General features: G+C 53.4%; 5 protein-coding genes and 1 long non-coding RNA gene across 7 annotated transcripts in view; 4 read left to right on the forward strand and 2 right to left on the reverse strand.

Annotated features, from left to right (window-relative positions):
• Positions 1-12,021, reverse strand: part of GRK1 (G protein-coupled receptor kinase 1) — a 13,083-nt gene extending 1,062 nt beyond the window's left edge. Inside the window, exons 1-8 of the mRNA XM_078869363.1 lie at positions 11,719-12,021; positions 7,669-8,082; positions 7,154-7,281; positions 6,214-6,371; positions 5,735-5,818; positions 5,436-5,560; positions 3,788-3,989; positions 2,955-3,115 (exon numbers count right to left, since the gene is read on the reverse strand). Coding sequence (XP_078725489.1) covers positions 2,955-3,115; positions 3,788-3,989; positions 5,436-5,560; positions 5,735-5,818; positions 6,214-6,371; positions 7,154-7,281; positions 7,669-8,082; positions 11,719-12,021 — 1,575 coding nt within the window. The remainder of the gene's footprint in view (positions 1-2,954; positions 3,116-3,787; positions 3,990-5,435; positions 5,561-5,734; positions 5,819-6,213; positions 6,372-7,153; positions 7,282-7,668; positions 8,083-11,718) is intronic.
• A 23,549-nt stretch (positions 12,022-35,570) lies between these two features.
• On the forward strand, positions 35,571-65,676 carry LOC144942258 (sodium/potassium-transporting ATPase subunit beta-2-like). Its single transcript, XM_078869004.1, has 7 exons — positions 35,571-36,201; positions 51,906-52,034; positions 53,907-54,011; positions 54,472-54,677; positions 56,060-56,119; positions 63,014-63,109; positions 63,934-65,676. The coding sequence occupies exons 1-7, from the start codon at positions 36,102-36,104 to the stop codon at positions 64,084-64,086; spliced, it is 849 nt and encodes a 282-aa protein (XP_078725130.1). The 5' UTR covers positions 35,571-36,101; the 3' UTR covers positions 64,087-65,676.
• A 6-nt stretch (positions 65,677-65,682) lies between these two features.
• Positions 65,683-76,327, forward strand: LOC144942259 (uncharacterized). 2 transcript variants are annotated; one of them, XR_013639351.1, is made up of 2 exons: positions 65,683-72,742; positions 72,817-76,327. It is a non-coding gene; the product is annotated as an uncharacterized LOC144942259 (long non-coding RNA). The 2 variants fall into 2 exon arrangements; XR_013639352.1 differs by having other exon boundaries at positions 72,854-76,327.
• Positions 76,328-79,259: 2,932 nt separating this feature from the next.
• On the reverse strand, positions 79,260-82,392 carry NDUFA1 (NADH:ubiquinone oxidoreductase subunit A1). Its single transcript, XM_078869365.1, has 3 exons — positions 82,158-82,392; positions 80,799-80,888; positions 79,260-79,407 (listed from the first exon to the last, which is right to left on the reverse strand). The coding sequence occupies exons 1-3, from the start codon at positions 82,257-82,259 to the stop codon at positions 79,387-79,389; spliced, it is 213 nt and encodes a 70-aa protein (XP_078725491.1). The 5' UTR covers positions 82,260-82,392; the 3' UTR covers positions 79,260-79,386.
• A 391-nt stretch (positions 82,393-82,783) lies between these two features.
• Positions 82,784-89,460, forward strand: RFC4 (replication factor C subunit 4). Its single transcript, XM_078869366.1, has 7 exons — positions 82,784-83,040; positions 83,832-83,910; positions 84,822-85,021; positions 86,014-86,278; positions 87,055-87,261; positions 88,330-88,446; positions 89,122-89,460. The coding sequence occupies exons 1-7, from the start codon at positions 82,925-82,927 to the stop codon at positions 89,218-89,220; spliced, it is 1,083 nt and encodes a 360-aa protein (XP_078725492.1). The 5' UTR covers positions 82,784-82,924; the 3' UTR covers positions 89,221-89,460.
• A 3,083-nt stretch (positions 89,461-92,543) lies between these two features.
• On the forward strand, positions 92,544-98,834 carry MSL2 (MSL complex subunit 2). Its single transcript, XM_078869005.1, has 2 exons — positions 92,544-93,417; positions 95,675-98,834. Exons 1-2 carry the CDS (start codon positions 93,285-93,287, stop codon positions 98,566-98,568), a joined length of 3,027 nt encoding a protein of 1,008 aa, XP_078725131.1. The 5' UTR covers positions 92,544-93,284; the 3' UTR covers positions 98,569-98,834.
• Positions 98,835-103,649: the final 4,815 nt, after the last annotated feature.

Below are 103,649 nucleotides of genomic sequence, written 5' to 3' on the forward strand. Positions count from 1 at the left end.
AATGCGAGAGGGAGCGGTGGTGGACAAGGGCTGTCAGCGCGGCCCGTCAGCTGCCACAAGGCCGCGGGTATCAGGTTAGCATCCTTCATCGCCCGCTCGCCCGCCCGCCCGCCCCTCGCGGACGGTCCGATCGGCACGAGGTTAATTTCTCTTTAACGCTTTCCAACTTAGCTTGAAAGCGTTCGGCGTCAGCTATGTCCCTCCATCAGTAGCTGGGAGGGGGGGGGAAGGGAGGGCAACCATAACTCACGTAAAGACGATCCAACACGAACAGAACTTTAGCGTGACGTTGCGTTGCTGTGAAAGATGAACCCCAGTGGAAACCGGCTGCATTGGGAATATAATTTTTTTCATTTAAACATGCCAACGCATTTGACCCTGATGGCTGTTGCCCAAGCAGGCTTTTATGCCGCTAATGAAACGCTTCCGAAAGGGTTAAGCACTCCGCGCGTGTGCACGCGCGTTCCTCACAACGCGTTGAGGCGCCCGTACAGCTTTTGCTGCTGTTTGTGCTATTTGTGTTCAAGTGTGGTTTTCAAGAAGAAGGGATGTTAAACATTGCACGGACGGAGACACACGATTGAGTAACGTGAGTGTGTGACGGATCACAGCAGGGTACACAACAAGATTGTAGGAGTGTCAGGGGAAGGGAACCCACCAATAGGAGGGTTAGTGGGACGGTGACAGGAGAAGGGGGAGGGGTAATCGAGGAGATATAAGGGGAGAACAGGCGGGAAGAAGGGGCTTTTGGCGGGAACGAGACTGAGACGGCTGGGGACAGGTGTGGATGGGAGAAAAGGATTAAAAGACGAACCCCCTGCAACCTTGCGTCGGCTCTCCTTTACAAGATCCTCAATTAGAGTAAGCAGAGAACGGTAGGGTTAGATTTCTTGAGCGTGCAATGAGAGAACACGAGAGTGAACGTCAATGCGGTTTTGACTGCGAACATTCTAGCGGCAGCAAAAAGTGTCACCGGAAAGAAAGGAAGAACTAACAGAGAGTGGCTTGGCGACACGAGAGATTGGTGCCAGAAAGATGTGCGCACTGCCTGAGCATGTTGGCACCACCAGACAGAGAGGGAAGTGGAAACAAATGACGACATGTGCAGTGGTCACTCACGGGCTACCTGCGCATGGATCGTGATGATGATGATGATGACAGCAAGAGATTTAAGGTAGAGAAGTAATCCGAACAATTGGATGCAACTGGGAGAAGTTGTTGAGTAAATAGCATGGACAGAGAAGGGGGGAGGCCGCGATTGAGGACATCTTTGAGAGAGGCCACTGCGCACGAGGGCGGGTTTCTGATTGTGTTGTTCTTCGTTGCTCCTTTCAACAACTACCCCTCCTCGAGTGTCCACTCTGCCAGACAAGTTGATTTCCAGGCGGTTTGAATGCGACAGCAGCCAACACCTCCATTAACCACTCCCACCTGTTCTCCCAACTGTCACCATAACTACACTTTTAATAACAAACCCACTCTTTGTTTAAACCGCCGTCAGACCATGTACAATTTATAATATAATTGTTGAGCAGCCTGGAATGATGAGGCGCTATATGAATCTATGTAAGAAGATAAGATAAGTCACGAGTGATTTGGATAAAACGCTGTACGCGCAGCCTGTAATTCTAACTTGCGGCCTGCGCGTTTGTATGCGTGTATGTTGAACCTCTTTGCACTGCACGTAGCCAACCGTGATAATCGGAGGTGCGGGGGAAGGACAACAAACTAAACAGAAAAAGCAGTTCTAAAGGAATTAATCTTCAGTCTAGACGATTTAAAAGTGCATAACTCCAGTGGCTTCCAAATATCAGAAGGAAGAGTCTTCCAGAGCTGCAGAAGCACATCTGAAAGCTTGCGATGCAGTGGCCATCTTTGTTCTATGGTTAGCCAAAAAAAATATCTATACAAGAAGATAAGTCACGAGTGATTTTAATAAATGTTGTATGCGCAGCCTGTCATTCAAACTCGCGGCCTACACGTTTAATGGCAACCTCGCAGGTGCGCCACGGTGGTGAGATGCTAATGACCTCGTCTCGTATGCAGGAGGTCGTGGGTTCGATCCCGACCCTGACGCCTGTATATTTTGAGTTTGCGTGTTCTCCCCGTGATCGCGTCGATTTTTCTCCGGATCCTCCGGTTTCCCCCCCCCCACATTTAGAGTCAACATGCGTTTAAAGTATTTGGCTGCTATAAATGTCCACATGATGATAAGCCACTTCGTTGAGCTATCACTTGTTTACATTTTCTTGCTGTGGATTTCACACCTGATGATGATTGCTTGTGTTGCAGTCGAAACGTCGTGAGAATTTTATTGTTTTATATTTTTATTATTTTATTGTTTCCCTTCTACGTGACTTTACCAAAAGAACCAAGAATATGAATCCCTGCGAGAGGCTGGCGAGGGGGGCCTTTGCGGGTCTCAAGCTCCCTGAGGTGAGGGTCCCATGGGGGGCAATGTCCAAGCCTGTCTGCTGCCTTGTGTGCAGGCTCCTTCCGTGGTGTGTGTCGGATGCTTCAGCCCTTGCCAGGTGAAGACCGTGACTACTCCACAGCAGTGGTTCGTAAATCTTCTTCTTGGTTCTTTCGGTAAAGTCACGTAGAATGGAAATAATAAAATAATAAAAATAAAACATGATTAAATCATTCTCACGACGTTTCGGACCTCTTCTCGACAGACCTGTTCTTCACCTGAGGACGGCTGCTTGCGTTGTGGCCGAAACGTCGTGAAAATGATTTTATTATGTTTTATTTGTATTATTTTATTATTTCCCTTCTACGTGAAAGAACCAAGAAGACCTCGCATCATATTAAAATATCCCCGAGCATGCCTCTGTCCCGCGATGGCCGGTGATCTCCTTCCCCGGCACCTCCCATTAGCACGGTTGGCTACACACGGCGTGAAAGAAGTCCAACGTCGATGGCGGTGGCGTCGACTGTCGCCGGAGGCGCACCTGCCAGGGGATGGGGATGCTGCCCGTCGAGAAGGAGTCGTAGAAGGCCTTGTCCTCCTCCACGAGGTTCACGCCCCTCACGGAGGAGAACGCCCCCACCTCGTCCACGTCCTTGGCGTACACCGTCTTGGAGTCCGGCACAAACGGCGGCTCCAGGAGCCCTGGGGGAGGGCAGCGAGCGAGGGGCAGCGAGCGAGGGGCAGCGAGCGAGGGGCAGCGAGCGAGGGGCAGCGGCGGACAGTGGGGAGCGGGGGGCAGGGTGTGCAAGGGCGAAGGGGAACGTGAAATGTGTATGCGTGTGAGGGCCAGTAGGCAGTGATTATAAAGAGGTAGTGTCCACCAATGTTTAGTGAAGATGCCAAAATGGGTGTCAGGTCGCTATGGCAGCTGCCTACTGAAGGCTATGGGAAGCTGTAGGACGCTGTGGAGGAGCTCAGGCAGCAAGGCTGTGTTGGGAGAGGCTATGCGAGGAGGCTGTGGTCAGCAGGTGGCTCAGCGCGACAACGAACGACTCCCAATCGGAAGGTCGCGACCGTGTGCGTGACTCGGCGATCCCTGCACTACGAACACGGCGAGCCGAATACATGTCCCGCTGTCGGCCGTCATCGGTGATGAATATCTGAACTGGTCCTGGGGCGTCCCTCCCTTAGGTCGGCTCAGCCTCAAATGAGTATATTATTCCGTGCGGCGGCCGGCGGCGTGGCGCCGACCGCACCACCGCGCCAGCATTACGTAGGCGCCACTTCGCTAAGAGCGCTTGCCCACAACGGCCCGTGAAGATGCGGCACAGCGAGTGACTTTGTCCCCGTGACGACTGGGTGGGCCCAGCGTACCGGCCTGCAGGCGGCCCCAGTTGATGGAGGCGAACAAGCCGTGCTTCTTGAGCTCGCCGCAGGAGCCGTCGCGGAAGCCGAGGCGCGCCGCGGGGTCCTTGGCCAGCAGCGCCTCGCACGTCGCGCGGCAGTCGGCGCTGAAGCGCTCCGAGTAGCTGGCGTTGTCCTGCAGGATCCGCCGCTTCACCTCCTTGTTCTCCACCTCGTCGCCGCCCAGGGGACAACAGCCAGAGCGTTGAGTCGAGGGGGCCCGGCTTTACGACGGAATGTATTTATCACCAATCAACTGGACCAATCAACTTCAAGGACAGTGCATGCATTATCAGAGTTGTGTTTTTTGTTTGCATTATGACTGCAGGTATTGTGGTCTATGCAAACATGACTCCTTGTATAAAAGGTGTCAGTTTTGTTGCCAGATAAAAGGGTAAAAAACCAATGATCATATTTTTTCTACTGGCAAATGAGGTTCAAATGGTATAAATGCTTACCCCGAGCTCTCATACTCTGATGGTGCATTGTCTTTGAGTTGTGCGCCTTTTGGCGTCATCTGGTCCAACATCATGTGAGACTAGGCTCTAAGGAAAGCTGTCTCGGGTGTGGCCCAATCAACTTCAAGGACAGTGCATACATTACCAGAGTTATGTTTTTTGTTTGCATTATGGCTGCAGGTATTGTGGTCAATGCAAACATGACTCCTTGTAAAAAAGGTGTCAGTTTTGTTGCCAGATAAAAGGGTAAAAAACAATTATCATGTATTTATCAGTTTGCCATTGCCCACAGACGCCACTGCCGGTGAAAGAGGGCCTCCATCAGAGGGAGGGCGCCACGGTGGCGAGATGTTGACTACCTCGCTTCTTATACAGGAGGCCGTGGATGCAATCCCGACCCGTGACGCCTGCTGTATATTTGTAGTTGGCGTGTTCAATCTCCCCGTGGTCGCGTGGATTTTTCTCCAAGTCCTCCGGTTTTTCCCTCCACACTTAGAGTCGACAAGCATTTAGAGTATTTGGATGCTATACATTTCCACGTGATCCATTTGCGGCCAGGTCGCTTCTGAAAAAGAGCTATATAGCTCAGTGGACCTTACCTGGTAAAATTTAAAAATACATTGTTCTGGAGGGCATTTGGCCTACTCTTCCATCTCGTCGTGACGAGAGGACACAGCTGGGACAATTAGGCTGGCAATGCCCATTTGCAGGCCAGTGCCTGCTGCATACATCTTACGCCACACAGGGGCAGCTGCCACTGGGGGGGGGGGTCCCCTTGGCTATATGGCAGCAGGGCATTGGAATGGTTGAGATGAGATGTCATGTAAGGCTCTTGGCCTTTAAATGAAAATCCTAACCGTTAAGTTGCTTTTAATAAACTATAAAGTAGAGTGCCCCCCCCCCCACACGTCCCGCATATCCCCGTGCATCCCTCCCTCTCCCTGTGCATCCCTCTGTGTCCCCACACATCCCTCCTTGGTACTGTATGTCCCCACATGTCCCCCGCTTGTCCCCATGTGTTCCATTGAGTCCCCACATGTCCCCACGTGTCCCTATTGGCCCCCCCCCGCGCGTGTCCGGCACGTGTCCCCACATGTCCCCATTGTGTCCCACTGAGTCTCCGCGTGCATCCCTATTGCATCCCCCCGCGTTTTGAGCACCTTCTCCCCGCGGTAGCGGAACGGCCCCTTAGCCTGGATCATCTCGTAGATGGTGACGCCGAGGGTGAAGTAGTCGACCGAGTAGTCGTACGGCTCGCCCTTCAGCAGCTCCGGCGCCATGAAGCCTGGAAACGCACGGACGGACGGACGCACGCGCAATGACCACGCGCGCACGCACGCACGCACAAACGGCTCCTCGTGTGTCGTGACGCGGCGCCAGCGAGCGACGCAATCGCCGTGCGGAAGAGGTGAAGGGAGCAGAGTTTACGAAGAGAAGCGAGCGGAGAGGTTTGCCGCACCCGGTGTCCCGGCGTAGCCTTTGGTCTTGTCCTGTCCCTCCTTCATCTCGATAGCGAGACCCAGGTCGGAGAGTCTCACGTGGCCTGCGGACACACGTAATGGGGTTGTTAGCGAGGAACCTCTTGGTGTTGTTCACAGACGGCTGAGAATACGGCAGGGATTTCCGCAGTGCAATGCCTCACGATGATGCGGTGCAATATTAGTTTTCAGCGCATTGCTATTATTATTATTATTGCACAATCAGTTTTGCATTTGTATTCTTCAGTTCGCGTGCCTTTGATGAATAAATAATGATTTGCTTCAAAGTTCTTTCATGGGAGCAGACAAAGGAAGTGGAAACACGTGGACGGCTACATGGGCGCGTGGATACGAGTGGACGCGTTGGACAGGTAGCGTGGTGGGAGGACGGGCGAGTGGCTCGCGAGTGGACGGGTGGACACGCGGAGGAGCGGGTCCGGCAGGGTGGACGCGGGGTCACCCATGTCGTCGAGCAGCACGTTCTCGGGCTTGAGATCGCGGTAGACGATGCGGTGCTGGTGGAGGTGCTCGAGCCCGCACACGATCTGCGCCGCGTAGAAGAGGGAGCGCGCCTCCGGGAAGCCCTGGTTGGCGTCGTCCACATCGTAGATGTGGAACCTGCCTCGGAGACACCGCCACGCAGCACCGCCACCATCATGCACCACCACCATACAGCACCACCACGCACCACCACACAGCACCACCACGCACCACCACCATGTACCACCACACAGCACCACCACGCACCACCACACAGCACCACCACCATCATGCACCACCACCACACAGCACCACCACGCACCACCATGCACCGCCACACAGCACCACCACGCACCACCACCGTGCACCACCACCACCACACAGCACCACCACACACCACCACGCACCACCACCGTGCACCACCACCACACACCACCACGCACCACCACCGTGCACCACCACCACCACCACACAGCACCATCGCACACCACCACGCACCACCACACAGCACCGCCACGCAAGATGAGTCCACAACATGATCTCAGAAAACCACGCCAGAAGAAAACGACTCCAGAAGATGACCCTGGGAGATGAAGCCGTGATATCGACGGTGACTCTGGAAGGTGACCCTGCAACACGGACTCGTGTAATCCGCGACGTTTCCGGCATTGCCAAAACGTCTCCTATCATCTATTCTAGCGCAAAATGCCTTGGAGAAGGCCCGTTGCCCGAACCGTCGCATATCAGATGTTTTTTCCTTTCAATGCCGCGATGTTATTGGCGAACGTGTTGAGTCTTTTCTCTCGCAATGACACGAACGACAATAGTTGTCTGGGCGAGTTGCGGTTGTTCTCGGAAGAGAAGAGGCATCGTCTCCTGCTGGCGCGCCCCGACTCGCGCGCGGGCTAAGACGCCGTCACCTGAGGTCTCCGCCGTTCATGATGGTCATGACGAGGCAGAGCTCCAGCTTGCTCTGGAAGGCGTAGGAGAGCGACACGATGAAGCGGCTGTGCACCTTCTCCAGGATCACCTTCTCCACGATCGCGCCCTGCGGCGAGAGGCGGCACGACGGCGAACCGCGCCGACACACGCGAGAGTGCACACCGCATCTGTGGCAAGCGCGTCTCCAAAGCAACCGAAGCTTTGTGTCAACCGCATCTCTCGCGGTGGCGAGAGGGTGCTGCAGTGGCTAGGAGATGTTCACTACCTCGCCTGGTGTACAGGAGGTCGTGGGTTCAATTCCGACCCGGACGCCTGCTGCTGTATATTTGGAGTTCTCTCTCCATGTGGTCACGTCGATTTTTATCTGGCTGTCATATCCTCGACATTGGCATTCAGCTCCTGAACCACATTGCTGCTACCGACATACACGAGAATATAATAAAATCATCGCAATCGCCACCACCACCGTCATCGTCATCCACCACCTCCTCACCTCATAGCCTCCCCTCTTCTTCAGCCGCTTCTTGTTGAGCTTCTTGTTGGCGTACAGCTTGCCCGTCGCCTTCGCCTGGCAGGCGCACACCTCGCCGAAGCCGCCCTTCCCGAGCACGCGGAAGTCGGAGAACCACTCCTCGCCCATGGGCTGCATCTCGAGCCACTTGAACTGCAGGTAGCGCAGGTAGCGCGGGCTCTCCACGTACTCGGCGAGGCTGCGTGACTGCAAGAACTCCGTCGTCTCCGCCAGGGCCTCGGCGAAGGAGCCGCGGGCCCGGGCGGCCTCCATGGCCGCGGCGCTCAGGAAGGAGCAGAAGGAGGCGGGCTTCTTGTCGTCCATGTGCTCTGCGATGATCTTCTGGCCCTTCGTGGGCTTCTCCGACTCCTCGCTCGTGTCCAGGTCCTCGCAAGCCTGGCGGCGACGAGTCATAGTAGTAATGATGATGATGGTAGTCGTCATCGTCATTTTTAACAGCAGTATCAACGTCATTGTTAACGTCATCATAGTTGCCAACGTTGTCACGTTCGTCGTCGTCATCACCATCATACGTCCTTTGGCTTTAGTGAAAGATGAGCCGCACCGGCTTCACCAACGTGCACTGACCAGCGTGGGAAGGTATGATCAAATAACCACCTTGACACAACGTGGACTGACAAAGGGGCTGGAAGACAATCGTTGGGGGGGCAGGTGGTGGGGGGGAAGAGTGGTGGGGTTGTGGTTAGTGCACCGGGTTATATGAACCCGGTCCATTTCTGGCCACGGCTAACGTCAGCGGCGAGTGACATCAGAACCGATCCCCCCCCCCCGCCCCCACCTATCTACCCAAGCACCACCATCCACTAACCCACAGTGAGCGGCCAGGTGAAAGTGTGGTCAAACGACCGCATAAGACCTACGCGGCGCGGGGAGGGAGGCCTTCATCCGGCAGTGACCATGGCGCTGCCGACCAAGTGAAAAGATCGAGAGCGCTCGTGTTGGCATCGCCGCTGCTGGTGGCACCGACGCCGCCGTGGGCCCATTAGGGGGGGGGGCGGAGGAGCCCCCTAAGGGTGCGTGGGGAATTAATGATGAGAGCGACCGAAGCTGATTTTGGCTAAACCAATTTGGCCGACTCAGCAGAAGATCTGCAATTACCCCTGGCGGGTGGACGCAAGCGGTCTTCAATTCAGTTCACGGGGGGAGGGGGGGGAGGTTAATTGCCTTGAGTGATGATTACTCGCGAGTTCCATGTTCCACGTACTCGGGTAGTCACAGCCCTCTGCAGTCACTCTAAACTACTAAAATATGTTTTGTATTTTACCAGGTAAGGCGCACTAAGCTAGCTATTTTTCAGAAGCGACCTGGTCACAAATGAGAGCTGAAAAGTGGGCAAGGAGGCATGGAGAGGTGCACGCATGGAATCGCATTGAGAGACCGAACCTGCGTAGCCCTCATCATCATCGTCAGCCATGGTCAATCCACTGCTGGATGAGAGCAATTCCCCACCCCCAATCCACCACCGCCACCTTCCACGACCCTGCGATGTAGCAATCCACTTGGCACACAAACTGATGTCAGCACTTCATCTCCTCTCGGGCGCGTTCCGTTCCTTGGCCGCTGACCCACTCACTGTTCCCTGCTGGCTAGAAGCCTTGCAAGAGGCGGTAGTACCCGCGCTTTACCCCACCGCACGTGTCCCTGCAGATCGATCGGCTACGGGCAGAACTGTCGAAGTCGTTGTCATCGGCCACGACCAATCGACTGCCGGGCGAAAGCCTCCCGCAGGCCGCAGCCACCGCCTCGCGTGACGATCCTGCGACATTCGACTCACGATCCTCGTGGCCAAACAGAACGAGGATACCCGAGGCAGCCGCGCCGGGCGCTTGCGGTGGGCCAAGGTGCAGGCGCACCGCCTGCACACCCGCTACACAATATGCACTCGACTTGCAACACGGGGGCCTTAATCTTGTTTCCCCCAACTGCTTGATGGCCGATGGTAAGCCAGCGGCGGCAGCAGCAGCAGCTCACTGCCAGAGTGTTGATCTAATTAGAATCTGGGTCTGCACATCCACAAGCTTCTGATCTCTTCTTGACCTAAAAATTCATCCTGCCCGCACCGACAGAGATGGGCACAAGCGGTGAGCTATATAGTATAATCAGATCACCTGTACGCATGTACATACGCACCTGTGTGTGTGTGCGTGTGGTTTGCTCTCGGCAGCGGGCAGTGGATGTTTCGTGTGTTTAGTTTGTTCTTCTTCCCCTGTACCTGCGATTAGCACGGTTGGCTACGCACAGTGCGAAAAAAGTTCAACATACAGCACACACAACCTGAGTTGCTGCCATATATTGAATCCCATCAACGCAGTGAGGTTGGAGGAACTGAGCACAGTATCCAGTATTCAAAGTTCGGGGTGTCATCTTTGCTTGGTGACCTACGCTCGGGAACTCTCCCCTGTTTCCCACTCCATTCATCCCACCGGTTAGACTTAGGAGACTCGGTCCCACTCAGGCTTGCGTCGTCGTGACAACCACAGCCCCTGGACCACACTAGGCGATACGGCACTGCCCACTTGATTTCATTCGCCGGCAGCTATTCGCACATTCATGGGGCTGCTCCTGAAGCCATCCTCAAGTTGCATCGCTCACCAACGTGGACATTCCGCCTCTGTTATCTGGCCATAGGGCAAGCCTGAGTCTGCCGGTGAGACACTCAAAGTCGAAACGGGTCCAGAGTCGGCTTCTCGTGATGGATAAGTGCCGCTGAGATCATGCACTATCGAAAGTCCTTGGAGCTCACGGGATGTGTAGACAAGCGCCGATCAACTCCCCACTGTATAAAATTAAGATAATAAGATTGTAGCAGTGGCCCTTTGCTGATCCACTGCTGGATGAGGGCCTCATGTTTCGGTGTGGGACAGGTTTGACCATTCCTCACGTGCATGGTCAGTGGGGATTGGCGAAGGGGCAGGGCCCAGGACTCTGTTCAGATATCAATCGCAACTTCGGATCACCTGCAGACATATAGTGCAATGCGCTAACCGCTGTGCCACTACTCCTCCACCCCATGCAAATGTTACACGTGACACGCACGCCCGGCACACCACATCCATGATACCTCTCGATACGTGGCTAGTAATTGAGGAAGTTGCAAGTGACCTATTATAATGGATCACGTCCAACTTCGTCCAGTCGGCTGCAGGCAGCGACGCGGACGAACATTCTAATGTGTGTACGTAGGACAGTCCTCGGCTTACGAACCTAATTCGTTCCTGAGACCCATTTGTAAGTCGAACGGCTCGTAAGTCGGAACACAATAATACACTGTATTTAAATGCCCACACACACAGACGGGAGCACGCACACTCGCAAAGACAAAGACGCACACACACCTCAACGACAACGATCCCCCGTATAGCGTTAACAGGCTGTTGGGGCAAGTGCTGTTAGCGAGTGGCACCTATGAAGGCCGGCACGGCACACGAGGGGGTGGGTGGCCAGCACCACGCCCGACCGCCTTTGTCTCCCAAGTGATGATGTTGTAACACCGCACTAGGTACTCATTTGAGTCGAGCGAGGTAGGCTCCGGACCGGTTCAGATCGTCGTCACTGGTGTTGTCTGTGAGCCACTTTCCCTGCACAGCGCGCTAGCCGCCACACTATCGCTCCCAACACACTCACGTTCACTTGTGCGTGCACACACACTCCCAGCGCGAGGGACGACTCCTCACATCTTGCGGAGGGTCGCTCCTCTGAACAAAATAGTTCCACGGTGCAATTTGCAATTGCGAGTTCTCGTTTCACGTCAATGTTTTTTTTTATATTTCATGGAAGCAGGTTCGTAAGTATGGGTGTTCGTAAGTCGGAAGTTCGTAAGGCGAGGACTGCCTGGAAATTGAATATTTCTCTCACCGTACGTAGCCACCCGTTGCAATCGGTGAGCAATCAAACTGCTCCGGCGCCGGGGACAGACTAAGCGCCCGAACCGAGAGCGGTGCGGGTCAAACAAACAACAACAACAACAACCAACTCGCACAAAATCCACCCGCTCAGAGACAACCCCCGCACCTGGAGGAGCTCTCCGGCAGGCCGGAACTCCGCGTGCGTCTCGAGAAACTGGCGGAAGAGGTGGCGGCCGATGGGCTCGAGGTGGCAGACTTGCTCGAAGGAGGGCAGCGTGGGCGACGAGGCCGCGGGGTGGAGCGCCACGACTCGTGCCCGCACCTCGTCCAGACGCAGCACGTGGGGCAGCTTGAGGCGCGCGCGCATCTTGCGGTCGCGGCCGCCGCCGCCGCCGCCTCCGTCCGTGTCGCCGCGCGCCGCCACGTACGCCGAGTTGGCCACCACCGTCTCGAGGCCGCCGATGTCCATGGTGGTAGGCCGGGGCTAGGAGGACGACGACGATGACGGTGAGGAGGAGGTGGAGGATGACGAGGTGGAGGAGGAGGCCCTGCGTTGCACGGAAGAGAGAGAGAGCGCATGGTACGCGCGCACGTAGTGTGTGTGTGTAGTGCAATGGTCAGCGCGCTACGCTACGAACCAGGCGACCAGAGTCCGATTCCTGCTCACGGCCAACACCGGTGACGATTATCTAAACGGGTCCTGGGTCTCCCCTAGGTTGCCTAAACAATGAGTACCTGGTGCGATGTGTAAGCATCGCCACCAGAGAGACAAAGGCGGCCGGGCGTGGTGTTGACCACCCACCCCTCGTGTACCTTGCTGGCCTGCATATGTGCTCGCTAACAGCACTTGCCCCAAAGGTCCATTAAGGCTCTCCGGGTGATCTTTGTCTATGTGGATAGGTTCCATAATCGGTAAAGCTCCTCCGGCAGGTAGAGAGAGGAAGCTGCGTTGGCTGGGTCATGTTGGCCGCATGCCAAGCCACCGCATGTCCCAAGCAGCTTCTGTTTGGCCCGAAATAGGGGGCTAAACGGGCGAGGCACGGACTAGAGAAAAGATGGAGTGATGTGGTACAGGAAGAGGTGGAGCTGAGTGGACTTGTAGACGACTGGTACCAGCGGTGTCAAGATTGGTCTCTGTGGAGGAGGCTCGTGAAGGACGCTGCTGCTTGGCAGTTTCAGGCTGTGATCATCCAGAACAGGCCGTGCAACGTATAACGACGCAATGCCCGATCCACAAATATGAAGGAGACATCACAGCGATGATACACACTGCTACACTCCTGACGCTTAACCACCTGAACGAATGTGAAATTGTAGCTGTTGCTCTTCATTTACATCAGCCATACGAAAGCAGAAGAAGTGCCAGGCTAGGTGCACCTCGAGGCTATTTGCAAGTGGGAGGCTGCTGCCCTCCCAACAACAGCGGAGGGCAGAAGAGAGACGCTCACAACAGCAAGCAGAGCGCACCGGCGTCTAAAATGCAGAAGGTTGTTAGAGCGAGGGGAGAACGGGTGGCGCGTCTGGCAGTCTCTGTCAACCCGTGGCGTCCCTGGGTCTGTCCCGTGACCTGTCGTTGAACGACAACTAGGTCCACCTAGCCTGGCACAAGCGCCGTGGTACCGTCACCCGCCGCCTCGTGGCGAACGGTGGCCGTTGATCAGTGGGGGAGCGGTGGCGCAGTGGGTTAGCACACTAGCACATTGCGTTAGGAACATTACGATTCTATTTCGATTCCTGCTCACGGCCGCCAAGACCAGTGACGACTATCTGAATCAGTCCTAGGCATCCCCTAGAACGACTCAGCCTTAAATGCCTACCTGGTGCGGTGTGTAAACATCGGCACTGGAGAGACAAAGGCGGCCGGGCATGGTGCTGAACACACCACCGCTCTCGTCCGCTATGCCGGCCTACATAGGTCCTCACTAACAGCACTTGCCACAACAGACTGCTAAAGGGCTATACGGGGGATCTTTGTCTCTTTTGTGTGTGTCAGCGTGTTTGTATAATTGTGCCTAAGCGTGTGAACCGCTATAGCTGATTATAGCACGTGTGTGTGTGTCACTGTATCGGATTAGAGCACGTGTCTCTCATAAGCATGCGTGTGTGTGTGAATTTGTCTCAGCGGGCCACTGCCTGAACAACACCTGAACACTGCGTGTGGGGAGCGGTAATGTAGCGGTTAGCGCTTCGCTACGGACCCAGCGACTCGCATTCCTCTCCTGCTCACGACCAACACCAGTGACGATTATCTAAATCGGTCCTGAGTCTCCCCTAGGTCGGCTCAGCCTCAGATGAGTACCTGGTGCGGTGTGTAAGCATCGGCCTTGGAGAGATACGTGATCGCTAACAGCAGCACTTGCCCCAATATTGTGGGGATCTTTGTCTTTGTAACTACACGACCTCCTCACGACCTCCCCACGACCTCCACGGTTACTCGTGAACGCACGACGAGGAATCTCATCGAGTGTGCGCACGCCCTTGGCCGACGCCCCGGGCCAGAAAAGGCAGTGACAGCCACTTCGTGAACGACTCCTTCCAGGGTCAAACAAATCTTGCGATAGACCGGCCGCTGCACGTTGAGCTGCTGCTCAATGTGGAGGGCCCGCCATCCTCATGTCGACTTGCACCAAGACCAATAGACTCACACAGAGATCCGTAGTCCCACACAGAGACCCGAAGACTCAAACAGAGACCCATTGACAAACAGAGCCTCATAGACTTACCCAGAGACCCATAGACTCACACAGAGACCCATTGACAAACACAGAGACCCATAGACTCACACAGAGATCCGTAGTCTCACACAGAAAACCCGAAGACTCACACAGAGACCCATTGACGAACACAGAAACCCATCGACTCACACAAAGACCCATAACAATGTAGTGGCATAGCGCTGGCTGCTAGCAGGAAAGGGGATCTGCGGCGTACGGCAGTCCTGATTGTCAGCGAGCCAGGAGAGACACGGGAGGGGGGCCTAGGGGAAAGGTCACAGAAGGGCACCGCAGGAACCCGCTGGTAGGTTCCAGAAAGGGGGCGTGGCCTGGGGCGGAGCGAGTCCACGTGACAGTATAAGAGGGGCCCCTGTAGGGGAGCTCGGGGCTGTTGGAGTGGGATCACCGTCGTGCTGCTGAAGTCCTTCGTCACCGTTCTTCTCGTCGTCGTCTCCGTCTTTACCATCTCGGGGCGCCGCTGGTCAGGCAGCCTACCGACTGTCCTGGCTGAGTAGCGTCGCCGACAACAGACTGCCTAATTGTTAAGAGTGTTACCCCAATGGTACTTGTTAATAAAGAAGTGCCTCCAAGTCTTATCGTCTCCGAGTTAGTCACTACAACAACAACAACCGCCATTCGCCACTAAGTGGCGGTGACGTCCCCACGGCGCTTGTGCCAGGCTATGTGCATTTTAAAGCCACGTGAATTGTCAAATGCCTGCTGGTAGAAGGTCACGGGACAGATCCAGGTGGCATTGCTTGACTGCCTGAGATGACTGGCACATGCACCACCTGTGCCCCCCTACTGTGCCAACTTGCTGTGTAAAACTTCCCGGCACTTCACTCGTATTTGAGCGTCGTTCCTCTGTCCTCCGTTTCTGACGGCGACTGCCTCCAACTGCCCAGTAGAGTCCTTCACGAGCCTCTACCACAGAGGTCAATCTTGACATAGCTAGTACCAGTCTTTGGCAAGTCCACTCAGCTCCACATCCTCTCATGCCACATCATTCCATCTCTTCTCTAGCCCATGCCGATTAAAAGCTGTTTGGGCATACGGTTGGCCGGGCATGCGGGCTACATGACCCAGCCAACGCAGCCTTGCCTGCCGGAGAAGCTCACCCATGGGACTGTGTCCAAATCTTTCAAGGATTTGTGAGCTTACACAATCCAGTCTGGTTAAACCCAGGATGGATCGTAGGCATGCCAGCCTGAATGTTTCTAACTGGCATTGATGTTCCATTAGGAAAATCCACGTTTTACAAGCATAGAGAAGGCAGGACATGACCGAGGCCGATAAGACCTAAAGCTTCATGTAGAGCGACAGACCAGGTAGCTTCCACAGCGTTACGCAGCTGACGAAAAGACAATGCTGGTCGACTGATTTGGAGTGAGACCTCTGCTGTCAAACCGGAGCTGGTCAGTACACTGCCCACATATGGAAACCTCCCTACTCTCTACACAACTGCCCCGCCACATAGGGAGTTGAGGGGGTGGAGTGTTTGATGATACAAAATACCCAGGCAGGTGCTTAGTTTTGGAGAGGCTGATGGTAAGGCCCCACCTCTTAGTAGCATGCTCCAAGTAAAACAGCAGAGCCTCTAACCGTCTAACGCCTCTGAGTGACTAGCAATCACCAGATCATCAGCATACAGAACATGGGCATCGATCAGCCTCCAATTGTACGTGTACCAGATGGAGATTCCTCCGATACAGCCATGGAAAGCTTCTTGAACGACATGGTTGAAAAAGATGTTACATAATGTAGAAGCCAGAAGACATCCCTGTCACAACGTTGGGTTGCTCAGTCAATGGCCAGGGTCAACGGCGGCGTGGTGTATTCCGCAAATATGGCCGACTGTGAGGGCGGGCACAAGCCGGCGTGAGTAGGTTAAACGTTGAGTTTTATGGATGATTTTTTACCTTTCTTGTACTGTGCACTGCTATTGTGTGTTGTACTGTTTGTTGTTATCACGTTCTTACCCGCCCCTACTGGAGATCTGTGAAAAAGAGCTTTATAGCTCATCGGATTCATCCAATATAAACAAAAACTATTCTGATTCTGATCCTGATCCTGAAACTTTCAGCCTGAGTACAGCATATAGGCTCACACCCATTGAGACCCACAGACTCACACGGAGGTTTGTAGACTATAAACTAAAACTATTTTTTTTATTTAACTAGGTAGGGCCCACTGAACAATATATCTATTTTTAGAAGCGACCTGGCCACAAATGATGGCTCAACGAAGTGGCTTATCACGTGGAAATGTCTTGCTGCCATATACTATAAATGCCTGTTGCTAAAATGGAGAAAGAGACACGCAAACTCCAAATCTACAGGCATCAGGGTCGGGATCAAACCCAGGACCTCCTGTATACCAGACGAGGGAGTTCAAATCTCGCCACCGCGACGAGCAGAGAGACCACACACACACACAGATAGTGATTCAGGGACTCACAGAAAGACCTATAGACTCAAAATGAAACAGCTAGACTCACACGGAGAATTATAGACTAACAGAGTGACCCATAGACAAACACACACACAGTGATGCAGAGACTCACAGAGAGACCTATCGACTCACACGAGACCCTCACACAGAGGCCCAGAGACCCGCAGAGTCCCATGGAGTCACCCAGACATCCAATCATCACCGTGGGCATCCTCCGGAGACATCTGCTCCACGACACCGAGAAAGGCGATGATGCTTTCATTTTAGCCCCCAATGTTAAACGTGGGTAGTTGGGGGGCCCTTCCCAGTGCCATCGGTGAGGTCAGTCTGGAATTGTTGGTCTCGCAGTCAAAAGCCCTGCGGTGGCCCACACTGGCCCACGAATCTCAAAATCTGCTTCACGAAACGGTGTTTCATGCAGCTGCTCCAAGGCATTGCAACCACCTCGAAGTTGTCTTCTCTCGGGATCTCCTTACACGCTGACATCTCTGTTACTCGCGTTGCTGCTGCCTACGATGCTGTCAGCACAGAGGCCTGTTGCCGAAGCTGAACGGACGCTTCTCTTCTCGAGCACCATTTCTTTAGAAATTAGTTTTGTGTTTAGTCTGTTGGCCTTCCCCCGCACCTCCGATTTGCGCGGTTGGCTACGTACGGTGCGAAAGAAGTTCAACACGCGTACATTCACCACCGCCGGGTTGATTGACGCCATACTTCTTGGGTTATACGGTTGAAATGCGCATTACGATTGTAAATGATTGTTGTTGTTGTCGTTACTTGCTGAACGCAAGTTCTATGGTAACCTGAGTGACCCGACCAGCCGTACTCAAATTCCGTACAACGGCCTCCCGCAATGATCCGTTGTCATGACTGCACGATCCAACCTCGACACCGGTGGAGACATCCCACCCTCCTCTCCATCCTGCACGTGTCAATGTGAGGATGAACATTCCGAGAAAGCGCGTGGAGCTCGTGCTGAGGGGAGCGCAAACTACCAGCACGCCAGCAGCAGCAGCGACGGCAGCTTTTGGCTAAAACCATCGAACAAAGACGGTCATCGCATCGCGCGGCGCTTTCAGATGCGCTTCTACGGCCGTCTGGAACGCTCTTCCTTCCGAGACTAGGAAGCCACTGCGAACTATGCACTTTTAAATCTAAAAACTAATTTCTTTATCACTGCTTTTTTGTATTTTAGTGTGTTGGCCTTCAACACCGCGTACCTCCGATTAGCACGGGTGTCAACGTACGGTGCGAAAGAAGTTCAACATAGATTAGTAAACTATTCTTATTTACCGGGTAAGGCCCACTGAGCTATATTGCTATTTTTTTTAAAAGCGACCTGGCCACAAATTATAGTTCTACAAAGTGGCTTATCTCGTGGATATTTATATCAGGCAAATACTCGCAAGGAACATTGTTTCTAAACGTGCAGGAAAAAAAACGGAGGACCCGGAGAAAAATCCACGCGACCACGACTCCAAATATCCAGCAGGCGTCAGGAGATCGAACCCACGACCTCCTGTACACCAGGCGAGGTAGTTAACACCTCCTAGCCACCGTGATGATGATGATGAAAGAGAGACACGCAAACTCCAAATCGACGGCAGCAGGCGTCAGGGTCGGGATCGAACCCACGACCTCCTGTACACCAGGTGAGGTAGTTAACATCTCCTAGCCACCGTGATGAAGATGATGATGAGAGAGAGAGACACTCAAACTCCAAATCTACGGCAGCAGACGTCAGGGTCGGGATCGAACCCACGACCTCCTGTACACCAGGCGAGGTAGTCAACATCTCCTAGCCAGCGTCAGGTAGGGGTCACCTTGTCCGCAAGCGGGGCAGCTGAGAGTCGCGTCCTTGCGACTGCGGTGAAGTCCGAGGCTTCATACGCGCGTTTGCAGAAACCCAACTTGGTACGCACAGAAGTAATGGAATGGTTTCTCCAAACACTCGATGTGCGGCTCTGTAAGGCCGCTCTTTTTCTTTTCGAACGCCAACAAAGATGGATCGCATCGTAACGTGCATGACAAGATCATGCACAGTATGAATGTCATCTTTTTCCCCGTGTCTCTTTATGTCTCTCCATGTGTCTCTGTGTATTGCCCTCTACGTTTCTCCGACATTGTCTCTCGGTGCCTGTGTGTCTCTGCCTGTCGGTCCGCGTGTGTGTCTACATGTGTCTGTGTGTCTCTGCCTGTCGGACAGCGTGTGTGTGTCTCCATGTGTCTGTGTGTCTCTCTCGCTCGCTCGCTCACCCTCCTGGCGTCCCTGGAAGCTCCTCGCCTCGAGCTTGTCTGCCTTCCTCCGTCTCGCCGTGTGTCTCCGGGTCTGCCACGTGTGTCTCCGTGTGTCTCCGCGTGTCTCCGCGTGTCTTCGTGTGTCTTCGTGTGTCTCCGCGCGTCTCTTTCTCGACGATGTTCCAGAAGAGTCAGCGAGGGCTCCCTCCTCCTCTCCTCCTCATGGTTGCTCTTAAATCCCAAAATCCGACGTTTGCCCACCACCACCTCGACCACCACCACCTCCACAAACAACTCCCACTGCCGCCTCCGCAATCACCACCAACTACCACAATCGCCAACTACCGCGACTGCCACCTTAGCCAACTCATCCACCACCACCTCCACCACCTCCACCACCTCCACCAACAACAACACAAACAACACAGACAACAACTTGCCCACAACGCAGCCAACCACGACGACGAACAAGCACACCGACCAAAGACACCACGCAGCCCTCCCCGCCGGCACTGTGCGTGTTGTGGCGACCTCCAGGCAGGTTGGCACTGCTGCTGCTGTTGCCTGTGGCCAAGGTGGGAGAGGGGATTGACGAGTCGAGAGGAGCGGAATTCGCGCAGCCGGCAAGGGGGTGGAGGTGGTGGAGCTGATAATCTGCAGGTTAGCAGCAGCGAGCCGCCAAGGGGGAGGGGAGGGGTGGGGGCAGCGGGGGATCGTGGGGCAATTAAGCTCCATCACCCCCCTCCTCATTTCCTCCCCCCACCTCCCCTCCCCCCACCTCCCCTCCCCCCACCTCTACAACACAATTAAGCAGGGAGGGGGGCGGGGGGGGGATGAGTGAAGGGACTTGCAGTGACCTCAGGGAATCCAGGCCACGGTTCAATCCGAGTGAGATGGGTGTCTGTTAGTGACACACGTGTTAGTGACACGCGTGTTAGTGACACGCGTGTCAGGGACACACGTGTTAGTAACACACGTGTTAGTGACACACGTGTTAGTGACACGCATGTTAGTGACACGCGTGTTAGTGACACGCGTGTTAGTGACACGTGTGTCAGGGACACACGTGTTAGTAACACACGTGTTAGTGACACACGTGTTAGTGACACGCATGTTAGTGACACGCGTGTTAGTGACACGCGTGTTAGTGACACACGTGTTAGTGACACACATGTTAGTGACACACGCTGTGTCGGGGTCTCCGGCGCTCGCGAGTGATGGGAAAACGTCTTGCCAGAGTTCGACTATTGGGTTGGTTTATTTTTACCTGGTAAGGCCCAGCTGAGCTACATATCGGTTTTTTTTCTTTTCATAAGCGACCCGGCAATCGCAAATGATGGCTCAACGAAGTGGCTTATCATGGTGTGGAAATTATTAGCAGCCAAACGCTCTAAAACGTGTGATGTTGATTCTAAATATGGACCCGGAGAACACTCCACTCGACCACGGGGAGAGAGAGGCACGCAAACTCCAAATATACAGCAGCAGTAGCAGGCGTCAGTGTCAGGAGCGAACCCACGACCTCCTGTACACCAGGCGAGGTAGTTAACATCTCCTAGCCACCTTGATGATGATGAGAGAGAGAGGCACGCAAACTCCAAATATACAGCAGCAGGCGTCAGTGTCGGGAGCGAACCCACGACCTCCTGCATGCCAGGCGAGGTAGTGGACATCTCCTAGCCACCGTGATGATGATGACGATGAGAGAAATCGCTATATCTTTAAAATTGGGTCCATCTTTTTGAAGCACCCTGTATCATGAACTCGCATCTGTTCCGTCTACACGGGATAGGGTGTCCCCCCACCAGATCAGGGGTCGGCACACCTGCGGCTTAGGAGCCGCACGCGGCTCATTAAAGTGCCGCTTCGTGGCCGTTATTGATGAAGGACAAACACCGCCGTCTCACAGTCACCACGGTGCATTTCGCGGCTCGTGAATTATTGAGATTTTTTTTTTTACCGAATTCGAAAAAAAAATGCCTCTTCTTGTCGTTTCGGTTGCCGACCCCTGCTCCAGATGCTCGGGTTTCCTCCCACATATAAGCACTCATCAATCATTGGCCGATAACACCGTGATATATAAAGGACCGCAGAGCTTGGGAAATTGTCGGCGGAGGCTGCTGCTGCTGCTGCCTTCCCGTCCGTCCGCGGGTTCCTCTTCCTGGTGCCTCTGGGTCGTCCCCTCTCCCTGAGAGATGCGACGTCACGGCTCTTGTGTCTTGGGGTTGCTCGGCACGATGTGTCATCGAAAGAGAAGACATCGAGGAAGCTCCCCGGGCACCTGCAGCGAATCGTCGGACATTGTTGCGGACACATCGGAGATCATTTTTTTGGGTTCCTGATCACTGCTGGTCACTCGACGGTTCCTAAGCACCGAGGCGGGAACTCCACGTTACCGTGGGCAGGGCCAGTCCATCCCATAGAAGAAGACAAACACATCGCTGGGGACTGAGTGAGACGCGGCTGAAGCGTGCGACCCCTGAAAGGAACCCCTCGAGTTGCGTCACGATGAGCCCCCCCCCCCCCCCCCATTGCTTTCATGGCTTTATTTTGGTGATTTCGAAAAGTTACTTGGTTTGTCCATGTTTGTTTGTTGTAGTACAGAGTTAGAATGATGGCTTTAATGTAAGTTGTCTTGTGGTTGCTGTTGCTGTTGTTTGACTTGCATCCCACTGGGATTTTTGCACAGCTTTGGTGTGCGGTGCTTTTGTTCTGGAAGACTTTGCAGTTTTTTTCCTGGATTTTTCTGTTTGCACATCGTCACTTTGAGATGTTTTCTTGTTCATGTTTTTGTTTTTTGTTTGTTGCGGTTGCTCCCGATTCAAGAGCCGAATGGCTCACAGGGCTACACCTAATACATGAAAAATGAAACTGACCCGCGGCGATTCGGTTCATTGACGAAATATCAGTCCACCGCGGTTTTATTCCGCAATCGACGTTTTCTCTTCTCTCCGCATTGTGCTGAATGTAGCGGCCTCTAGCGGCTGCGGCGTGGAAGTGAACGCATGCCGTGCAACGGCGAGTGGCCCACGCGTACGATGTGAAATACAAATAATTTATATTTAAAAAAAAAATGTAAACACGCATTTATGAAATGTACTAGTAATGGCAGAACTCCACGACTCCAGGAAGTGGCCCCGAAGCTTGCCACATCGTAAGGGGCCGTGGCCAATTACAACCAACGTCAGTTGACCTTGGACAATTAGACCCAAGCCGACACATAACATATAAAAGTAATGTTTTGAAATATGTTTATTTTCATTTTTTATGATAGAATATGGTATTGTCATCAGTATGACATAAGTATACCAAGTTTGCAGTCGATACCACATTGGGAAGTGGGTTAAATTGAGTTACAAGGTTTGAGGATACAACAGACAGAGTGAGTTAAATAAAAGCGTGTAGAAACCACACGCTCCCGAATCGATAACATACCGCGCGCTTAAATAATAATCGATGTCCATCAACGCATCACGTGCACGTCACTAAATAAGCTCAAGGGCCTTCCGTAAACCACGTGACCTGTGTGTGGCCACCCACCCCGGCGCTGTGAGCGAGATGTTCACTGTCTCGCCCGGTGTGCAGGAGGTCATGGTGTTCCATCTCGACCCTGGCGCCTGCCGCTGTGTATTCGGAGTTAGTTTGCGGCGTCTCTCTCTCTCTCACTGTCCACGTGGTCGCGTTGATTGTTCTCCGGGTCCTCCGGTTTTTCTCCTCCACGTTAAGCACACAGTGTTGGTGTACGGTGACACAGTGTTGGTGTACGGTGCTTTTTCTGCAATATTTTGCTGTCTTTTCTTGGATTTTCTGTTTGCACATAGTCACTTTAAGATGTTTTCTTGTTCATGTTTTTGTTTTTTTGTTTGTTGCGGTTGCACCCGATTCAGGAGCCGAATGGCTCACAGGGCTACACCTAATAAATGAAACTTGAAAACTTGAAACAACAACATGGCGCGTTTAGAGAATTTGGGAGCCATCATCTGTGCCGGCCAGGTCGCTTCTGAATAGAGCTACGTAGCTCAGTGGGGATTACCTGGGGAAATAAAACAATACAATAACCTCTTGCCCGGCCCCTGTAAAGAGACAGCCGCTGCTCCTCCGTGCAGTTCATGATCGCCCTCTCAGCGTGCGGGACATCGTCTGATCGTCTCCCTCCTCCTAATCAGCGCTCCTCCTCCTCCTCCTGCTGCTCATCTTGAGCCGTGACCGCTTCCTCGTCCATGTTGGTGACCTCCGCACCGGCGTCGCCTTCTGCAATTCTCTGCCCACTTTGCCATCGGGTGTCGCGAGACCAACAAGCGCAAACAACAACAACAACAACAATTCGTGAATATCAAGCCATCTTCGCGTTAGGGGCCGTCCATAAATGACGTCACGCGATATGGGACGATTTTTGATTCCCCCCCCCTCGTCACACGGCGTCACAAAAAGTCAGACCCTCCCCCTCAAATATGACGTCACAAAGCTCTGCCCCCCCCCCCCCAAAATTAAACATGCTTCAAATCGCTTTAAACTATTGTCATTTTAGTGCGTATTTAATGTGGCGCTGCACTCTGATGTTGTAGGAGTGTTGTTATAACAATTCTATATTTATTTAAAGTTGCGCATTTTGATGTGACGTCACATTTCTCAAACCCCCCCCCCCCGTCACACATCGTCACAAACGTCTGACCACCCCCCCCTAGGTGCGTGACGTCATTTATGGACGGCCCCATAAGAGATCAACCCCACGGACGCGGCTACCGCAGAGCTAACCTCTGGGATGACCTCCAAATGACCTTGTGTTGGCTACGTGCGGTGCGAAAGAAGTTCAACATACATAAAGTGCATACAACTATGGACCATGCAGTAAACCCATAGATACCCACAGAGATGCGTAGTCACTCGTAGACCCAAGTAGGCGCGTAAAGATGCATAGAGACCCGTAGAGATGCGTATGTTTGTGAGTTAATTTGTCTCTATGTAAGTGTATGGGTCTCTGTTAGTCACTGATGACTCAGCCGAGACCATCATGGTTTAATCACAGGCAGTGGCTGTATCCACCTTTCTGGGTACACGTTGTAAACTGGCGTGTTTCTGGGTACACTGTGTAAACTAGACATCTATACTGGGTACACTGTGTAAACTAGACATCTATACTGGGTACACTGTGTAAACTACACATCTATACTGGGTACACTGTGTAAACTACACATCTATACTGGGTACACTGTGTAAACTAGACATCTATACTGGGTACACTGTGTAAACTACACATCTATACTGGGTACACTGTGTAAACTACACATCTATACTGGGTACACTGTGTAAACTACACATCTATACTGGGTACACTGTGCAAACTAGACATCTATACTGGGTACACTGTGTAAACTAGACATCTATACTGGGTACATGTTGTAAACTACACATCTATACTGGGTACACTGTGTAAACTACACATCTATACTGGGTACACTGTGTAAACTACACATCTATACTGGGTACACTGTGTAAACTACATATCTATACTGGGTACACTGTGTAAACTACACATCTATACTGGGTACACTGTGTAAACTACACATCTATACTGGGTACACTGTGTAAACTAGACATCTATACTGGGTACACTGTGTAAACTACACATCTATACTGGGTACACTGTGTAAACTACACATCTATACTGGGTACACTGTGTAAACTACACATCTATACTGGGTACACTGTGTAAACTAGACATCTATACTGGGTACACTGTGTAAACTAGACATCTATACTGGGTACATGTTGTAAACTACACATCTATACTGGGTACACTGTGTAAACTACACATCTATACTGGGTACACTGTGTAAACTACACATCTATACTGGGTACACTGTGTAAACTACACATCTATACTGGGTACACTGTGTAAACTACACATCTATACTGGGTACACTGTGTAAACTACACATCTATACTGGGTACACTGTGTAAACTAGACATCTATACTGGGTACACTGTGTAAACTACACATCTATACTGGGTACACTGTGTAAACTACACATCTATACTGGGTACACTGTGTAAACTAGACATCTATACTGGGTACACTGTGTAAACTACACATCTATACTGGGTACACTGTGTAAACTAGACATCTATACTGGGTACACTGTGTAAACTAGCCGTGTTTCTGGGTACACTGTGTAAAATAGACATCTATACTGGGTACACTGTGTAAACTACACATCTATACTGGGTACACTGTGTAAACTAGACATCTATACTGGGTACACTGTGTAAACTAGCCGTGTTTCTGGGTACACTGTGTAAACTAGACATCTATACTGGGTACACTGTGTAAACTAGCCGTGTTTCTGGGTACACTGTGTAAACTAGACATCTATACTGGGTACACTGTGTCACCTACACATTTATCTTGGGTACACGTTGTAAACTACACATCTATACTGGGTACACTGTGTAAACTAGACATCTATACTGGGTACACTGTGTAAACTAGCCGTGTTTCTGGGTACACTGTGTAAACTAGACATCTATACTGGGTACACTGTGTAAACTACACATCTATACTGGGTACACTGTGTAAACTAGACATCTATACTGGGTACACTGTGTAAACTAGCCGTGTTTCTGGGTACACTGTGTAAACTACACATCTATACTGGGTACACTGTGTAAACTAGACATCTATACTGGGTACACTGTGTAAACTAGCCGTGTTTCTGGGTACACTGTGTAAACTACACATCTATACTGGGTACATGTTGTAAACTAGACATCTATACTGGGTACACTGTGTAAACTACACATCTATACTGGGTACACTGTGTAAACTAGACATCTATACTGGGTACACTGTGTAAACTACACATCTATACTGGGTACACGTTGTAAACTAGCCGTGTTTCTGGGTACACTGTGTAACCTAGACATCTATACTGGGTACACTGTGTCACCTACACATCTATACTGGGTACACGTTGTAAACTAGCCGTGTTTCTGGGTACACTGTGTAACCTAGACATCTATACTGGGTACACTGTGTCACCTACACATCTATACTGGGTACACTGTGTAAACTAGCCATGTTTCTGGGTACACTTTGTGCACGTTCCGAGATGGAATCGCTCCATTGATTTTTGTGTCTTTGATAGGAAATTCCCCCCCCCTTCTCCCCCCCCCCTTCTCTCACCCCCCCACCACCACAGCAGCCCCGCCACCCACACGGGGCGACTCGACGGGCGCGAGAGGGTGGAGTGCGGGGAGAGGAGGAGACACGAGGTCGGGCAAGACGGTGGATGTGGGGGGATTTAGGATCGACTAATCGATTAATCGATGATGATTATTTTTAAATCAACTACTTTCGTGTGGTCGATTGCGTGAGGCTCCTTTTAAAAATGGCGACCCCCCCGGCCCTGAATGTGGGAAACCCCCTACAAGCCACGCCCAGCGTGACGTTCCGCGATGACATCACACAGCCCCGCCCATCACCTATCGTCTAGAGAACACATTCCTGCGGAGGGAGCTGGTAGGAACGTTGGGTTGCTCGGTCAATGGCCAGGGTCAACGGCGGCGTGGTGTATTCCGCAAATATGCCCGACTGTGAGGGCGGGCACAAGCTGGCGTGAGTAGGTTAAACGTTGAGCTTTATAAGGGCACCACGGGGTGACCAGCCCCTCCCCACCCAGCCCCACCCAGCCCCACCCCCCACGATATAACAGGCGACGTTTCGGGCAATGACCCATATTCATAGCGTATAGAGGAAGCACGGTCGCGAGATATTAACCACGTCACCTGGTATACAGGAGGTCATGGGTTCGATACCGACCCTGACGCCTACTACTGCTGTGTATTTGGAGTTTGCGTGTCTCTCTCATCATCATCACGGTGGCTAGGAGATGTTAACTACCTCGCCTGGTGTACAGGAGGTCGTGGGTTCGATACCGACCCTGACGCCTGCTGCTGCTGTAGATTTGGAGTTTGCGTGTCTCTCTCTCCGGGTCCACATTTAGAATCAACATCACGCGTCTTAGAGCGTTTGGCTGCTAATAATGTCCACACGATGATAAGCCACTTCGTTGAGCCATCATTTGTGGTAGCTGGGTAGCTCTTTAAAAAATATATAAATAGCTCAATGGGCCTTACCTGGTTCTTTCGGTAAAGTCACGTAGGTATTAATAGAATCAATCACGACGTTTCGGGCGCAACACAAGCGTATGGATGCCTGCAGTCACGAAAGCTTCAAATCAAGATTTAAATGTTTATAGTTTATGGAACAACATTTTGACGAACGTGTCACACGGCTTATTGCAGCAGCAGTAGCAGTCACTGAATCATTCGGCCCTGCTTAATAGGCGCTCGCCGACAGCGCCCGGGACCCGTGCGAGACCACGTGGAGCCAGGCCGTGAGTGGGGGGAGAGAGGGGGGGGCTGGGGGGACCATCTCTGTGATTGACTCTTCCGGATTAGGGGCGAATACTTTTGGCACGAGAAACGCAACGGATGTAATCCGGGAGATTAGGCCACTGAGAGCCGTTTTGGGCATCACCATTATTGTCTTTCCATCTCTGTTACCATAATTGTTATATCACCGAGATGCGTACAAACCTGTCCGGATGTCCAGTTGCCTGTTTGGACCGAGAGTCGGACGTTGAACTCCGCCCCCCGGCGCAATAGATGGCGGTGAATGTCCAATGTCATTACCCAGCATGTCTGCCAAGCCCGTCGCAATCGTCTGTTGTTGTTGTCGCTGTGCGGTTCACTCCGACGATTTCTGTGCTTTTCACGAATATGATCCACCCCCCATCGCGTCTCAGAAGGGTACGAGCGGTGGAAGTTGTTGATGGAGGTTGTAAGAAGAACCAGCGGCATCTACAACGCAGATCATGGATCTTTGAAAGGCATTCCCCAGTGTTCCGTGTATTCGCGACGCAACATGTTTGGAATCGACGGGAGTGAAGTTGGACTTACGGACAAATCGACTTACGAACAGACCTCTAAAACCGAACTCGTTCGTGAGTAGAGGAGTTCCTGTCCAGTAGCTATACTGCCACATCAGCGGTATACGCGTGTCAACTATACACGCGCGTTGCTTGGATTCACCGATAATCACCATGGACCATTAAAACAGTAAATAATTTATGTCGGCCACCAGTTTCGCTGCACGCGTGGCCACGTGGAGCACGAAACGGGGAGACAAAGTGGAGCTGAGCCCGTTGTGAGTTGGGCAGCGCTATTCAGAGGTCGCGGTGGCGAGGAGATGTTAACTACCTCGCCAGGGATGCAGGAGGTCGTGGATTTTTGTAAATCTCCGGGCCCTCTGGGGTTTCCCCCCTCCACATTTAGAATCGACATCACGCGTTTAGAGTGTTTTGGCTGCGATAAATTGCCACATGATTATATAAGCCACTTCATTTAGCGATTATTTGTGATAGCCAGGTCGCTTATGAAAACTATATCTAGCTCAGTGGGCCTTACCTGGTAAAGTAAATAGAAGTTTAGTTTATTGGATCGGTCTCCCGGCACGGCCGTTGCGAAATTGTCCAAGTTTATTCAATCCCCAGAACCCGTCCAGACCAAGTTCTCCGCAGCTAATGGATTGGCAAGTGGTGTGGTGGTGGGGTAAAGTGTGGGTACGCACACCTATTCCAATCACCAACACCATCCTGACCATCATCACCATCATTTACCACCAACCACTAAGAGGCAGTGACGTCGCTACGGTACCTTGTGCCAGGCTAGGTGCACGTTGAGGCCACGTGAATGGTGGCATGCTCGCTGCTGGCAGGAAGGAGGTCACGGCACAGAGCCAGGTGCCATGGGTTGACTGACTGAGATGACCGGCAGATGCATCACCTGTGCCCCCAAATGTGTCAACTTGCTGCCTCCAACCAGTAGCCTCGAGGTACACTTAGCCTGGCACTGCCCAGTAGCGTCCCTCACGAGCCTCCTCCACAAAGGCCGACCTTGACACCGCTGGTACCGGTCATCCACATGTCCACTTAGCTCCACATCCTCCTGTACCACATCATCCTACCTCTTCTCTTGCCCGTGTCGTGCCCGTTTAGGCTCATCTATCCGGCCAAACAGAAGCTACCTGGGCAATGCGTTGGCTCCATGACCCAGCCAACGCAGCCTCGCCTACTGGAGGAGCTCACGGATGGTACAGTGTCCAGATCCTTCAACGATCTGCCAGCTCCTCACACTGTGCTCCAGTCTGGTTTAACCCGGGATGGATCGTAGGCAGGCCAGCCCTGAACGCAGAAGTCCCTTTCATTAAGTTCACGTTTCATCACCATCACCACCACCATCATCACCACCACCACCACCGTCATTATCACCATCACCGCACCACCATTCTCAGCATTATCATCATCACCTTAACCATATATTAGCTGCTCCCCATTATCCAGTTCAGTCCATTACAATCATGTACACTCAGAGAACAGAGTGAATTATTCAGAGGGGAGGCGATGCCCCATTAAAGCGGGAGGGAGGGAGAGACCTCGCAGAGCCCATCCCCCGCGGCCCCCCCCTCCCCTCGGCCCCCCTCCCCTCGGCCCCCGTCATCTTTCCCCTTAACCCCCCCCCACTCTGCTCAGACGTAAAAGCCCGCGAAGCCCCGCCCACCCTATGAATAATTAACGACGCTCATTTCCATACGAGCGCCTCGTGACGTCACGGCGGGTGACGTCGCCCGACAAGACGCATTGATGCGCAGTGCAGTGGAAGCCTCCGCGTCACTGCGACACGGGGGCGGGGCTCGGGGGGAGAGGGGCGGGGCTGGGGGGGAGAGGGGCGGGGCTGGGGGGTAGAGGGGCGGGGCTCGCGGAGGAAAAGGGTGGGTGTGTGTGAGACAGGGTGTGTGTGTGAGACAGGGTGTGTGTGTGTGAGACAGGGCGTGTGTGTGAGACAGGGTGTGTGTGTGAGACAGGGTGTGTGTGTGAGACAGGGTGTGTGTGTGTGAGACAGGGTGTGTGTGTGAGACAGGGTGTGTGTGTGTGAGACAGGGTGTGTGTGTGAGACAGGGTGTGTGTGTGTGTGTGTAAGACAGGGTGTGTGTGTGAGACAGGGTGTGTGTGTGTGAGACAGGGTGTGTGTGTGAGACAGGGTGTGTGTGTGAGACAGGGTGTGTGTGTGAGACAGGGTGTGTGTGTGAGACAGGGTGTGTGTGTGTGAGACAGGGTGTGTGTGTGAGACAGGGTGTGTGTGTGTGTGTGTGAGACAGGGTGTGTGTGTGTGACAGGGTGTGTGCGTGAGACAGGGTGTGTGTGACAGGGTGTGTGTGTGTGAGACAGGGTGTGTGTGTGAGACAGGGTTTGTGTGTGTGTGTGTGACAGGGTGTGTGTGTGTGTGACAGGGGTGTGTGTGTGACAGGGTGTGTGTGTGTGTGAGGGTGTGTGTGTGAGACAGGGTTTGTGTGTGTGTGTGACAGGGTGTGTGTGTGACAGGGTGTGTGTGTGTGTGTGAGGGTGTGTGTGTGAGACAGGGTTTGTGTGTGTGTGTGACAGGGTGTGTGTGTGACAGGGTGTGTGTGTGTGTGTGAGGGTGTGTGTGTGAGACAGGGTTTGTGTGTGTGTGACAGGGGGGTGTGTGTGACAGGGTGTGTGTGTGTGTGACAGGGTGTGTGTGTGTGTGACAGGGTGTGTGTGTGTGTGTGACAGGGTGTGTGTGTGTGTGTGACAGGGTGTGTGTGTGTGTGACAGGGTGTGTGTGTGTGTGACAGGGTGTGTGTGTGACAGGGTGTGTGTGTGTGTGACAGGGTGTGTGTGTGTGAGATCTTAAATCCCTAATCCCAACCACGGCTCACATCATTGGCGATTTTACGGTGAATTTCTTCTTCGGCTCTGAGCACCACCGCCACCACCACCAGGTCACCGCTGCCCCCTGGTGGTGAGATAGTAAATGAATCGCGCCACTTGCTCGTGGAGCTGCCTCTGATGCGGGTGGTGCTTGGCCTCCTCTTCCACGCTCTGCCAGGTCGCTTCTGAAACAGCTGAATAAAAAAGAGCTATCTAGCTCAGTTTGCCTTACTTGGTAAGATTCCAAAAAATAAGTTTAGTTTATAGTTCAACTTACCTCGCCTGGTCTACAGGAGGTCGTGGGTTCGATCCCGACCTTGACGCCTGCTGCTGCTGTATATTTGGAGTTTGCGTGTCTCTCTCGCATCATCATCAAGGTGGCTAGGAGATGTTAACTACCTCGCCTGGTCTACAGGAGGTCGTGGGTTCGATCCCGACCTTGACGCCTGCTGCTGCTGTATATTTGGAGTTTGCGTGTGTCTTTCTCTCCCCGTGGTCGCGTGGATTTCTCTGCGGGTCCCCCAGGTTTTCCCCTCCACGTTTAGAATCAACGACACGCGTTTAAGGCATTTGCCTGCTCTTAATTTCCACGCGATGAGCCACTTCGTTGAGCGATCATTTGTGGTCGCTTCTGCAGATGATCTACATAGCTCGGTGGCCCTTACCTGATTAAATGAAATACAAACTAAGTTTCAGTTGATAGGATGCCAGGTCCAGAATGTGCTTGACCATCACCAGCCACGGTTCAGCTCCCGTCGATTGTGAATGTTATTGTGTTCCTTTAATGTAATATTTACTGACAAATGTTTTATTATACAGTGTGGCAAACCGGTAACCGTTTGTTACCCGCTTGTTCGTGTCCCCATACGGTTAACGGTTACGCAACGTCGGTATTATGTTTGTTGAACTTCTTTGGCGCCGTACGTAGCCCAGCGTGAGGCCACGATGCATCACTGAGTTTCTTGTCCTTCCCCCAGCACCGCCGATGAGCACGGTTGGCTACGTACGGTGCCAACGAAGTTCAACACACACGCATACCACCGGTCACGCGCCGGTCTTTATTTCTCAAGTCAAAGGTCAGAGAGTCATTTGTCATCATCATCATCATCAGTGCCACAAGTCCCTGGTCAACCAAGGCCCTCGCTTGACCGCTGCTCGCTGCTGCTCGCTGCTCGCTGCTGCTGCTCGCTGCTCGCTGCTGCTGCTCGCTACTGCTGCTGCTCGCTGCTGCTGCTGCTGCTCGCTGCTGCTGCTCGCTGCTGCTGCTGCTCGCTGCTGCTGCTGCTGCTCGCTGCTGCTGCTGCTGCTGCTGCTCCCTACCCAGCAGACTGCCCAACAACTTTTGGCCAACATTGGCCAACAACCACATTCCATGTTTCACTGGGTAGGTTCCCCAGTGACCCCCTGCGCCTTTGTTCACGTCCAGGGTCAAGGCCTTCTCCCTCTGCTCCTCTGAGGGAGAAGGCCTTCGCTCTGCGTATGTAGTATTGTATAGACTCGCACAAGAAGCCGACAGACTCACGCGTATACACATAGACTCACACAGAAACCCATAGACTCACACAGAAACCCATAGACTTGCACAGATACCCATATACTCACACAGAAACCCATAGACTCACACAGAAACCTATAGACTCACACAGAAACTCATAGACTCGCACCGAAACCCATAGACTCACACAGAAACCCATAGACTCACAGAGAAACCCATAGACTTGCACAGAAACCCATAGACTCACACAGAAACCCATAGACTCACACAGAAACCCATAGACTCACACAGAAACCCATAGACTTGCACAGATACCCATATACTCACACAGAAACTCATAGACTCACACAGAAACCTATAGACTCACACAGAAACTCATAGACTCGCACCGAAACCCATAGACTCACACAGAAACCCATAGACTCACAGAGAAACCCATAGACTTGCACAGAAACCCATAGACTCACACAGAAACCCATAGACTTGCACAGAAACCCATAGACTCGCACAGAAACCCATAGACTCACACAGAAACCCATAGACTTGCACAGAAACCCATAGACTCACACATAAACCCATAGACTTGCACAGATACCCATAGACTCGCACAGAAACCCATAGACTCACACAGAAACCCATAGACTCGCACAGAAACCCATAGACTTGCATATAAACCCATAGACTTGCACAGAAACACATAGACCTGCACAGAAACCCATAGACTCACTCAGAACCCCATAGACTCACACAGAAACCCATAGACTTGCACAGATACCCACTCACACAGAAGCCCATAGACTCACACAGAAACCCATAGACTTGCACAGATACCCACTCACACAGAACCCCATAGACTCACACAGAAACCCATAGACTTGCACAGATACCCACTCACACAGAAACCCATAGACTCACACAGAAGCCCATCGACTCACACGGAGACCTGTGCCTGCAAGACGACCACTTCCACTGCCTTCGTGCAGCAGCGTCTCGAGGGAGACGCGCCTCATATCGACTCGACACAAGTTCACGGCGCATTCTGTGGGACGTGCTCTCTATACAGACACGTGCAGTGCAGTGCAGAGGTGTACATATTAACACGTGGCAGGCTTTCGCGACCAATATTATTCATACTAAAGGTTTTTGGGTTAGATCGCGTTATTTATAAATGTGTCGTAACCCTCCACCACCCGACACGGCCAAACAATAAAAAATGTGTCACGTTTACAAATAATTATTTTGTCCTTTGTAAACGTGACACATTTTTTTACTGTTTGGCCGTGTCGGGTGGTGGAGGGTTACGACACATTTATAAATAACGCGATCTCACCCAAAACCTTTCTTATGAAGAGATTACAACGTACGGGCCCTTATCTATCCGCTGTTGAATGAAAGGTTTAACCACGCACCTTTTCGGCCTGGTTGTTGTTGTTTGTGCTGTACATACTTCACTTAGTTTGGTGGGTGGACGGGAGGCGAGGTGACACACGGCCATGAGTTCAGACATCACGCGCCAACCGATCGATGTTCGGTCGTGGCCTGGAGTCGAACTCACACGAGCGGGTTCAGAGCCGCGGTGCGCTAACCACTGCGCCACCGCTCCTCCGCACAGTGTGTGAAAGCAATGGGTTCTTACTCCTAATTCTTTCGGTAAAGTCACGTAGGTAAAAAATGAAATTAAAATTAATACAAATAATTATATATTATTATATTATTATTTTATTTTATTTGCATTAATTTTAATTGAATTTTTTACCTACGTGACTTTACCGAAAGAGCTAAGAGTATGAATCCTTGCAGTCACGAAAGCTTCAAATCGAGAATTAAAAGCAATGGGGTTTGTTCAACACGTCGTACGCCCTTTGCGGCTGATATTTTTAGGTTCGATCGCCTCAACGTAAATGTGTCGTTAACCCCGCCGCCACCCGACACAGCCAATTAGCAAGGTTTGTCACGTGAACAAAACGTGTCAATTAGTGGACTAGTTGAGCACTGACCGGCTGTGTGTTGGAGAGTGAACCCAGCAAAAGGGTCCCCCCCCCCCCCATAGGCAGATGCAACGTGATCTCTGCACCTCGATTGATATTCTCCAATTCTGATAATGCACCTGCAATATTGATATACTTCGTGAATAAATTAGTGTTTGCCCGTAGCCAGGGCGACCCGGGTGAGAGCCCCAAACTATCCCGTGTGTGATGTAAAGCTTATTGCCAGCTGAAGGTTACATTGTACACACACGTGCGGTACACACACAGGGACCCACAGACTCGCACAGAGACCCAGACTCACACAGAGACCCACAGACTCACACAGAGACCCACAGACTGACACAGAGACCCCACAGACTCACACAGAGACCCACAGACTTACACAAGACACCCACAGACTCGCACACACGCCGTAGACATGGCACACACACACGCCGTATACATGGCACACAAACACGCCGTATACGTACGAAGGGTGCGTGAGGAGCGGTGGCGCAGTGGTTAGCGCACGAACGAACCCGCCCCACTGATTTTCTTATCCCGGCCACGGCTAACATCAAGTGGCGGTGCTGTGCCTCTGCTGGGTCGTCGGCTCAATCTTAAACGCATCACTTGTGTTGTGATTGTCAGAACGCTGTGAACCACAATGCTGTATAGCGGTGAGCATTTGTGTTGGGAGTGGTGGCGCAGACGTTAGCGCACTGCGCTAGGGACTTGTGTCGAGTGCACGGCTAACATCAGTCGCACGTGTATATCTGAACCGGTGCTAAGCCCTCAGGAAGGGTGCCTCGTGCCGTTGAGCGACGGGGAGACAAAGGCGGCCGGGCGTGGCTATGACCACACCACCCACTCGTGCGCATTTCCAGCCTGAAATATGTGCTGGCTAACAGCACTTGCCCCTCAAGGCTACTCAAGGCTATACCCCTACGAGGGGGACCTTTGTCTCTGTGCGTGGATTCTTGCGTGCGTGCGCATCCTGGCCATTAGTGCGCATGCGCGTCATCCCCCATCACCCCCACCCCCTCTACCACCCGCCCCTCTCGCCCCCACGGACCCCCACCCGATACATGGTACACAATCCCCCACGTCCCCCCCCCGCCGCCCCCCCCCGCCGCCCCCGCTCCCTCTCCCCCCACCCCTCACCCTCCCCCACGTCCCCCTCCGCCCCCGCTCCCCCCACCCCGCGTCATCCCCCACGTCCCCCCCCCGCCGCTCCCTCTCCCCCCACCCCGTGCCCCCCCCCACGACCCCCCCCCGCCGTCCCCCCCCACCGCCCCCCCCCACGCGCCCCCCCCCCCCCCCCCGCTATAAAGGCGCGTTCCCGTCGCTCTCCCCGCACACTCCGCGCGGCTCCCGCTCGCTCCGTCTCCTGCTGCTCGTGCTGCTGCTGCTGCTCGCCCCCCCCCCCTCCTCCTGCGACCTGCACGCCGACGCCGCCCGGGCTCAGCAGCACCCGACCGCCACCCAGATCGTCGTGGAAGTGAAAATCGCGTTAATCGAATAATTGGGCTAAAGGCGACCAGAGACCCGTCTCGATATTCCACCGCGTGATCGAACAACGATAATTGCAGCGCTATATATATATTTTAGAAAAAACTAAAATCTATTTTTTTTCTCTCTCTCTCACCTACCGTCGAATCTAATCTCCTGCATCAACGACGAGCGCGTCACTCAGCCGGTCAGCGGCCGGTGCCCGCGGTCGCTCCGATTAATAATCATTCAACAATCGCCACCGCGGGGCTCCAACGCTACCAATCATCATCACCCCCACACCACTCGTTCCCCAGCGCTCGTCTGTGAAGTCATACCGCTGAGTGACTAACACTCGTTCGTTCACTCGTTGCTCGCGAATTAGCTGAGCAGAGGCGGCAGCTATGGACGACAAGAAGCAAGAAGAGAGCACCGGCGGATGCAAGGAGTTCATCTGGAACCCGCGAACTCGACAATTCATGGGAAGGACGGGGACAAGCTGGGGTGAGGGTCAGCCCCCCTCCCCTCCATCCCCCCCCACCCCTCTCCTCGCCCCCCACCAGCCCTCTCCCATCGTCTCAACATCTTTAATTCACGCCGTCTTCCTTTTGACGAGGTGATGGGTTTCGACATCGCGCGTTCATTATCGTCATCGCCTTCATCGCGATGGTTCCTTTGGAATCGTCGTCGCCCGAGGCGATGTCACAGGTCCCGCGCACTTGTGACATCGTCACGGTCGCGTGGACGTCGGTGATACATGATCTCAACACGCGCAACCATCGCCACCGTCGTCTGTGATGTCCGCCGGCTCTCCCCCCCCCCTCCCGTGTTTGCCGGCTGATGACTTCAGCGCCACGCGCCCTTTCGTCTCGGCGTTGCGTCATGAATCGTTGTCGGGGATCCGAAAATCAGGCATCAGCTGTTGGTCAATAACCTTGTGATCGAAAGTACTTGTCGACTAAATTTCGATTTAAAGCTTTCGTGACTGCAGGGATTCATCTTCTTGGTTCTTTCGGTAAAGTCACGTAGAAGGGAAATAATTAAATATTCAATAATTAAAAATAAAACAAAATAAAATTCTCACGACGTTTCGGCCACAACTCAAGCAGCCGTCTTCAGGTGAAAACAGAACATTAGAACGCTGTCTTTCCGACAGCCCTGTTCTTCACCTGAGGACGGCTGCTTGCGTTGTGGCCGAAACGTGAGAATTTTATCTTATGTTTTATTTTTTATTATTGTATTACTTCTCGACTGCAAACTAGAGATATAATTTCAACGTCATCGTGATCATGTCAGATTGTTTTTTTAATCTCAAATCTTCAAAACATCTCTAGTCGTTATCATCATCATCTAAATCTTCGTCGTCCGCTGTTCGATGTGATCAGCATCGTCAAGATTTGGTATCTTTTCACTAAAGCTAACGTCACCTCTTTCCTCGTCACGATCATCGGGATTGTGTCTTCGTCTCCCGCAATCTCAACACCCGCAATCATCATCAGCATCATCATCATCAGCAGCACCACCATCATCAGCACCATCATCATCATCAGCACCATCATCAGCATCATCATCATCAGCACCACCATCATCATCAGCACCATCATCATCAGCACCATCATCAGCACCATCATCATCAGCACCATCATCAGCACCATCATCATCAGCACCATCATCATCATCAGCACCATCATCTGTCAATTCCCATCACACGTCACTGAACCTGCCATTATCACTCTCGTGCCATCGTAGTTCATCATCATCGTCGTCGTCTCTCTGTTGAGGCCGTCTCGAGACGCGGGGTTTCTCTCTCTCTCTCTCGAAGTCGTCTCGAGACGCACGTCGCCGCACTGATCTTGACGCCACCGGCGACGTCGCCTCCTTGAGACGACCTCTAAACGTCTTGACTGGTCCGCTGAGGCCTCCGTGGCCCTGCCGTTGGTGGCGAATAGCTCGGTTGGGCTTTACCGAAGTAAAATAAATAGTTGAGTTTAATTTGCATATTTTTTTGCGTGATTTGCTTTACCTGTCCTGTACTTTGCACTCCGATGATGTTTTTGTATTTTTGCTGTTCTAACGTTCTGACCCCGTGCCTCCGACTGCACATCTATCGGACTCCTCCAGGCGAAATACATTCCGATTCTGATTCTCTCTTTTACATCATTTTCTGTCATCATCTACATCATCTTTCATTGCCGTCATCTCGATCTCTTTCCATCATCAATTGTCGTTTTACATCTTCCATAAAGCTAGCATCATCTCCCTCGTGACGTCATCTTCTCTAAAGCTAGCATCATCTCCCTCTTGACGTCATCTTCTCTAAAGCTAGCATCATCTCCCTCGTGACGTCATCTTCTCTAAAGCTAGCATCATCTCCCTCGTGACGTCATCTTCTCTAAAGCCAGCATCATCTCCCTCGTGACGTCATCTTCTCTAAAGCTAGCATCATCTCCCTCTTGACGTCATCTTCTCTAAAGCTAGCATCATCTCCCTCGTGACGTCATCTTCTCTAAAGCCAGCATCATCTCCCTCGTGACGTCATCTTCTCTAAAGCTAGCATCATCTCCCTCGTGACGTCATCTTCTCTAAAGCCAGCTTCATCTCCCTCGTGACGTCATCTTCTCTAAAGCCAGAATCATCTCCCTCGTGACGTCATCTTCTCTAAAGCCAGCATCATCTCCCTCGTGACGTCATCTTCTCTAAAGCCAGCATCATCTCCCTCGTGACGTCATCTTCTCTAAAGCTAGCATCATCTCCCTCGTGACGTCATCTTCTCTAAAGCCAGCATCATCTCCCTCGTGACGTCATCTTCTCTAAAGCTAGCATCATCTCCCTCGTGACGTCATCTTCTCTAAAGCCAGCATCATCTCCCTCGTGACGTCATCTTCTCTAAAGCTAGCATCATCTCCCTCGTGACGTCATCTTCTCTAAAGCCAGCATCATCTCCCTCGTGACGTCATCTTCTCTAAAGCTAGCATCATCTCCCTCGTGACGTCATCTCCCTCTTCAGCGCACCTCACAGCGGCAAGGCGGCTGAGTTCGATTTCCGACTCGGTCGCCTTTCTGTAAGGCGCTTGTATGCATCTGCGTATGTTGGACTTCTTTCGCACCGTACGTAGCCGACCGTGCTAATCGGAGGTGCGTGGGCACGGACAGCAAACTGTGTCCTCTCTCCCCCTGTTCTGCGTGGGGGTCCTCCGATAGGTGAAGCAAACCTTACGCAACGTCCACTCTCATCGGTCTCAATCCATCGCAATGCTGCAAAATGAAACTGCACATGACGGCAGTCGATTTGGTTCGCGCAGCAGCAGCAGCTAGCAGCGTCGCCCTCCCCCGCCCTCTCCCCCACCTCTGCGGTGAACATTTGGCAGGAATCTTCTGGAATAGGGAGGGGTTCTGAGACTCGAGTGCGTTGATCGTGGCTGAGCCAGCGTAGCGATAACGATCTCCCCCTCGTGTCGCATCTGGGCATTGCCTTGTCAACGTAACCCTCTCGCCGACTTCCCTTGAGATATCGTCTCACATTGACCTCAATTACGTCCCCTTCCGCCCCCGTGTCTCCATCTATCCCGTGAGCTGATCTCCCTCCCTCGCCTGCCATTCTGCAGATTATCGTCCGCCGCGGCGATAATGGTCAGCAGTACACTGGACTTTCTCAGCTAAACCATTTTCTATTGTACCAGGTAAAGGCCCAATGGAGCTTTGTAGCTATTTTTCAGAAGCGACCCGGCCACGCATGAAAGCTCAAGCGAAGTTGAGCTGCATGATTGATACAACTGCACATTACAGCAGTCCATTTGGATCACACCGCAGCTGCAACAACGCCACCCTCCTCTGCCGTGAACATGTGGCAGGAACAGACAAATAATGTGGACATTTAAATGTGGACATTTATAACAGTCAAATCATCTCAATGCATGTTTATGAATGTGGAGGGGAGGGGGGGTAACCGGACAACCCTGAGAAAATCCACGCGACCACGGAGAGAGAGAGACATGCAAACAGCAGGCGCAGGATCGGGGATGGAACCCACGACCTCCTGTATACCAGGCGAGGTAGTTAACATCTCCTAACCACCGTGATGATGATGATGACGATGAGAGAGAGACACGCAAACTCCAAATCTACAGCAGGCGTCAGGGTGGTCGGGATCGAACCCACGCCCTCCTGTACACCAGGCGAGGTAGTCAACATCTCCTAGATCCGGAGGTCGCCTATTCTATCTCCCAGTGCAGCAGTTTAAAATAATATAAGCAACCTTCAGGTTTCTTAAATCCACCTCATTGCCATCCCACCACCACCACCATCCCCACCACCATCACCACCACCATCACCACCACCACCACCATCCCCACCACCATCACCACCACCATCACCACCACCACCAGCACCCCACGTTCACCCAGCGACTTGCAAGGGGTGCACCGCATTCACCGTCTGCGGGGCTTGCGTGCTGGGGGGCAGAGTGTGGCTACTCCCAATCCTCTTCTAGTGTGAAATAATAAAATGTCCAACGTCAGTCGCCCTCCGAGAGGCGTGGCTCTCCATCAGCCCCCTCTGGTGGAGCCCCCTCCCTCCGGCAGTGCCGTCACTGCCGTGGGCACGAAGTCGCAGCGCTGCACCTTCACCCACACTGGCATCCCCTGATCATCGCTGACGTCATCGCTGTCCCGACGTCATCGCTGTCCGTTAAATAAATACATATTTCTCTCTATCTCTCTCTTTCCATATCATTGATCTCTCCCGTGCCCTTATGTCCCATCTCGCCCGGTGTCTCACATCCTTGTAATCGAGGTCTTAGAATCTGACGCTGACAAAAATTCGGATCGCTGGAGGGAAAAAAAACACCCAAACTGGTGTAGTTCACACCACGTGACTAGCAGCAGAGGTACACTTGATGTGGTGTGCCGGGTCCTCGCATAATATATGCCGGACAGAGCCGACTGAAGTTAAGCCCAGCAGTTCATCTTCTCATTATCACACCACCATCTCGATTTCCTTTCAACGCTCCTATATTGTCCGGTATCATCTGTCTCCTCCCCTACCTCCTACTCCCCTTACTCTCGCCTGGCTGCTCCTACCAGCTCCCCTACCGCTCCCCTATCTCCCACTTTCCTCCTACCATCTCCCCTGCCTCTCTCTCTGCTCTCCCACGATCTTCTCATTCCGCCGGTCTGCGATGCGGCTGCTGTGTGGAGCACACTGCGACACGTTCCCCGACTAGCGCAGTTGGCTACGTACGGCACGATAGAAGTTCAATATGCGCATTCTCTGTGCGCACACGCAAACCCTTTTGCAATCCACCGCTGGATGACGATTCCCTTCCCCCCCCTCCACCCCCTGCGCCGCGCGTGATAGCGGGCGGGTCACGTGGTTAGTGCGTGTTGAGGGCGCGCAGAGGAGCATAGACGTGGGCGCGTAGTGCAGTACAACAGTGGGTGTTGCTGCTGCTTCTCCCACGTGGTGTGTCGCCCGTGCGAGCGCTCGCCAGGCTAAGGCCTGCTGAGCTTACAAGGTCTGACGAGAGTCGGGCGCATTGCGCCTGTGGTGGGTCATTTGCAGCGGTGTGTGTGTGTGATGGTGTGTGTGTGTGATGGTGTGTGTGTGTGTGTGATAGTGTGTGTATTTTTGTGTGTGTGTGTGGGTGTGTGTATTTGTGTGGGTGTGTGTTTGTGTGTGTGTTTGTGTGTGTGTGATAGTGTGTGTGTGTGTGTATTTGTGTGTGTGTGTGTTTGTGTGTGTGTTTGTGTAGGGGGAGCGGTAGTGTAGCGGTTAGCGCGCTGCGCTATGAACCCGGCGATCCGGGTACGATTCCCGCTCACGGCCAACACCGGTGACGATTATCTGAACCGGTCCTGTGCCTCCCCTAGGTGGACTCAGCCTCAAACGAGTACCTGGTGCGGTGTGTAAGCATCGCCACTGGGGAGACAAAGGCGGTCGGGCGTGGTGCTGGCCACCCATCCCCTCGTGTGCCGTTCCGGCCTTCATAGCTGCTCGCTAACAGCACTTGCCCTTACAGTCTGTTAAGGCTACACGGGGGATCTTTGTCTTTATTTGTGTGTGCATTGTGCACGCATGTGACAACTCCTGGCGACCCGGGTTCGATATCCCGCTAAGAGGTCAACATCGGTGACGATTATCTGAACCGGTCCTGGGCCTCCCGTAGGTCGACGTAGCCTTAAATGAGTAACTGGCGTTGGTGTGTACATTTCGACACGGGAGAGACAAAGGCGGCCGGGGGTGGTGCTGACCATCCACCCCCTTCCCCTTTGTGTAGCTTATCGACCTTTGTAGGCGCTACTTTTTGACAGCACTTGCCCCAACAGTCTATTAAAGGCTATACGGGGGACATTGTCTTGTGTGTGAGCCGACCTTAATAGGTGTTCGCGAGTGGTGGCGCTATGGTTAGCGCACTGCGCCGCAGACCGAGAAAAATCTGAGCTCGATTCTCAGCCTAAAACGAGCTCAGATGTGTCAATGACGAGAACACCCTTCATCGCCATCGCGGAGTAATAGCGCAGGCTGGGGGCAAAAAAATATCTATAAGCGTGTCACACACACACACAACACACGGTCTCTGCTCATGATGCGAAAACCATCAGCAGCTACTGGCCACGTTCATTGGTGGCCTTTAGTGCGGCCCCCGACAAGACACAGAGAGCGACAACACCACCCCATCATCATCATCGTCGTCGTCGTGCTGCCACAAACCCAACATTGGTTACGTGTGCCCCCCCCCCGCACTGATGATGTCATCTCGGCGAAAGTGCCCCCGCGCCCCCTCTGAAAATTCGTGAAGAACGATGCCATAGGTCATCACGATTAAAGGGAGGAAATGTGACCGGCAGCAGCAGCGGCAGTGGCGGTGCAGAGACAAGACAACTGTGGACCCGTTTCATCCCCATTGGGACTCATCAGCAGTCTTGCCAGTGGAGTAATGCACTTTGCAATACTGTCACGCTTTTGTATTGTTTGTTGGAACGTTCTTACCCGCCCCTTACTTGACATCTGTGGAAAAGAGCTTGATAGCTCATCGGATTCGTCCAGTAGAAATACATATTCTGATTCTGGAAAGCAACTACGTGGAGTCCCCTCGTCTATACTGTGGGGCCTCCATCAGCTTTGACTCGTGCCAACGTAATGATGTCATCCACAGCAGAGGTTGTTGTGGGTTATGACGTCATCCCACCATGTCACACGCAATGACGTCATCGTGGTCATGGCGAGAAAGCCAACTCCTTTTGGCTCTGCTTTTTTATGTTGCGAGTGAAGTATTGATCAACGTGGTCGGGTTTGTCTCCAGGATGAGAACCCCTGAAGGCAACATCGTGCTTATGGGCTGGCAGAACTAACGCAATCATGAACGCGCTCAACATGAGCTGGAGAGCGAACACAACAACAACAACATCAACAACAATCAACAACATCAACAGCAATCCCAAGCGGATCGTTGAGTGACCTCGCATGCAAGTGTCGCGCTCCTTCAACGGAGGAAGACGAGGAACGGCAAACACGACACCAACTCTTTTTTCCTGAAGGCCTCTCCTATCGTGGCCGGCTCGCTGCTGCTGCTGCCGCTGCCACCACTACGACCAAAGAAGAGAACTGAATTCATCGTGGGACCTCCTTTGCCAGTACCAACATATGAGAATAGGTTTTTTTCCCCTTTTTTCTGGCAACAAAACAGCTGTGTTAAGATGTTAAAACACCAAACTGAAACATTTTACAAGGAATCATGTCTGCATTAACCACAATGCTTGTGGTCAGAATGCAAACAAAACACATACTCTGATAATATATGCATTGTCCTTGAAACGGATTGCTCCACACCAGAGACAGCTTTCTTTTGAGCCTCGTCTCAAACGGTATTAGACCAGAGGATGCATTTTGACCACAAGCATTGTGGTTAATGCAGACATGATTCCTTGTAAAAGGTTTCAGTTTGGTGTTTTAACATCTTAACACAGCTGTTTTGTTGCCAGATGAAAGGGGAAAACCCCTATTGTCAACTGAATTCATCTTTGGAGATCCTCGTTGATGGCGACTGTGGTTCCGGCCCAGTCGCCGGATGCTTGAGCGTGGACTTGCCCGCCAGGCTTGCCCGGGTCTCAAACAACGCCAACACCAGCGCCGTGTGGGAACTTAGGCCCCTCAAAACGGGTCAAGAACCTCCAACGCGTTCATGGATACGAGTGATGGGCCGTCAACGCTGCCCCCACACTGCACTTCACACATCCCTTGACACTCGAGCCCACAACATCATCAAAAGGCAAAGATCTCCCGCATAGAGCCTCAACGCTGCCGGGGGCGAGTAGTGTTATAGCGGACAGCGCCTACGAAGGCCGGCACGGCACGCGAGGGGGTGGGTGATCAGCACCACTCCCGCCCGCCTTTGTGTCTCCCAAGTGGCGATGTTTACACGCCCCACCAGGTACTCACTCATTTAAGGCTGAGTCGACCTAAGGGGATGCCCAGGACGGTTTTGGATAATCGTCACTGGTGTTGGCCATGAGTGGCAATCGAACTTGGGTCTCCGGGTTCGTAGCGCAGCGCTTTGGGCCACCGCTTCCCATAACGCGTCATCAAATAGCCACACACAACATATAATGCACGAATACATCAACTTGAATATGCATGGGAATTGTCACAACCTGTGCAGTCCCTCTTGTTATAAAGTGTGCGGGGGGGGGGCAGCAATATGTGCCACATCTGGTGGAACCCGTCCTGTGGTTCAAGCACTTGTGATGATGTGACGTGGAGAAAGCCTGGACATTATTGCCACCATTCCTCAAGAGTTTCACCCTGGGAGGTCACCCCAGCCCAGCGCTTTGCCTGTCCGCTCCGAGGCTCCCAGTCGACCTCGACAGCTGGGCAGATGGCGCATCGCAGGGAGTGGCGACACAGCGGACGTTGAAGAACCCCCTGACGTCAATTCGCTTTGTGTGTGTCGGTGTCGGGGTCCAAATTTGCCAAATAAAAATCACCCGCTAATTAGAGTACTTACCTAAACGGGACTAAACGTAGCCGAAATAACATACCTGACAACCCATACGGCTTACCCCGCATTCTTGTACATGGAGGAGATTGAGTTTTCAGGTCCACACGGCGTACAGACGTTTCAATACAGGCACATTGTATTTGTCTGTTTCTCCCTTGTGATGGGACTTTGTAGGCTGAACGTTGAGATTCATAAGGGACACGGGGTGACCAACAAGATCTGAAATGATCTTTAATGAGGTAGGGCACTGATAAGGGGTTGACAGGTATGCAATAATCGCCCCCCTACTGGCAGACTGATGCCCCAGGACACATCGAAATGAGACTCATCCTGGCCTCTTGAGTTCTCACCTGGTATGTTGAACTTCTTTCGTACCGTACGTAGCCAACCGCGGTAATGGAAAGGACAAAAAAAAACTGAACGCAACACAAAGCGGTTCTCGTTTAACGAAATCAACGTGAACGTCTTCCACAGCGCCTCTCATGGCCAGCCCACCTTTGCCCCGGGATAATTCTTTGCCTGTGGGTTGATGGGTTCCCCATTGACTTCGAGCCCTCGCTAAAGATGCTCATCAAATCTGCGGACCCGCTCTTGGGGGTTCAGAGATCGGATGCCGCCATTCTTGAAACGTTTCCCCCTTGAGGTTGGTAGACAAAAAAAGGTGCAGAGAGACTTACATAATTATTTTTAATATCACGTTGAAAACGAATTTGCCGTCTCAGCCTGCTGAGCGTCACGTGACTCAACACTCATCCTTGCCTTGCCAAATGGCGTTCTACCCAACCTCCGAGCAAATGCTGCGTGAGTGAAGCCTATTAAGTCAGCTGGAACACCTCCTCCGTCTGGCAGGGTTTTATCGACAGAGCTGGCCTTGGTACTGTAACACAATTGCAGCCATCGCAGCCGCGCACTCCACAGTCGTGAATTCCCAACCTGCGCGGTTTGGGTAGGACACAGCAAGGAATGCCCATCGTCCCAAGCTGTGCTGCTGAGACCAGGATGTTGTGGGCCAGGCGGTCCTATGCGGACGCCCACGATACGACCGCAGTGGGAGAATGGCGGGCAGAAGGAGCTTCTTACGGATGACGAGCCGATGGTCAGCGGGCAGATCAGTTTCCACAGTACATGTATGTCCTTGGTATCTCATCCACTCCGTCGGTGCAGCCTCTGAGTGGATGGAGTGGCGTTCGTTTTTTAAGGTTGGGAAGATCTGCAGTAGGCCTGGGACCGGTTCAATAATTATTCATCACTAAATGTTGGCCGTGAGCATGAATCGAACGTTGGGTCGTCGTGGCTCATGGCACAGTGCTGCGCTAACCACGACACTCCCGCTCCGCACGGGAGTGCCGGCACGGCACACGAGGGGAGTGGTTGGCCACACAGCATCCCCGGCCGCCTTTGTCTCCCCAGTGGCGATGTTTACACACCGCACAGGATACTCATTTTGAGGCTGAGTCGACCTAGGGGAGGCCCAGTAGCGACAAGCGCTAAACGCTACACTTTTGCTCCCCTCCCACACACATCCCAACACACACACATCCCTACACACACACATCCAAACACACACATCCCAACACACACATCCATAAATACACACATCCCAACACACACATCCAAACATACACATCCCAACACACACACATCCCTACACACACACATCCAAACACACACACACATCCCAAAACACTCACATCCAAACACACACATCCCAAAACACACACATCCCTACACACACACACATCCAAACACACACATCCCTACACACACACACACATCCCTACACACACACACATCCATACACACACACACACATCCCTACACACACACACATCCATACACACACACACGTCCCTACACACACACACATCCCTACACACACACATCCCTACACACACACACATCCATACACACACACACATCCCAGCATCCACACACGCGCGCACGCAGCACACCGCGCACAGCAGGCAGGAGACGTGAGCCCGGGGAGTCATGAATAGTAACGAGATGGACGTGCGGATCATTGCAGGTGAATTATTCACGCGCAGGTGAAGGGCGACAGCGTGCGTCCCCTGAACCGCAGTCCCCCCCCCCCTACCCATCCCCCCCCCTCTCTCCTTCCTCTTCGTGAGGAGTCAACACAGCTGACATGGCAGTCTATGTCGACTGTCGAATGCGTCAATGAAATGACGCGACCGAGGTGCGTGCGATGTGCGGCAATGTGCGTGTTGGGGGAGCGGTGGCGCAGTGGTTAGCGATGCGATACGAACCCGACGGACCGAGTTCGATTCCCGCACGCGACCAACAAGAGCGGCGATGATTGTTAGAACCGGTCCCGGGCACTGCCCCCGTGGTCGGCTCAGCCTTAAACGAGTGTCTGGTGCGGGCGGAGTGTGGGCATGGGCACTGTGGGGAGACAAAGGCGGCCGGGCGTGGTGTTGGGCCGACCCACCCAGACCCTCCGTGTGTGCCGTGCCGGCCTTCCTCGGTGCTCGCTGGCAGCACTTGCCCCAACAGTCTGCTGTTCAAGGCTATACGGGGGAGCTTTGCCTTTCGTGTTCTGGGTGTCTGCTGCGTGTGCGCGTGTTAAGGTTGTCTTTGTCGGTCTCGTGTTGTATTGTCCGTCCGCGTATCTTCCCCTTCTTATCTCTCTGCCTTGCTCGCGAAGTTTCGTTCGCCCCGTTCGCCGTCTATTCACCATCCACTGCTGGATGAGCACCTGCCCCCCGACATGCGAGTCGTTTGCCTGAAGGCAGGAAGACGCGCCCCTTAGGGCATTTGCAAAGGTTTCAGAGAATTAAAATCGAGTGTGCGCAACCCAATCCATCATTCCTCATGCAAATGCGATGCAGACCGTGTTCGAAATATGACGATGGCGCTTAATGGTGTGGGCGGAAGAGCAGGATTGTATCAGCTGTGTAAACGAGACGCGGCTCCATCGATAGAATCTTCGCGTGGATCCTGAGAATCTGATTCGCTGGGGCGTGAGGATTCTCACAGCCGGCCCCCGCAATGCCGGATTACGCCTCCCGTTATGTAACATCACCCCCCCACCTCCCCCCCACCTCCCCCCCACACCTCTCCCCTCCCCTCGGGGGGGCGGGGGGGTTCCGCAGAGTGGAGGGGGGGTTAGCGAGCGAGTGGGAGGAGGGCATTGGGGGGGGGGGGTGGGATTGAGGGGAGGGGGGGTGAAGAGGAGGATGAGAGGGATCAGGGGAGGGGGGTGGAAAGGGGGGGGGGATAAGGGGAGGGTGTTTAAGAGGGATGAGGGGCAGGGGTGAGAGAGACATTTGGGGTGGGGGAGGGATGAAGAGGGGGGATGGGAGGGGTGAGAGGGGGATAAGAGGGATGAGGGGGAGGGGTAAAGGGGGGGTGAGGGGAGGGATAAAACGGGCTGAGGGGAGGGGTAATGGGTGGTGAGGGGAGGGGTAAGACGGGGTGAGGGAGAGGGGTAAAGGGGGGGTGAGGGGAGGGGTAAAAGGGGGTGAGGGGAGGGGAAAAGAGGGGTGAGGGGAGGGGTAAAGGGGGGTGAGGGGAGGGGGTAAAGGGGGGTGAGGGGTGAGGGGAGGGGTAAAGGGGGGTGAGGGGAGGGGTAAAGGGGGGTGAGGGGAGGGGTAAAGGGGGGTGGGGGGAGTAGTAAGTAAATAATTAAACAATGCTTGCCGCATTGCTGTATTTGCCGGAGCACGGCAACTGTACCCACTGCGTGCCGCGTACAGTAGAATAAAATATCATACCATTATACAATATATCACACACTTTACACGCAACACAGAGGGACATCAATACACATTTACCTTACAATCGTATGACAATAACTATACGTAATAATATACATCAGTCATTTGTAACAATTTAAATTTCACGTTTTAGATTCTGTACACAGAATTTATTTTTTAATATATGTTTTAACATTTTCGAAATTTATATTGTAGCTGCATTTTGCGTGTGTGTGTGTACCATTGCCATGATTCATTATAAAAAAACAGACCACGCCGATTATAAATCCTGTCTCGTTCCTTCTCCATTGTTCCTCTCGTCCCCATTGTTCCTATCGTCCCCATTGTTCCTATCGTCCCCATTGTCCCTCTCGTCCCATTGTTCCTATCGTCTCCATTGTCCCTCTCGTCCCCATTGTCCGTTCTGAGTCGTGTTCTGCCCCGTCCCTTATTTTAGTCGGAAATGACTCATCAGCTCCTAAACGACGATGTATAGATCCACTCATATACACCGCCACTCACACACACAGCCACACATAAACAGACACACACATATACAAGTATTTTTGCCGCTATAAATTTGCACATGATAAGCCACTTCGTTTAGCTATCATTTGTGGCCAGGTCGCTTCTGAAAAAGACCTATATAACTCAGTGGGCCATACACTGGTAAAATACTAAAAAAATTGCTTTAGTTTAGTTAGACTGCTGTGCCAGGCTAGGTGAAGGTGGTCACAATACAGACCCAGGTGCCATGAGTTGACCGACTGAGATGACTGTCAGATGCACCATCTGTTCCACCCACTGTGCCGACTTTCTGCGCTTTAACCGCACGGCGCTCCGCTCGTTGTTGTGGGCGTCGCTCCTCTCTGCCTCCTCCACAGAGGTCGACTTTGACACGGCTGGTACCAGTCATCGGCAAGTCCATCCTCCCCTACCACATCAGTTCAACTCTTCTCGAGCCCGCGCTGCGCGCCCCTTTAACCCCCATCTATTCGACCAAACAGAAGCTGCTTGGGCATGCGGTGGCTCTGCATACGGGCTACTTGACCCAGCCAACGCAGCCTCGCCTTTTAGAGTATCTCACCGATGGGGCCGTCTCCAGCCAGATCCTTCAAGGATCTGTGAGCTACTGTAATCCAGCGTGGTTAATCCCAGGATGCCTGGATGGATTGTAGGCGCACAAAGTTACAACGAAGACAAAGATCTCCCTTCAATAGGCTTCTGGGGCAAGTGCTGTTAGCGAGCACCTATCGAAGGCCGTCACGACGCGCGAGGGGGTGGGTGGCCGGCACCACGACCGGCCGCCTTCGTCTCCCAAGTGGCGATGTTTACACACACACCACCAGGTACTCATTTAAGGCTGAGTCGGCCTATGGATAAGCCCAGAACCGGTTCAGATAATCGTCACCGGTGTTGGTCGTGAGCAGGAATCGAACTCGGCTCGCCGGTTTCGTAGTGGCAGTGCACCAACCACTGCACTAGCGTCCCACCACACAGGCAGATGCACACACACACACACACATTTCACAGACTTGGTTGTATGTACGTATTTTAAACTTCTTCAGCACCGTACGTAACCAACCGTGCTAATCGGAGGTGCGGTTCACAGTGAGGAATCTCAGCAGGGCCCTCGCCTGGTTAAATAAAAGACCTCGGGTGTAATCACCTCGTGAAATGGGATTGTGTCGTGCAAAGCCTTTGGCGTGAGGGCCGCGGCGAGATGGATGGATGGATGGAGGTGTGGAGCAGGCTTTGGGGACAAGGGATTAATCAGGGGATGGCGGTGTTTGTGGTGTACACAGAGCCCAAGCTACTGTACGTGCATGCCTCTTGTACCCCCTCCCTCCCTCCCCGACTCCCATCGATATATTTAGCTCGAGGATTAATATTGGCTCTTCACCACCACGATCGTCTCTGCCATTGGGGTTTTAGAAACGTGTGGGCACGAGGGGATAGCGTGTTGAGTTGAAGTGAGGAACCCGTCATTGTTTTCATCATGATCCAGATCATGTTGGGGTTCTGTGCAAAACTAGCTGCTACTGGCCAAGATGAATTAGATAATCTATCGAAATTGAACAAAAATAAAAGAAAACGTTCGAATAGCTCCCGACTTCGTGCTGCGTGGAAGCGAATCATCAAACAATACATTGGTTAAATGTATGCCTATACAGGCAACCATACTTCAATAGAAATTACAGTTGGCACGGCTATTTTAATACACACAATGGACAGGAAGGACAAGATGAATGGGCCCGCATAATGCGCATGCATAATGTACGTTGACTCATCAAGAGTGCACAAAAGCATGGTCACCACATCTACGCCTCTATATGAACCATAGCACCCCGGCTCTCGCACGATGTCCGTGGTGCAGTCATGTTTAGTCTGTTGGTGGTCGGCGATGCGGCAATCGACTCATCTCGACGAGCTGTACACGATGCACCACCACGGTGCCACGTGCGAGCATTCAGGGTTTCAGCGCAATCGTGCTCGCTGCGTTTCGACATCGCGGAGAGTGGCACCGATTTCGGATTGATTGGTACCCCAGTCGCGGAGTGAAGTACACTGCTGGGAAAAATATTGTCCCAGAAATAAAATATTTAATTGCCTCGGCCAGTTTGTATTATTCGGTACCCCGGGGTTCCGCCATAAGGATCGTATAAGGAACGAAACACAAATGTGGCTGTCGCCTGATGAAGCTGGTTGCAATTACTGGTGAAACGTCGTGCTCAGATTGTAAATGTTGTGGCTTGGCTCTCCAACACACCGGTGTTGCTGTACTAGTGACGAATTGGCACGTTCTGTTTACGTGACAACCCCTTACTAATTGGCTGTGTCGGGTGGTGGCGGGTTTTAACGGCACATTTATATATTTACCCGATCTAACCCAAAAAAAACTCTTATGGATGATATTGGTCGCGAAAGCCTACGAGTTAAAATGATCAACATCATCTTCAATTTACACCATTGGAACCTCATTTGCCAGTAAAAACCCACGACCTCCTGTGCACCAGGCGAGGTAGTCAACATCTCCTGGCCACCCTGGAGCTGCTCCCCGCGTGGCTGTTCCGTGGCGTGGCGGTGTCCCTGCCGCCCGCGTCCCAGCACTGCCGAGGCAGCAACAGCGAGGGGTTGCTGGATCACCGCACGAATGATAATTGATAATTGTTTTTTTACCCTTCTATCTGGCAACAAAACTGACACCTTTTTTACAAGGAGTCATGTTTGCATAGACCACAATACCTGCAGTCATAATGCAAACAAAGAACACAACTCTGATAATGATATGCACTGTCCTTGAAGTTGATTGGTCCACACCCGAGACAGCTTTCCTTAGAACCTAGTCTCACATGGTGTTGGACCAGATGACGCCAAAAGGCGCACAACTCAAAGACAATGCAGCATCAGAGTATGAGAGCTCGGGGTAAGCATTTTAACTTGCCCCCGACTTGTCTGCTCCAGGCTATAGGTGGGTGACCTTTGTCTTTGTGCAGCTCTGATCCTGCTCTTCTACCTCGTGTTCTACGGCTTCCTGGCCGGCCTCTTCTCGCTCACCATGTGGGTGCTGCTGCAGACCACCAACGAGTTCCGCCCCAAATACCTCGACCGCGTCCCCTCGCCCGGTACCAGCAGTGCGCACGCAGTACACGCAGCACGCAGTACACACAGTGCACACACACAGTACATGCAGTACACGCAGTGCACACACACAGTACACGCAGTGCACACACACAGTACACGCAGTGCACACACACAGTACACACAGTGCACACACACAGTACACACAGTGCACACACACAGTACACACAGTGCACACACACAGTACACGCAGTGCACACACACAGTACACGCAGTGCACACACACAGTACACACAGTGCACACACACAGTACACACAGTGCACACACAGTACATGCAGCACACAGTACACGCAGCACACAGTACACGCACAGTGCACACACAGTGCACACACAGTACACGCAGCACACAGTACACGCACAGTGCACACACAGTGCACACACAGTACACGCAGCACACAGTACACGCACAGTGCACACACAGTACACACACACAGTACACGCAGTGCACACACAGTACACACACACAGTACACGCAGTGCACACACAGTACACGCGCAGTGCACACACAGTACACGCAGCGCACACACAGTACACGCACACAGTACACGCAGCGCACACACAGTGCACACACACAGTACACGCAGTACACACACAGTACACACAGTACACACACAGTACACACAGTACACACACACAGTACATGCAGCACACACAATACAGTACACGCGCAGTGCACACACAGTACACGCAGTGCACAGTACACGCAGTGCACACTCGCAGTACACACAGTACACGCAGTGTACACTCGCAGTACACACAGTACACACAGTATACAAAGTACACGCAGTGCACAAATTGTTGGGGCAAGTGCTGTTAGCGAGCACCTATGAAGGCCGGAACGGCACACGAGGGGGTGGGTGGCCAGCACCATCCCCGGCCGCCTTTGTCTCCCCAGTGGCGATGTTTTTACACACCGCACCACGTGCTCATTTGCGGCTGAGTCGACCTAGGGGAAGCCCAGGACCGGCACAGATAATCGTCACTTGTATCGGCCGTGAGCGAGAATCGAACTCGGGTCGCCGGGGTTTCGCAGCGCGGCGTAGCGCTAACCGCTACACTACCGCTCACCATTATGCACACACACACACACACATCCACACGTAGGTGCACGCGTACACACACACACGTGCATACACGGGCAGTTTCCTACCGTCGTGCATATTTAACGGGGCCCCATGCATTATGCAGCACGGTGCAATCTGTGGGGCTCGGAGTCGTGACGCTTCATGAGGCTCTTAGTGTGGATCATGTGACGCACACTGCCACACACCTACAGACACACAAAGGTCCCCCCTATAGCCTGAACAAGCTTATGGGGTACCTGGAGCACCTTTGAAGGCCGGCACGGCATACGAGGGGGTGGGTGGCCCGGCCGCCTTTGTCTCCCCAGTGGCGATGTTTACACACCTCACCAGGCACTCATTTGAGTCTGAGTAGACCTAGGGGAGGCCAAGGACCGGTTCATATAATCGTCGCCGTGTTCATAGCGCAGGGCGCTAACCACGACATTGCCGCTCCACACACACACGCAGGTACAGGCAGCCACAGACACTACACGCACACATACGCGCGTGTGTGCGTGTGCGGTAGTGCAGTGCTTAGCACACTGCGCTACAAACCCGGCGGCCCAAGTTCGATTCCCACTCACGGCCACCCACCAACACCATCGACGATTGTCTGAACCGGTCCTGGGCCTCCCCCCAAGGTTAACGAAGGCGGCTGGGCGTGGTGCTGGCAACCCAACGCCCTCCGCGTGCCGTGCCGACCGTCACAGGCGGTCGCTCCCCCCCCAGCGGCGCTTGCCCCGACTTTGTGAAGAGGCCATGAGGGACATCTTTGTCTTTTTGTGTCTTAGGGCTGATGATCCGACCTCAGGCGGACACCCTGGACATCAAGTTCAAGCCGACGCAGAACAGCTCCTTCCTGCAATACGTCACCGCCCTCAACGACTTCCTGTTGCGTGAGTGACCTCCAGTGCCGTCACGCTCACACGCTCGCCGCCACCGCCGTGGCGAAGCGTCGTCCAGGGACCCCACCACCCGCCCCCAACAACGACGACAACAGCGCCATTCGCCATTTAGTGGCGGTGACGTCACAACGGCGTCCCTTGCCAGGCCAGGTGCACTTTGAGGCCACGTGACGTGTCGAAGGTTGACAGGAGGTTACGTGATGTGTCGAAGGCTGACAGGAGGCCACGGGGCAGGCCGGGACAAGGGACTAAACACAAAAAGCGAAACGCGAGCGGCGAACGCACTTCCGCCACCCCACGTCGTCGCCAATGATGTTTCTGTCGTGGTCGTCTTGGCGGTGCGTCCACAGCGTACAGCGATGTTGTTGTTGTTGTCTTTGCGATGCGTACGCAGTGTATCACCGATGTCATCGTTGTTGTTGTTGTTGTTGTCTTGGCGGTGCGTGCACAGCGTACAACGAGGGGAACCAGACGGCGCGGAACCTGAACTGCACGCCGGGGCGCTACCACTTCCAGAACGACACGGACGAGGTGCGCAACTACCCCAAGACGTCGTGCCGCTTCCTGCGCGCGTCGCTCGGCGAGTGCTCGGGCCTCGTGGACTTGAGCTACGGCTACAGCTCCGGCACGCCCTGCGTCATCCTCAAGATGAACCGGGTACGCGCAGAGTCATCATCACCACACCAGCGACCGCGAATGTCGTCATCACCGTCGTCATCATTGTCATCATCGTCATCATTACTATCGTCGTCGTTTCTCCGTGGCAGCCCCCACCGTCCCGAGCGTGCCCATCATCCCGCTGGACCAGCAGCAGTGTTCAGTCTACGACGACTTCTAAGAGATGCTTAAACTAAACTAAACGAAAACTAAACAATTTTTTTGTTTAACCAGGTAAGTCCCAACTGAGCTATATAGCTCTTTTTCAGAAGCGACCTGGCGATCACAAATGATGGCTTCAACGAAGTGGCTTATCGTGTGGAAATGTGTAGCAGTAGCCAAATACTCAAAACGCGTGATGTTGATTCTAAACGTGGAGGGAAAAATCGGAGGACCCGGACAAAAATCCACGCGACCACAGGGAGAGAAACACGCAAACTCCAAATATACAGCAGCAGGCGTCGGGGTCGAGGTCGAACCCACAACCTCCTGTACACCAGGCGAGGTAGTTAACATCTCCTCGCCACCGCGGTGCCCTAAAAGAGGCCCCACCTCTTTTTTAAAGGCCCCCCCCCCCACCTCGTTCGCTCCGGCTTTCAAGCGAAACCGAGCTTGGCTCCGTGCCTCAGAGGTGGTGCGATCATCATTAATGCCGTCACCTTTGTTGTCATCATTGTCATCATCGTCGTGGTCATCATCACCACCATCATCTTAATCATCGCGGCATTCCTAAGTTGTCCTTCCCCCCACACCTCCGATTAGTACAGTTGGCTGCGTTCGGCGTAAAATAAGTTCGACATACACACGTACGATTCAGATCTGGATATGCGTTAATTTATTCGCACGCGCAATGAAGGGGAAAACTTGGCCCAAATGCTTTTCCTCTGCTGCCCGAGAGAGGCCGGAGCGAGAGATCGCGGTGCTGCTGGACTTCGTAGCTCACATCGAGGGAGACACACAGGGCAGAATGCAACGTGGGAATTAATCAATAACGTCGGTGTCATTGAAGATCAATGACCGGCAGCTCGGTGGAGGATGTCCGGTGTTTGCGGTCGGATGATGAAAAGCAACCGGGCTTTACTCTGTAAAATCTAGAGAGCAAAGTCGATCTATTTTCATATCAAGGTATCCTAAGCCATCGTTGAGTACTGGCGCAGTGGCTGTGATGGTTCTACTACAACCAGATCTGGACTGGGATTGTTCAGGATTTGATATCTCGTAGGTCCTCTACAGGAATTAACCAAATTGTTTGTTTTAGCGGATTGTATACTAGCCTGCAATTATTTAGGTGACTTGGAGTGACTCGAGGAGTGTGAGATCATCAGTCAACACTTGCTGTGTGTGTCCGCGTGCGTATGTGCCTGTGTGTTCCTGCCCTGCAGATTATCAGCTATTACCCCAACGACAACGCCGAACCGCTGAGGGTGAACTGCACCGGCAAGGTCAGAGGTTAAACTGACTCAGAGGTCATTTGATCCGGATGGAATTTGTTCAGTTTCAGACTCAGTTACCATCCCAGCCGTTGTAAATGTGATTGTTATTCACTACGCGTATTGTTGGAATCGTTCTTTCGTAGGAAAAGTAAAAACATTGTCCGTTTATCGCTGCTCAGTCGCTCATAACGCCTCCTCTACAGTGTTCTACTTTGACAAAAGCGTCTCCGCCGCGTTTCCAGTTTCACTTCCAGCCTTCCGTCGTGAACGTCCGTGGTTCTCTTCAGTGTTCGCGTCTGCCCCCCAACCCGTTCCCGAGCGTTTTCCGTTTACCCTCAAGAACGACGAGCCCTTACGATTGCCTCCGTGTACGATTTCATTTATCTTCCTCGTCAATTCTGAACTCTCTGTGTGCCTTGTCTTTCTGACTGCCGTCTGTGCGACTGCGTGCGACTGCGTGCGTGTGCGCGCGTAACCGTGCACGAGCGACCGTCTGCGCGTGCATGTGCTCACCGTGTGTGCATGCGCGTGCGTGTGTGCGTGCGTACGTGCGTCTCTCCCCCGCCCGAGCACGCGTGCGCACGCATTGAACCCCTCCCGCCCCCAACTCCTGCATGCGTGCACGTGCGTCCGCGTGTGTGTGTACGCGTGCGTACGTGGGCGCGCGTTCGTGTGCGACCTCGTTTCTTTTTTGGGTTACGTTCTCTTCCCCCCCGCGTGGCACAGAGACACAGAATCAACAAGGACGAGTGGGTAAGGCGGCCTTGATGCCTGAGCCCGGTGTGAACTTGCGGTGACTTCTATGCATTGACCCCTCCCGCCCCTTTATTGCGCTGACCTTCGGGTGGTTTGCGGTGCACGGCAACCGGCTAGTGCGGGAAGAAGCGTTCGACCGCGCACCCCCTCCCCCCCCCACCCCCCCACCCACTCCCCCACTGCCACAAAATCGAGATCAGAGATCGTGGTCAAATCAAGGCCCCCACCACCCTCCCCCAACCTCTCAAGCCCACTCCCCCACCCCCCCCCCCTTTTTGCAAAGTGTACCCATAAAAGAGTAAACGAGGAAGAGGCAACTGTTTTAGTAACTTTCGTCGTCGTTACACGTTGCGAATTTAAAGTGGTTGAAGCTGCCCTCGGTCACGGGCAAGCGGAACGTGGGACAGCGACCGCAGAGGCGGAGGGATCGGCCTTGCAGCTCGGAGAAGGCATTCGGATTCGAGCCCGCGCCCGCCGATTATTATGAGTGTTGTTGTCATTCAAGCAATCGATCACGCTGCCGATTACCGGTTTCATCGCTCGACTAATCGGACAAGACGGTAAAAATTTGTGTCGGGGGAGGGTGGTAAATTCTCCCACGTGTGCCGCTGGACGGGAGGTGATGGGGCAGGGTGAGGCTCGTAAAGGGGGGGGGGGTTCCCGTCTTAAAGTAATCGACCCATCCCCCCCCCCAAAAAAAGTAATCGCTTATAAACTTCAAGTCGATCAATTGACTTGGATCAAACGAGTCGATCGCAGCCGGACAACAACAAGGATGAGCCGTGGTCACGCCCACTCGCACGAGCGATGGCTTCGTGAATTCTGATTGGACGACGTTTCGCTCAAGGGGAGGGACTTTCCGTGGCCATGACGATGCAATTACTGTTGAGCGCAGGTCCTCTTTGTGGGTGCACTTTGTGAAAGGGTCTCGCTGGTTAAGGCTCCTCCCCCCTGTAGTACCACCTTCAGTCAGGGCTTTAATTTCTCACCGAATGACTACCCCCCCCCCCCCCCGAGTAGATGGTAGGCCCGAGTAGGTGGCTCTCGTGAACCAGTAGCCACGGTTGTAGCCGAGGAGTACACTCGATTTGGCGTGCCGGGACTTGGACATATGTCCCTTGTCGCTGACCTGGACAAGACCTCCGACTAAAATTAAGCCCTGAATGTAGATCATGTTTTTGGCGCCCTCATCGATTGTCGTAGAGTACATTCGCCATCCATAACAACGAACAATGGCTACGGACGTGTGAGTGTACATATGGGCCCAGTGTTGATTCACACATTTACCGTGATACCACGGAGTGGTGTTGGAATAGCGAGATGGTGGCTGGCTCTAGAATCGCACATGGTGTCGGTGTTAAATACATTACACAGGCAATCGCCACAGCCCTAGCGTACACACCGATGATTATCTATCTAAACAAAACCATGAAAGTGCATGTTATTGATAGTATCGAATATTAATTAATACAGACTCTCTAATGTGTATGTTGAACTTCTTTCGCACCGTACGTAGCCAACTGCTAAATCGGAGGTGCGAGGGGGAGACAACAGACTAACCACTAAAAGCAGTTGTAAAGAATTGAGTTTTCAATCTAGATGTAAAAGTGCACAGCTGATCCCAGTGGTGTCACTAATAACCATATTTGACTATACGCCGTTTTTAGTTTCATTGGAACTCATCAGCAGAGCGTAGCCGAACACCAAAGGGACAAATTCACACTCCACCCATTTTTCGCCCGAGGGAAAAGTTGGGCGCAGCAAACGCAAATTTGGTTATTGCTGCAATCTCTTTAGGTTGGCGCCTCAAAAATGACCGCTTCAGTGCTTCCACAACATTTTTAAATGATGAACACCTCCGCGAAAGAAGTTCAACATACGCACATACATACCTGTGTTTATGGAGGCCTACATCTAGCAGTGGATTTACAAAAAAGGGCTCTACGTGTACATTTCGTAGGAAGTTGGCAGTGGTGCAGTCTTCAACCCCTCGGCCATAGGAACGTGGAATTTCCCACCGCTGAGTGCTCGTTTGATCGGCGAAAGAAGATTTGACTTCAGGCTCTCTGATGATGAATTACGTCTCACTGCTTCTGACAAAAGCCACACGGATTTCGAACGTTGGGTGATCGAATGCGGTTGGGGTGCATGTATGGTTGTCACCTGTCCTGCTTTTCTCAGGATCACCCTGGGAAATGTGTAAGTCTTCACCCAGTAAACATGCCAACGTTGGGCCGACTTTGGCATGTGGCTGGAACTGTTGGACCAATGTTGGCCCAACAGCGTTGCACGTTTACTGGGCGCAGACCGCGAGAATTATGGTACCCGCTATGAATTACACCGCCAACGTTGTTTCGTCTCAGATACGGTGCACAACGGCGCTAAGTCTCACACTGCTGCTCGTCTTGTCACAGTACCAGTAAAAGCGTATATGAGCGGTACTCCGCTGTCTCCACGTTTACAACATGTTTACGACGAGTTTGTGCACAGCACCGGTAAAATGCTCTCTACGCAGTCACTTAAAGTCCATTCAGAGGACCGAGTGGCAACATAAGGTAGGGTGGAGTAAGAGGCCTACATGGGTTGAAGGCCTCTTTTGTCCTGGTGCTGACAGAAATGGTGTCATCAGCCATGATCGGCTTGAGGTGTGGATTGGCGTCCTCTTTGAGAGGCCCCTGCTGCTGCTGGTGTCTGCAACTCAACAGGGACAACCGCACATGGGCACCAGGACAAAAATGCCTTTTATCCTACGTAGGCCTCTAACCTCACCCTACTGCACAGATTGGATGCTGAACGCAGTTGTCCCTGGCAAGTTCAGGTGCCAGGTTTCAGGCCACAAACCAGTTCATTAGACGTGCCTCCCACACCCCACTACACCGATCTTTTCCTTTTACACTTTAATAATATGCAAAAAAATAAGTGCATCTGATAATACAAAAACACAGTACAATATTGTGAGAAATTATATATTCCCATTCATTCGCCCCCGTTTTCTCGTACATCACAGGTGGCAACCGTACGTGCACGGATTTAGTGGCTGGCCACTCTGGTGACCGCCATTTTGTTGGGCTTGAATGAGGTCGCCATTTTTTAAAGCAGCCATCTTGGTGTCCATCTCGTGACACCAAAATGGCGGCACGAGATGGAGGCTCCTCTGCGTTGACGTTGATCGCTGCTGCTGCACCGTGGCTTCTTACGACTGTAAATGAAAATGCCGATCGATGGACACGCGCCTGCTGCCTGATTCACTCACTCCCACATCGTCGCGGCCCAGTCAACATCATCGTCATCTTGAGCATTTTCATCACCCCCATGACCTTTTCTCATGTAAATTATCAACTTGTATCATTACCCTCGTGGGTCCGGCATAATTGTAACCGAGTCGGCTCTCGGTTGTCTTGGGGTAATCGCGGTTGGGGAGGGGAAGGCGAGGTCCTGATCAACGCACAAACGCGGACAATAATGCTGAACACACGTAAATGAGGCGGTGAACACGTGTTCAGCGCTCACCTACCTACGTTTAGTGGCGGGTGAACATTGCAGGAGCCTCATGATTGCGGGAAACGTGTTAAAGTAAATCGCTACCCGGCGAGACACAACATGCTCAACCAGGATGAAATACCGCACACGCTGCAATATACCTAACCCATTTCGTCAAATAATCGTCATGTTTCGTGTTATAGTCTCTGAAAGCAATGAGTCACCCTTTCTTTCGCCTCACTTTTGGATCTCCTTTTGCGTACAATTTTTTTAAACGATTTCTTTTAAAATGTTATCGCCGCACGTTTACTCACAGTGAGCATCTCAACTTTTGTCGAACGTTGGGATGCAGTTTTCTGGCTAAATTCCGACGCGGGTTTTCATTTATCACGTGGGCACCGAGTCACTGTCCCTCGACGATTCAGGGGCAGACGACATCCGTGTGGCACGGATGGGGATAGAATATTCCCTATTCTTGTGTTGATTTATGTTTTGGCAAGTGCTGTTAACACACCACCCGGGTAATGTATTCCGCCCGCAGAAAACCGAGAGTTACCTCTGCTTGTTTCTTCCACATCTCAGAAAACGTGCAACGTTGGGCCAATGCTCGCGTGTAGTTATAACCGTTGTACCAACGTTGACCCAACGTTCCCTGTTGACTGGGATTATCATAATCATCATAGCACTAATTCCACATTTTATTATTTATATCCCACTTCATAGTTAACATCCTCGTCTTGGTTATCCTCAAACAAGTACCATTATCACCACAATCATCTCCTGAAACGCCATCGTCTAGATCGAAGCAATCGCCTCCATCATCTCAAGCTTTCACATCATTTTGACTATAATCACAATTATATATAAACTACTATATTATGACTTCCATCGTCGCAATTAGTTTTGACTAGAACGTAGTAGATTTCAACATCGTCATCACATGCTACCTATCATCATCGTCACTAATAACCTCACAGTCACCGTCAGTCGCCCTCTCCGCGTGCTAATAGTTTCTCTCTCTGTGCTCGTGTCTGTACCTCTGTACACCCCCTGTACTCCCCTTGTACTCTCCCTGTGTACTCTCTCCCCATCTACTCTCTCCTCATTTACTCTGATGAGCGTGCTATCCCTATGTACTCTCTCCCCCCCGTTTATTCTTTCCCGTGTACTCTACTCGTGTATTCCTTCCATGTACCCTCCCGTGCACACTCTCTCCCATCTACTTTCTCTCCACGTGTACTCTCTCTCCCCCCGTGTACTCTCTCCCATCTACTTTCTCTCCACGTGTACTCTCTCTCCCCCCGTGTACTCTTGCTGTGCACTCTCTCTCCCCGTGTACTCTCCACATGTACTCTCTCTCTCCCCGTGTACTCTCCACGTGCACTCTCTCCCCGTGAACTTTCCATGCCACTCTCTCTCTCCCCGTGTACTCTCCACGTGTACTCTTTCCCCCGTGTACTCTCCACGTGCACTCTCTCTCTCCCCGTGTACTCTCCACGTGTACTCTCTCTCTCCCCGTGTACTCTCCACGTGCACTCTCTCTCTCCCCGTGTACTCTCCACGTGTACTCTCTCTCTCCACGTAAACTCTCCACGTGCACTCTCTCTCCCCGTGTACTCTCCACGTGCACTCTCTCTCTCCCCGTGTACTCTCCACGTGCACTCTCTCTCTCCCCGTGTACTCTCCACGTGCACTCTCTTTCTCCCCGTGTACTCTCCACGTGCACTCTCTCTCTCCCCGTGTACTCTCCACGTGCACTCTCTCTCTCCCCGTGTACTCTCCACGTGTACTCTCTCTCTCCCCGTGTACTCTCCACGTGCACTCTCTCTCTCCCCGTGTACTCTCCACGTGCACTCTCTCTCTCCCCGTGTACTCTCCACGTGCACTCTCTCTCTCCCCGTGTACTCTCCACGTGCACTCTCTCTCTCCCCGTGTACTCTCCACGTGCACTCTCTCTCTCCCCGTGTACTCTCCACGTGTACTCTCTCTCTCCCCGTGTACTCTCCACGTGCACTCTCTCTCTCCCCGTGTACTCTCCACGTGTACTCTCTCTCTCCACGTAAACTCTCCACGTGCACTCTCTCTCCCCGTGTACTCTCCACGTGCACTCTCTCTCTCCCCGTGTACTCTCCACGTGCACTCTCTCTCCCCCCGCCCCCCCGTGTACTCTCCACGTGCACTCTCTCTCTCCCCGTGTACTCTCCACGTGTACTCTCTCTCTCCCCGTGTACTCTCCACGTGCACTCTCTCTCCCCGTGAACTTTCCACGTCACTCTCTCTCTCCCCGTGTACTCTCCACGTGCACTCTCTCTCTCCCCGTGTACTCTCCACGTGCACTCTCTCTCCCCCCGCCCCCCCGTGTACTCTCCACGTGCACTCTCTCTCTCCCCGTGTACTCTCCACGTGTACTCTCTCTCTCCCCGTGTACTCTCCACGTGCACTCTCTCTCTCCCCGTGTACTCTCCACGTGCACTCTCTCTCTCCCCGTGTACTCTCCACGTGCACTCTCTCTCTCCCCGTGTACTCTCCACGTGTACTCTCTCTCTCCCCGTGTACTCTCCACGTGCACTCTCTCTCTCCCCGTGTACTCTCCACGTGCACTCTCTCTCTCCCCGTGTACTCTCCACGTGTACTCTCCTCTCCCCCCGTGTGCTCCCCTGCACACAGCGTGACGACACTGAGAAAGTCGGGCCTCTCCGGTACTTCCCAGTCAACGGGACCTTTGACCCCATGTACTTCCCGTACTACGGCAAGAAGGCGCACGTGAGTACCGCGGTGGTTGTGGTGGTGGTGGTGGTTGTGGTGGTTGTTGATGGTAGTTGTGGTGGTGGTGGTGCCGGTGAACGACACGCAGCCCGTGGTTGTTGATGGTAGTTGTTGTGGTGGTGGTTGTGCCGGTGAACGACACGCAGCCCGTGGTTGTTGATGGTAGTTGTTGTGGTGGTGGTGGTGGTTGTGCCGGTGAACGACACGCAGCCCGTGGTTGTTGATGGTAGTTGTTGTGGTGGTGGTGGTGGTTGTGCCGGTGAACGACACGCAGCCCGTGGTTGTTGATGGTAGTTGTTGTGGTGGTGGTGGTGGTTGTGCCGGTGAAGTACACGCAGCCCGTGGTTGTTGATGGTGGTGGCTGTGATAATCGCTTGTCACATACAGCTCTCTTTGCCCACTACAGTAGAAAAAAATTGCTGTGGTTGTCCCACCTGATGACGGAAGCTTGTGTTGCCTCCGAAACGTCGTGATTTAGCTATTTTTATTTTATTTTCACCTACGTGACTTTACCGAAAGAACCAAAGAGTACGGTTGTGATGGTGTTGTGGAAGCGGGAGTAGAGCAATTAGTGCGCAGCGCTACGAACCCGGCTATCCGGACCTGAGTCTCCCCTAGGTCAACTCAGTTTCAAATGAGTACCTTTGTGCGATGTATAAACATCGCCACTGGGGAAACAATGGCGGCCGGACGTGGTGCTGGCCACCCGCCCCCTCGTGTGCCGTGCCAGGCCTTCATAGGTGCCACTCGCTAACGGCACTTGCGCCAACAGTCTGTGTAAAGCCATACGGGGATCTTTGTGTTTGGTCGCGGTTGTGCAGGTCAACTACACGCAGCCCGTGGTGGCGGTGCGGTTCATGAACGCGACGCGCGGGGAGGAACTGTCGGTGGAATGCTCCATCGCCGGCGTGAAACACGACAGCGATCGCGACCGCTTCCTGGGCAGGGTGACCTTCAGGGTGTTCATCCAGTGATCGCTCGCTCGCTCACACGCGCACGCACGATCGCCCACACGCTCACATGCAACGCTTGCTCATTCATGGTCACGCTCACTCAACTACATACACACAGAGGCTTGCTCGCCCACACGATTACACACTCACACTCGCTCCGCCAAGCTCAGCCACGCACGTACTCGTACATACACATGTGAAGACATCTTCATACATGCTCACCCATACACACCCATTCATATAATATAAATCATACGGGTGTGTCCCCATACACACCCTTACACACCCATACGCAAAAATACACCCCAAAGAAACCATATCTGGGTCCACCCATACACAGCAAGTTAAACGATATCTGGGTAAACCCATACACAGCGAGATTTTCCATGTCTGGGTACACCCATACACAGCGAGATTTACCATGTCTGGATACACCCATACACAGCGAGATAAACCGTGTCTGGGTACACCTATACACATCGAGATAAACCGTGTCTGGGTACACCCATACACAGCGAGATTTTCCATGTCTGGGTACACCTATACACAGCGAGATAAACCATGTCTGGGTACACCCATACACAGCGAGATTTTCCATGTCTGGGTACACCTATACACATCGAGATAAACCGTGTCTGGGTACACCTATACACAGTGAGATTTTCCATGTCTGGGTACACCTATACACAGCGAGATAAACCGTGTCTGGGTACACCCATACACAGTGAGATTTTCCATGTCTGGGTACACCTATACACAGCGAGATAAACCGTGTCTGGGTACACCTATACACAGTGAGATTTTCCATGTCTGGGTACACCTATACACATCGAGATAAACCGTGTCTGGGTACACCTATACACAGTGAGATTTTCCATGTCTGGGTACACCTATACACAGCGAGATAAACCGTGTCTGGGTACACCTATACACAGTGAGATTTTCCATGTCTGGGTACACCTATACACATCGAGATAAACCATGTCTGGGTACACCCATACACAGCGAGATAAACCGTGTCTGGGTAAACCCATACACATCGAGATAAACCGTGTCTGGGTAAACCCATACACAGCGAGATAAACCGTGTCTGGGTAAACCCATACACAGCGAGACAACCCATGTCTTTATACGCCCATACACACAGAGCTATGCACACACCGCTATAACGTCGTATCTGTATATACCTGAACACACAGACACACACACACCTATAAACCCCCACGCAGACACCCCCCCCCCCCCCCCAGTGCACAGCGCTAAGCAAACGCAGCAACACGTGCACACCACAATAGGCGCACACTCATGTCTGTACGCAAACACATCACCCCAGCCACACGCGCACCTAGGGGCCGTCCATAAATGACGTCACGCACCTGGGGGGGGGGGGGGTCAGACATTTGTGACGATGTGTGACGAGGGGGGGGGGGGTTTGAGAAATGTGACGTCACATCAAAATGCGCAACTTTAAATAAATATAGACAACACGTTCTACTTAATTAAATAGACTTTGTAATAAATGTTTTCTCCTACAACATCAGAGTGCAGCGCCACGTTAAATACGCACTACAATGACAATAGTTTAAAGCGATTTGAGCATGTTTTATTTGGGGGGGGGGGGGGAGAGAGCTTTGTGACGTCATATTTGAGGGGGGGTCTGAGTTTTTGTGACGCCGTGTGACGAGGGGGGGGGGGGGTCAAAAATCGTCAAAAATTGCGTGACGTCATTTATGGACGGCCCCCTACACACACACACATCGATAGACACACGCACACCAATGCACCTACCCAAATGCACACGCACACAAACACCAGTACACAAAGACAAAGGTCCCCTGTAGAGGCTTAACAGACTGTTGCGGCAAGTTCTGTTCGTGAGCTCCGATTAATCCCGGCACGGCACAACAAGGGAGGTGGGTGGTCAGGCACCGCAACCCTTTGCCTCCCCAAAAAGCTGATGTTTACACACCGTACCAGGTATTTAAGGCCGAGTTTACCTAGGGGAGGCCCAGGACCGGTTCAGAATACTCGCCACTGATGTTGGCCGTGAGCGGGAATGGAATGCGGTGGTCGCCAGGTTCGTAGCGCCGCGCACTGACCGCTACACGACATCTCCCACACACCAGCAAAGATGACCCCACTGAGCCTCCACACACCTGGGGCAAGTGCTGTTAGCGAGCACCGATGAAGGCCAGCACCACGCCCGACCGCCTTTGTCTCCCCAGCGGCGATGTTTACACACCGAACCATTTGATGCTGAGTCGACCTAGGGGGAGGCCCAGCAACAGTTCATCACTGGCGAATCCAACCCCGGGGATGGCCCGGGGTTTCGTAGCGCAGCTACTACACGACAGCTCCCCACGCACCGTCACACACACACACACCTCGACACACACACACCTCGACACACGCAGCACACAGACACACGCCGCTTCTAGCCAATCACAGGAGCGCGCTTCTCCCACACAATGCACGCCATCCAGCGTCAGGGCGGGGGGGGGGGAGTTTGCGCCCCCCCCCCCCCCCCCCGTACAATTAGACATCCGCGGAGTCGACCACTCACGCTGCACGTGACCACCCACATCTGCCCCCCCCCCCCCCTGTGTACAATAACATAAATCTGCGGAATCTACAACTCGCGTTTGCACGTGCCCACCCCTCTTCTGCACGCACACCCCCCGAACTCCGCACCAGCAACCCCAATGGGGAGGTTGGCACCGCGGAGCGAGCCAAAGCGAAATCGGCGGCAGACACCAGCGCAGCAGCGCACAACGCCACGAATCCTCGATCCGTCACGAATCCGCGATGACCGAAAGTCGCCCTTCGAGAGGCGTTCTCATCCACGACCGTTCTCAACTCAATCCGCCAAACACACACCCCCCCCCGACCCCAGCGAGCCGCCCGCACCGCCAGCGTGTCGGATGATGATAACGATGGTGGCGATTTCCAAATGCGACACGCTGTTGACGATGATGTACGTACTGTATGTTGAACTTCTTTCGCGCCGTACGTAGCCAGCCGCGCTTATCGGAGGTGCGGGGGAAGGACAACAAACTAAACGCACGAAGGAGTTCGAGAGAAATGAGTTTGTCAGTCTCGATGATGATTTAAAAGTGCATCACAGCTCCCAACGGCTTCCGAATATCGGAAGGAAGAGCGTTCCAGACGGCCACCGAAGCGCATCGGAAAGCGCCGCGCGAAGCCGGTGGCCGTCTTTGTTCGATGGCTACAGCCAAAAGCTGCTGCCGCTGCTGCTGCTGCTGCTGCTGCCAGGATGACCCGGAGTTCACGCGATGATGGTTTGGGCTCCTTGACGAGATCAGCGACTTGTGACCACACGTGTGGTCACACGTGTGACAACACTACTACGGAGGTTGTGGATTGTTGTGGCCGCTCTGTCGTGTCCCAGGCAGCCCGCCGCACCGCCCGCGGTGGCTAGGAGATGTTAACTCCCTCGCCTGGTATGCAAGGAGGCCGTGGGTTCCATCCCGACCCTGACGCCCGCGGTGTGTATATATATGTTTGGAGTTTGCGTGGTCACTCTACCCGTGGTCGCGTGGATTTGTTTTCCCTCCGGGTCCTCCGGGTTGTTCCCCGCCGCGTTTAGAATGCCACGCCATGCGTTTGGAGTATTGTGGCCGCTGTACATTTCCACACGGTGACGCTGACGCTGATGAGCCACTTCGTTGAGCGATATCATTTGTGGCCAGGTCGCTTCTGAGAAAGATCTGCACAGCGCAGTGGGATTTTGCCTGGTGAATAAACGCGTAGTGAGTACGAATGTGAGAGTAGTCAGTCCTTAGCCAGCACCGCGAATCCACAGTACCCGGGCACGGCTTCCGAGAGGCAACGAGATCGGGCGGAATAACGGGTGCTGATTTGGTCACGGGCGATGTTGTTTATTGAGTTGTTTATCTTTTAAGTTATTTATGAAGTCCATGTATTAAATGTATTTGTTTGTTGTTCTGCGCACCGTACCGCGAGTTCCATCGCCTGCTGCATAGCTCTAGAATTGTGCCTCGGATTGCCGCTACCGACACGATCATGACGGTGATGGTGGTAGTGGTGATTGGTGGTGGTCAATCACTCGCACGGCGCCGAAGGAGGTTACACTGCAGTGGAAGACGCGTAAGGGCGGATCAATAACGCCGAGGGCAAGATGCATCCACGATCGACCCACATTTTGCGATTTGAATCATTCAGAATCCACGTGCGAATTTGTCAACCGCTGTAAATGTCCACGTGATGATTAAGCCACTTCGTTGCGGTACCAATTGTCATAGCCAGGTCGCTTATAACAAACAAACAAAAAACATTATATAGCTGATCGGGCCTTACCTGGTAAAATAAAAATTAAAGGAAGTAAAAAATATTTTATTAAAAAAAATACTTTCTAAGTAACCGGATTTCCATGCCGAAGCGGGTTTGCGGTCACGTGAGCATCGAGTTGCTCATCCCCACGAGGAGCTTGGAAGGGATCTGGTGGACGAGCCGAAGCCCCGAGGCGCCAAGGTCGCCCGCGAAGGGCCGTGGCATTTGGCGAACACCGAGAGGAGTTGGCCGCTCCGCAAAGTCCCGGCGGCGGCGGCGGCGGCGGCGCGAGGCTAAAGTGGCGATTCCCATTGGAGCCAGGAGGAGAGAGAATTGAGCCAGAATTGAAACCCGATCGCGCCGTGCGTCATCCGCGGCATTCTCATCGCGCCCGTTCCATATCCCTACGAGGGGCCCACCTTTGTTTTAACAGCGCGCGTCCACGTGATTTAATGCCGCAATGATATTGCTTAGGATGTATTGTAATTGTTTCGTTAATCGTAAAGTTCCCCGTTGTAATCATCATTCCCGTTATTAATTATTATTACTCGCACAGACCCCTGCTGTAGTCATTGCGGTGTGTGTGTGTGCGGGGTCGTGATACGGTGGGGGTCGTGATACGAACGGGTCGCGTTTTGGATGTCGCTCTGCGCTGCGTAGCGAGGAGATTTGCGGTTTCACGATGACGGCGGCGGCGGCGACGATCCACGACCGTGGATACGCACGCACGGACATACGTGGAACTTCTTTCGCACCGCCACGTCACCGAACGTGATAATCCGATGTGCCGGGTGTATTGCGGATCGTGAATCGACGTTAATTTGTAATTGATTCGGCTCGGTCCGATCCGGCAAGCCAGCTCAAAGTTGATCGGGACAGCCCAACTTGAGAATGTCGATTCATTTGGCAAGCAATACGGCAGCTGGGATCGAGTAGTCGTGTGACATGCTCCCTTTCCCTTTGATTGGCCAACATCAGCAGGAGCGGTCGACACGAAACGTCCCGTCGAGTCGACACGGTCGTGTTCATCCCTTCGCGTGGGGGAGGAAACTCGCGCGAACCGCTTCACACGTCACTCGCCACTGGCGTTAGCCGTGGCCGGGACTCACCAACTCGCCGTTGAGTTCACAGCGCCACAGTGTGAACCGTCTCCTCTTGTCCAATGATCCCGTGAGCCTGTGTTCGTATTTCGTCTCCTTGTGCAAGGTATCTGTGAGTCCGTGATTCCATCTCGCTTGTAGAAGGTTCCGTAAGTCCGTGGCTCTTTCTCCTTGTGCAAGGTTTTTTTTTAAGAGTCCGTGATTCCATCTCCTTGTAGAAGGTCCTGTAATTCCGTGGCTCTATCTCCTTGTGCGAAGTTTCGTGAGTCCGTGTTTCATCCGTGAGCCCGTGTAACCGATCCGCGGGTGGTCTGTGGCATGACAATGAGAGGAGACGACGTGGGATGCATTTCACTGGAATTTTAAAACAATCCGAGCAGCCATCATTTGGAGAAATGCTTCTTCCCCGCCTGTCCGTAACCTGTGCCCCCCCCCCCTATTAACATCATTCGTGAGGCCACCGGGGGGCACTGGACACGGGCCCCCAAGGGATTACTTACCCACCCCCCCTCCCCCAAATGGTTAAAGTCGACGTGATTTGTCTGGTGAAGTCATAATTGTCATTTTAAGTTCTGTACAGGATTTATTTCGTTTCTCCCGATATTCAGTGGAGGTGCAGTCAAAAACCTCTCTGCTTTTTTTCCCATACCAAACTTGGGTGTACATTGTTTCCCTCCTCTGCCACTGAATATCGGCGGAAATTGCCCGTTCCCACCGACGGACAGATTATCGGCGTCGTCGTCATTTTTTCACGTCCTTTACACGAATGCCCAACCAAATCTGGCAACTCGTACGCGGCAGCCGATTCATATTGCCCAGCGCCGCTGCGTCGAACCCCGCACGTAGCGACTTGCGCATTGAGATAACGCGACACCAAATAGCGGAGCGAGCGAGCGAGATAAAGAATGAGCGAGTAAGCGAGTGAGTGAGAGAGAGAGAGTGAGAGGGAGAGAGAGAGTGAGAGTGGGAGAGAGAGAGAGAGGGAGCCACTCGAGGCCTTGTGGGGGCTACTGCCAGGGTGCCCGTCCGTCCTTCGTCTTCCAGCCCGGCCTCCATGCCGGGTGCCGCGTTGCGTGCCGAGAGCGGTGAGCTTCCGTGACTCGGCGCAGACCGTGGGGGGGGGGGGGGGGGGGACTGCTTGGCGCACGGGGTTTGGGATGGCACCAGGGTGCGGCGGTTACGCCGGTCGTACTCCTGATCTCACGGGAGATCTCTTATTGCGACCGGTGTTTTGAGAAGTGTGGTGGGGTTTTTTTTTTTGGTCGTCTTCGCCCAGTTTCGTTCAGATTTGTCGTGACCAGGTTCGGGGGCGATGGTGGAAATCCGTTCTTGAATTTGTCGCGAAGCAATGCGGTTGCGTTAAGAGGACGGTCGACGGAAGTGGATTTCGTAGAACTAGTTTCGAGAAATCGATGGATTTGGGGAGATCTGTTAAACGTAACCGCCGTTCACTTAAAAAAAAAATTCCACCGGACTTTATCCGCAAATGTGATGTAACGGGGTCATCGTGAGATGATGATGATGATGAATCCATTCGTAAATCTCGCGGTTACGCAGCGGCTCGCGGTTTGCGGGTATCAGGCGAGAAGCGCCGCTTGAGATCCGTGGATCGGAGTGACCACCGTTCAAATTCCTAGAGATCTCTTGAAGCGAACGCCATTGGCTCTTTTACATCGTTCGGAACTATTGCGGAGCAGCGCGTAGCGCCGCGTGTCAGAGAATAGTCCGCGGAAGTGGATATCGTAGAACTATAATTAGTTGATTTTTCGGTTAGATTGTGTCGGCATGTAAACCATTTTTAAATCAGGAGCTGTCCACCATCCGACAGAACCAATAAAATCAAGGTGTCACGTCACTTGGCCAAATACGCCACTCGATTTGTTTTTTTAGCAAAATGCAATGTTGCAAGGCACGCAAAGTTTTTGACAATCTTGTACGACGTTTCGCTGGGAGATTACATCCAGCATCATCAGGCATTAACGAAGCTCAGATTTCGCCAACGCCTACGCATGGAGACCGTAGAACTACTACATGAGATATCTCCCGAGATGGGGTGACGATCTATAAACCTCAGCGATCACAGTTGCGTTTGTGAGACACTTGAGAACCAAGTTGAATCACAACTCACTTGAGGTCTGTAGGTCTCTGTGAGTCTGTAGGTCCCTTCGTGAGTCTGGGTCTGTTTTCAAGTCACTTGAGAACAGGCGGTCGTGACCTGGATTCAAACCCAGAGACTTGGCAGTGCCGGCTCGGTGTATCTCAGAGCTTGAAGGTCGCTGTCGCTAACAGATCGCTATGAAAGTGAATTGAGGTCGCTATCGTTAATATCTCTGTGAAAGTGAATGGAGGTCAGGTTAGCTAAGAGATCTCTAGGAAAGTGAACGGAGGTCTCTGTAGCTAAGGGGCCATCCATTTAGTACGTACGCATGGAGGGGGGAGGGGGGTTAACTCAAATGCGTTTGCTTGCGTATGGGGGGCCTACTGACAATGTTCGTACGCATAGGAAACGGGGGGGGGGTGAAGCCTCGATAATAATGTGTCTACATTGGCCTTCAAATGAGTTAAGATAGTCCGGCGGTGGACTATCTGTTTGCTTAAAGACGTTAATATTAGTAATCCTTGATCGTTTCTGCGTCGATAAAAAATTGGCCGTTCGATAGGATTCGGGGGAGGTCAAGTTTTGACAGATTTTTCCGTACGTACTAAATGTATGGCCCCTAACATCTCTATGAAAGTGAACGGAGGTCGCTGTAGCTAAGATATCTCGATGAAAGTGAATTGAGGTCGCTGTGGATAAACAATCTCAATGAATGTGATTGGAGGTATCTGTAGCTAACATCTCTATGAAAGTGATTGGAGGTCTCTGTAGCTAACATCTTTATGAAAGTGAATGGAGGTCTCTGTAGCTAACATCTCTATGAAAGTGAATGGAGGTCTCTGTACCTAACATCTCTATGAAAGTGATTGGAGGTCTCTGTAGCTAACATCTCTATGGAAGTGATTGGAGGTCTCTGTAGCTAACATCTCTATGAAAGTGAATGGAGGTCTCTGTACCTAACATCTCTATGAAAGTGATTGGAGGTCTCTGTAGCTAACATCTCTATGGAAGTGAATGGAGGTCTCTGTAGCTAACATCTCTATGAAAGTGAATGGAGGTCTCTGTAGCTAACATCTCTATGAAAGTGAATGGAGGTCTCTGTAGCTAACATCTCTATGAAAGTGAATGGAGGTCTCTGTACCTAACATCTCTATGAAAGTGATTGGAGGTCTCTGTAGCTAACATCTCTATGGAAGTGAATGGAGGTCTCTGTAGCTAACATCTCTATGGAAGTGAATGGAGGTCTCTGTAGCTAACATCTCTATGGAAGTGATTGGAGGTCTCTGTAGCTAACATCTCTATGAAAGTGAATGGAGGTCTCTGTACCTAACATCTCTATGAAAGTGATTGGAGGTCTCTGTAGCTAACATCTCTATGGAAGTGAATGGAGGTCTCTGTAGCTAACATCTCTATGAAAGTGAATGGAGGTCTCTGTAGCTAACATCTCTATGAAAGTGAATGGAGGTCTCTGTAGCTAACATCTCTATGAAAGTGATTGGAGGTGTCATCCGCTAACACGTCTCGACGTATGGACTCCGGGGTTGAAGTCTCGTTAAGCCTCGGCGACATTTCCCTTTCGCGCTGCGCCGAGCCTCATGGCTCTGTTCTCAATGAGGGTCCCGCGACAGAGAATGTTTTTGGGTCGACTGTTGTTGTTGTTGTTTAGTGGTGGCTGGGGCCAGAGCGGCGTTCATTCTGGCCGTCCGATTGCCCCCCCCTCCCCCCAGCCCCGCCGCGTCGGTGAGAACCGACGATTTCACCATTCGCGTGGTGGGAACTTCGACTCTCCGGCACACGCAGCAGCGACGGCGTTGGACGTCACGTGGCCGAGCGCGGAGCTCCGCGTCGTTCCAACGCCCCCGTCCGCTGCGACGCGCGGTCCGGGGAAGCGACCGGATGCGGTCCGACGTCGCGTTTACACTTTGGCGGGGGGGGGCGGGGGTCGTTACGTGCCGCACGAGCCTGATGATTGCTACACACGCACACACGCACACACGTCGCGTCGTTAAGAGCAAGGGGGCTGTACAACGACACGCTGCACGGTGGATCAGCAGCCGTCGTTGCTATCGCGCTGTTAAATCATTTTAATGGGAATGGTTGGGGGGTGGTGGTGGTGGTGATGTTATGGCTCCCGCCATGGGAATATGGAATGTCCACCTCTTCCTTACCTCTCAGGACTGCTTCACTGGTTGAGGGGGATGTCGCGAGAACTGATGTTCGTATCGATGTCCTGGCCGCGGGAGTGGCTTCGCTCTGTATTTGAAGTCGGGATTTTGAGTCTGTGAGTCTGTGCAATCTAAAGTACGTATTTATATGCACGCGCCGATCCATATATAGATACCCCACTCGAATAATGGGGATATATTTTAGAACTACGATGCGATTTAATTCAGAGCCTAAACACGTTTTCCACGAATCTCGATACGTGAAACATCTTTCAGCACTTTCCCGATCCATGCCGGCGCGCTGCGCATCGCTTTCCAAACGTGCGATCGCCTGTCGCGAAGAACGTAGAGAGAGAGAGAAGTGGGGGGGGGGGGGGGGGGTCATCGTTGGAAGTCTGTGGGGTATCTGTAAATGGATCGGCCTCCGCAGTCGACGATGGAAGGGTCTAGCATAGAAGGCTAAAGATGACCAAATATCATCGCGACAAGAAGGAGCTGGCGAAAGTGTGTTCATGCATGTCTGGCATCATCGTTTCGTTTGCGCGTAAACTCCGCCGCCAAAGAAACAAAAATTGGGATGAATATATTTTTTAAATCCAGGAAAATCTGGAGAGAGAGAGAGAGATCTAAAGCAAATTATCCGCAACTTTGTGGGAAATCCCACACAGGCCAGAGCTGGCTTGCAGTGCACTCCACACGATACGTGTCACACGTTTTTGTCAAGGTGCGAGTCGTGGAGTGAATCTGGCTTTGAGAGTTTTTTCAGGCCAAGTATCAAAGTTTTGGGGCGTCGATGATGGTGGTGGTGGTGGTGATAAATCAAATCCACTGGACTTGCACGAGGACCGTGTAAGAGTTATCTCAGTGTAACAGAGGTCAATCTTTGCTGTCTTGTGTCCAGCCACTGACCTCCGTGACCCTGCCGGGCCCCTGACCTCTCGGCCGTGGCTCAGAGGACACGGGCTCGGTGAGTTGCATCAGCTGATGCGTCAGTGGAGATCTGAGTGGCTGCTACGCCTTCACAATACGTACACAAGTTGGCAGAAAGTCATCACGACCTGTACACGCATGCAGTATAGTACATGGTGGTCTACACACAGGCGCACAGAGCTGCACACACACTCGCGCGCACGCTCGTCTACAAAACACGCACGGTGAGCACGCCGTGACGCACAGATCTGATGGTACACGTTCACACACACACGCACAGCGGTGATACACGTTCACCCGGTCACGTTCATGCGCGCGTTGCACGCAACCCGCCGTTCAATCCACGCACGCAATCACCGGTACACGCGCGTTCGCACGCACACTCCGTCGTAGAAGCGGTAGACGCGCACCACACCGTGTCTGGTACCCATGCTAGGACGCACACACACACACACACCATCACGCTCCGTCGTCGGCAGCACTACAACGCATCCCCTCTGCCCCCCCCCCGTCCTCCTGCACGCACGGTGCTTGCCGCGAGCCCTCCTCTCGAGGTGTCGATGCTCGTCTCGTGCTCACGTTCCCGTGTCCCGCCCTTCCCTGCGCCCTTCCCTGCCACCGCCGCCGCAACGAGGACTCCCTTCGGCCCCCCTCCACCCCCCGTGCCGCGCGGTCCCTCCAACTCCTCGCTCTGCCACGCGGCAACCTCTGACACACCCTCCCGCCGTCCCTCGCCCGTTCGTCTCCCTGCGCGTTTAAAAACTTAAAAAAATATCGAAATATGCATGCAAGTGTAGAGTCCTCTTTCCCTGCCCTCCGGCCCAGTGCGTCGACGCAGCGTTCTCGTTTTTACGAAGATCGCCCGTCGCGTTTCAAGCGCGCACGCGGAGAACCGCGCACCGGCATCCCTCCATCACCCCCCACCCACACACACAGCTTCAGGAAGCCCCCGGCGCACGTCGTGTGCGAATCGCACGTGCTGAGCGATGCCACGTGGTGTGCGAATCGCACGTGGTGTGCGAATCGCACGTGGTGTGCGATACCACGTGGTGTGCGAATCGCACGTGGTGTGCGATATCACGTGGTGTGCGATACCACGTGCAATTCGCACGTGATGTGCGATGCCACGTGCGATGCGCCCACGTGGTGTGCGATGATTCCACGTGGTGTGCGCCCACGTGGTGTGCGATGATTCCACGTGGTGTGCGATGATTCCACGTGGTGTGCGAGCGACGGGGAAATGTCCGTGAAAAAATGGGGAACGAACTCCTCGATCATCTTTCATCTTTCACACCGCGACGACGGCGATGGCGACGATGATGACGACGACGATGTCCGTCAGCGCCGTGCGACGCCACCTAATTGATCGACAGGGTGACCTGGGCCGTGACCCGCGCGCGTCTGACCCCAACCCCACCGCGCCCCCCCCCTCCCAATCGCCGTGTGCGTGTCCCCGTATGTCCGACTCCTTGCAATAACGGCGGCTGGTTGTTGTTGTTGTTGTTTTATAACGATGATGCGCGTTACACCCGTCCATTACCATGCACGATTGAAACTGTCGGTGATTGAATTGAATGAATTAGTCGTTATACCTAAACTTAACCTAACCCTGGACATGCGATTAGCTTTGAGTGATGCTAAATAAACATTAATAACCACCGCGGACAGGCGTGTTTTTTTAAGTGTGCTGGTTGTTGTTCTTTGGCGGGTGGTGGTGGTGGCTATGCACGTGGCCTGCAATCCAGGACTGTGGAAGCGAGGCTTGGTGGACCACCACCACCACCACCACAAAGGTGCCCGTACCCTGGCTCGCCGGAAGAAGGCGATACAGCAAAGTATGGGATCGAGTGTTGCCCCGTCGCACCCGTGTGTTTTCGCCGGGTGCTCCGGTTTCCTCCCACATGTATAAACGCTCATTAAGTGGCGAAAAATATCTCGACGTGTAGAGGACTGCAGAGCTTGGGCAATTTTCGGCGCCTGCTCACCGCCCAGATTTTGCCTTCCCCACCAATTGTCTGTGGTTCCTCGGCGGTTGGGAGATGCAATTTGCATGAACGACGACGCTGCTGCTGCTGCCATGCAGAACTAAACATTATTCTTCTTGCAGACGCTTCCCATGTTGCCATTGTAGCCGGTCCGCCCGTCGTGAATCCTTTCAAGGGGGGGGGGGGACAGGCCGGCTAAATCGACAGCAACGATAAAAAATATAATAAAATGTTCGGAGACAAAGAGTAGAAGTGATTGCGCCGTGTTCCGTCCTCCGGAGAAGTGGGCGACTCCACAACAGATGAACGTCAGGGGTTTGTGAAACGGCAAAAAGTCCTCTTCAGAAGGGCGATCGCGTATCTGCAATGGCGATCAGAGAGACACCCTCCCACGTCACAACACCGCAGCTCAATTTCTCAGCACGAAATCCGCCCACATCTAAAATGGGGGCGAGCCTCGTGCTCGACTGTGCACGTGGGGCTCTGGGTCCAATCCCCGATCACCGTTGCCTTCACTTAAATATTCATTTTTTTAACGCAGTTGATCACCCGTAGCTATATGCATAGCTGTCAACCCACATGGTTTACTCCGTATTCTTGTACAGGGAAATTACATTTTCAGGTCCATACGGCGTACAGCCGTTTCAATACCGGCAACAACAAAACATCATACGGCCAAATTAAAAAGTCGTGGGGCGGCCTTTTCGTTTACTTTGGAGAGTAGCGATGCCGGAGCAGTCGACAAATTTGTTTATTGTTGTACATTTGTAATGACATGATGACACCTGCTGGCTGGGAAAGGGAAGCACGGGCACGGTTAAGACAACAGCCAATCAGAGAGGGAGAGGTATCTGGGGGCAAAGGTCATGGGCGGGGTTGGCCGAGATGCTCCGGGAACCTGCTCGAAGATTCCACGAGAGGGCGTGGCCAGAGGCGGAGCCTAGCCGCGTCTGGGGGGATAAAAGCAGGGGCAGACCCGGGGCTCGCGGTTCGTGTGTGGAGTCTTGGGACTGGACTGCGTCGCTGCTCGCCGTCATCTCTCTCCGTCGTCCGGCCACGTGGAAGATCTCCTGCGGGCTTCCATCGCCATCCTCGTCACGCCGCCAGCCAGCGGCGTAGCCGAGGGAGGGCGGTGGGACCGCGCCGAGTGATCGGCCGTGTGTGTGTAGCCAGTAGAGACGCTAATATCTAAGTGTTGTACTCAGAGTGAGAAAGATAAGGTTGGCCTGTGTTGTTCCCGTGTGAGAAATAAAAGTACCCTCTACACGACGTGTCGCGGAAGTCGCTCATTACACATTTACAACATGAGTGTGCATCCACGTATCAAGCAAGCATGCAAGATCACAGACAGTAGCATGATAGGTAGCATCATTGACACCAATTATCGAAATATAAACATAAAGGTTTTTGTTTAGTTACAATTTGTCTAGTTGTTTGTGTTTTTCCCTTTTAATTACTTTGTAGAATGAACGTTGAGATTTTTAAGGGCACGGGGTGACCAATAAGGTCTGAATTGGCCTGTAATAAGGTAGGCGCTGATAAGGGGTTGACAGGTATGCATGTGCAAAATGGTTCATTAGGTTATATGCTACAGAGTACACAATAATACATTTGATTCAGCACGGGTGAGCAGCTCACACCGGCTACACCATGGAGTCGGCTGCCCGGCTCACCCTCCTGCACTCCTGTGCAAGGCCCCTCCCTTCCCATCACCCCAGCCAGCGTCATGCCGATTCGTCACCCTTTCCATCTCATCTTCGCTCTGCCGCTGCTTCCTCTCCGTCTTAAACCTTTTCCGTTCCGAGACGTCTGCAAGTTGAAGGGTGGGCCCCATTCACCGCTGAATCTCGGAACGCGCAAGCGGTTAGCGTTAATAGTATTTAGAGGCACAACGCCGCTGTATTCAAAGATATTGTACTCCCCGCAGGGAACTGTAGCGACACGACCGCACTCTACGATAGCTGGCGCCAAGCTGTGCCCCATGCCCTCCCGCATGGCCTTAGCCTAATTTAATCCATACGTGCGCGTCATCGGAATGGAATCGGAAGAAAAAACTGATCTACGATTATGATCTTTCTCTCCTCACTCCGCAGCAGCAGTAGTCAATAAGCCATCATTAATGGGCCGGATGTTCCTTCAGGTGTCGCGATCCATCACCCCTAGCCAGGCCCACATCCTCAAGTGTGACCATCTTTGAGCACCAGGTTGAGGGTGGGCATCCCCACGTTCGGTCGGGGTTTTGTTCCGGATCTGCTTTTGACACTGGCATGGGAAGCCATCCAATATCCTTCGTGACCCCAGATGTTTTACGATGTCTTCACTTCTCGTCTTACCTCTCAAGAGTAATCGTTCTTACTTATTGCGTCTTGAGAATTGAATCCACCTGGAGAATTAACAGGACCAGTTCTGATATGACTGGTCACTGATGCTGGGCCTTGAACCAGGAATCGAGCTTGGACCGTGGGGTTGGTAGGGCAGTGCATACAAACCACTGCACCATCGCTGCCCAGACACGTATACAGCGTGACACACACACACGCAGCTGAGATCAGATGGTGAGTGCGGTGGTGGGCAAGTGAAAAACAACCACATCAACACCAAGGCGTTGTCGAAGCTCAGAAATTTATTGGTTGTTCAGGAGCTGGGAGGACCGGTGAGTGATGACATGCGCGTGTTTGTGACAGGTTACGCAGGGTGGAGTGGAGGAGGGATAAGACATATTTCTTAGCAGCTCAGTTGATGTTTTCCAAGCCCTGTGAGAAACACACACACACACAAGGGATCTGCCGTTCAGCTTTTTACAGACAGAAGGGGCAAGTGCCGTTCGCGAGCACCTCTTAAGGCCGGTACGCCACGTGACGGGGGATGGTGTGGCCAGCACCACGCCTGGCAACTTTTATCTCCCCGGTGCCGATGTTCGTCACGCACCAGGCTACTCATGCAAGGCTGAATTGATCTAGGGGAGGCCCAAACACCAGATGTCATCGCCACTGACGTTAGCTGTTCCCTGCAATTGAACACAAGTCACTGGCCTCGTAGTGCGGTGTGCGAGACAAAACGGTGGCTGTCACCGCTCAGCACAACCCAAGCAACGCATATATGTTGAACTTCTTATGCACCGTACGTAGCCAACCTTGCTAATCGGAAGTGCGGGGGAAGGAATATAAACTAAACACACAACAGCAGTTCTAAAGAAATTAGTTTTCGAGGCACGCACACATGCCCAAACGCCCAGACATGCATGCACGGCAAGGCCACACTGAATCTGACAGTGGTGATGGTGACAGAGATGACAGGATTGCAAGCGGCTGTTGTTTTTGATGGTGATGATGATGATGGCGATGATCATGGTGAAGGTGATTTTTGTTGCTAGTAGCAATTATGGTGATTATGATGGTGATGATAAAGATGGTGATATTGGTTTTGAAGATGATGATGATGACGATGCCAGTGCTGGTGGAAGCAATTGCGATGGTGGCAATGATGCTGACGATGGTGATGATTTATGGTGATGACGTTTATAACACTGACGATGGCGACTATAGCAATGGCAATGGCGAATTTATGGTGGCGATTATTTACGGTGACAGTGACGATAAAGATGCTGATGATTATTTATGATGATTCCGGTGGTGACTGTGGTGGTGGTGATGTTGACAATGGCGAGGGTGGTGATTATCGTGGTGATAATTGTGCGTGAATTTATGGTGTTGGCAGTGATGGTGATCTATGATGATGTTGACGGTGGTGACGGTGATGATGATGATCATGGTGGTGTTGACGATTTCATAGCTTCACGATGCACCGCGAGTCGGCGCTTATGATGATGTTGACGGTGGCGAGGGTGGTGATTATCGTGGTGATAATTGTGCGTGAATTTATGGTGTTGGCAGTGAAGGTGATCTATGATGATGTTGACGGTGGTGACGGTGATGATGATGATCATGGTGGTGTTGACGATTTCATAGCTTCACGATGCACCGCTAGTAGATGCTTATGTTGACGGTGGCGACAGTGATGATGATCATGGTGGTGTTGATATAATAGCTTCCCGATGCACCACTAGAAGCTGCGTATGATGATGTTGACGGTGTCGACAGCGAAGATGATGATCATGGTGGTGTTGATGATAGAATAGCTTCACCTTGCTCTGGTAGTAGGTGTTTGTCCCAGATATTCGCGCGTCCCTCTTGAGCATCATGAACCCGAAGGAGTCAGACACCACGCGCTTCTCCTGTCAAGACGGAGTTAAATTTTAACCCTTTACAACTAAGGCCAGCCTTGATGTACTGGCTCTGTCTGGCTATCTCGGGTGCCACGGTGGCTAGGAGATGTTAACTCCCTCGCCTGGTGTACAGGAAGTCGTGGGTTCGATCCCGACCAAATATACAGCCTGCTGCTGTATATTTGGAGTTTGCGTGTTCTCCCCGTGGACACGTGGATTTACATGCTCCTTTTCAGCAGAGCTATATGATAGCTCAACGAAGTGGCTCATCACGTGGAAATTTATCGCAGCCAAATGCTCTAAACGCGTGATGTTGATTCTAAATGTGGAGGGGAAAACCGGGGGACCCGGAGAAAAATCCACACACATACACAGCAGGCGTCAGGGTCGCGATCGAACCCACGACCTCCTGTACACCAGGCGAGGTAGTTAACATCTCCTAGCCACCGTGATGATGATGAGAGAGACACGCAAACTCCAAATCTACAGCAGCAGGCGTCCGGGTCGCGATGGAACCCACGACCTCCTGTACACCAGGCGAGGTAGTTAACATCTCCTAGCCATCGTGATGATGATGAGAGAGAGAGACACGCAAACTCCAAATCTACAGCAGCAGGCGTCCGGGTCGCGATGGAACCCACGACCTCCTGTACACCAGGCGAGGTAGTTAACATCTCCTAGCCATCGTGATGATGATGAGAGAGAGAGACACGCAAACTCCAAATCTACAGCAGCAGGCGTCCGGGTCGCGATGGAACCCACGACCTCCTGTACACCAGGCGAGGTAGTTAACATCTCCTAGCCACCGTGACGTCCTAATGGGCCAACGTGCGTGCACACTCCACTGCTGGATGAAGGCCTTTCCACGCCGTGCCGTGTGTGGGGGGGGGGGTTACACAAACTTGGCACGACCATGCCTAAACCATACTTGAACTCCGCTGGTCAGTGCGAGCTGGAGGCGGCGAGCATCGATAGCCGTGGGCTCAATAGATGTTCAGCACAACGACGCCTTTTGACTCCACTGCCCTCTGCTGACCAAGACGAAGGCCCCGCGGCGCGGCCTTGTTCAAGCCTCTCACGGTCACCCCAGTAAACAGGGCAGGACAGGGCACCATCCCCCCCCCCCCCACGGGGCCTTTAGCTGGGGCCTCATTCCGTCCGAATTCATCGTCAACAACAACAACATCATCATCGTCGTCATCGCCGCAGCCAACATCTGCCTCGAGCTGTCACGCTGCCACTTGTCCACACGATTTACCGCCGCCAGCCGCCGCTCACCTTCCACCCGCTGGACGCCCGCTGCAGGAACATGGTGGTGAATCCCGGCACCATGAGCGCGACGGTCATGACGGCCAGACCGGGCAGGATCTCGTACCACATGGCTCGCTGCTGCTGCTGTTGCCGCCGATGCTGCTGCTGTTGCCGCCGCTGTCTCTCCGTCGTCGAAAGCCGTCAAAGTCTCGCGTTCTCTACACCGCCCCCCCCCCTTGCAGTCACCTTCAACCCTCTACGACGTCATCCGGAACCACGCGGATGACGTCACACGGTGTAAACTGGATGACGTCACTCAGCGCAACGTGGATGACATCAGACGGCGCCAAGTGGATGACGTCATAGGGTGCCAATATCAATGAGGGGAACCCGGCCTCAGAGCTGTGGAGCTAAAACAAACCTCGCAGTGAGGGGGGGGGTGACGTAGGGCAGAAGCAAAATAAAAATGCGGTTTGGGGGTTATTTTTTTTCCTTCGTGGCTTTCCCACAACGATTTAGTTGTTATTGATGTCGCAAAGATAACAAAAAAGAGGGGAAAAAACTATTTCAATAATAAAAAAATATGATTTAACTTCCAAGTGTTGTTGTTCTCTGCGCCACTGACAGGCTGACATCCGGTGACGTCACTTCCGTAACTTTCACGCCGTTTTTTGGCGGGAGAAAGCGTGGTGGGGCCTCGTCCTCCTCGTTCTCATCGTCTCCCTCCTCGTCTCCCTCCTCCTCGAGCGACTTCTCTCGTGCCCCCCTCCCTCCCTGCCTGCCGCGGAAGGAAGATGCACGCGTTCCTCAAGGGCGGGAGTTTACCTCAGAAAGAGAAGTCGGCCGCCAAGGAGAAGCCCGGCAGCGGCGAGGCGAAGCGGAGCCGAGCGGTGCCATGGGTGGAGAAATAGTGAGAGCTGTGCAACACCGCTTCCTCTCGCCTGCAACATGTCGCGTGCAACACCGCCTCAGATGCAACACCGCCTCCTCTCGCGTGCAACATGTCGCGTGCAACATCCCCTCAGATGCAACACCGCCTCCTCTCGCCTGCAACATGTCGCGTGCAACATCCCCTCAGATGCAACACCGCCTCCTCTCGCCTGCAACATGTCGCGTGCAACATCCCCTCAGATGCAACACCGCCTCCTCTCGCGTGCAACATGTCGCGTGCAACATCCCCTCAGATGCAACACCGCCTCCTCTCGCCTGCAACATGTCGCGTGCAACATCCCCTCAGATGCAACACCGCCTCCTCTCACGTGCAACATGTCGCGTGCAACATCCCCTCAGATGCAACACCGCCTCCTCTCGCGTGCAACATGTCGCGTGCAACATCTCACATGCAACACCGCTTCTTCACATGCAACACCGCCTCCTCTCGCGTGCAACGTCGCGTGCAACATCTCAAATGCAGCACCGCCTCTCACATGCAACACCGCTTCTTCACATGCAACATGTCGCGTGCAACACCGCCTCCTGACATGCAACATCTCCAGATTTACCGTGACCGTCAGTGTACCTCACTCATTATGCTTTGTCCGAGCTCAACCCCGCTTCGCTTTTGAGATCAACGAGATTTTGGTCGTAGGCATTGATCGTGATGCTGATGATTGTGGCAACCATGACAACGACGACGATAATGATGATGATGATGGTGGTGGTGGTAGTGGTGGTAACAATGGTGGTAACTGTTTGTTCCAGCCGGCCCAGGTGTGTGGACGAGGTTGCGCACCAAGAAGAGGTGGTGGCCGTGCTCAAGAAGTCGCTGCAAGGAGCTGATGTGAGAAGGGACGCTGTTGGCTCTTAGCCTTTAACTCCTTTCACTCGGGATTCCACTGCCTACATCACCACTCACACGCACCGTCTCTCTGTGGACCCATCCATACGGTGGCTAGGAGATGTTAACTACCTCGCCTGGTAGGCAGGAAGTCGTCGGCTCGCTCCCGACCCTGACGCCTGCTGCTGTATATTTGGAATGTATTCACTCCCCGTGGTTGCGTGGATTTTTCTCCGGGTCTCCGTTTTTTTCTCTCTCCACATTTAGAATCATGCATTTAGAGTATTTGGCTGCTTCAAATTTACACGTGATCAGCCACTTCGGTGAGCTGTCATTAGTGACCAGGGCGATTCTGAAAAAGAGCTATGTAGCTCAGTGGGCCTTATCTGGTAAAATAAATATGGTTTAAATCAGAATCAGAAAGGGTTTTATTCGCCATGAAAGTTTGCACAAACAAGGAATTTACTATGGCAGGAAGGTGCATACATTCAACATGTAGCCCAACACCTATGTACCTGGCTGTATTTGTGCCTGTGCGTGTTTGTTCCTGTGTGTGCCTGCCATGTGTACCCATACGCAGTATGTATAGCAGGGCGAGAGGTAGTGTAGTAGTGGTTAGCGCGCTGCGCTATGAATCCGGCGACCCGAGTTCGATTTCCGCTCATGGCCAACACCAGTGACGATTATCTAAACCGGTCTTGGGCCTCCCCTAGCTCGACTCGGCCTCAAATGTGTATCTGGTGCGGTGTGTAAACATTGCCACTGGGGAGACAAAGGTGGCCCGGAATGGTGCTGGCCACCCACCCCCTCATGCGCCATGCCGACCTTCATAGGTGCTCGCTAACGGCACTTGCTTCTGACAGTCTGTTAAGGTTATACGGGGGGGGGGATCTTTGTTTTGTACGTGCGCGTAGCTGCCGAACCTGCTGTTCTACGGACCGCCGGGCACGGGGAAAACGTCGGCGATCCTGGCGGCGGCACGCGATCTCTTTGGGCCGGAGCTGTATTCGCAGCGCGTGCTGGAGCTCAATGCGTCGGACGAGCGTGGCATCCAGGTGGTGCGACACAAAGTGAAGAACTTCGCGCAGCTCACAGCATCCAGCACTCGCAAAGAGTGAGTGACGGATGGACTCGAGTGGGAGTTTGTCCGTTTCTGCCTGTGTGGTGTTGTGCATGTGTGTGAGCGCCTTTGTATCTGTGGGTCATGTAGCCCGCATGCCCAGCAGCTTCTGTTTGGCCAGATACATGGGGCTAAACGGGTACGCCATGGTCTGGAGAAGAGATGGACTGATCCAGTACGGGAGGATGTGGAGCTGAGTGGGCTTGCCAAAAACTGGTACCAACAGTGTGAAGGAGACTCTGTGAAGGAGGCTCATGAAGCACGCTACTGGTCATAGGGAGGCAGTCGCCATCTAACATTAACAGAGGGCAGAGAAGTAACGGTCACAACAATGAGCAGAATTAAAATACAGAAAGTTGGCACAGTAGGGGGCACAGCTGGTGCATCTGCCAGTTATCTCAGTCAGTCAACCCATCACACCTGGGTCTGTCCCTGTCATCGAGCCTTCAACACTTCACGTGGCCTCGAAGTGCACCTAGCCTGGCACGGGCCGTGGTGACGTTATCACCACTTAGTGGCGAATGGCGGGTGTTGTTGTACCTGTGGGTTCCTATGTGTCCTTGCATATGTGTGTGCATATGGAGAGCGGTGGCGCAGTGGTTAGCGTGCTGTGCTATGAACCCAATGGCCCGAGTTTCATTCCCTATCACGGCCAACATCAGTGACGATTATCCTCCACGACGTTGACAGCTTTAAATGAGTACCAAGTGTGATGTTTAAACATCACCACTCCGGAGACAAAGGCGGCCGGGCGTAGAGCTGGCCACCCACCCCGTTCGCGTGTCGTGCCGGCCTTCATAGGTGCTCGCTAACACCACTTGCCCCAACAGCCTGCTTAAGGCTATAGAGTACAGGGGATTAATTGTGTGTGTGACTGTGTGAGCGAGTGGCTGTGCGTGTGTTTGTGTCTCTTGTCGTTTTTGTGTCTACGTGCATAATGGTCCCCGCCCATCCTTGCGTATCCCTCCAACCCCCCCGCCCCGCAGTGGCAGCCCCTGCCCGCCGTTTAAGATTGTGGTGCTGGACGAAGCGGACTCGATGACATCCGCGGCCCAGGCCGCACTGCGCCGCACGATGGAACGCGAGACGAAGACGACGCGATTCTGCCTCATCTGCAACTACGTGAGCCGCATCATTGAGCCACTCACTTCGCGCTGCTCCAAGTTCCGCTTCAAGCCCCTGTCGGACGCTGCGCAGGAGCAGAGGGTCAGGCACGTGTGCGACCAGGAAGGGCTCAAGATCGAGCAGGAGGTACGTGTGTGTGCGTGCATGTGTGTGTGAGGCTGGGTGTGCATGTGTGAAGATGTGCGAGTGTGTGATGTGGGGAGCGGTAGCGCATTGGTTAGCGCAATGCGCTACTAACCCGGTGACCCGGTTTCGATTCCTGCTCACGGCCATCAACACCAGTGATGATTATCTGAATAGATCCTGGGCCTACCCTACGTTGACTGGGCTTCAAATGAGTATCTGGTGCAGTGTGTAAACATCGCCACTATAGAGGCAAAAGCGGTCAAGTGTGGTGCTGGCCACCCACCCACTCTTGTGCCGTGCCGGCCTTCATAGGTGCTCGCTAAGAGCACTTGCCCCAACAGTCTGCTAAGGCTATACGGGAGATCTTTGTCTTTGAGTATGTGAGAATGTATGTATGTTTGCACGTCTTTGAGGATGGGTGTGTGTATGTTCACAGGTTTGCTGAGCATTTCAGTGAGGGGAAACTCATCAGATTAAATAACATCATAGGGCAAGGTGGGGTTGACCCCGCTGCTGCTACTGTTCATCTGTTACTGCAGAGGTGCAGATAATTTAAACATGACCTCCATCTCTGCTTTATTGACCTGGTCAGGGCCTATGATATCATCAATAGGCCAGGGCTCTGGGTTATTCTTCACGCTTTCAAAGTCCCGGACCCTCTGCTCGCAATCATTTAGGACCTTCATGATGGTGTTATACATGAACTGACTAACCCGTAACAAAAGAAAAAGACACACAGACCTGACACCTATTGTTCACCTCACTCCTGTCACCAGGCCCTGTCGGAGCTGGTGAAGGTAGCCGAAGGCGACCTCCGCCGCGCCATCACCATGCTGCAGAGCGCCGCCCGCCTCGTAGTCGGGGCGACCATCACGCGAGCCGTCGTCATGGAGATCTCCGCCTCCGTGCCCACCGCTTTGCTGAATGCCCTGGTGGAGGCGTGCCGCTCCAGTTCCATCGACAAGATGGACCTGGCTGTCCAGGTGGTGCCTCCTTTCTACCGCTCACCTCTGTATCATCATCATCATCCTCTTCTGTGCTACCCCCTTCTGGACCCCTTATATACGGACGGCCTCCTACTCCACCACTCCTCCTTGTAGCCCTTCTCATTATGAACTACCCCCTTCTGTAATCCCCCTCAACTTCTGCTCTGCTCCCTTTTGTATCCCCTCCTGTATCGATATGTATGTGGTCCCCCTTTCTCTATCATTATTTATGTACCACTCTAAACTAAACTATAAACTATTTTTTTTATTTTACCAGGTAAGGCCACTGGGCTATACAGCTCTTTTTCAGAAGCGACCGGGCTATCACAAATGATAGCTCAACGAAGTAGCTTATCACGTATCAATTTACAGCCGCCAAAGACTCTAAACGCATGGGGGGCTGCCCCCGTGGAGGGTGGAGCCCCGGGTCGAGGCGCGCACGACGTGCGGGGTCGAGGCGCGCCACGTGACCAGCTCAGCTGGCAGCAGCGCGGTCACGTTGCTTCTGTATGCATTTTAGTAATTAGTGTCTAAATTGTTTTATACAACCCCATTAATGTATAATATGCCATGTAAAATATAATTTTTATACTCTGGAACGGATTATTTCTTTTTTCTTTATTTCTTATGGGAAAAAATCGTTTGGTATACGTCATTTTCGGTATAAGTCCTAGCTTCTGGAACGAATTAATGACGTATACCAAGGTTCCACTGTATAGGGTGGCAAGATGTTAACTACCTCGCCCGGTATACAGGAGGTCATGGATTTGACCCTGATGCCTGTATATTTGGAGTGTGCATGTTCTCGTGGTCGCATGGATTTTTCTCTGGGTCCTTACATTTTTTTCTCCGCATTTAGAAACATGCCTTTATAGTATTTGGCTGCTATACATTTCTGACGTGATAAGCCACTTTGTTGAGCTATCATTTGTGGCCAGGTCGCTTCTAGAAAAGAGCTGTATAGCTCAGTGGGCCTCACCTGGTAAGATAAAACATAGTTTGTTCTCTGCGAGATCCACATTGTGTTGTATTAATGACTGCCGCGTGTCTCCTGTGTGTGTGCAGAACATTTGCTGCGAGGGCTACGCGGCCACGACGCTCATAGGGCAGCTTCACGAGGTCGTGCTGTGTCGTGCCGACCTCTCCGACCGGCAGAAGTCAGCCATCGCCGACAAGCTGGGGGTCAGCGACACACGGGGATTTGCAGGGGACACAGGAACAGAGCACACAGACAAAGATCCCCGGTAGAGACATAGCAGACTGTTGAGGGAAGTGCTCTTAGTGAACGCCAATGAAGGCCAGTACGGCACAAGAAGGGGTTGGTTGGACAGCACTACCCCGGCCACCTTTTCTCTCGAGTGGCAATGTTTACACACCACACCAGTTACTCATTTGAGGCTGAGTCGATGTCAGGGAGGCCCAGGAACGGTTCAGATAATTGTCACTGGTGTTGGCCGTGAGCGGGAATCGACAGTTTCAGTTTCATTTATTTGGTATAGCCCTGTGAGCCATTCGGCTCTTGAATCGGGTGCAACCGCAATAAAAAAAAACAAAAACATGAACAAGGAAACATCTTAAAGTGACTATGCGCAAACAGAAAAATCCAGGAAAAAATAGCAAAAATCTTCCAGAAAAAAGCACCGTACACCAACGCTGTGTGCAAAAATCCCAGTGGGATGCAAGTCAAACAACAACCACAAGACAACTTAGATTAAAGCCATTAGTCTAACTCTACAAACATGGCCAAACCAAAAAAAGTTATTGAAATCGCCAACATAAAGCCATCTCACACACACACACAGACCCACCCACTCTGTTCCCATCTCACACTGGACGCGTCTCTGTGTCCCCCCGCAGGAGGTGGACAAGTGCCTGGTGGACGGGGCGGATGAATACCTGCAGATGCTGGCCCTGTGCTCCGTCCTCATGACGCAGTTCAATCGCCCCGCGGAGTGAAACGCGGCGGCGGCGGCGGCGTCCAGATTGCGTCGCGACATCGCACGTGCGAAACCTGTGCCACTCTAGATCGCACACAAACCTTAAGCCAAGCCTTCTGGCTCGAAAAAGTCGAGGGTTTGATTTCGTAAACAAGCATTGCGTTGATTCAAGATCGACATAATCTTGCGCCGATTGAATCGCAAGCCCTCCTTCGATTTTGGAATATCACGACTCTCAGATTTATTCCGTGTCGCATTCCGGAGCGTAACATGTCTTGTTTCTTTATCACGCACACCGTGCGTCGGTTTTTAGAGGAGGGGAAGGGGGCGGGGGGGCTGTGGTGAATGTTTACGTTGGGGCCACGTTACTTGGTTTGGCTAAAGTGAGGACTGTTGATACTCTGTAAATTATAACACTGAACCTGAACGTGTTCGTGTTGGCGTTATGAACGGCTAAAATAAAAGTGCATTTTGTTGCTGTCGTTTTCCCATGGTCGAATCGCCCAGAATTTGCCTTAAGGGGGCATCCATTTAGTACGTACACAAAACTCTATCTCAACTTGACCCCTCCCTGTACACACGCGTACGTTTTACACCCTCCCCACCTGCATACGTTCGCCTGATGCACCCCCCCCCCGAATCCTATAGAACGGCCAATATTTAATCCACGCAAAAACGATCAAGGATTAATATTAACGTAACGTCATGGGACCTCCTTTGCCAGTACCTAAATATGAGAATAGGTTTTCCCCTTTTTTCTGGCAACAAACAGCTGTGTTAAGATGTTAAAACACCAAACTGAAACCTTTTACAAGGATCATGTCTGCATTAACCACAATACTTGTGGTCAATGCAAACAAAAAACACTTAATATATGCATTGTCTTTGAAACTGGTTGGTCCACAGAGACAGCTTTTTTTTTAGCTTAGCCTCAAAACGGTGTTAGACCAGAGGATGCTTGTGTTGCGATCGAAACGTCGTAGTCTTTTGTTATTTTCTTTGAACCTATCTACGTGACTTTACCGAAAGACCCAAAGAATATGAATTCCTGCAATCACGAAAGTCAAGATTCAGATTTCCAGCTCCCGTCTACCCATCTTTAACTATTTAGATCTTGGTCCGTCTTCAATATCCGCCTTGAGTATAAACACTCCAAACAAATTTCTTGAACTGTTTTGTAAACTTGTAATTTCGTTTTTGCCCATATTTATTTTGAGTCCAACTTTGCAGCATTCTTGAGTGCGTTATTAGATGGATTCCTGTGACTCTTGCCATTGGTCATTACTTCTCTGTCAATGTCTTTATTTCTCAAGTCCTGTTTTTATAAAGCATCGTCTCTTGTCACCGAGTAACTTTGTTGAAACCGCGTTTCCCTGTCCGACTCCTACAATATATAATTGTCTTCAATACCTCGAAGAGGGGTGAAAACTGACTTAGCACTACAGACCCATTAACCTCTTACCGCACAAATTAATTTGTTTATGAAGATTTCGCTGGGCGGTGCTGGTTACGCACGTGGCCAGTAATCCAGCCAGCACTCTAGGTGAGGGTTGGTGGGTCGCATAAAGGTTGTGAAGCTCCCTTTCTGTGGGTGTCTAGGAGGAAGCTGGTCCCTGGCAGTCCAGACGGTGGTATCAGCAGCAAATGTGGACCCCCACTTGCCCCCCTTCTGTTTGGGGTAGAGTGTTGCCCTGCCCCCCCCCCCCTCGCGAGCGTGGATTTTCTCTGCTCCAGTTTCCTCCCACGTGTAAACAGTCATTGGCCAATAACCCCTTGATAGAAAAGGAACGCAGAGCTTTGGGGGGGAAATTTGTAGCCGGCTCACTGCCTCTGCCGCTCGCTTGGTTCCTCGTGCATCTGTGTCGTTCTGTCTGAGAGAGACCGAATCATATTTGAAAACAACGAATTCAGATTTAGGAAAGGTTTGTCTACCATTCACTCCATAACAGGTTTTTTGGTTTGATTGCGTAAATATATAAATGTGTCGTTAAAACCCGCTACCACCCGACAGCCAACTAGTAAGGATTAGACTCGGTAGATATTGATGCAGTCACCCAAGCTCTCACAAACCGAGGTCTGCATTCAAAACATTGAGAAGCAATTGACAAGTTTCTTCTTCCTATGGCAATATAGTCTGGAACGCATGACCCATGAGCTAAATGGCAATGAATACAACTGGACCTGCGACGCAACACGAGATAGCGTGCAATGTGTAATTGCATCAAGTGTTTGTATATAACACGTTCCTTCGGAGTGGGCAGGTAGGAACTTGGTTGGACAGCGCATTCGTGCACGACAGACACATATGCACGACAGACAGACAAATAATCCCTGGTGGGCAGTGTGGAACCTGTTGTTCCTACCTGTATAAAAGATAACTTGACTTTAGGTAGCCAGGCAGCCAGCCAGGTAGCCAGCCCCCTTAACTATCGGCCCCTCCCCCTTGCTTAGGCCCCTCCCCTTACCCTCCCCTGACCCCCCCTCCCTCAGGCCCCTCCGCTGACCCCCCCCCCCCCATATCTTTAGACTCCTCCCCTGACCACCCCCCATATCCTTAGGCTCCCCCCCTGACCCCCCTTCCCTCAGGCCCCTCCCCTGACCCCCCCCCCCAGGCCCCTCTACTGACTCCCCCCTTCCTTAGGCCCCTCTCCTGACCCTCCTCCCTTAGGCACCTCCCCTCTCCGTACCCGGCAGTAGGTCTCCACCAATCAAAGAGCTGTTTATATTACATACATATTTATGCACGACAGACAGTCACGACAGACAAATAATCCCTGGTGGGCAGTGTGGAACATATTGTTCCTACCTGTATAAACCTGTCATGAGTGGCATTGACATTGCTTTTAAATTGCACGCTTCTTTGACGTCACCATGCTGTCGCTGCAAATGCAAGACAGCGATTCGAAGCGGCTGCAGCGGGCGCTCCTTGCACCCCATTGGCCGCCTCGCGCACGTGACCACTCGAGGGGTGGTGGTGGGGGTGTGGAAGTCACGTGCAGCCTTCGCGACCAATCGCGCGTGCCAAGTCTCGCGAGATTTCCGCTCTCCCCCATCCACCCGGGGATCTCGGATCGAGAAATTTTTTTAATTCGCCCTCTGCTGCTACGTAACGCTCCTTCCGCTATTGTATCGCCTTTAATTTACATACATAATAAAACATAGTTGAACATTGTTTGTTAATTAACATCTCCTTAAAATGCTCAGAACGAGACCCTGACTCCTCCCCCACGCCCCCCACCCTCATCCCCCCCACCCACCTAGGGTCAGAGGTCACGGGCCCACGCCGCTCCTCTTGGCCCCCCCAATCCACCGCGATCTTCCCGCCGCACGGGGCCACAGCCCCCCCCCCAACCCCCCCAGCCCCCCCCCAGTCGGGGCCCAGGGCTCGAGGCGTTTGGTGCCGTCTCGCTTCGAGGCTTCCCACTCGCTGGGGGCTGCTGGGTCCGAGGCCTGGGATCGCTACAGACGCTGGGCTGGGTGGCGAGGCGGGCTGGGTGGTGACGGGGGTGAGAACCCCGCGTGCTGGGCCGGGCCTGGGTCCCCGCGCGTCTGTGCCGAGTTGGTGGTGGTGGTGGAGGCTCCACCACCCACACCACCACCGTCGTGGTGGTGTTGGTGGTGTTGTTGGTGGTGGTGCTCTCTACCCCCCCCCACCCTGGTTCTACTCGAGCTGTTGGTGGTGTTGTGGGGTTTGGCGGGGGAGGGTGGTGTTGGTGGTGGTGGTGTTGGTGGTGTTGTTGTTGTGGGGTTTGGCGAGGGAGGGTGGTGGTCTCTCTTCCTTGGGGGGGGGTTTCGGAACTTTTGCCCGGGGGCGCTCCAAGTCGACTGTCGGGGCCGCGCGTGGCCTGGAACTCCACGCGTCCTCCATCCAACATCCACCGCCAAGTTCTCTCCTCCTTCACGACGTCCACGACGTCCACGACGTCCACTCTCCCCGTCGCAGTCTCCAGCAGCGACGGCCGCCGCTGTCTCTCAGCACCCGAGGAGGTTCCTGGCGAGTCTCGCTGCCGCTCCCCGCCTGGTCCCTGGGCCCCGGCTCGGGCCCTGCGGCCCACTTGGGCCCCGCGGCTGCCGGCCGGCAGCATGAACGCCACGTCGCTGTACGCGTCCACGTGCCGCTGCGTGCTGCGCTGCGACCCGCGCAGGCCGGGGAGCCTCAACGACGTCTGCAGACTGCTGCCCAGCCTGAGGCAGGCGCTGTCGTGCTACGTGTGCGGTGAGAGGCGAGAGAGCGAGACCCCCACCCTCACCCCCCCCCACCTCGCCCCCCCCCCTCACCCCCCCCCCTCGCCCCCCCCCTCACCTCACCACCCCCTCACCCCCCCCACCTCGCCCCCCCCTCACCTCACCAACCCCCCCCTCACCTCGCCCACCCCCACCTCGTCCACCCCCACCTCGTCCACCTCACTCCCCCCTCACCTCACCCCCCACCCCACCTCACCCCCCTCCACCTCACCCCACCTCACCCCCCTCCACCTCACCCCACCTCACCCCCACCCACCTCACTCACCCCCAGCACCTCACCCCCCCACCTCACCCCACTCCGCCCGCCTTCCCACCAACGCCCCCACCGCGCGGCCCTACATCAGCACGGTTGGCTACGTACGGTACGAACGAAGTTCAACGTACATCGAGCTCTGGAGAGGCGTGGGGTGCGAGGTGGACCGAGGGATGTCTGCCTGACCCTCCGCTTTCCCATACCGTGTCAACCCATACGGGTTTGGTCCATACAGCCCTTTCAATACGGGCAAACAATATAAATGTTTAGTCAGTTTGTGTTTCCCCCTTGTGATGGGACTTTGTAGGATGAACGTTGAGATGTATATTGGGCACGGGGTGACCAACCAGGTCTGAATTGGTCTGTAACAAAAAAGGGCACCGATTAGGGGCTGGCGGGTGTGGGTTTCCCCCGCACGCGGAGACCCCAAACGTGAGTGGAATTGGCCAAACATCCAAATCGACGCACGGGTCGAGGAGGAGGGTGGAGGAGAACCGGGACAGTCTCGGGTCGTCATTCGACACTGATGTCAACCGTGTCCCGGAATCAAGCTCGGGTGGCCAACGCCATCGGTTCGTTGGTCCGGTGCTCAGTCCGTTCCCTAAACATTCAGTTGTGATGTTTATCAACCAAACGATGTGGGGGGTGGGAGAGATGTTAGGGAGGGGGTGTGGGATGAGTTATTAGTGACGGAAGTGGTGATGGGAGTGGATTGGTGGTTGGTGGTGATGGCAATGGGAAGTGAATGGAGATGATGAGTTGGTGAATGGGGGGATGGAGGGGGGGTATTGGTGATGGGGAGGTTATTTAATGGAGAAAACAATTCCTTTGGATTTCACACCTGATGATGATTGCTTGTGTTGCAGTCAAAACGCCATGAGAATTGTATTGTTTTATATATTTTTTATTGTTTCCCTTCTGCGTGACTTTACCGAAAGAACCAAGAATAAGCTTAGCACTGTTGAGACTGGGTTAGGGGGCAGTTCCTGCTCGAGGTTGATATTCCGCGCTTACGGAGCTGTGGAGCCGTGCGGCTGCGAGGTGGCGAGGAGAGATGGTGGTGCTGTTCGTCGTCGCCTGCTACGAGCTTCTGGGTTTTCTCTGAACTCCCTCGGGTTTCCTCCCACGTGAAGTCAAACCCCCATCCAATAATGGAATTGGCCAAACATCCCACAAAGCTTAACTTTTTGTTTTATTTTACCAGGTAAGGTCATCTGAGCTATGCAGCTTTTTTTCAGAAGTGACCTCGCCACAAATGATAGCTCAACGAAGTGGCTTATCGCGTGGAAATCTATAAGCAGCGAAATACGATCAACGCACGTTTCTAAATGTGGAGGGGAAAAACCGGAGGACCTGGAGAAAAATCCACGCGACCACGGGGAGAACATGCAAACTCCAAATATACAGCGGGCGTCAGGGTTGGGATCGAACCCACAACTTCCTGCATACCAGGCTAGGCAGTTAACATCTCATAGCCACCTTGGTGTCTCTACATCGCAATGTAGCAGCATCCTGTTGAAAGAGAGAGTGAGGCTTTCCTGGGTAAGTTCGAGGGCATTGGTGAATTTAGACCGAGAGAATGTCCTTGATTCGTGAGGTCGGAGACGTGTTCCATCTCCTTCTGTTGTTGTGGTCCAGTTACATCCCTAGTCCTCCACAATGGTGTGAGGTTAATAGAGTCACTTTACATCGGTTTTGAAATGTTAACCTTTTTCTTTCCCCGATGTTCCCCATTCCGACATCAACATCACTTTGTCCTCGTTCGTCTCCACCACCTTCATCATCATCACTACTATCATCACAACCACCACTACTGACATTCATCATCACTATCAACACCATCATAACCACCACCACCACTGCTAACATAATGCCGCCACCACCACCGCTATCACCACAAGCACCACCACCACCACTACTGTCACTTCCACAATCACCACCACCGCCTCTCTCCCCCCTCACTCACCCCCCACAGCCCAGCTTCTGGTGGACCCGATGGTGCCGGCGAACGGCACCTGCCAGCACTTCGTGTGCCGCGCGTGCCGGGGCCAGCGCCTGCGCGTGCGTCCCCCGTGCTCGTGCTCGCGCGACCCGCACGCCCCCTACTCCGAGTGCCGGCAGCTGGCGCTGCTGCTGGCGTGCTACCGCACCCTCTGCGAACACCTGCTGGGCTCCCACATCGGCCGCGCCATCGCCTCTCGCGCCAGCCACGAGCGCCACGGCCTGGTCCGTGCCGCCGACGACTCGACCGCCGACGCCGCCGCCGCCGGTGCCGCCGCCTGCGCCGCGGCGACGACGGCGGTAGCCGGCGACGGGGACGCCGGCGGGGGCGGCGGCGCGAGCCGCGCGGACAAACCGCCGCAGGGCGCCGGGGTGACCAACGGTGACGCCGAGACTAACGGCGACGAAAGCGGCAACGAAAACGGCGCCAAGAAGCCGAAGAGCAATGGCGGCGGCGGTGTCGGCGGTGCCGATGGCGACCGGGGTCCGGACGACGGTCGCAACGAGCGCCCGGAAAACGGTTCTACCGCAGGAATGGAATTCCTGGCTGCTGGAGAGAGTGGCGGTGGTGGCGGCGGCAGCGGCGCAGAGGGGAGCTCCTGTGTCGCGGGGTCAGACGCCTCGATGGGTGCGACCGCCGCCGATGTCATGGCCGGGAGCGTCGCCGGAACGGGGTCGAGTTTGAACGATGGCGGCGATGGCGACACCGCGGCGGAGGGCGGCGTCGCCGGGTCCGTGGCAGTGGCGGTGGCGGCAGACGGCGGCGGTGCGGGCGCGGTGATGCGTGCGGGGATGGTGGACGTCCTGGCCATCCTGCGCGAGGGCTTCCCCGAGTCTAACGGCGACTCCCTCAACGGCAACGGCGACGCCGAGCACCTGGGGCGCCGCCGGCGCCGCCGGCACCGGCACAGGCGGCGGAGGAGGCACTCGGACTCGGAGTTGAACTCGGACTGGGAGAGGTTTTCGGATTTTTCCAAAGCTTCGTCGTCGTCTTCATCGTCGTCGTCGTCGTCGTCATCGGCGTTGGACTCGGACGAAGGCGGCGCCCGCTTGGACCGTTCGGCCGCAGCGCCACCGCTGGTGAACGGGCGCGCACGCAAAGTTCGCGTCGCCGTCATCCGGTGCGACGTCGCCATCGCGTGCAACCTCCAGCGCGAGGAGGAGGAAGAGGAGCGCAAACAGCAGCAGCTACAGCTGCAGCAGCTACAGCTGCAGCAACAGCAGCAGCAACAGCAGCAGTTGCAGCAGCAGCAGCAACAGCAGCTACAACAGCAGCTGCAGCAACAGCAGCAGCAGCTGCAGCAACAGCAACTCCTACTCAGCCAACAGCTGCAGAACAAACAGCAACAACAGCAGCAGCAGCAACAGCAGAAAAAGAAGATGAAGCTGGAGTCCCAGACGCTGAGCAGCTTTGCCGTCGGTCTTGGCGCCAATTCGACAATGGGTGTTGTTGTTGTCGGTGGTGGTGGCGTCAGCCTGGACCTCGCTGCTCGCAGCGTGGCGACGGTGGTGACGTCAGCGGCGGCGGCGGCAACGGTGGCGGCGGTGCCGGCGACGGCGGCGACGCCGATGGTTGCACCGACCCTGGCGACGCCGGCGGTCGCCACGGCAGCCAACGGCAAGAACCAGCGCAAGCGCTCGCGGTCAGACGGTGACGGAGCCCTCTTCACAACGCCAACGCCACAGCCACCGCAACCGCAGCCATCGCCGGCGACAGCGGCAGCAGTGCCACCCAGTCAACACCACCACCATCACCAACACCACCTGCACCAGCAGCATCAGCAGCATCAGCAGCATCAGCAGCACCAGCAGCACCATCACCACCACCAGCAGCAGCAGCAGCAGGCTGCGGTGGTGGTGGTCAGCGGGAAGCCGGTACAGCCGGTTCCCGCACCGAAGACGACGGCTAAAAAGCACGGGGGCGCCGGTGCCGGCGCCGCCAGGAAGAACGGCGCCAAGCCTCGCTCCGGCGGCGGGGGAGGCGGCGGGACCTCACGACCGCCCAAGCGGAAGCCGCCAGCGGCCGGTGGCGCGGGCAGCCCCTACCTGGTCTCGTCGCCGCTGGCACAGACCACGGTGTCGGCGCAGCACGTGGCCGCGGCCGCGGCGGCGGCGGCCGCGGCCGGAAAGAAAAAATCGTCCATGTCGGCGTGCGTGGGCGTCCCCTCGGGCGCGATGCAGCCGCCTTCCTCCGCGGCCTCCTCCTCCGCCGCCGGCGGCACCGCGACCACCTCCTCCTCCGCGTCGTCGACATCGTCGTCGACGACGACCACGGCGACGACGAAGAAAGGTTGCAAGTGCGGGCGTGCCACGCCCAACCCCAGCGTGCTGACGTGCCGCGGCCAGCGCTGCCCGTGCTACTCGAACCGGCGCGCCTGCACCGAGTGCGTGTGCCGCGGTTGCAACAACTCGTACTCGGAAGACGGCCGCAAGAAGCTGGAGGCGTTCGCGGTGCCGGAGATCGCGCTGGCGAGCGAGCAGCGCGCGCTCGGCCTGCACGGCACCGTCGGCGCCGTCGTCGGCTCCGCGAGCGGCACCGGCGGCACCGGGGGGCTCTCCTCGCAGTTTGGGAGCCTCGTAGCTGAAGCTCGGACGATGATGTCGGTTTCGGTGGCGGGGGGCGGCGTCGGCGTCGGCGGCGCGGTGTTCTCCAGCGCCGGCTCGCCGTATGGATTGGGGCTGCTCGGCAGCGGCGGTGCCGGCGGGGGACCGGTCGGCGGTCTCGGCGGCGGCGGCGGCGCCGGGTACGGCAGCCTGGGCCTCGGCATCGGTCTGAACCTTGGCCTGAGCGGCGCCGGGTTTCTTAGCGTGGCGGCCGGCACGGGTTTCGACGGGAAGGACGGCGATGAGGATATAGAAATCACGTGACCTCGTCGCGGGGGTGGGGGGTGGACGCTGCTTCGCGTGCCCTCGTCGGGAGGACTTGCGGAACATTCTCACGGCGCCCACAGCAGAGCCGGAACCGGTGACAACGACTCGTGTTCGCGTGTTGCGCCCGTAATCTAACGAGAGTCTCAGCAGTTTTTCTTTTTTACCTCGGGGATCCCCCGATGGCAGTTGTCCCTGCGTGACGCTGCGTGACGCTGCGTGACGCTGCGTGACGCTGCGTGACGCTGCGTGACGCTGCGTGACGCTGCGTGACGCTGCGTTACGCTGCGTGACGCTGCGTGACGCTGCGTGACGCTGCGTGACGCTGCGTGACGCTGCGTGACGCTGCGTGACGCTGCGTGACGCTGCGTGACGCTGCGTGACGCTGCGTGACGCTGCGTGACGCTGCGTGACGCTGCGTGACGCTGCGTGACGCTGCGTGACGCTGCGTGACGCTGCGTGACGCTGCGTGACGCTGCGTGACGCTGCGTGACGCTGTGTGATTGAGCGGCGCAGTGTTTTTATGCCGCCGGCGCGTTTACCGACTGAATGGGGGACTCGATGTTCGCGCGCACGTGCACACGCGTGCTCGCGCACACACAGAGACAAAGAGACCCTGTACAGCCTTAACATACTGACAGGGCAAGTGCTGCCAGCGAGCACCAACGAAGGGTGGCACGGGCACACGAGGGGGTGGGTGGCCGATACCACGCTCGGCCGCCTTTGTCTCCTCGGTGGCGATATTTACACACTGCATCAGGTACTCGTTTGAGGTTGGGTCGACCTAGGGGAGACCCATGACCGGTTCAGATAGTCGTCGCTGGTGTTGGCCATGAGCAGGAATAGAACTTGGGTCGCCGAGTTCGTAGCGCAGTGCGCTAACCACTACGCTACCACTCCCCTCACACTCATGCTACACACACTCCCACTCCCCACACACACATGCTACACACACTCCCACTCCCCGCACACACATGCTACACACACTCCCACTCCCCTCACACACATGCTACACACACTCCCACTCCTCGCACACACATGCTACACACACTCCCACTCCCCTCACACACATGCTACACACACTCCCACTCCCCTCACACACATGCTACACACACTCCCACTCCCCGCACACACATGCTACACACACTCATGCTACACACACTCCCACTCCCCGCACACACATGCTACACACACTCATGCTACACACACTCATGCAGCAAACGCACACAGCCTTTGTGCTGTCAGGCGGGGGCTAGGGGGGACATCACTGTCATCTTCTTCGCGTTTGTTTTCTACGCCTAAATATTCGTTTTTATCAGTAGCGGTGGTGGGAAAGTCTTGTCCATGCTTGGTCACCAAAACGATGGGCTTCGTAAGAGCCAGTGGTGGAGTGAGGTGGTGGAGTGAGAGGTGGTGGTGGTGGTGTCGAGGCAGGAGGCGGTGGTGCTGTGACTGAATATTGGAGGAAGTGGCCAGGAGCTCGGGGATGCTGAGCCGGCGTTACAGAGAATAGATTTACACTCCCCACAAACAAATCTACATTCATTCCCTCCAAAGGAACGAATACAAGTTTGTTCCCACCGGCGGACATTTGTTTCCCACTACCCCGTGTACTTTTGAGTGATTGCGCCCTAGAAATATAAATTATGAATAAGTTAGCTTTCCGGATGATGGTTGGTCAGGCACTACAATGGTTAAGATAACATTCAGACTAACCGGATGCTTGAAAAAGTAAAACACCAAAACTATAACAGAAGCAACCTGAGCCACTTGATCCCAGATCATCTTGGACACTGGTTTTACATTTTACCATCGTGAAAATGCACGGATATATACATGCTAATAAAGATCTCCAAATATTGGTTCCTAGGGATAATCAATACTCTTTCCTGGGGCAACCAGTATTTGCAGGGTCCTATATTCTCTGACAGTGGCACCGATGAGTTGCTGGATTAAAATCCAGGAAGTCTCACCTCCTTGACCCGCTCGAAAATGGTGGTAACCCCCGACTAAGGCTCCGACTTCTCCATTCCTCCTCTCTCTCTTAAGAGAGATATTCCCTGCATCCTGGGGAAACCGAGGCGGTGTGGGCTCAGGGATTGAGAGTGTAGGAGGTAGCGAATTGGCAACTCGACGATTTAACGTTCATCAACATCGACGAGTCTTAATCGGCGCGCGTGGGCTGTTGGACTCCTCGGTTTGTAGCCGTCGTGCGTAAAAACCTGCGGCCACTTGCTCTTGAATTGAGGGACCGATTTGTCGCTACCCATCGAATCGCGAGGTCAATCGATCATAGACCAGCAGTCGATCGACGACTGTGGCAAACGAGTCGACCGAGATCACCACGGCACGGCGCCTTTCTTCGACAGAGACGTCGATCAACGAGCAAGATGACTGTGACGAGTGAGATGATCGATTGGTATCCATCTCCTCTTTCCTTTCCACTTTCCCTTTTGCAGAATCGTCGCCTTTGTCACTTCTCCGTCACCCTCGTACGACAAAAAATGTTTCGTTGACGAACAAAAATGAAGGCACTCACAACTTTAATTTCCACTGGCAAAGCAGAGCGGGTTTCTCTTTTGCAGTCGGTTTTGTTTAGTCGATCGAGCGAAGATTCGACTGGACGCAGGGGGGGGGGGGGAGGGTCTCGCGTGTTTCGGGAAGCGGCGGCAGCGCCGCTGACAAATCTGGGAGCGGCGTTGAACGCGACGACCTCGCCGCGACTTGGCCGCGAAAGCTGACCCTGAACCCTCGCGCCCCCTCGCCCCCTGCGTTTCTGTTGCGGGCAGTTGCATTGAGAAAACACAAGTCGAGTGAGAGTCCTCTCTGAATTGGCACGGCGTTCAGTAGATGCCAAGGGATCCCTGAAGTCGATTTTTTACGCAACCGAGGCCCCCCCCCCCCACCACACCAGCTGCTGTTTTGTGTCAGTGGGCCAAGTTCCATATCATCCTTTAATATTGTATTTGGGGTGTCATTTTGACAGGTAATTATCAGTAGTGTGGAACAAGTGGTGGGATGGTTCGATGCCCGCACGAATCGCCCACCATCCTGGCGCGGGTGAACACGGCAGTCCGAGTCCGTCCGACAACCGCGGTGTTTTTACGAGCGTTGACGGTGGAGACGCGTTATTCCTGTCCGAATCAAAGTCCTATTTGGTGAACGCGCTATGCGCCCAAGTAATCCGTGACATAATCACACTAAACATTCACCCACATCTTTTGAAGTGCACGTACGCGAATCCGCGGATCGTCCCATTAGAAGGTGTCGGGGTGTCGCCGCTGCGGTGACTGAAGAAGTCCTGAGTGTAACTTTACGACGTTTTTTTTGTCCTCGTTAACGAAGCTTCAGACTCGTGTGGAACGGTGCCAGGAGAACGGAGACGTTCGTCTTGGGTCGTGTCTGTAACCTTCGCTTAAACCGCCACTCAACCCCGACCCTCAACCTTAAGTCGCTGAGTTATTACCGAAGCCTGACTATCATACGCGATCTGGACCGGTTTACCGTTGACCAGAGGTCGCAATCGAGTACCCGATACCCGTACCCTACCCGATACCCGGCTACCCGTACCCAGCCGGGTACGGGTACTGGTACCCGTTTGCGACCCTGGTGCGGCCGGGTACGGGTAAGGAATCAAAACCCGTTTGCGACCTCTGCCGTTGACTAAACCCGAACCCTAAGCCTAACCCACATTGTGGTTAAGCCATGACATAACCCTATTCCTACCCACACGTTTAAACAAAAAGTGTGAAGTGTGAATGGGTTAACCATGACCTAACTCCCCACGGGTGCTTGGACACGTGATGGATGTCACCTGGACCCATTTGTAAACGGACCCCCCTTCCCCCCACCATCCCTGATGGGAAATGAACGGTTTGAAATCCGCATAAGTTCCCGCATCGTGATCAAAGAAATAAAATTAAAAACCCACAATATTGTTAATTAAATAACACCGCCATACATTTTACATTTCATTTTTTAATAATACGTAATATATGATTTTCACACACATGAAGGCAATCGTTGAGCTAATGCGGGAAACTTGAGGTTTCTCTTGATGATGGTTCCCGCTCAATGCATTGGGGGTTCGCCCCGAGGCTCGCGGATCCGGGTTGAACTCCACGTGAAGTGTCTGTGTGTGGGGGGAGTGCCTGGACAGTTCTGTGTTGTGTACAAGTCCTACGCTTAGTCACACGTGTCAAGTTGCCATTTCTGAGGTACATAATGGGGGGGGCGGGACGTTCAACGGGAGTAATCAAATCTCGGTGCTACTGGAGGGGGAGAACGACACAGAAATGCGTAGTATTATGCAATAAACAAAAACAACTTTTAATGTCCTAGGAAGACTTACACATTTCCCAGGACAGCTACCTCCGCGACCAGAGGAGGTTCCTGGGAAAACCATGACCGGTGGAAAACCATATTCGCATCTAGTGTGTAAGCAACTCTTGCCGGCAGACGGAAGTACAGGAAGTAGGTTTGTGTGTGTGGGATTCCCGACCCGCACAGGTTATCAATGTGGTGTCTGTAGGTGGCAGTACGGCAAGTCGGTCGATGTCATTGTTGAGCCCTTGTGTGTAGTGGAATGTTGAGTGGTGTTTCCCCTCGTGTGCTGCATGGGTTTTGTGCAGGCTCCTTCGCAGGCAAATCGATAACAATTTACTCCTTGGCCAAACATACAGGACACTCCGGAATGAGTCTTGAGACTCGGTGAGGCTTGCCAAGGTTAATAAAGGACGATTGTTACGACTGAAGCATCCAAACTATTGTAAAACAGTGGGTGATGGAACAGATGTCAGGTTAGGGATATAGAGCATTATAATTAAAACAATTTGTACTGCTGGTTGAAGGCTTCCCCATGCCGTGTTGGTCGTTGGGCTGTTTGACCATACTTCACCACGCCGGTCAACGCTGGTTAGCGAAATGAGAGCGTCCAGGACTGTTTCGGATATTGCTGACGTTAGCCCCAGGCCAGGAATTGAACTGGGGTTCATAGTGCAGGACCAACAACAAGCGTGCCCACTGCTGCACCACCTTGGCTAAGCGACGGTGAATTTCACCGACTCAGCTCCTCCAGGGCC

Source organism: Lampetra fluviatilis, chromosome 27 (assembly GCF_964198595.1).
Source record: "Lampetra fluviatilis chromosome 27, kcLamFluv1.1, whole genome shotgun sequence".
NCBI lineage: Eukaryota > Metazoa > Chordata > Hyperoartia > Petromyzontiformes > Petromyzontidae > Lampetra > Lampetra fluviatilis.

What these genes read in the sequence shown, in the direction of transcription:
- LOC144942258 (XM_078869004.1), top strand. Translation starts at nt 36,102, where the DNA reads ATGGACGACAAGAAGCAAGAAGAGAGCACCGGCGGATGCAAGGAGTTC. An exon ending in CCTCAACGACTTCCTGTTGC is followed by an intron (nt 54,012 to 54,471) that starts GTGAGTGACCTC and finishes GTGCGTGCACAG; the next exon opens with CGTACAACGAGGGGAACCAG. An exon ending in TCATCCTCAAGATGAACCGG is followed by an intron (nt 54,678 to 56,059) that starts GTACGCGCAGAG and finishes CCTGCCCTGCAG; the next exon opens with ATTATCAGCTATTACCCCAA.
- NDUFA1 (XM_078869365.1), bottom strand. Translation starts at nt 82,259, where the DNA reads ATGTGGTACGAGATCCTGCCCGGTCTGGCCGTCATGACCGTCGCGCTC. An exon ending in GGGCGTCCAGCGGGTGGAAG is followed by an intron (nt 80,889 to 82,157) that starts GTGAGCGGCGGC and finishes CCGTCTTGACAG; the next exon opens with GAGAAGCGCGTGGTGTCTGA. An exon ending in ACACCTACTACCAGAGCAAG is followed by an intron (nt 79,408 to 80,798) that starts GTGAAGCTATTC and finishes TGTTTCTCACAG; the next exon opens with GGCTTGGAAAACATCAACTG.
- RFC4 (XM_078869366.1), top strand. Translation starts at nt 82,925, where the DNA reads ATGCACGCGTTCCTCAAGGGCGGGAGTTTACCTCAGAAAGAGAAGTCG. An exon ending in GTGCCATGGGTGGAGAAATA is followed by an intron (nt 83,041 to 83,831) that starts GTGAGAGCTGTG and finishes TGTTTGTTCCAG; the next exon opens with CCGGCCCAGGTGTGTGGACG. An exon ending in AGTCGCTGCAAGGAGCTGAT is followed by an intron (nt 83,911 to 84,821) that starts GTGAGAAGGGAC and finishes ACGTGCGCGTAG; the next exon opens with CTGCCGAACCTGCTGTTCTA.
- MSL2 (XM_078869005.1), top strand. Translation starts at nt 93,285, where the DNA reads ATGAACGCCACGTCGCTGTACGCGTCCACGTGCCGCTGCGTGCTGCGC. An exon ending in GCTGTCGTGCTACGTGTGCG is followed by an intron (nt 93,418 to 95,674) that starts GTGAGAGGCGAG and finishes CACCCCCCACAG; the next exon opens with CCCAGCTTCTGGTGGACCCG.